At 41.7% G+C, this 122,137-nt stretch overlaps 3 long non-coding RNA genes and 2 pseudogenes across 3 annotated transcripts; 4 read left to right on the top strand and 1 right to left on the bottom strand.

Annotated features, from left to right (window-relative positions):
* The first annotated feature begins 642 nt into the window (after positions 1-642).
* LOC150039052 (uncharacterized) lies at positions 643-6,321 on the top strand. The gene is made up of 3 exons (XR_016534546.1): positions 643-796; positions 3,428-3,498; positions 6,265-6,321. It is a non-coding gene; the product is annotated as an uncharacterized LOC150039052 (long non-coding RNA).
* An 8,226-nt stretch (positions 6,322-14,547) lies between these two features.
* LOC150039051 (vinculin pseudogene) lies at positions 14,548-20,446 on the top strand (annotated as a pseudogene).
* A 4,465-nt stretch (positions 20,447-24,911) lies between these two features.
* LOC150039050 (uncharacterized) lies at positions 24,912-35,308 on the top strand. The gene is made up of 3 exons (XR_016534548.1): positions 24,912-25,015; positions 30,202-30,614; positions 34,442-35,308. It is a non-coding gene; the product is annotated as an uncharacterized LOC150039050 (long non-coding RNA).
* Positions 35,309-48,984: 13,676 nt separating this feature from the next.
* LOC150039048 (uncharacterized) lies at positions 48,985-56,535 on the bottom strand. The gene is made up of 3 exons (XR_016534544.1): positions 56,480-56,535; positions 50,457-50,510; positions 48,985-49,162 (listed from the first exon to the last, which is right to left on the bottom strand). It is a non-coding gene; the product is annotated as an uncharacterized LOC150039048 (long non-coding RNA).
* LOC150039049 (DNA replication complex GINS protein SLD5 pseudogene) lies at positions 55,032-55,993 on the top strand (annotated as a pseudogene).
* Positions 56,536-122,137: the final 65,602 nt, after the last annotated feature.

The following is a 122,137-nucleotide window of genomic DNA, read 5'->3' as shown; positions in this document are numbered from 1 at the left end:
TGCTTCTTGAACATCAATATACTGTTTCAGACTGCAGTTAAAAGCGCATCCTTAAAAGAATATAAAAATCGGATGATTCACATAGAACAGTCATGTGTATTACATTAGAAACTCCTGGTCATATAGGATGAGACTAAATGAAAGGATCTCTAGGATATTGAAACAAGAGCTTTATCTTGTGTGATTGTGGCTCTTAATGCACTCCGTTATTCCTCTTCTGTTTAGTTTCCTTCTGGTTAATCTCATATTGTTACTGTATCTGACTTTGTGACCTGGTATATTGTATGTATGTTTATTTGATTATTTAAAATAGGAAAGAGAAGTGGGGAAACCATATGATTGGGAGAGGTGTTGGGAGAGGAAAATGGGGACAAAACCATGAGAGGTGGTATCAATGTGTGAGAAGTAAGACACCTACTCTCTGGTGAATATAACTGTAATCCCTCTATACATTACAATAAACAAAAAGACACTTGTCAAAAATGAATACTTTGCTTCTCAAGTGTAGTCTTAAGATAGCTATCAAACATTTGGAGCCCAGTACCTTTACCACTTCAGAAAAAAATTACTGCTATTTTCTATATGAAATTACTGAGCTATGAAATTATGAGTATATAATGAATTAAGGATGATTTCATGAGTGAAAAAGAATACTAATCGCTGGCAACACTTTGAGTTCCTAATTCCATGTGTTCATTGACAGGTTGTCCATGATATTGATACAAATAGAGCAATCTTTTTGGTGCCCAACTGTCCGGACTTATGTGATGATATAAAAGTAAAATTTTCTTCTTCGGTGAGTCCTCAAGTATCCTGCATGATTGTTTGCTCTTTTGTTTGGTCTGGGTTTGCAATTTCCTTTGCTGCAGTTCCCTAAAATATAAAGGACAGATAAAAATGCATGTCTCGGGAAGGGGAGGAAAACACAAAACAAAGTCATCAGAATTTCTTGTATATATTTAAAATATTTCTGATCACTTTCTTCTGAATTGTAAGCAATTAATATCTGTTACTTATCAAATGAGAAAAGTATGAAAGCAAAGATGCTAAAAAGAAACCGACATTGTTGACTTTCCATAAGAGTAATTACAGTTATGTTGTCTATCTTTTAAACACGTCATGATCAGTGTGTTTACCAAATGTGAGGGAGATTTTACTTTCCTGTCCATAATTATCTATTGACTTGCTATCATTAGTATAACTGTGTAATTTTAATGGATCAGCCGTACATGTCATGTCTGAGTGTCATATATGACTATAATGATTTTCTATGAAATCATCTATTCCTACTCTCAGTAAGAACTTCCATGTGTTCTGTATGCCCTCCTTCATTACCTGCTTGCTCACTGCTGAGCAGTCTTAGGGACTGAGATGTGAATGTGAATGTTGAAGCAAGTGACCACCTGGGAAGTCTCTCCATTTCAATGTTTCCCCTTGGATAACAGAACCACTGTGAATTCTTGCTTAGCTAGTGTCTCTAAACAAACACTGTGGTTTTTTTCCCTGGTGCAGGGGGTCTTGATGAGAGCTAGTTTTGTGATTATTAAGGGTTAAGATGGGATGGCATGCTTGTGAAAAATGAGGAAATTATTGATTACTGGTTTGTTTTGTTTTTGGCCATACTTTGGTTTGGATTTTTGCTTGGTTTACTTGCTTGGCTAAACATCTATCACTCGAGTCATGCCTCCATCCCTGTTTCTTTGCTGGTTAACGTGGAAACAATATTTTACTTTTTGCCATGGCTGACTTTGATCCTCCAGATCTCAGCTTCTTGTGTAGCTAGCCATCACCAATATTGATGCCTAATTATTCAAACTAGTTGTCAGTTATGGAAATAGATGTGAGTTCTATGTCTTTGGGCTGACTCTCAAGGACTCTGTCTCTGGACAGGACCATACATTCCAGCTTTGTTGTGATGGAGCTCCAGGTGAAATGGCTGTGGATGCTGTACAGTGTGTCTTTCACAGGATGATTGTTTACCCTGGTGGGGAGTGGCTTCATGTCTAATTGTCCCACTGGTGACCATGGATCCTCCTCACAGGAAACTTGTTTGTACTGACAGATGACCTATAGCTGCTGTCTGACTTTCTACCAAATTAATCACTCTAGGAAAACCCTGAATAGAGCAGGTTGTATATGCTTATTACATAAGTCACCAACAAAGCATGAAAACACAACACAGTGAATAAGAGAAGCAGTTTATGACAGAGAAGGGAAAGGCAGTACATATTGCAGGGCCAGTGGATGGAGGGGAGCCATCCAGGGAAAACTGATACCTGACCAGTGGAGGGACACAAGGCAACGTTAGAAGCAAATAACATTCTCTTGGGGGCCAGGTGTGCCCTTAGCAGGTTTTCCATGGGAGGTTTCATTGTGGTCCAAGGTGCTGTAACACAAGTAGTCACTATGACATATCTTCAGAGGTCCCTGGTAGTATGGAGTCACTAGGTCAAGTGCATTGTATCTGCTGTCACATAGACAGGTGATCACTAGAAATTGGGTGCATGAGACAGGTGTCTAGCTCATTCCCACTGAGGAACTGAGAGGTAGCAGAGACTGGAAACTGTTGGGGGTGGCTGTGCCCTGCTTCTGGTATTCCAGCCTAACAGAGTCAAAATGAAAGCAGAGCAAACAGAAAGGATGAAGAATTCACCACAGTATGTTTGGTGTGTGTGTGTGTGTGTGTGTGTGTGTGTGTGTGTGTGTGTGTGTGTGTGTGTGTGTGTAAACATAGGTCTTTAGTTGATTCTTTAGTGGTGTTCTAATCAGATTGAGAGATCATTGTCTATATTTATCATATAAAACATCCCTGAAGTTGAATTGGTGCCAAATGGTCATTCTATGTTTAACTTATTGAGAAACCCACAGTTGCTTTTCTACCATTGCTTTCCCATTTGGCAAGGTCTGAGGACTCCAGTGGTCTGTGGTTTTGCTGAATTTTGTTGGTGATCCTAGTGGGTGAGACAGTAGAAGTCCAGCTCTGCTCTGCATGTGCTTGCCACTTTGGGGTATACTCTCTGACTAACTGAAGTATATGCTCAAACCCTTGGTGTTTGTTGCATCTGCTTTTGTTTTTCAGACATTAGTTTTTGAATTAAAAATATTGTGAATACAAGATCCCATCCAGATACAAAATATGCCTATGTTTCCCTCTATTTTGGTGCTACATTTTTTCACCCTGATTATGTCTTTTAATGAAATCCAACTGAACACTTGTTTTCTATTTTATTGTAGTAATTTTGATCCTTTATATTTTTAATGAAAAAGTATTCTCTTCAAGCCTCTGAGTACATTGTAATAGATAGGATGTTGCAATTGATGTACACAAAAAGGCAGAAGGAAGGAACGTCAACCCCAATGCAATTATTAGTTTTTGATATCCATTTTATTATACAAATCACCTCTTTCTTTAATCATGTGTTTTTAGAAGCTTCCAAACTATTATGATGACTGTGCATTCTTCATGTGGTTCCATACATCTCTCATAGAGAAGAACAGGTAAGGACAGATTGTAAGACAGATTGGCAATTCCTTTGCCTACTATACTAAGCTCATTTTCTACAAAAATAAAGAATTGCTTAAGCAAACATTTCCTATCCCCTACCACAAGGCAATGTGTCAGTGAAGAGGCAATTACCCAGATCATAATAATGATCAAGTTCTCTCACGAAGTGTACATCTACCCGGTTCCTGGAATATAGAAAGGTCTAGGTGAATGTCACTTTATTGGATCATGATTGGTGGGATTAGTCTAGGGAGGCTTTAGCTGGCTTTCTTCTGCTGTAGGCACATTTCCATGTAGGACAGAAGTTTTAAGGCCTGAGAAGTATTAACAATTTCAAAAGCATTGTTTGGTTAACCTCCACTTTGAAAAGGTTTCCTCATGACTGAATGATGTATTATTGCTAAGAACCTACTACTTTATCTAGAAACTCATTCCTGAACCTACAAAGACTCAGTTTTCAGGAGTATTGACCTGTGGTGGTAAAAAGAAAAACACTTTCTAGATCATCCATATCAAGGCAGAAATGACTGTTGCCATGTCCTCATAAAAGTGTGAGGATATATATGAAGACCTTGGAGCTGGGGGAGGTGGCTCAGGCCTATTATCCTAGCTACTCAAGAGCCTGATCTGAAGATTAAGGCTCAAAGCCACCCTGGGCACTAAAGGACCTGAGACTCTTATCTCCAATTAACCTCTAGAAAAGGGAAATAGGGGTTGGGTTAAGGGTAGGGTGTTATTCTTGGGTTGTAGAGCTCAGGGACAACACTCAGGCCCCATGACCCACCAAGAGGGAGAGAGAGAGAGAGAGAGAGAGAGAGAGAGAGAGAGAGAGAGAGAGAGAGAGAGAGAGAGAGAGAGACAGAGACAGAGACAGAGAGACAGAGAGAGACAGAGAGACAGAGAGAGAGAGACAGAGAGAGAGGGGGGGATAATGAAGACCTTAGGCCATGAGTTTGTCCTAGTGGTAGAGTGCTTGTCTAACATGGACAAAGACCCAGGTTTGATTCCTCGGTACCACATACATAGAAAAAGCCAGAAGTGGTGCTGGATAGTATTGGTTACATCCAGTGCCAGACTTCTCTTGAAATCTGAACTGGGCCTGATAATACCTCAAATCTATTAAGACAGCAGCAAGAAAGCCTCATTTCTACAGATTTGTAACTCACATACAATTTGATTTTGGAAAGAGTAAACTCTACATTTAAAGGAAAATTTCTATCCATTTTCCTACGTGTCCAGCTGTCTCTTGAGCAAAGTCCTCGACAAAGGCAGGGTGTTTACTTGTTGCTTCTTGTCAAACTGGTTCTTGCTAAAGGATAGCTTTGTCCTTTCCACCACCATCATCTCATTGGAGATTATAAGAACATTGGATCCTCCTTTTTGTAGTCATTTCTGGAAAATTGGTATCATTTTTTCCTTGCTTGATAAATCTTTTTTACACTGATGAGATTGTGGCTTAGACAAAAACATCATTTCACCGATTCAGGGCGATATAGCTGGGCACTGGTGGCTCAGTGACCTGTCATTCTAGCTACACAGGAGGCTGAGATCTGAGGAACACAGTTTGAAGCTAGCCTGGGCAGGCATGTCTATGTCACACTTATCTCCAACGAGTCCTTGAAAAATCAGAAATGCAATTGGAGCTCAAGTAAGAGAGGGTCAGCTTGAGCAGAGAAAGTTTATTGAGAACTCAAGGTCATGAGTAGAAACCCCACTACTGACATTAACGAAAACAAAGACAAATACAAAAAAAAAACCCCAGAACACTATTTAATTACGAGGTTTCATTATACACCCAATTATGTCTTGGTAATTATTGTGACAGTCCTGGGGCTTGAACTCATGGCTTCTGCACTGTTCTTTGGCCTTCTCAATGCTAGAGTCCTACCACTTGATCCACAGCACCACTGTCAGCTTTTCCTATGTATGTGGTACTGAGTCATTGAACCTGGGTCTTCATGCATGCTAGGCAAGCACTCTTACACTAGGCCAAACTCCCAGCCCCTTGGTAACTTTTGTCAATTATAAACACTTAGAATATATGTTTCTTTGTTTATTTGAAGTAGGGAAATGGGGGAAACAACATGATTGGAAGGGGGTGGGTGGAGGGAAACAGGGAGAAACACATGAGAAGGTGTATTAATGTGTGAGAAGACCTGCACCTCCTACTACCTGACAAATGAAATTTAAAAAGTTTTACAAAACACTTAGATAATATGCTCAATGTGGGTGTCAGTAATTCTCTAACAGGCATGTTGTGACTGATCAATTTGTTTCTGAAGATTAAGGTCTTTTATGTCATTCCAAAGAGGCAGAATGGGCTAAGTAGTGAAGACAAGTAGGACTTAAATCCTGGTTGCAGCCAGCAAGTCTCTTTGTAAACAAGGGTGTGCTATTGGATGACTATTCTGTTTTGGTTTTATTGTTCTTGTTTTAATGTCGGGAGAATGTAAAGATGGATTACAGTTATATTCGTCAGGTAGTAGGTGCATTACTTCTCATATAATTGTACCCCTTCTCATGCTTTTGTCCCCTCCTCCACCTCCCAGTCCTCTCTTTTCCCCCCTTCCCTTCCCTGTTTCAAATAAACAAATAAATGTGTATACAATATACCAGGTAGCAAGTCACACACAGTAACAACATGAGAAAAACCATAAGGGCAAAAAAACGAGAAGAGAAATAACATAGTACATTAAGAACTACAATCACATACTGTAAGCCCTAAAAGAAAATGTAATGACTTTTTTTCCTGTCCTTAGACTTTATTTAACACGAGCTGACCTGGACAATCCACATAAAGAAAAGACATGGAACATTTATCGTCCAGACTTTGCTGTAGATATATTCTTTGAAGAAATCTTTCAGTGACAAACACACTATATTCTGTATGTTTATTAAATAAATTATATATTGGTAATAGTAACCTCTCTTCAGAGTGTGTATGTTTCTATGAACTCATCAATGCATGTATACATATGTACATACATCATAATCTTGAATTGGCTAGTTTATGAATTTACCAATTGTATGTCTCCACAACTACTGGCCTTCTTCTCTCAACTCATTTTCTTTCTTCCCTGTGTATCCATTTTTCAGAATTGCTACAAAAAAGCCAGGAGTGGTGGCTCACTCCTGTAATCCTAGCTACACAAGAGGATGAGATCTGAGGATCTGGGTTCAAAGCCAGCCAGGGTACTAAAGACCATGAGACTCTTATCTCCAATTAACCACTAGGAAAACCGGAAGTGGCCCCTGGCTCAAGGGCCAGGGCAATAGCCTTGAGCTGAAGAGCAAAGGGATAGTGCCCAGGCCCAGAGTTCAAACCCCATGACCAGCAGAAAAAAAAAGTACTGCTAGAAAAATATTCATATAATTTACATCATTCTACCTCTAATAGTCTATAGTGAAAATAATTTATTTCCAATACACTATGTTACAAGCTCTTTAAATTTTAAAAAGAGTTTTCAGGTAAGATAGGTATTTAGAACTACTTATGTTCCAGCAGTAACCCTCTTGGGAATTTATCCAAAAGATTGAAAGTCAGTATACAATAAAGATATATATATATATTTATATACCTCCATGTTCATTGATGCACTAATTACTATACAACCATGTTAAGGAAACAGCTCAGATGCCCTACATCAGATTGATCCAGAGAGAGAGGAAGAGTGAGGAATTTTATATCAAAATGGACCTAGGTAACTTGAGAAATGGAAAAGATTGGGAGAAATTGGGAAAAATAGTAACATTTATGGAGCCCAATCATAATAAATCCAGTGCCTAGAAGCTCTTCAATAGTAAATTCATTTAGTCCTCATAATTCAAGTGCTATCATTACTTCTATTTTCCTGGGAAATTAGAAGTTTGGACAATTAGATATATCAAAAAATTAGTAAAGTAACAAATTCAGGATTTACACCCAACATAGTAATCTAATACCTTGGATAGCATGCCAGTAAGGGAATAGCTTTCTCTATTTTTTCTTATTCACTTGGTACCATAATGATGGACAGCTGTGGAGCAAAAACCAAGAGAATCAAAAAGGCCAATCAGAAATGATATTATTGAATTTTTCACATAAATTTCCACTAGAAATGTCTTCCTCCATTTCTGCTAAGTATCTTAAGAAATTGTGTGTGTACGTGTGTGTGTGTGTGTGTGTGTGTGTGTTTAAATTTGTCTTCTGTTGCTAACTGCAGAAAGGAACTTAAATGACATAATTAACTACAAAACATATTTTATTTCTAAATTGTTGTCATGGACTACAGTATAAAATTAAAATTGTGGGCTGGGAAGGTGGCTTAATTGTAGAGTGCTTGCCTAGCATGTAAAGCCCTGGGTTGGAATTCCCAGTATCACACATACATGCAAAAAGCTGGGAAGTTGCAGAGAGCTAACCTTGAGTAAAAAGAAGCTCAGAGACAGTGCTCAGGCACTAAGTTCAAGCCCCAGGACTGGCAAAAAAAAACATTATTTATTTATTTATTTATTTATTTATTTATTTATTTATTTATTTATTCATTGATTTACTTTTGTCTTCCTGCCTCAGGTTTATTGGTAGAATTGACACAGGCCACACCCCACCCTCTAGATGGCAGCCAGGGAGCCACAGCAGTTCACCTGTCATCACACTGGCAGACAAAGGTCTTCTCTGTGGGGCCTTCACAGAGCCCTCCAGCTTAGAGGCTGGAGTCAGCGCACCCTTAGGAGGCTGTGGCCTGAGCACCCTTAGGAGCTGGGGCCTGGGCTTTCTTTGAAACTGCTATCTCTGCTGGTTTAGAGTTAGTTCAGAGTGACCTTCCGGTGGGGCCTGTTAAAAAACACCTTTTCGCTGAAGTTCATACAACTTCAATATTAACTTAGGCTTCCCAGTGGTACACTGACACAGCCTCTGCTTAGCAAGTGCTGGGTCTTAGGTTTGATCCCCAGCACCAGGCACACATACACACACAAATACTTCTTGGAAATGTCCCTTTCAGACAACCTTCCCATAAGTATCACGTTTAGACTCCTACTGGCCTTTGGTAAAGTCATGATTGGCATTTACTAACATCTGACCAAATCTGAGCCCCAGTACCTGACACCTATAATCCTGGCTACTTAGTATGTGGAGCTGAGAGGATCAAGGTTCAAAGCCAATCAAGGCAGGGAAATCCATCAAACTTTTTTCTGCAGTAAACCACATAAAAAAAATCAAAAGTAGACCTGTGCTTAAGCGATAGAGCATCAGCCTTGCACAAAATAGCTAAGCAACAGCACGCAATCCGTGAGTTCAAACCCAGTATCATCACACATACACACACACACACACACACACACACACACACACATGCACTCTCGCACACAGGCACCACAAACCACCAGTTTATTCACACAAAATTGCATAGAATGCATGCAATTGATAGAATAAGATTTTATTCATGTGCTAATTCCAAGAACTAGACATACTTTGATTACTGTGCTGTTAACACAATCCTCTTGCGTTACTCATCACCCATTGTCTTGCCTGTCTGGCCAGCTGCAAAGAGCCAAAGTTGGCAGTTGGAAGGGGAGCTCCTGTCACAGGTAGTGGGGTTGGAGAGAGGCCAAAGTCAGAGGAGCTAGATAGCAGGAGGACTAGTGGTAGGCAATTATAGTAGTGGGGAGTGTTGTGCTTTATTTAATTTTTGTTATCTTTTGGTGTGTGTGTGTGTGTGTGTGTGTGTGTGTGTGTGTGTGTGTGTGTGTGTGTGTGTTTGTATTTGCCTGTGAGACTGTCCTGGGATTTGAACTCAGGGCGCGGGCATTAAACTTATACTTTTTTTGGTTCAAGTTTTGTTCTTTATGCCTAAAGCCACAAATCCACTTGTAGATTTTTGGTTGTTTCTTGGAGATAAGAGTCTCACTGACTCAGTACCAGCTTTCAGTCACAGTCGTCATATCTCAGCCTCCTGAGTAGCTAGGATTAGTGGCAAGAGACACAACGACCTGGCTATCTGAAGTTTTAACAAGGACTACCTCGTGTAGTTTTCCTCAGAAAGACTACAATGTGGCAACTGGGAAATCCATATTGGACATTTGGAAACTGAGGCTCAGAGGAGGGAAGTTCCAACCCAGGGGGCACTGCCACATAGGCACTCATAGCTTTGCTTCTCTGAAGTCCTGTCTGTGGCTTTCTGACCAGGCTTTTGATTGAGCTATGGGTTTCTGTTGCTGCACACCCTCTTGTGGGGTGTCCCCTGAACATTGAGGACACTGGGGTGGGATCATCCTCTGGGATGTTCCTCATGAGCCCCACTGTGTGTGCAACGTCAGCCAGGGCCACCACCTTCTTCATGCCAGAAGTACCTACTCCCACGTGCAGTAGCCAAAATGTACTGTCTAGAAGCCCCCCTGCTTCTGCAGTCAGGGCAGTCCGCTGCCCTGGCATCTGGTGAACACCACACATTAGCCTACCTTCCTGGGGTGGCCACACAACAGCCCAGGGGAGAAAGAGGTGCTCTCCCTTCTGCTCATCCATGCTACACTGACAATATTTGCTCTCCTGGGTGCCAGGGATCAATAATCCTAACTACACAGGGGGCTGAGATCTGAGGATTGTGGTTGGAAGCCAATCCAGGTAGAAACACCAGTCCATGAGACTTACATGTAATCAACCACAAAAAACCACATGTAGAACTGTGGCACAAGTACTAAAGCACACTCCCCTTGAAAGATAAAGCAAAAGAACAATGCCAAAGGCCTGAGTTCAAGCCTCAGTATTACCAAAATCATAAATAGGGAGAGAGCAAGACAAGTACTATGTGTCTTGCCTATAATCCTAGCTACTTTTGCAACTTAACACCTTTGTATCTCAGCTTTATAAAAGCAATAAAAATTTTTATAAATGCTCTCTAAAAGGATGATGGAGAGGAGGGTAGTGACAGGAGGCAGAGGTCAGCTGTGTGTGGGTCTGGCAGATCCCTGTGCGGTGCTCAGGTGCTGTGTTTTCTTTGCCCAAAGTAGAGGGGGACCCCCTTAGCATAGGGCAAAATGCTAGGTATTGAAGGTCTGTCTTTGGAAGGTTCTAGAGACACTGCAGGGAGCATGTGTGTGATTCTTGGGATTGGATGTGGTGGCTGCTGTCCCTCTCTGTTCCAGAGCCTGTGGGCCAATAGCTGTCCTAGCCTCCATGTGCTCTCAGTTGTCCCCAGTGCCACTCAGTCACAAACTCTAAATCCAAGTGAACAGGGAACAGATTTACTAGATCCAAAGCAGATCTTGGTATGTAAGATGCAACCTTTTAGATGTTTTTGCCAGGCTTTGTGAATTCACTGAATGGCCTCCTATCTGGATATCAACTATTCTGTGCTGCATTCTTTCACAATCACCTTTGGGCACCAGGAGGAAATAAAGACTCCCTGAGAAGCATCCTGTGTGGAAACAACAGCCTTAAGATGCGTCTTAGCAGATGAAAACCAATGGCCCAAATCTCAGGAGATAATTTGGTCCCTGTTTTGTTCCTGTAATCAAGTGATAACAACTTCCCTGGAATTCTTCTAGGGACAATGTCTGAGCTCACTAGTGGTCAACCAGGCCACCGTGGGATTTGGGACTATTTTTTGTATGCAAGCTCTTCTCCCTGCCTTCCCCTAAGCCTCCCTATTTAACCTAAAATCAATATCTGTACCTCTGAAGACAGCTGAAGAAGTAGTGCTATCTTCCTAAGCCTGCTATAAACTAAATATCCTTTACCCACACTTCACCATATCACTTTATTTGGCTTCTCTAGGAGAGTGGCTGGACCTTTTGTGGGTAGGACTCCTTGATTTGATGGCTGGAGTCTAAAGTCCCAGTTTCAGGTACAATAATGGTGCAAACAGTTTCATACTGGGTTTCTGATTTCAAAACTGGGCCCATATGGTTCTTCCTCTCATTAACCAAGAAGATAACAAGGACTTTCAATTAGTCCAGCACAAGGTGGCTCACGCCTGTAATTTAGCTACACAGGAAGCTGAGATGTGAGAATCAAGGTCCAGAGCCAGCCTGGGCAATCAAATCCAAGAGAACCTTATCTCCAGTCTTCCAGAAAAAAAGACAGAAGTGGAGCTTTGGCTTATAAGTTTTCTGCTTCAAGTAGAAATAGTTAAGGGAGAGCATAAGGCTCTGCTTAAAACCCTAGTACGAACACACACAGTCATGTACATATGCACATATGGAGGCACACACACACACACACACACACACACACACACACACACACACACACACCACACAAAGATTTCATAAAAAATAATAGCAAACTGATCACCAGGAAAAAGAGACAAGAGGCTGCTTTTTTTTTCCTTTCCTCTTTCTCTTTTTCTTTCTCGTATGTCAGCATGCTTGACCTCAAGGCCTGGGCCCTCTGTCTAAGCTTTTCATTCAAGGCAGGCATCCCACCACTTTGAGTCATAATGCTACTTCCAATTTTCCAGTGTTTAATTGGATGTTAGAAACTGAAAGGTTTTCCAGCTTGAGCAGACTTGGAATTGCAGTCCTCAGTCTCCTGTGCAGCTGAGATAACAGGCGTGAACTACTGGCCTCTCACATTTTTTATTCCCCTTTCTTTTCATCCGGTGTTCTCATTCTATATCCTTGGAAGAATGGGGGGAGGAATGGTGGGAGAAATGCAGCAGTGGTATTCTCTGGATATTATATTGAAAATAATCTCTAAAACTTGTAGGTGGGAGCTGGGCACCAGTGGTTCTAAACTATAATCCTGGCTTCTCAGGAGGCTGAGATCTGAGGATCATGATTCAAAGCCATCACTGGCAAGAAAGTCTGTGAACTCTTATTTCCAATAACAATTCAGGAAAAGCTGGAAGTGATGCTGTGGCTCAAGTGTAGAATACTAGCCTTGAGCACAGAGAGGCTCAGGGACAAAGCTCAGATCCTGAGGGCAAGCCTCAGGACTGGCAAAAACCAAAAACTTGTGGGTGGGGATAGAGGAAAAAACTGGGAGATAGTGAGGAAATGGATGCCACTGTTTCAACATCAATATACACATGACCTGACTGTTGACATAATCCCTCTGCATATCATCTTTCTATAATCAGTAAGAAAAATAAAAGAATGTAAATTGAATTTTAAAAATTTATAGCTGTTCAATTGCCTATAACGTGTAGCTTTATGACCTCTCTGCATTCCCTCCCCCATCACTCAGCTTCCCTCAGTAAAAGAGGGTTTTCTTTTCTATTCCCCCTCCAGAGCTTTAAAATCTGCCAGAATCCTTGGGCCCCATTGTTTCTAGTCCAAGTCTCTGTCTCCTCAAAGGCTAGCTCAGAGATACCTGTGCTCACAAATGGCTCTGGGCCAGAGCACCCAGAGTTCCCTGGGCCAACCTATTCTTATTAACCCAGGGAAGCTGTGTTTAATGTTTGCTGTTATGGTCTTGTGGTCTAGGTCTCTCCTAGGCCCTGGATTGGAGGAGGGCTCTCTGAGCACCAAGCAACAGAGCAAAGTTGGGAGCATCTGAAGCTAAGAAATAATGGGTAAGGTACCATCTTCTCAACACCATACCCTAAAGCTACTACAAGCAAACTGGACTACTAGTGGCTGAGCAGTAAAGGAAGGAACCCAGAGACAACAGTAAGGTAGATATTACAGGCAATTAAAAGGCTGTTTTGTATTCTATTTTATTTTTTGCCCAAGGCCTGGTATTTGAACTCAGGGCCTCATGTTCTCCCTTACCTATTTACACTCAAGGCTGCCACTCTACACCCTGACCCACAGCAATTTCCTGCTTTGTTTCTGGTCAATTGGATATCAGAGTCTCAGAGGCTTTTTTGCTTGGCCTGCCTCAAATTGCAATCCCAGTCTTCAGCCTACTGAGTAGCTACGACTACAGGCCTGAGCAACCATCTTCTGATGATTTTCTGTTTTTGTTTCTGTTTTTTTATGGGCCTTTCTCTTGAGAAGGGGACATAATTCACCAACAGTTTATTGATTTAACATAGCTTAGCAGAATTAACACAGTTCCTGTATTCTAGTCCTAACTTGCCTAATTTTAGCCTGCCTATCCAGTGCACATGCTGGACCCACCACTCTGACATCTCTTAGTTTCTAAGTTAAACAGGGCCTGCCAGTCAGTTGGTAGATGCAGTTCCCAGTCCTGTCATGGTATGAGCTATGGGGCCCCATCAGTCCTCATCAGTCCTCTCGGCTCAAGAGTAGCTCCTGTAGAGCAAAGATCCTCAAACCACAGTCTTGGTTAAGGCCAGAAGAATTGCTGACCCTCATTTTTGGTCTTTTGGTTATATTGGGCATTGGCTGTTCCTCTCTGGCCCAAACTCCTTCTTGTTTATTTTGCTTGGTTAGGGCCCAGAAAAGTCTCTTTTCAATTAGTTGTGCCCAGGGGTGTGCTGGGTTCTTACCTTTTCTCCTATGGCAAGGTGTCTGGTTCTTAGCCATTTGCAATTACTCTATCCCGTGTGCCTGGATGCTGGCAGTTTCCATCGTTACTGCCCCATTCCCTGTTCTAGTGGTTTTATCTCTTATGGCCATATGCCTTTAGATACAAGTTGGCATTAACAATATACTTCTAGAAGTAGTTTAGCTATATTTCATCCCATTGTTCTTTCATTCTAATCATATTCATTATATTAGTATGTTCACATCATATTCATCTAGTATTTTCATAACATATTCATTATTCTAGTATTTTCCCATCATATTCATTATGTTAGTATTTTCACATTATTACCCCCTGTTCTACCTTCATATCTTTATGGTCAAAACAGCCTTGAACTCAAGGCCTGGACCCTGTTCCTGAGCTTTTTCAAACAAGGCTAGTGCTGTACCACTTTCTGTCACAGCACCACTTACTGTTTTCTGATGGGTAATCGGAGAGATGAGTTTTTATTGACATAATTGCCAAGGTTGACTTGGAATTCCAGTGCTCAGATCTCAGCTTTTCAAGAAGCAAGGATTACAGGTGCATTTGCTGCCTGTTTATTAATTGTAATCTTCAGACATCCAAGCCTATACATCTGGTATTTTAGCCTTTTTTTTTAGGGGAAACCTAGGACTTACCTGGGGACATGAGTGAGCACATGGTGATGGCCAAAATCGGGACAGGAGTCCAAGGTGACCAGAGGGGTCCAGCCAGGTTAGGAGTCAGGCACAGACAAATTGGTCCTCTATGCCGAGGACGTGCCATGCTTCCTGGGCCACATGTTCTGGTCATCTGAGACATCACAGGAATCCAGCATGCTCCTGGCCACTGTGTGTGTGTGTGTGTGTGTGTGTGTGTGTGTGTGTGTGTGTGTGTGTGTGTGTGATTATTGGTCCTTAAACTCAGGGCCTGTGACCTAGTCTTTGGAGAAAAATTAAGAAAGATGAGCAAGCAAGAAGGAAGGAAAGTAGGCAAGTGGGAGCTCCAGTGGTAGAGAAGTACCCTGGCTACCACGGCCCCCACTCCGGGGCCAGGGCCAGGGGGACCTGCCGGGGCCAGCCGGCAGCAAACCAGGGTTCACAGATTGGGGTTCCTGAAATAAGGGGCAAGGACTAGGAAAAAATAGAAGAGAGACAGACACACCGGGTCCGGGATGTCTGCAGTCCAGGTAAAGACTGCCCCATTTATTTTCCACTCCAGCTTCTTCCCTTCTTCAGACCCAGGGAACTTCCAGGTGTTACATTCATATGGTAATTCTCAGGTCATTTAAACAGAATAAGGCCAGAAAACAATAAGGCAATAAAGCCATTGTCTGATGCAAATCAAGGTTCAGTTTGATTCCACTCTGGCTCCCAACAGGGACCCATGTGGGGTTCTGCACTTCACATAGGACAAGGAAGGCCATAGGCCTGAGGGGCCCTGAGGAACTGAACTTTGCCTGGTCCTACCTTGTGTAGAAGGGAGCAGCGTGACAGGGAAGACAGGGCATCCTCCCAAAGCTCCCAAGCACATCCACTATCCAGAGAGCAGAGCAAGGAGGTTTCCAGTCAAGGAACCCAAGGCCCCATCTCCCACCCTGCCCTGTGCTGAGTGGGTGTGCCCCAGAGTGTAGAATCAGTAAGGCCCAACATGTAGTTTGGAATGAACAGATAGGTCTTTCCCAATGCAGAGTAAGTTCTGTTGGTCGGCACCCCAAATCACCATACGGCAGGAATTCCCAAATTGTTCAATTGCAATGAGATATTGTGCATGGATATATGATGGTAAGAAGCAGTGCTATGGGCTGAGGCAGAGATGTGTGGTAAAGACCACCCAGCATACACAGGCCCTGGTAGGTCCTCAGCACTGCCAAAAATTGAACTATGTAACCCATCTATACATTACCCGACAATAAAAATGAAAATAAAAACGGAACTAAAAAACCAAAGGCAAACTGTATGTTACTTTCGGCACTTACTGTTTTGTTAAGTATATTTGAGGTTAATGAACATGTTCATTCATGTGTTCATTCATCCATCCATCCCACATAACCATCCCTCCACCTATCCTTCCATGTCACTCAACCATTCATCCATCTCTCCAACATCCATCTTTCTACACATTCGTTTGTCAAAGACATGTCACAAATACATAAGAGATAATAAGAGCTACCCAGGTAGATGCAGAAAAGGGAACAATCTGTGTTATTTAACATGATAGCCACCAGACACAGATATCTGTGTCAGTACATTTCAATTGGTTCAGATGTGATCAAATGAAAAGTTACCACTAGCCACATTCCTAGAACCTAAAGTCACATGAGACTTCTAGGATGTACAGTATAGAACATTTCTGCTATCACAGAAGGTCAACTAAAGAATTGGACAAAATACGAACTTATTCAATTTAGACTATTGGAAATAATCTCAGAAAGTATCTAATAGTTACATTACTTTCTCCAGTAACCCTTCTATTAATTACAATAAAAAATAACTGTCACTAAGTCCCAAATGATGATCTAAAGAACCATTAGTAAAATTGTATTATTACGGTAGTTTCTTCTAAATATCAGATGGTCATATTATAGACTCATTCAGACTGTTGAAAATCAAATGAATATTATACTTGTATGCATTTTTCAAAATGGTAATTCTCCACTTGTTCCAATCAGTTGAATTTACTGAGCTAGGGAATAGTGGGAACATGAGGGGAAATGGTGGTTGTCTTGATAATTGCATTGCTCTAATAGTAGACCTGAGTGAGAAAACTGTATTTGAAAAGTAAAAGTCTGTCATATGGTTCTGGAGGCTGCAGGGTCACAGCCCAAGACTGTGTATCCAATGAGGACAGATGCATATCCCACGTGGGTAGTGGATAGAGAGGCAGTGAGGAAGGGAAGGAACCCAACTTATATTTTTAGGAGGAACTCATTCTTAAGGTCCTTCAGCTGTAGCACTGGCATTTGCTCATTCTTTGAAGGACCAGCTGCCTAGGGTAGTTTACCAATTTATGCCTAGCATATGTGGACTCAAATGTGTTCAGAAAAGGGCTTGGCATTGAGGTAGAAATACACGAAGACACGACAGAAAACTACCTGTTATTCACACATACTGCAGGCGAGTGATAACCTTACAAAACAGAGGACATCAGAAAGGTTTTCCATAAGCAGGGGAGAATTAACCCTCAATAAACCCTGTCCTGAAATAGCTAACAATTTATAAAACCAAGAGAAAGAGATCCGGAAGTTTGGCCTTGTGATAGAGTGCTTGCCCGCCATGCACGAAGGCCTGGGTTTGATTCATAGGTACCACATACATAGTGAAAGCCAGAAGTGCTATTGTGGCTTAAGTGGTGGGGAGACGGCCTTGAGAAAGCCATCATGTTCAAGCCCCATGACTGGCAAAAACAAAAACAAAAACAAAAAACGAAACAGCAAAGCCAAACAAAATAAACAAACACAAATCCTAAGAGTAGGAATCAATTTATTTATAAGTGACTAAAATGTTTCCACAATTAGAGCTAAAAGGAGCAAATTATGTAGTACTCATATAAATGATATAAATCATAGAGAAAGTTGGTAAGAATTACTAAAGTTACCCATGTGTTAACCTCCTGTGTCTTATCTGAGTAGTCCTAACTGTAAGGAATACATTTTCCTTTGACATTGGGGTGAACTTAATAAAAGAAAGAAATCACATGCTGATAGACCTGGATGCCAGTAGCTCATAGGTATAATCCTAGATACACAGGAGACTCAGAGGTTTAGGGTTCATAGCTACCCGAGACAGGTAAATACTTAACCAGAAAGTGGAGGGTCAAGTGTAGTGATACAAAACCAGTCCTAATCAAATGCCAAGCATTTGAGCCTCAGATTTCTAGCCTTACTATACACAGACACACACATACAGACGTCACCAGATTCCCCACACTACTAAGCCTAATTAGCTTTCTATCATATTCATACTGTATATGCTATATGTACTTGGCTTCATTGGATTGCCTCCATTTTGATGAAGCTCAGTATTAAGTGTAAAATAAATGTATGCCATCATCAATTAAAATGTGATACCCAAATCACTACACTTCTAGTAGGAGAGATAAAATTTAAAAAGCCAAAACCACATGGGATCACCAAGGAATAGAGGAAGGACTGGATGTGCTCACAGCAAAGGTGGGAAACGCAGCCCGCAAGTTGGAAGCCATGACAAACTCGAAGCAGAGCATTGCGAAGAAGATCGATGCTGCTCAGAATTGGCTTGCAGATCCAAATGGTGGACCCGAAGGGGAAGAACAGATTCGAGGGGCTTTGGCTGAAGCTCGGAAAATAGCCGAATTGTGTGATGATCCAAAAGAGAGAGATGACATTCTGTGTTCCCTTGGAGAAATAGCTGCTCTGACTTCTAAATTAGCAGATTTACGAAGACAGGGTAAAGGAAATTCACCAGAAGCTAGAGCACTGGCCAAACAGGTAGCTACGGCCTTGCAGAACCTGCAGACCAAAACCAACAAGGCTGTGGCCAACGGCAGACCTGCCAAGGCAGCTGTCCACCTGGAGGGCAAGATTGAGCAAGCCCAGCGGTGGATTGACAATCCCACAGTGGATGACCGGGGAGTCCGTCAGGCTGCCATCCGGGGGCTTGTAGCTGAAGGGCATCGTCTGGCTAATGTGATGATGGGACCTTATCGCCAAGATCTTCTGGCTAAGTGTGACCACGTGGATCAGCTGACAGCTCAGCTGGCTGACCTGGCTTCTCGATGGGAAGGGGAGAGTCCTCAGGCCAGAGCACTTGCATCACAGCTTCAAGACTCTTTAAAGGATCTGAAAGCCCAGATGCAGGAAGCCGTGACTCAGGAAGTGTCAGATATTTTCAGTGATACCACAACTCCCATCAAGCTTTTGGCAGTGGCGGCTACTGCCCCTCCTGATACTCCTAATAGGGAAGAGGTATTTGATGAGAGAGCATCGAATTTTGAGAACCATTCAGGAAGGCTTGGAGCCACAGCAGAGAAGGCAGCTGCTGTTGGTACTGCTAATAAATCAACAGTGGAAGGCATTCAGGCATCAGTGAAGACAGCCCGAGAACTCACACCCCAGGTTGTATCTGCTGCTCGCATCTTACTTAGGAACCCTGGAAATCAAGCTGCTTATGAACATTTTGAGACTATGAAGAACCAGTGGATTGATAATGTTGAAAAATGACAGGGCTGGTTGACGAAGCAATTGATACCAAATCTCTCTTGGATGCTTCTGAAGAAGCCATCAAGAAGGACCTGGACAAGTGTAAGGTAGCCATGGCCAACATTCAGCCACAGATGCTGGTCGCTGGAGCAACCAGTATTGCTCGTCGGGCGAACCGAATCCTGCTGGTTGCTAAGAGGGAGGTGGAGAACTCTGAGGATTCCAAGTTCCGTGAGGTTGTCAAAGCCGCCTCTGATGAACTGAGCAAAACAATCTCTCCGATGGTGATGGATGCCAAGGCTGTGGCTGGAAACATCTCTGACCCTGGCCTGCAAAAGAGCTTCCTGGATTCAGGATATCGGATCCTGGGAGCTGTGGCCAAGGTCAGAGAAGCATTCCAACCTCAGGAACCTGACTTCCCACCGCCTCCACCAGACCTTGAACAGCTCCGTCTAACAGATGAGCTAGCTCCTCCCAAACAACCACTGCCTGAGGGTGAAGTCCCTCCACCCAGACCCCCACCTCCAGAGGAAAAGGATGAAGAGTTCCCCGAGCAGAAAGCTGGGGAGGTGATTAACCAGCCAATGCTAATGGCCGCCAGACAGCTCCATGATGAAGCTCGTAAATGGTCCAGCAAGGGCAATGACATCATTGCAGCAGCCAAGCACATGGCTCTACTGATGTCTGAAATGTCTCGGCTGGTAAGAGGGGGCAGTGGTACCAAGCGGGCACTCATCCAGTGTGCCAAGGACATCACCAAGGCCTCAGATGAGGTCACCCGGTTGGCCAAGGAGGTTGCCAAGCAGTGCACAGATAAGCGGATTAGAACCAATCTCTTACAGGTATGTGAGAGAATCCCAACTATCAGCACCCAGCTGAAAATCCTGTCCACAGTGAAGGCCACCATGTTGGGCCGGACCAACGTCAGTGACGAGAAGTCTGAGCAGGCCACAGAGATGCTGCTTCACAATGCCCAGAACCTCATGCAGTCTGTGAAGGAGACTGTGCGAGAGGCAGAGGCTGCTTCAATCAAAATCCGAACAGATGCTGGATTGCTGGGTCAGAAAAACTCCCTGGTACCAGTAGGCACCTAACCAAACCTGGCTGTACAGAAATCCCAACTAAAGAAGAGAATAATCTGAATTCCAGAAGTCATCCAGAAAGGCTGGGGATAGAAAGCCACATCCTAGCCTGGTACTTCAGAAAGAAATAGGGGCCCTCTTTATATTAGAAAACATTTGTATGCTTTTGCCATGCACACTTTGAAACATGTTTCCACGTATACCTTGTATTCCCAAATACAGTTGTAGTTGTGCACACACTCTCCCAATAGGCAGACTGTTCTAGCCTATGAATTTCATGTAAACTCAGAATCTAAGGATGAACACTAGCCAGAAACCCTGCTCTGTCCCTACTCATTGTGGGACATTTCCTTATGTCTCCCATTCACTGGCTCTCATTTTCCTCCGTAAATTCCCAAGACCTAGGGCCCAAGCAAGTCAGTTAAGAAAATCATTGTGCCTCCAGAAATTGTTTTAGGTTTTCTGTGTTGCTGCTGACCTCGCCTATTTTTCTTAGGCTGTGCTGCCTTCATCCTTTTGTAAAGTTGGTTTCACTGCTGCAGGAAAAAGTGGCCTGTTGAGGAGTCTGGCATATATACCCCAGATTCATTTCCTATCTCTCCACATTTAATCCTTCTAGTTTCCCACTAAAATAATATCCAAGTCAGGAGGAAATCCCAGAATCACATGGTTCTGTTTTTTGCTTTTTTTTTTAAAACCAAGTCCCAGAGCAGTGTCTATAGTAGGGAAACTTCCAATCCCATCTCCTTCCAAGGTAACTGTCCCACAAACACTGCGTGTCTGGTGCTCTCTGCCACTGGAGGGGCAGAGGAGCAAAGGGTGTGGTTGTGCCCATCCTCCCAGGGGGCCACTCCCGGGGCTCTATGCTTTGTCACTGCCTGCAGAGGCCTGTGCTAGGCTTTACTGTTCACAGCTCATAACTGTTTTTTCTTTTCTTTTTTTTTCTTCCTGAGCTGAAATGCTGCATTTAATTTTTAATCAAATCATGGTATTTGATGTTAGGCCTTTGTTGTCTTCTATTATCCCTTACTAAATAAGCTTTTAAAGATACCTAGGTGTGTGCTTGTCAGTAATTTTTTTTTTGAGATTGGGGTTCTTATGTTGCCAGTGCTGGTCTTGAACTCTTGTACTCAAGTGATCCTCCTGAGTCAGCCTCCCAAATAGCTGGGACTACAGGTGCACACCACCATTCCTAACTGTCTTACCATTTTAGAAGATTCTTTCTCCTTTTGAAATTCAGCCCTAAGAATTAGTACGTGGTCTCCAAGAGCATTTAATGGAAAGGTATCCTTTTTTGAAGGACACTTTCTATCTAAGGAAAAGTGGTATTTACAGACTAGAATTCTGGTGCTGCTGCAGATAATCGATGAGAAATGCTCTCCAGTTCCTACCTCCCTTCTACCAAGTAAATGCCGAGCCCCTACAATTCTTCAGGAGAATAATGAGTTTCTCTCCTAAATACAATTGTTCAGAGACTAATGAGTTTATTTTAACTACCACCATAGTAGTTTCCTTTTAGGCAAAGTCAGACGGAAGGTAACTTTTCCTTTTTCTTGCACTCTCATTGCTAAGCATTCCCCTGCACATAAAATCATATTTATTCCCAAACCCAGAACCAAATGGCTCCTACCTACGCCCAGTGTGTTAGATTCCAACACCGAATGTGTAAATGCTGTCTTAAGTTGGTCCTGTACACTTGGGCATTCTCAATTTTTTTTAACTATTTTACCCCCACGGCCCTCAGCATACTTTTCATAGTTGCTTACCTGACATAAATGCAATATTAATGCCTTTAAAGTATGAATCTATGCCAAAGATCACCTTTTGTTTTTACTAAAAATTACTTAGAAGAAATAAGAAAACCATTTGCTGTTCATATTCTTCCAGTGTTTGAGACACTGGTTTACACTTTATGCCAGCTGTGCTTTTCTCTAATAACAGTGCTCAAGATACAGTGAAGGAAAAGAAAAAAAGAAGAAAAAAAGCTCCCAAATGACTTTGAGATATCACCACTAAAAAAATCTACATTTATAACATAGGATTTGATATATGCAAATATTTTCTGCCTCTTTTGTTCTCTATAAACCAGTAAAATGCATTTATATATAAAACAAAAGCCAAAACCACATGGGATCACCAAGGAATAGAGCAATTGGAACATCATACATCACTTTGGATGTAATGTTAGGAAAATCTGACATTTTCATAAAATTAACATTTATGTGTTATGAGCTAGTAATGATTTTCCAGAATATTTCCCTGAGAAAATGCAAGTATTATTCTAAACCAAGACTTCTATGGAATGTGTAGTCCAGGCTCAGTGGCTCACACCTCTAATTCTACCTACTCAGGAGGCTGGAATTGAGAGTATCTCTGTCTAGGGCCAGACCAAGCCAAGTGCTTGCAAGCCCTCATCTCAAAAATAAATAGCTGGGCATGGTGACTCATGCCTGTCATCCCAGTTCTGGAAGAAGCCAAAGTAGGGGGCTAGAGGTCCAGGATGGTCTGGGATAAAGAAAGGACCTATCTGAACAATAACCAAAGTTAGCCAGAGGTATGTTTCAACTGGTTAAAAATTAATCAACCCTAAACCTTCCCTGGCAAGCACAAGCCTCTGAGTTCACTCACTCTAAGCATACCAAAAAGAAGACACAACCGTAAACAGGAAAAAGAGAGAATATCTGTAACAGTTGTAGGTTTCACAGCCAAAAAGTACAAACACACCTGATGTCAATGAATAGAATGAATGAATAAAATGTAATGAGCTACTATTCCAAAAGACAAAAAAGAATGCAAAGAGTTTATGTAATAGTTTAAATGTATTTTTTTCAGAATGAAAGAAGTTTCATATGGAACAGTGCTTTGTGCATTGTTACATTTATATGAAGTTCTAGAAAAAGGAATAAAACTAAACTATGGTAGGAAAGAGTAAGTATAGCTCAGGTATGGTGAAGCTTATCTGTCAGCAGCTCCTAGGAGGATGAGACAGAAGGATCTGGAATTCAAGGCCAACTAGGCTATCCCTCAGACCTGGTCTCAAAAGAAAAAAGATGAAACAGAGAGTAGGGGAGGGAGGGTGGAGGGGAAGAGGAAGGAAGGTGAACAGGAGGGAAGGAAAGAAGAAACAGAGGTAGTGAGAGATGGAGGAAGGAAAGAAGGAAGGAAGTTAGTTGGGTATGTTGGCACACGCTTTTAATCTCAGCCCCTTTTGAAGTAGATGGAGTGTGAAGAAAATGCTAATATTTACCACATTGAGGAATTAAAAAACAAAAGTACAGGAAAAGTATTCAATCTACATGAATGAAAATAATGATACTTTCAAAACTGAATATAATTCAAAGAAAGGAGAGTTGGTATGAGAGCAGAAATGGAATTAAAGTGTGCATGTCTGATGCTCAATTTATCTCTATTTTATTTTCTTTGAACAGTAGGTAGACAAATGAAATTGGAAAGAGCATTCCCAAAAGATCATCCTGAACTTCAGATAAGTTTTCTAAGCCAGGCAGAGTGGCTCATGGCTGGAATACTAGCTAGTCAGGAGGCTGAGATCTGAGGATCTGGTTCAAAGCCAGCCTGGGCACAAAAGGACCTAAGACTCTATCTCAAATTAACTTCTAGATAAGGGGAAGTGAGGCTTGGCCCAAGGGTAGGGCGGTAGCCTTGAGCTGAAGAGCTCAGGGGCAGTGCCCAAGCCAACTTCAAGCCCCATGACTCACAATGCACAACAAAAAGAAAAGAAAAGAAAATAAGTTTTTCTAATGAGGAAATGTTAGAATTTCTAAATTTTTGCAGAAAGCATGTATTTTAAAATCTAATATATTATATATATTGTTCTATCGTTCACTGAAACTTCAGTTGTATTTTGTACTTTATTTTCTACTGCTACATGTATTTAATTGCACCAGTTATTTTAAGACAGGGTTTTGGTTTTTGCCCAAGGTGTATGTGGACAATGACTCTCCTATTTCATACTCTGCCACAGATGATAGGAGCATGGCGCTTGAGAGACTCTTATCTGCAAGTAACTCTCTTTAAGAGCTGGATGTGGAACAATGGTTAAAGTGATCATGTACTAGCCTTGTGGAAAAAGCTCATGGACAATGCTCAAGTCCTGAGTTCAAGTCTCAGCACTGGCACACATGCACAAGTATTAGGACAAGATAAATAGGTGATAGGCACTAGTTTATTGGAATTGGCTAGGTAAATCTGTGAAAGCTTTTTAGTGCTTGATACATGTCTTACTAGGTCAACACATGGTGTTCTAATGCTAGATGTTTTGAGTCCATTTTCCACTCATGAAACAAAAACCTGAGAATGAACGTCTAAATCAAGAGAGGTTTAAGCAGGGCATTATTGGTTCTGACTTGTAATTCTAGCTGCCCAGAAGGCTGAGAACTGAGGATTGCAGTGCAAATTGAGCTTGGTTTGCAAAGGGTATGAAGCTCTTATCTTCAGTTAACAAGAAGCTGGAAAGAACCAAAAAAAAACAGAAATCCTGGTCAAGTTTGAGAGATCAGTGCTGCAGCTGCAAGAGCTATTTCGTGGCAACCAGCTGGTTTTCACCCATCTTCTTCCAGATGGTTTAGCAGAGTTCGGCTGGCTCTTGCTCAACTGACCTTCCCTCAGAGCTCAGTGAGGATGCCCCTACCAGCTGGGCTGGCAGCCTGCAGGTGGACTGCAGTCCATCCAAGCCCCGCCCCGCGGCCCCACCCACCCGCGCTTAGACACGCCCCTCCTGCCCAGAGGACCATGGGAGCTGCTTGCCTGGAATCCCTGTGGAAAGCACAGTTGGATGCCAACGGACAGGGGCTCTTGGTAGACCTACTAAAGGAGCATTTGGAGTTTGCTCGTACATTGACTTTACCTTAAAATAGGTACTGCAGTTATAATTTAGATGTTTATTTATATATAGTTTACTTATCATTAAGAAGTTGTTCGTTTATTTCGTGGGGAGTGAGTCCTGAACTGGGGTGGGGACGGTTAGTGCTGTACCATTTGAGCCACACTACTTATGGCTTTCTGGTGGTAAACTGGAGATAAGAGTCTCCTGGACTTCCCTGTCTAGGTTGGCTCCAAACGGTCATCCTGAGATCTCAGCCTGCTGAGTAGCTACGGCGAAAGATGTTTGCCACTAACAACCAACTACAAGTTTTCTTAATAATAACATTGTCATTTTCCATATATTCCAGTTTCACTCAAATAATAACTTACAAAAAGTTGTTAGGAAGTACAGAGAATATTGATCTGGCAATTGTAAGTTAAGTTGATGAAGAGGTCACCACTGAAATTTATATATCACCTTTTTCTCTCATAAAAGTTTAAAATTGCTGGATAAGATGAAAATTTATCCAAGTTTTCAAGATAGTCAAGCCTTGTTTGTTACAGTTTTAGGTATAGAATATTAACATTTGCATCTAAGCTCTGTACTTGGGCACTTCATTCCTGTAATTCTAGCTAGTCAGTAGACTAAGAGCTGAGGATGGTGGTTTGAAGCCAGGCCACACAGGAACGTCCATAGTTAACCAGTGAAAAGTGGAGGAGAGTGGCTCAAATAGTAAAGCACAACCTTTAAGCTAAAAGCTACAAGGCAGACTTAGAGACTGAGGTTGTGTCTGTGCCAGTACAGTCCCCAAAAAGGCCACCATAAAATACAAATTGTATGGCATCTGCTTACTATAGGAATGTCACACTCATGATTCTTCTGCCTCCAGAGTAGCTGAGATTAAAAGCATGTACCATCACACTCAGTTTCTCCTTCTTGTCCTTCTTCCTTCCTTCCATTTACTGTGCTTCTTCTTTTGGGACAAGGTCTGAGACAAGGAGAGCCTAGTTGGCCTTGAATTCCAGATGTTTCTGTCTCAGCCCTCTGGGAGCTGTTATTACAAATAAGCTTCACCATAGCTGACATATTATTGTTTCCTACCATAGTATAGTTTTTGCATTTTTAGGAACACTACAGAACGCACCATTTCATATAAAATTTGTTTCGTTCTGACATACTTACATTTATTACATAAACACTCTGCATTATTTTCTTGGTTTTTATTTTTTTCCTTGTTACACTTAGTGAAGTTTGAACTCAGAGGCTTGTGCTTGCCAGGTAGTTTGGGGTTGATTTTATTTTAACCATTGAGCCATACTTCTTGTTAGCTTTGTGCTTGTGATTGTCTGAATAGGGCCTTCCTTTATCCCAAGCCGTCCTGGACTTCTATCCCCCTATTTATGCTTCTCACAGAACTGGGATGACAGCATGAATCACCATGTCCAGCTTTTTATTGTTGAGATGAGGGATTGTGAGTACTTGGCTTAGTCTGGCCCTGGACAATGATATTATCAATTCCAGTCTCCTGAGTCGCTAGAATTAGAGGTGTGAGCCACTGAGCCTGGGCTACACATTCTATGGAAGTCTTTCTTCAGATGCATTTATTTTTCTGAGGGAAATGTCTGGAATATAAGTGCTAGCTCATAAAACGTAAGTGTAAATTTTATGAAAATGTCAGATTTTTTCCCCAATAATGTATCTAAAATAATGTAGAAGTGTAAAAATTGTTCTGTATCCTTGATGATCCCATGTGTTTTGGAGTTCTTAAATTTAATTTCTCAGGCTAACAGTGTAGTGGTTTTGGCCTTTCATTTTAATTGTTGATGATGTACATTTATTCTACACTTCCTCCGGGGCTTCATCAAAATTCAAGTCATATGAAGCCCTGTATATATAGTAATTATATTATGAATATTACATGGAGCTATTGGGTTAGTAGTTTGTTCATACAATCTGAAACGAAAAAGTATGAAATATTCAGAACTGGTAAATCCAGAGAGCAGAATGCTTTCCTAGGTAGGAGCAGGGAATTAGTCTGTCCAAAAGATTGTAAATGATATAGCATTTGAATTAAGGATTACTCCTTGACAAAAGAAATGTAGCTTCATCATGTACATAGTGTGTATGAAGCCTTTGCCTTCAGGTCTCAGCGTCAAATTAAAGACAAAAAGAAAAATAGCATTTTTATACCAATAATACGTTTACATTACCATTTTTCCACAGGTGCAGATGGTATACAAAATGCCCTTGGCACCAGAGATGTAATCACACCATCTAATATATTTATGAACATTATTGGGACTATGATACTGAGGGAAAAAGCTCAGTCTAGTTGTTTTTTTTTCTGTGTTGATCTTTTGCTCAATGGCAAGACATATGTATAAAGATTTTCTTTGAGCTAGGCACCAGGGACTCATGCCTGGAATCCTAGCTACTCAGGAAGCTGAGATCTGAGGATCAGATTGAAGCCAGTAGTGGCAGCAAAGAATCAGAAGTGGAGCTATGACTCAAGTGGTAGAACGTTAGCCTTGATTGAAAAAAGGAAAAGGATAACATTTAGGCCCTATGTTTAAGCTCTAGTATTGTGTTAGAAAACAGGAGAAGGCCAGTTTGCATTTCAATGTAATCTGCTTTTTCGCCTTAAGTAAGCAGATTTAAAAACATAGAAAAGTGTTATTAGTGAAGAGACTAATTCTCAGCAGTGCTATTAATTGGAACAAAAGGAAAGATCATAAGAAAGAACATGTATAGGAATGTAGGATTATGTGCTTTCTTCAGCAATAGATATTTGAATATCATAAGTAAAAAGACTGTGATTAGCTGAAGATACATGAGGCTAGTTTTATAGACTCTGGGTTAGAAAGGTGAACTATTTATTTTTTCTTTTAATTGTTACACAGCATTTCATAGAAAAATTCTGAAGCGATGAATAGTGATGAATATAAAGATAAAAACTAGTCATAGAAACTGTCACCACACAAAAAGTTTCAAAATTATCTCCTAGACTTCCATAACCATTTAGTTTGCTGATGTTTTTGAATATTAATATGTTCAGATAATTCCTCCCTGAATACAAGTACCTATGTGCAGATATGATTATACAATCTATCATCTATAAGTCTGTCTTTTCTATCTGTCATTTATGTACTTCCTGGTATTGGAATTGGGGCTTGAACTCAGGACTTGTCCTCCTGCTTTTATTCCCAATAAAATCCTGGTGGAACTATGCACCCTAGCTATCACTCTGTGTGTCAGGAAGTTGTGACTGGACATAGGAGTTTGGATTCCTGGTCAATGGCTCTACATCTTAAAAAGACATACTGGCCATACAAGTTGTGTATCAGCCCCTGTATTCATGATCTTTCATGTCATATACATGTTTCTCACATTTTCCTGTCCCATTACTGCTAAGAGAGGGGGAAAAACAAGATGAGGGGCAGAGTGGAGGGAGGGAAATGGGGACCAAGACATAAGAAAGGGTATCAATGTTTGTGAAGTAATGCACCTTCTATCTGGTGAATAAAATGTAACATTTCTAATAATTACAATAAAAGTATATGAAAAAAAAGAAATAGCTCTTCTTACCAGAAACTTCTCCTTTAGGTAATCAAAAGCCTGGGATTTGGTAGGTCCATGTTCAAAGCCAACCCATCACGAAATTCTGGGAGACTCCCTGTTCACAATAAGTAGCATTAAAGGAGGCAGGCAGTGTGCCTTATGAGATGAGGTTGAAGCCAGACATGGTGTAGAAAGTTGAGCAAGAGTTAAGAGAAGCCCTAAGTTTAAAAGTTGACATGGTCAGAATCTGAAATCGAGAGAGAGAGGGGGGAGGGGGGGAGCGCATAAGCAGTAAGAAATTGTCCTTTTAATTTCTTTAAGCTTATTATACTTTTTTCTTCCTAAGGGGAATTTTATATTGTGGTAAAATTTTCAGTATTTAAAACTAACACACTGAATATAATTCCATTGAGTTTTCTTGTTAGTGAATGCTTTTTCTTAACGCATAGATCAATATACTCTTGTGTCCTTGTGCATCTAGGAAAATACTCTTTCCTTTTCTATTGCTGTTGATCCTAGGACTTCAATTGAGGGCCTGGGCACTGAGATGTTTTTCTTTTTTTTTTCTTCTTTCTTTTTTTCTTTGCCAGTTCCAAGGCTTGTATTCATAACTGGGGCCCCGAGCTCAGGCCCCAAGACTAGCAAAAAAAAAAAAGAGAGAGAGAGAAAGAAAGAAAGAGGCATTGTCCTTGCATTTTCACAGGCTAGTGCTCTACCACTTAAGGCACAGCACCACTTTTAGCTTTTTCTATGTATGTGTTACCTAGGAATTGAACCCAGGGTTTCGTGCATGCTGGACAAACACTCTACCACTAGGCCATGCTTCCGGCCCACTGAGGTGTTTTTGCTCTTGGTTACCACTCACCCATTTGAGCCACAGCTCCACTACTGAATATTTGAAGGTTTATTAGAGATAAGTCTGTTAGACTTTGATTCCTAAGCAGATTTCAAATATGGATTCTGAGATCTCAGCCTCCTGAGAAGTTAAGATTACAGATGCAAGCTAGTAGAGCCCAGCTCACCATTACCTTTTCTTTTGCTTAATTCAGTATTAGGATCCTTCTTATCATACAAATATCATCTTTTGATACATAAGCAAATTCTCTCCTGGAAAGTGTTTCTGTATTTTATTACTATCCTAGTGAAAATATTTGTATTTTAAAAAATATGTATTTGATACCCTATCCTCCAAAGATTATGGGATGTGCAAGGTTGCTTTCTGTGTTCTTGAGTTAATTGCTTGCTGAAATATTCTCACCAGCCGTACTTCTGTATATCTGTAAGGTTTTTCTATAGTCACATGCTTGAATGACATGAACAATGACCTGACAACAACCATGGCCGCAACAACAGTGGTTTCACATGAAAATCAGAAGAAAAGAGCTCAGTGATAAAAGACACTGAAAACAACAAAGTTAATTTTTTACGAATTCAAACATTTTTACTTAATTAATTTTGAATACTAATTAAGGAATAGTAGCCATGAATTATAGCTGAAATAGGATCTTTACATCTTTATCTTATGCATTTGCTTTTTAATTTTTCCTCTAACCTTTAAGAAGCAAAAAGAACTCCAGGTCTGGTAATGAATAATTATCTCATTTGTATATTTGATGTATGGGATTGAATGTATTTTCTGAAATACATATACATTTTGAAATACTGTTATTTAATTTATAGATCACACATCAAATAAATGGAGCAGATGATTCTAATGTCTTCTCTCAGTTGTCTGAATTGGTCTCAGAGGAGTCTGCCTTGCCTCATGATGAGCATTTCTCCATGTAAAATACCACTGAATACCTCTAAGGAGTTCTTTATTGACTAAGAAAATGCTGGTATTTGTCCTTGGCAAACTTCACAGTACTGTGGACAGCATGAAGGAGGCCATTGAAGGAATTTCCTTGGTGATTGCACACTCTCAGTCTCTTGCCCATACTCCTGTCACAAATCCTACCAGCGAGGGGTCTTCTATGAAAAAACTTCCACATGATGAAGAATTGAAGGGAAGTTTCCCTCCTGGAGAAAACCATGTGACTTCTTCAAATGCATACACTTCAGTTGAGAGCCTGGACCAGTAGTACCTGAGCAGGGTCAGTTGCATTTCAATATGTTCCACTGGTTTGCAAAGTTTGAATGATTACACTTCATTTTTTGACATCCTGACTTGTTTGACTGCCTTGTGTTCAGTTAATATTGCTATCATTCAGTGTTCATAATAGAATTGGAGATCTGGGTATTTTTTTTTAAACTTCAAGCTCTCATTCTGAATGTCTACAGATTTGGGGTTGTTTTTATTGGAATAACTTTGTTGTTTACAGTGGTGCTTCCAGTATCCTCCATACATGTGCTCTCCACACTCGGAATAATTTCAACCGTTGCTCTGACTTTATCAGATAGTATACTGAAGAGCATTTTATATATGTCCCATACCTTCTCCTGTCATGTCCTCACTCCCCACTGCTGTCCTTCCCCCAAAAGGTCCTCTTGTACTTTCCCATTATTCATCTTTAAATGTAAATTTACAAATGGAGAGAAAAATGTGACATTTAGCTCTCAGTGTGATATATTTGGCTTAGCATGCTGAGTTCTCTTATCCATTTTCCTGATAATGATATCATTCCATTTTTAGAGCAGACTCGTTCCTCATTTTGTCCACACACAGCAGTTTTATATGTACTCATTAGTGAATAGGTAGCTTTTGTTTTTTTGTGGGTCATGGGGTTTTAACTCTGAGCCTGGGCTCTTTCCCTGAGCTGTTCTGCTCAAGGCTAGGGCTCTAACACTCTGAGTTTCAATGCCACTTCCGTTTTTCTCGTGATTAATTGGAGATCAGAGTCTCATGGATTTCCTGCCTAGGCTGGCTTTGCATCGTGATCCTCAGATCTCAGTCTCCTGAGTAGCTAGCATGGCAGGCGTGAGTCACCAGTGCCCAGCTTCAGCTCTTTTGAATAGTGCTAATATAAGCACAAAGGTACAATGAGAAAAGATACATTTTTGTGTTTCTTGACCCCATAAGTATATTGGAAATTGGAATATTTTAACTTTCTGTGGAAGCTGCGTCAGATGCAATAGCCCTTAATGCTTTAAAGCAGCTTCCACAAAATAATGAAGTAGAAGTAAGGCAACTTATTGGAACTAATCAGATAATTTTGAAACAGAAAGTAGGTATAATTCTGAATGTTTTTTTAATAGCAATCAGTGACATGTGACTAAGCTCACATAGAAATGCCAACGATACATTCAGATCACTACACTTAATTTGCAATGGTCAAAAAGCATAATGTAGCTAAAAAACTAGAAGAAAGACAATGCTGTCCAACTAAATCAGAAGGGTACATCTCATGCTACAATGAACATGCAAAAATGCTGACAGTGATATCTGTACTGCAGTTTTTATATACGTATATATATACATATATACATATAAACATATATACATGTGCATGTACACATGCATATACACACACAAGCCTCTTTACATGTAGTATGGATTTCTACTTGCCCATCATTATTTTCCACATGTCTTTTGTGAATAGTACTATCCAATCTATCCCATTCAAAAATATAAGAATGCAATATTGTTATGTAATTAAAAAGTACATATGACTCTTGACATTATATGACTTCCTAGATCATACATTCTGGTTAGTATTTCTCTACAGCTAAATGATTAGTGCAATTTGTTCTCATATAAAGTAGTTGCTTATAATTTTTTCATCATTTTTCTATGTCTTTGAGTTTGACAGATTTGTGATAGACCCATTTAGTTTTGCAACATCAGTTCAACAATGGAACCTTTCTGTTTAAGTGTTTAGAGTGGCAGCTTTTTTGTGTTGTGCTTTCTTGCTGCTTTTGCAATTTTCTTTTTATTATATAGGTGATATACAGAGGGGTTACCATATCACCAGTCAGGTAATGAATATATTTCTCTTTAGATCCCCTCCTTTATTCTCTCCCATATTTCACCTCTGTTCCCTTCCACGAGTTATATAGTTCATTTTCTACATGATTTCTACTGAATATCACTACTTCATTTGTTCACTCTCTGTCCTTCCACTTTTGTGTACCTCCCTTATCCTCCCCATAGACGGAAGCAGAGAGGCTCTTTGTTCCTCCTCCAAGAGTGCCTGCTTTGGTCTAACGATATATGATTGACCAGAGTCCTCTATGACTTATCATGTCACCATGTATTTTAGATTTATTCTCTGCCTATGTGTCATTTGTCTTTCTGAACTTGACTTATCTTCACTTAATATGATTTGTTCTGGGCCCATCCATTAACTCGCAAATGACAGATTTTTTTTTGCCATTCCTGGAGCTTCAGTTCAGAGCCTGGGCAGTGTCCTTGGGATTTTTGAGGCTAGCACGCTACCACTAGAGCCACAGCACCACTTCCAGCTTTTTTCTAATATGAGTTACTAAGGAATTGAACTCAGGGCTTCGTACATGGTAGGTGAACACTCTACCACTAGGCCACACTCCAGGCTCCCAAATTACATTCTTTTATTTTATTTTTTGGTCAGTCCTGTGTTTGAACGCAGGGCCTGAGCATTGTCCTTTGGTTTTTTAATCAAAGATAGTGCTCTACCACTTGAGCCATAGCACCACTTCTGGCTTTTCCATATATGTAGTACCAAGGAATTGAACCCAGGTCTTTGTGCATCCTGGGCAAGCATTCTACCACTAGGCCAAACACCTGACCCCAAATTACATAATTTTTAATGGCAGTGTAAAACTACATTGTGTATCAGTATTGCATCACTTGGATCCACTCACCACTGTAGGCGATCTGGACTGTTCCAATAACTGGGCTATTATGAATATTACAGAAATGAACATAGAGGTGCAACTGTATTTACAGTGTTCTGGCTTGTGTTTTTCTGGATAGATGCCCTGAAATGATATGGCTAGGTCACAGTTAAGGGATTTTTTTTGAGGAACCTCTAGACTGCTGTCCAAAGCGGTTGTATTAGTTTACAGTGAAATAGGATTCCTTTTCCCTCAAATCCCCCCAGCATTTGTTGTTCTAACTCCTAATGTTGGGCAATGTAACTGGAATAAGATGGAATCTTAGAGACATTTTGATTTGCATTTCCTTTATGGCTAGGGATGGTGGATTGCACATCCTCTTTTTCTTTGTCATTCTTACCTCTTCCTCTGAGAAGGTGTCTGCTCACTGTTTCTCATTCATTCACAACAGCTGCACTGCTATGACTTTGAAAATAGTTCCTTGGTCTCTACATATCTTTATACACATGTGTATTTATATGCAGATATCTAGCCTTTGATGGAAGACTTCACAAGAATGGTTCATTTTTGTTTGATTAAGTCATGGGCCTTGAACTCATGGCCTGGGTGTTGTCTCAGTTCATCAGCTCAAGGATAGTACTCTATTGCTTTGAACCTCAGCATCATTTTAAATTTTCTGATGGTTTACTGGAGAAAAGAGTCTCTCAGATTTCTTGCCTGGTTGTTTTGAACTCTGATCCTCAGAGCTTAGGCTCCTGAGTAGATAGGAGTGCAGTCATGAGCCATCAGTGCCCGGCTGTTAATTTTCGTCTGTGCTAAATGATTAAACTATACACAGTCAAGAACCATGTGAATTCATAGACTTAGTTTTTCATTGATGTTAGCAATAATTCACCTAATACCAACTTTACATACTGTAAATGCAAAGGGTATTTCCTGCTTTTGTCTAGAAATGAAGCTTCTTCTAGCAAAAGTTAAAATGTAAACTCTCCAAAACAAAGCTTTTATGCAAGATTGAGACATATTATGTTCCTAGCTAACCTAATTCAGTGTTCATTGTGCTTTTGTTGCTTTATGTATTTTGCATTTCATGTGCTAATAGGAGTTCAATATGATATAACATCTAAATTTCTGCTTCTATGTCTTCTCTATTTCTTGTTTGCTCTAGTGTAGGCTGTCTGTCCTGCCGCTCTGATGGATAAAAGCATCTGCAGGTGGAATGCAGGACTCCATCCAAAGTGATGCTTAGCATTTCAAGCTGCAGAGTCCTGGGGTATGAGGGATTGACGCAAGGTCAAACAGCTCTTCCTCATCTGAAATCTTTGTCACGTCCCAGGACTTATTGTGAGTGGCATACACAGACTGTGATTATCTGACTAAGCATTGTGGTTGCAAGTACTTGACATCACAACGGAAAATGTCTTTGACTTTGTCTACTGTTTCTGTTTCATTTCAAAATTGAACATAATTGCATCCCTGAGCAAGATATGGACAGGCTTTCGAGTATACTATGTATTGTTATATTCCAGAATGGCTTAACACTCAGAGGACTAGTACATGGATATGCCAGGTATTTGGCTGGGCAGTTCAGTATATGATAATATTTGTGAGTATATTGTCCACATTTTCAACATTGCAAATACACAAAACGTTAATTTGGACAATATCAGAGAAATCACACTTTTTGTCTACAGTGCTGGGTATTGAAGGCATGGCCTTGTGCATGCTAGGCATGTGGTCTGCCAGTTGAGCGACATCTCCAGCTTAGGTTTCCCCTCTACCACTTCTCTCCGGTGGTGAGATATGAACTCAGAGCCTTGAACTTTCCAATTAAGTTTCAAAACAGAACACGAGGACATGGTGATACAAATACTCTGTCTTGTATACTGGTATTGTCACAATATTCTAAAGCACTCAGATGACAAGGACATGGACTCATCAGGTGCTTAGGTCCAGACACCAACTGAGGACATTACTCCTTGGAGACCCGTATCCCCCAGTACTGTGATGTAAATTGTTAGTGCATAGGCTCTTACTTGGTGATTATTTGTTCTTGTACTCTAGAAAATGCATACAACCCCTCGAATTGGGTTTCATACACAGGTGGTTTGATGAGGATTTTTTAAGAGTTCTCTTCTCTGCTCAGTAGAAGAAGAACTGCATCTCCTCACTGGTGTCTCAGTCATTCACCCAATTTGTCAAAGGGCAGAATGGCACAGACAAAAGCTGCACTGCTGTGACCTTCAAACTAGTTCCTCACAATCTTGGTGCTTGTTTTCAGTGCATCTTTATACACATTCTATCTATATTCAGGTGTCTGAACTTTTTTGGCTGACTCCTCTGGATGTATGTGTACTCTGCTCCTTATTATCAGCACTGAATTGTTGAATTCTACACAGTCAAATACTATGTGAATTTCTACACCTACTTGTCCTTCCAAATGCCTATAATTCACCAAAAACTGACTCTACAAGGCTGAATTTCCTGCCTTTTCCTAGAAATGAGTTTTCTTGCTCCATTTAAGTGTTCACCTCTGCTAAACAAAGGTTTTATGAAAGGATGAACAAGAGTTCATGCCTTATGAATCTACACCAGTGTTTCCTGTGGTTTTGTGGGTTATTTTCTAGTTCACTTGCTATGTGGGATACAGTTCAAGACTTCAAGCATTAATTTCCTTTTTCAGGGTTTTAAAGTTTTCATCCAAAAGGTCCTTTACGTTCTTAGTTCAGGTAATTCCTAGGTACTTTATTTTCATTGAGGCTATTGCAAAAGGAGTTGCTTTCCTGATTGTTGCCTCATTCTTCTCACTGTTGGCGTAGAGGAAGGCAGTTGATTTTTGAGGGTTAATTTTATACCCTGCTACCCTTCCAAAGTTTTGAATCAGCTCAAGGAGCTTGGGACCATCTCTCTGGTTTAATAAGGATTTTTAGTTAATTAAAATTCATTCCCAAATTTCAAGCCCAGTGAATTTAGTGCTTTTCTGACCATCAGTGTGGCATCAGACTTACTCAAGAGTGGGGACATTGTGATCATCTATCATTATTTTATGCACTTGGTGATGAAAATACTTGGGGTCATAAGACCGTTCGCCTGAAAGAAATGAGATACGTATGAGGGTTTTATGCCTACTGACATGAAAGTTAGGAACGAAGTTTAAATTTTGTCTTAGGAATTCTTATCTCCTTTCAATTGTTCTAAAAGGATTTTTAACATCACCAGCACAAAGTTCCCTGAGAGGAACGCGGGAAGACCAGTGGACCAAAGAGCCAAAGAGACATGAAGGACGTTAGGGACAGATTCTTGTCCTTAAAGACTTTTTCATCCCAAGTAATCTAAAATCAGCTCATGCTTCATATTCCTTACCATCAACCTTCTAACAGAGTGCAAATTCTATTTTCTAGACTGTATATCCTATCATCCTGCATTCTGCTTATTCTATCTTCTAGACTGTTTATTCTATCATACTACATAGGTACCACTAAGCAGAGGTTAATGGTGCTGTCTAAATGCTCAGTCCCTGAAAACATCATTAAATGTTTATTCTGACAATAAAATGCAATAAAAATGTACATAAAAATCATGATTGGGAAATCAGGGGACAGTGAAAAGAGGACAAAAACATGAGAAGGGGTATCACGGTTTGAGAAGTAATGTAACCATTACCTAAAAAAATCTAACTGTAACCCCTCTATACATTAACCCTAAATAAAGTACAAAAAAACCCACACCACCATCAAAAAATCTAGACAGGTGTTAATGTCTAGACAGGAGAAAAACTGAAGACAGACACAGCAGAGAAACTGGGGGCACATTCTTCTCTTTCTTCTGTTTTCTTTTGCCGTTTCTCATCACGTGCCTTGTTCTCATCACCAACACTTTCTGGTGGATCATGGAACATACTTGCTGAATTGTCTGTGATACAATCTGGCATGAAAGGCAGGAAGAGTTGATTGAGCATAAGAGCACGAGCAGATCTTTCCTGAGCACTTCCTCTGCAAGTCTGCCTCTTCGCTCTCACTGGTCCATCTCTCTCTTAGGGAATGTTGTGCTGCCAAGCTCACTTTTCCTACCACACAGCACCAGCACATTACAGAGATTTCTGATCTGACTTCTTACTATGTAATATTTACAATGAAATGAAAGATACCCAAGGTGACTTTCTTACATATCTACAGTAGCAAATATATTAAAGTGATATACATACTACAAAGGTTGTATACAAAATAATGTCTGGTATTGAAGAAACGAGCCACTTCCTAAAAAAGATAAATACATTCCTAAACTATATTGTTGAAGGCGGCTCCTTTGTACAACTACTTAAAGATACTAGTAAAACATGCTGTCTACTTTTGAAAACGCTTTTGTCACAGCTTTAATCTTCTGATTTTCTTCTTCTTCAAGTCTGCAAAATGCTTCTTTTGACCTAAGAGTATACACTAGCTCCCCCCTTGTTCTGAAGGACAAAGCAGCCAAGCATTCATGCCTTCTAATTCTTGTCTATCTCCAGATAGACCCTCATATTAAACAGGAAGGTGCTGGAGGCATTAAGGTAGGCATGTTAAATCTGTCCAAGTCTCAGTCTGAATGACCTGCCCTTAGCCTTTGTCTCTGGGGCCTGGCCAGTGTTTATAGTTCTGGATTTTTCTCTTCAAGATGACAAGAAAAGGCATCGTGTTTGGAAAGCAGTCTGCCTTTTGCAGTTTTATAAATCCTGTTCTTCCTGGATCCCTAGATATCTATGAAGTGACTGCAAGAGAGCATGGCTAAGATCAAGAACACATTGTATTTTCCAGCAAAAGTAGCTTTTACTTGACTTAGAGGCAAAGGGACATGGCCTGACTGCATACAGAAGTGGCCAGACTTGTTGATGTTTCCTCACTGTGTTTGTTTCTCCAGTAACTGTGGCTGTGTCCCACACATCTGCACTCTGACCCTGTTCTTTCTATATTCAGTGTTGTTCAAAATACAATGCTGAAACCTTCTTCCCTTTGAAGGACAAGGAGGAGCATATGACCTGCTTAGCCTCCTCAGGAATTAAGTTTGTTCAGTGTTATGTTTATGATGCACAGATCAACACAAAGTACAATGTTTACCCTTATTGTTTTCAAACTCAAATATTTAAAGTCATATGAGCTATAAAATGTCCCCTCAAAAACTTCCAGCTGCCAAATTTACACTTCCTCCAGGTTTATTTTGTCATATTTGCACATTTTCCTTTCTACCAAATGGATTTGCAGAATATAATGCATTTCATGACTCTTTGGAGCAGTATATAACACTATATTTTCTGGGTGTGCATTTTCCACAGATCTATAAATATTAATCCTATTTTTAAAAGAACAACCAGGGCACAAACCTAGAATTTATTTTGCTGATAGAAACACAGTTACAAAAGAGCTACCATATGATTCTACTATGAGAAACTCAAGAAACATTAAAACTGGTCTATGGTAATCAATACTCAAAAGAACACTTTCAGTGTTTGGAAAGTGATTATAAATGCCAGAACATTGTCAACAATTTGATCGTTGTGTTCATTGCACGCCCTCATACATAATTGCATTAATAGACAAATGTAAGATGAGGGCAATGTGGATTCTGCATCAGTAAAGGTTTATTTATATAAGCATGCATTACATAATGATGGTTTTTCAATTAAGCACCCATTGTTTTATTGTTGTTGTTGTTTTTTGCCAGTCCTGGGATTGAGCTCAGGGACTGAGCACTGTCCTAGGACTTTCTCAAGGCTAGAGCTCTACCACTTCAGCGTCACTACCACTTCCGCCTTTTTTCTAGGTATGTGATACCGTGTTGTTATTTATTGATACATACAGAAGAATAAATGTCATGCATATTAATAAGTACCACATGAGATTTTGAGACGCACACATGTATATACATATACACACACAAAAACACACACATACATGTACATAAATCAGGTTAAATACAACTATTATGTCAAGCATTACATAGCATCATAGTGAAACTTTAAAATCCTTTCTTCTTCATTAATATATAAAACAATGCTGTTGTGTGTAATCAATCTAGTGTGCAACAGCTGAGTGAAAAGTTACGTCTTATGTCATTACAATCTCTTGCTCATTCATCAACCTTTTCCCAAACCTTCCTCCTTCTGACTCACCCAAGTATCTGGTATTCACTAGTCTAGGCTCACCTTCTTTGAAATCAATGCTTTGCTATTTCGCATATTCCATACTTGCCATTTGGCTTATTTTTTTAACATATAACTTCTCCTTTTGTGTTGTTGACAAAGATCGTTGTTTGCAGGAATAAACAATGTGCTATCATTAGAGGTGCCACACCATTCACGTTGGATGGACACTGAAGTGGTGCATTTCATCCCTTGGCTATTCACTGCTGAGCAGTGAGCTATTAACCACGGGTGCATACATCTCTGCCACATAATGATCTCTTAAAGTCGCATCAATACCCAGTCGAGGTATGATTGGATGCCAGGATCATTGAAGGGTGATTTGTTTGAGAATCTTCACACAGTTTTCTAGAATGGCTATGCTAATTGGTATCCCCATCAATAGCTTGTCAAAGGCCATCTTTCTCCACAGGCTTACTAGCATGTGTTACCTCTTATCTATTCAATAATTTCCATGCTTGTTGGAATGTTACAGTGATATCACATTGTGGTTTCCACCTGTATTTTTCTGATGATGCGTGAGGTTCTATATTTTCTCTTAAACTATATATATATATATATATATATATATATATATATATTTTACCAATCCTGGGGCTTGAATTCAGTGCCAGGAACTGTCCTGGCAAAAGAATCCCTATTAGAAAATTCAGTACAGATGGGAACAACAATAACAAAAATTATTGGTACATCTATCCAGGTTCTTTTCTCAGAGTGCAAGAGGAGTTGATATGATAGTGACATAACCAAGATGATGCATTAAGATGAAGCAATAGAGGTCTAAGGAGGTGATTTTGTGGCAGAGCGTTTGACTTGCATGCAAAAACACTCTGAGTTGGATTCCTCAGGACAACATAAAGAGAAAACACCAGAAGTGGCAGTGTGGCTCTACTGGTAAAGTGCTAGCCTTGAGCAAAAGAAGCTCAAGGACAGTTATCAAGTTCTCAGTTCAAGCCCCAGGACTGACAATACAATACAAAAGTAAATAAACAAGCTATGCAATATCATACTATCCTTAGGCTCAACAGGAACTTAGTGTTTGAAGCCGTCTTCCCTTAGCAAACCTGACCTCATGGATAATGAACTTGTTCTCTGGGATTTTAGAAGGTTAAGGTCTCTTTCTCTTGGATGCTTAGATAGCTAACAAAACTGAATAAATAATAAGTGAAATTTTAATGGAGCCACTTGAAATTGCATCGTATTTACTGTCTAACCACCAGGGAGTCTTGGTTTGAAATGAATGAGATTACCTGTGCCCAGATGTAATCTACCAATATATTACCATAACACAGTAGCCTATGAAATCATTGAGAAAAATACTTTGAGAGTATGGAAAGGAAGGAAGGAAAGAAGAAAGAAGAGAAGGTAAGCGAGACAGAGAAAGGAAGAAAGAAGAGAAACAAAAAAGAAGAGAGAGAAAGCAAAAAAGCTAGGCATTTTTGGCTCAATCTTGGAAATCAGCTATTCAGGAGGCAAAGATCTGAGGAACATGGAAAGACTTCATCTCAATAAATGGCTTGGTACAATGGCATACAAGTAGAAGAACTGTAGCTCAGAAAAGCTGGGACAGAAAGCAAGAGCCTACCTTGAAAATAACAATTACATAAAAAGTGCTAGTGGTGTGGCAGAAGTAGGAGAGCCTCCCAAGCAAGCAAGAGACTGAGTTCTTTTCCCAGAACCACCAAAGAAGCCAACGTAGTAACAAATCAAAAACAAAAAGCAGAAACCAATGTGCCTTAGATAAAAAACATTGTAGTTTGGGAAAATCAAAGGGAATATTCTTACTTCAAAGGAAAATGTGGATTAAACATAAGTCAATCACATGACAAGTTTCAAAAAACAGTACTATAATTAAGAGAAGTCAATCAATAGTTAAGTTTCACAAACCAGTGATGTAAGTTAAATCTAGGTCAAATCCATCCTTGGCATATCGTCTCTTATTGCCAGACACCTGGGAGGAACAAAAATGATGAAGCTGTAAAACAGAAGTCAACCACAAAGAATTTGATATTGCTACCTAAAACTTTTACCAGGATGGGAAGCAAACATGTCCTGCCCACTTACCAGTCTTCTGATTAATTTTTCTAGATGCCTTTTCTGAGTTGCAAGGTGAAAGATCCTCATAAGTGTTATCAGCCTCAGAAGCCGAAAGAATACAATCATTCTAAAAATTGATAGATACATACTTTTAGTTCAGAAAGAGAAGAGTTCATCAATACATACGTTTAAATCTGTGTACATATGTTACATTGCTCTGCACCACCCCCATGGCCTCCACCTTCTGCTCTAGTGCTCTAACAGTCAGCTATACCCCTCATCCCAGAGGACACTGGGTAACATATGGACATACTTGGTGGTCACAACCAAATGGATGCAGGTGCTAATCACATCTAGGACTGCTACTAAACACCCTACAATAAATATCAATCTAGGAAGAATGATAGGATGTTTTTGTCCTCTCTTCCCTACCCAAGTAATAACTATCTTCTCAAAATATCAGTAATGCTAAGATTGAGAAATTACTGTCTGGACAAACAGTAATGAGTTCATTCAGATTTATAGACTATTTTAGTTTTCATCTTCCCCACAAATGGACTTTGATTGTTTGTACATTGGTGTTATTCCTTTTAGTAACAGAGGCTCCCTACAGCTAGTACATGCATATCAGGCAGGGAACAGGTTGCAATACTTCCCAACCATACTGGCTGGTGTTTCTCCTCCATTCAGAAACACAAAGGTGTGCTGATGTCCAACAAGATTCATTTGGCAGAACTGCTTCAACCATGGTTCACAGATCCCAGAGTTTCCAATTCAGTGGTCTAGGGTGGAGGCTGATGTGTTCTTTCTTTCATCTTTTCTTTCTCTCTTTCCTTCTTTCTTTCTTTCCTTCTTTCTTTCTTTCCTTCTTTCCTTGTTTCTTTCTTTCTTTCTTTCTTCTTTCTCTCTCTCTTTTTCTCTCTCTCTTTCTTTCTTTCTTCTTTTCTTCCTTCCTTTCTTCCTTTCTGTCCATTCGTCCTTCCTTCCTTCTTCCTTCCTTCCGTCCTTCCTTCCTTCTTTCCTTCCTCCTTACTTTCTTCCTTTCCTTCTTTCTATCTTTCTTTCTGTAAAACGCACTTTATTGGGAAGCAGAGTGCTGCACAGCATAGACAACAGAGATTGCCAGATGTGAGACCTACAAGCCACATTTCATAAGACAAAGGGGAATTTTTAGTAAAATCATCTGACCCATGGTTTCCACTGGGCAGGCACTAATGGCTTCCCAGTGGAGAGCTAGGAAAACTCCCATCACTTTCCTAAGGCAGTTGTGGTTCCTAGAGATAGAGCCCCTCAGGTGTGCCTTCTTGTTTTTAATAAACAAGATTTTCTTTAGATTTTTTGAAGTCTACATTTGTTACTTTCATTCTGCGTTCCCTCAAGGCCATCAGCCCAGCTTCCGTACAGATTGCCTTATTGTTGGCCCCAGAGAGATCATCTTTGCCCTGATCAAGTCATCTAGAGTCACGTTGTCTGCCAGGACAGTCATGCTTTTATGAATGTGGAAGGTGAGCTTATTTTTTTTTCTCATCTGGCAGGGGGAACTCAATCTTTCTGTCAATGCAGCCTGGTCTGATCAGTGCTGGATCCAAAGTTTCTATCTGGTTTGGGGCCATGATCACTTTCACATCCCCCCTTGAATCAAAACGATTCAAGTGGCTTAACAGCACCAACATGGTTCTCTGAACTTCTCTCTCACCTCCAGAGTCCAAATCTTACATTCTGGTGCCAATGACATCAATTTAATCAATAAACACAATGGATGGTTCGTGTTCTTCTGCAACTCGAAACAATTCCCATACAAGTAGGGGCCCGTTGCCTAGGTGCTTTTGAATAAGTTGTGAGCCCACCACTCTCAAGAAAGTGGCCAATGTTTCATTTCCTACTGCTTTAGCCAACAGTTTTACCTGTGCCAGGTGGCCTATAGAGAATGATGTGTGTTTTATACCAATCTCTTCATAATATTCAGGATGAGTGAGCGGCAATTCCTCAGATTCCTTAATATACTGGATTTGGTTGTCTAAGCCACCCATATCTGCATATGTCTCCTGGGGAGCCTCTCCACCTTCATCACTGTGACCAGGGGGACCGTGTCATGCATTAGCATCTCTATCACCGCATGCACTTTGTGGTTGAGCAGGACTGAGCAGCCTGGTTCCAGCAGGTTCTTGTCCAGGATGGAAAGGATGATGACACAGTGCTCAGAGCCCAAAGATGTGGACACCATGACACAAATGTCATCAGTGATCCTCTTCCAAGGTGCCTACCGACATTAGGGTCCCCCCCCAGGTCATCCACCTTCCATCTTTCCTCCTCTTGCTTTGCTTCTAATAGCTTCATTTGTTCCTGATTTCTAAGAAATTCTTCTTCCATGAGAAGATAATCTTTAATTATCTCTAACTTCAGTTATTTCAAGCGACACTGAGTGTAAGGTGACACCAGTGGCAGTTTGCTGGCAGCATCTGGTCACTTGGTTTTCTTCTTCTATTTCTCCACTCTAGTTGGTACAGGTACTTCATATTTCCTTTTCTTGTCCTTATCATCCTTCTTGCTACCTCTGGCCATGACCACGACTCTGACCCCGATCCATCTTGATTCAGCTGCTGTAGCTGCTACCTCAAGTGTTGTCTTGCTACCAAGGTCTCAAGTGGTGTTGAGGTTGCCCATTGAAGGACCATATGGATTGAGGTTATTTTCCAGATCCAAACCCTAGCGAAAGCAATATTTACTTAGGGATCACACTGGACCTCTCAGAAACTTTGGTAAGAAAGAATCTATTTCTTTGACTTCTAATGAATATAACTAAAAGCCTCCTAACATTAGCCCTCCAATGTACATTGGTATTTTTCTATCTCATTTAGGGAAATGGAGATAGAGACAGAGGCAGACACAGACACAGATACAGACAGCCACACCCATACACATATTACTTAGTAATCCCTTACTGCTTTAACTTTGCCTTAACATTCTTCATTTTACCAAACTGCCATTGCAAAAATCCATTATCTGGGTTGCCATATACGTGATTTCCTGGTTTCCATCGGCTATTTTTTAGAGAAGTATAACTAGAGCCACTGAAACTTCATACATGTTCAAGTCAATACACTTGCAATATTAGGAAAAGCAGGTTAGTAGATCATCAAGGGGACAATATCAAAATGATTTTCCAGTTCCTATATCCAATGGAAGTACTTTAGTGAAGATACCTGTAACTGGCCTTAAATGCTGTCTTTATTTAGTTCCCAAGGGTATGAAAATGTATCATTTTCCCTTCATTTGTTCTTCCATTTTTGTGTTACAGTCCCTTGAAATCAGGTTCTTACACTTGCTAAGTAGGCCTCTACCACTCAATCCATGTCATCATCCCTAATATTTTATTTTCAAAAAAAGTATCAGGTTCAGAACTTAAACAGAAATCAGTTCAATATACACAATTGAAGACAAGAATAAGTACAAATTAAGGAACAAATGAAAGAAAAGTGTGACAGTTAAGTCATGGGTTTCCTACCTTTGGATATCTTTAAAAAATGTAGCATTAAAGAATATGTATGTGATGTCCATAAATAAAATAATGATAGTGATGGCAGCATCTGTAATATTGAGGAAATCTGAAAAATAATGCTTTTTCCTCTAAGAGAAAGCTTAAAAAAATGGTTATCTGCTTTAAGAGGATAGAGGAAAATCTTTAGAGCAAAAAGTACTTGACTCAACTTCATTAAAATTGTTATTGGAATAGATTCTTTGAAATGGATGGACTGGATTTGGGAAAGAGAAAACATAATACTGGTGGAAGGTATTCAAGTAGTAAATTTGTATTATTACATACTTGCATACCTGATGACAATAAAAGCTTAATGGATAAGCCATCTACCCCAGCCATTGGACAAGAGGCATGCACTGCCTTCTCCAATGGAGTTGGAAGAAGACAAGTGCAAGTGTACAGTTCTGTTGAGCAACAATTTCAGTACATCATACTATCCCCAGATCAATATGTGAGTATCATATGAGATGGGTAGGAACTGCACTTCTGACCTCATAATCTGTCCTTGCACCCACAATGGAATCCAAAGGGGCTGCTGTGTCCTTAAAAGGACAAAGACAGACATCCATCTACCAGACTCCTTTCCACCACTGACTCCTGCAGAGGTGAGCACTAGTCCTCCAGGAAAAGCATCTTCACACTCTGAGGCAGTCTGTCAGGATCAGACTAACCTGGCAGTGAATAACTCTGCTTAGCTCAAGAGAAGAAGGAGAACAAGTCCTCAGGAAAGAACATACACTGCCTTCTGAAATGACTTGGAGAAAGGGAGGCTAGGAAACCCAGTGCCTGACTCGCCAGCAGCCCATCCCCAAGGCTTGCCTCACCCATCCTACTTTTCAGAAAACCAGCAAGCAGGAAAGGGAAGCAATCTATTTCTTTCTTGCTACATCTCACTAATGAGATAAGCAATCTCCACATCACCTGCATATGCTTTCATTGAAACTTTTCCTTTCAATGAACTCAGGACTATTTAGAGTGCAGTATCTAGTATTTCACATACTATCAAACATTACTTGAAATTCCAGTCAGAATCAAAGTATTGATCTATAGACCTCAAGTATATACTTCTCCTTCTATTTTTTAACAGTCATGGGGCTTGAACTCTGGGACTGGGTACTGTCCCTGAGCTATTTAGCTCAAAGATACCATGCAACACTTGAGCCAGAGAAACACTTCTGGTTTTCTAGTAGTTAACTGGAGATAGGAATCTCACAGACTTTAGCACCTGGGCTGGCTTGGAACTGTGATTCACAGATCTCAGTTTCCTGAGTAGCTAGGATTACAGGCATGAGACACTGGGCCCAGATTCTTCTTCTTTTTTTTTCTCAAGTCCTGGTGCTTCAACTCAGGGCCTGAACACTGTCCTTGGACTTTCTCAAGGTTAGAGCTTTACTACTTGTGCCACAGCACCACATCTGGCTTTTTCTATATGTGGAACCGAGGAATTGAACTTGGGTCTTTCTGCATGCTTGGCAGGCATTCCACCATTAAGACAGACTCCTGGCACTCATACTTCTCCTTCTTAACATACACATTGACATATTAATTACCTGATCCCTTTTGGTAAATCCCTTTAAGCTTTATCTGTTCAAAGACTTTTCTCAACTACTCCATGAGAGTGTCTCAAGCAATATAAAACTAATTAAAGCTACTCAATGAAAATCTGGGTTTGGGCCTTGGCTTCAAGAATGCTTTTCAAGAGGCACACATTTGTTTGGATTGATCTTCTGATTAATTTAGTATCCTGAAAAAAATTTGGCTGGGAGTTTGTCCTCGTAGAATGTTTGCTATCATGCACCAAGACTCTGGTGCAATTCCTTGGCACCACATATATAGAAAAACACTGGGAGTGGTGCTGTGGCTCAAGTGGTAGTTCTTTAGCCTTGAGAAATGTCCAAGGACAGCGCTCAGGCCCTGAGTTCAAGCACCAGGACTGACAAATAAATGTTATTTTATGTAAATCAAGTAGATAAATGGGAGTTTCAAGCACACAGTTAAGGGAAATAGTGAGCCTGAGCTACTTGGTGGAGGAGCCAGTCTCAGTAGGGTTCTTTAGATTTAGGCTTCAGAGAGAATAAAACTTACCCTGTCACAAATACTTGTAGAACAACATACAAAAGGAAAAATATAGCAATCACAAGGGAAATTGTTCTGTACTCTAATGGAATATGTAGTTTGCTGGTCGTAACTATAATATCTGTTACCATTAGACCAAGATCGACAGAAATCAGTAGTATTGCCAATATCCTAAAATAAAGACAATGAGAGTTTGGCACCACATTTCAACAATTCCTAAAACTATATGTCAGATGCTAAAAAGACATTATTTAAGATTATCGTGGCCAGTGGTATGAAGAATTAGTGCATTCCTATCTAAAAACATTGTTTAGTTTTTTATCCAATAGAAGCACTGAATAGTGAACAACATTCCCTCCTAAACAGTATACTGGAGGGTTGTAGAAACCACACAATAACTGCAAGCTAGAACAAAAATGGAAATGAAATGACTAGTCTGTCAGTATAAACTCTTTAAATATTGATAAATTCTGAAGATGAATCTATCAGTTTCTTTTAGCACATTAAAAGTCATCAATCTGAATCTTTGTCAGACTGTAATAGTTAAAGCTCAGTGAAGGCATAACTGACCTAAGCGCTTGAAGGACTACCTGCCTGTGTGCGGTGGTTCATAGCTATGATATTAGCTACTCATGAGACTGAGGAGGATACCAGGTCAAGGCCAGCCCCAGCAAAGAAATTCCACAAACCCACTTCAACAAGACAAGCTAGGTGTGATGATGTGAGCCTCTTGTCCCAGCCAGGTCAATAAGGCAACTTCAGTCTTCCTACTGAAGTCCAGGTCAGTCAGAGCAAAAAGCCAAACCTTATCTCAGAAATAAGAAAGTAGGAAGAGCTAGAAGTCTAGTTCAGTCAGTAAAATGCCTGTCCAGGAAGCATGAGGCCCTAAAACAACTAATGCCCACTTGGATCCTAAGATTTTTATTGAGGATTTTAACATGTATATGATTATTTATTTGGGGGTACTCCTTGTGCAGCTATGGACACATGAAAAAGAATTCAATTCCATACATATTTATGGAATTGAACTCTAAGTGCTTTGAAGCCTTTCTGTCACATATTTTAAACGAACTACCCATTGGTTGATTGTATCGTTTATGTCGTTATGACGATGAATTGAGAAGATTTCAAAGTCTTTAAAACTGAAACTCAAATGAAAATACTATTAATTTTTATGTACTCTAAGGCACAGTATAAAATTATTCTCATATGTAGAGTGGAAGCCTAAGGAACGTGTTTCCAGAATGGAGGAATCACATAAATAAGGGAGTTATTAGAATACAACCTATACTTCCAAAAGTTTAACACTTCGTTGTTACTCTTTCCTTTATTTTTGCTTTCCTTCTTTCCTCACTCCATAACTTTTCCCTCTTTCCTACTTTCCTTCCTTCCTTGCTTCCCTCCTTCCTTCCTTGCACTCCCTCTCCCTCTCCCACACCCTCCCCCTCTCAATCTCCCTCTCCCTCTCCCTCACACCCCTACTCTCATTCTTCCAGTATTTCTGTCTTTCCTTCTTCCTTTTCCATTCCTGAGGCTTGTACTCTAGGTGCTGTCCCTGAGCTGTTTTGCTCAAGACTAGCAAACTCACTTGAGCCAAAATGCCACTTCTGGCTTTTTCTGGGTCATTTATTTGAGATAAGAATCTCAAGAACTTTCCTGTCCAAGCTGGCTTCCAGTGGTAATCCTCAGCTTTCAGCAAGGATTAGAGATGTGAGCCACCAGCACCCAACTTATATTTACTTACTTTCATGAGTAGAAAAACACATAGCCATATGTCATTACATTGACTTGCTTAAATGCCATTTTTTTCTGAGTTATAAGACCAGCTTAAGACAATTTTCCAAGATCAATTGGATTATAGTATGAAGGCACACATGGGTTATTTTTCAACATCTTAACAGTAGAAACTCTTGTTGCTCAGTTTGGACTTTCTTAGATTCTTTTCACTTCAAATATTGATGTTATATTTTATATACATACTTCATTGCTTGTATTTCTACAGTCTTACCCACCTGAATGATAGAGACAGTAGAATTTTATTTGCAATTTTCTTCATGTGGTTGCTGTAAAATGTGAATAAAAATAAAATCAGTCACATTTTGTCTCTCTTCATATGGCTTTTTTACCTTTTTAGGAAAAGAGTAATCTGTTGGTCTTAGGAACCGAAACTTTGGTGCAACTCCAAACAAAAGTACATGCATTGTACAAGATTAACCAAAACCAAAGTCCTGTATAATATCAATTTAAAGGGATATTCTACACCAGTTTTATAATGAAATGCTTCTAATAAACAACTAAAATATTTACATTTATGCTTCATGAGTTTTTCACCTTCACATCCAGAATATATGAGGAAACAAACATACCTATACCATACACCAAGTTTTGAATCTTTAGTGTAATATTTACCTCTCACATAAAATTCTAACCCTGACTTGATGGTAAAAGACTTTTCATCCACTAAATAAAGCACATACAATATGAGGGGCCTGTCCCCAGCTGTCAGTTCTCCATGAACAACTGGAAACCTAGTCAAGTCATTATATATTGGCCAACCCAATTCCCAGAGCAATGAAATGAGATACATCGGGATAAACACAGGCCCAAAAAGATTCTCCTGTCTTCATCATCATCTCTTGATATAGACATCTGACACGTAGTTGGGCAGAATTTTGTTTAAGACTTGAAATACACCTTGGAGGTGGGCCATTATAGGAAAAAATATTTCAAATTAAAACTTCCCTAAGGACTAGTCTTTTCTCATTCTGAGAGAGAGAGGGGGGGAGGGAGGGAGGGAAGGAGAGAGAGAGGGGGGAGGGAGGAAGGGAGGGAGGAGGGAGAGAGAGAGGGGGGAGGGAGGGAGAGAGGAAGGGAGGGAGGGTGAGAGGGAAAGAGAGAGAGAAAGAGGAAGAAGAAGGAGGAAGAGGAGGAGGAGGAGGAGGAGGAAAAGGAGGAGGAGGAGGAGGTGGTGGTGTAGGAGGAGGAGGATCAATGCTGGTGTTGTATCCTCTAGCTGGAGATAATGGAGCACCTGCAGAGTAGTTTCTTACCCTGCTGGGGCTTCCATCAAAACACTGAATTGGCTTTGGCCACCACAATACATTAGGAATAAGAAGAATTCTTGATATTTATTCTTAAGACAGCTAAGTTTTGAGAAAGGTAGCTGCAGATATTACATCCAATACATCTTAGAAAAATATCAAAAATCCTGTGTTGTCATCAATACTTCCAAGAAAGTTCTCTAATCTAAATCACTTTCCTTTCTTTGACTATACTTACATGTGTGTCTGTACCTACATTCATGTTAATATCTATAAGTATACCTAGGTGAGTGGTGCATATATGTTCAGAACATACCCTTCATTGTTGTTAAGTTCATCACGTTTTGTTGTGGTATCAGACAAGATATCGCTACAGGATGAAAACAAAGCACATTGTCAGGTATCTTCTAGACTTGATTACATATCCCCCCATATTTCTCCAATAACCATCAACCAACCGTTCAAAAATGTTTTGTTCTACTTCTATGTATTTCAATATATTCTGTAGTTTATCTAGCTGTCTATTTCTACTGGAATTCCATCATGGGATGATAGCATGCAGTAATACAATCATTTCTTTTTTCCCATATATTTTTTGTAATTAATAGAAGGGTTACATTATATTCACCAGATTGAAGGTGCATCACTTCACATACATTGATACCCTTTCTCATGTCTTGGTCCCCATTTCCCTCCCCTCCCCCCAAAACATTATCTTGTTTTCCCCCCTTCCCTATCTGTTTTCAAATAACCTAATATACGTATATACAATATATCAGATAACAAGGTGAAATACTGTAACGATATGAGATAACCAAGGGACAGCAAAAGAGATGAGAGATAACAGTACATTAAGGACAACAATCACTCATTATATGACTTTTGTTTCTATATCCTGGAGGTCCTTTCATTTAGTGTCATACAACATGGACTTATGTATGTAGGTTTTGTTCTATTGTATATCTCTGCTAGGGGAGCTCAAGGTTTCTACTGATTATGAAAATGAGGGACACCATAGAGCCTATGTTCCTTTGAGTCTGACTTACTTCACTTAATATGATTTTTTCTAAGTGTTTCCATTTCCTTCCAAATGGGGCGATGTTGTTCTTCCTGACAGCAGCATAGAATTCCATTGTGTATAAATACCACATCTTGTTGATCCACTCATCAACTGAGGGGCATCTGGGTTGGTTCCATTCTTTGCTATGGTAAATAGTGCTGCAATGAACATCATTGTGCTAGTGGCTTTAGTATGTCCTTGTTTCTGGATGGTTGGGTAGATGCCAAATAGTGGAATTGCTGGATCATAGGGGAGCTCTATGTCTAGAGAAGTAGGACTGCGTTAAACTGCAGAGCTTCTGTATGGCAAAGGACATAGCTAGAAAATTAACTAGACAACCTACAGAGTGGGAGAAGATCTTCACTAACCATACAACAGACAAAGGCCTCATATCTAAAATGTATCAACAGCTCAAAAAAAATGAATCACTTCAAAACTAATCTCCAAAGAAACAACCATCTAGTAAACAGACGAACCAAAGACGTAAGAGTCTTCTCTGAAGAAGAAATACGAATGGCCTATGGACACAGGAAGAAATGCTCGACATCTCTGGCCATAAAAGAAATGCAAATCAAAACAACTCTAAGGTTTCACCTCACTCCAGTTAGAATGGCCTTGATTGAGAAATCTAATAACAACAGATGCTGGAGAGGATGTGGACAGGAGGGATCATTACTCCACTGTTGGTGGGAGTTCAAATTCCTTCAACCACTATGGAAAGCAGTATGGCATTTCTTCAAAAGACTAAACAGAGCTCCCCCAATCATTTCTTATGTGTATCTATTAAGACTTCCTTTATACTCTACAAAGAAAACCGTTCGTATAATTACATTGTAATAGAGAAGGAAAAGAAAAATTCTGCCTTTGTGCTGTAAATGTTATTTCCTTTGGAGAAAGCTTGGGGAGTGCTGGGATGATACTTATTCTGTGACTGTTGAGTGGAATATTAGGCAGATATGTGCTTCCATTGGCTATATGTCATCGGTTGAATCGGTTGTGGATTCTATGGAGAGGATCGAACATGGTTGGGATCCATCTTCTCATTTATGTGCAGCGGTGTCTGTTGTGTGAAATTGGGTGCATTGAGGCTTAGCTGCCTTTTTGTTGCTAATCATTGCAGTATCTTTAGCCACATGAAGTAACTTTCATCTTGTATTATTTTCAAGTTTTCTTTGTTACATAGAAATACATTTTCATTTTCTTCCTTTTCAGCTCCATTCCGGGAATACCTTTTTCCATCCTTTCACTTCAACCTGTACTTGTCTTTGCTAAGGAGGTGAACTTCTTTTGGGGATATTTTTGTGCTGGAACTACTAGGGCTTCATCTTAGGGATTGGTTGCTCTTCCTTAGGTTTCTCAATCAATTCTGGTACTCTACCACTTGAGCCATACTTTCAGCTTTTTGCAAGTTAAATGGAAATCACAATCTCATACAATTCCTGCCTATGCTGTCTTTGAACCATGGTCTTCATGAGATCTCAACAGAACTGACCATTACAGGCATGAGGCACCATTGCCCAGAATCTGTGTCGTCTACCTTGACTGAGGTAAAAAGTACCAGGTGTATAGTGTTCATGAGGTACAAAGTATACATGATTCCATAATTTCAGCAAAGCAGTGCCTATATATATATGTATATGTATATGTATAAAAACACACACATGGAGAATTCTTAGGTGAGTCTCCTGTCTCCTGGAATTTATCATTTGTTTAGATATAAGACTCTTCTTGGGGTGGCTACATAAAGACAATCACATTTGGAACAGCATGAGGTAGTGGTAGGCAGGAAGCAGAGGTGACTTCAGAAAGTTCAGTGAAGCTAAGAATCCTACAAGTGCTCTTCCCTCTCAGGTAGTGTTGTCTCTATGTTAGGTGGGTGCCCCAGGCCTTCACAAGTTCCTTCATCATTCCTGATGGAGCTTCTCTCACAGCCCTATAAAGTCTTGATATGTCTTCACAGAGATGAAACACTGAACATTGAGTTTTTCGGCTGTTTTGCTTTGTTTAGTTGGTTTTGTCCTTCTAGTCCTGGGTCTTGAACTCAGGGTGTGGGCACTGTCCTTGAGCTGTTGCAATCTATCCCTCTACCACAACCTACCACTATAGCAGCACTTCTGAGTTTTTCTATGTGCATGTAGTACCTAGGAATCAAACCTGGGGTTTCCTGTGTGCTAGATAGGCAATCTAATAGTAGACCACCCACTCAGACTAGTTGTTTATTTTTTTCTTTTATTTCCTTTCTTTCTTAGTTTCACTCCCTTCCTTCCATCCTTCCTTCTTCCCTCCCTTTCCCCATCTCTCTGTCTCTGTCTCTCTGTCTGTCTCTATCTGTCTCTCTCTGTCTGTCTTTTTTCTTTCTTTCTTTTTCCTTCACCTGGCTTGATACTTGATTTTTGGGGAGAATGCGGTGGGCGTTGGTCCAGAGTCTTATACTCAGGGCTTGGCTGCTCTCCCAGAAGTCTTCAGCTCAAAGCTTGTGCTATGCTCCTGGAGCCATAGCTGCACTTCCAGTTTTCTGATGATTAATTAGAGTCTCCTGGAGTTTTGTGCTTTGGTGACTTTGAACTGCAGTCCTCAAATCTCAGCCTCCTGAATAGCTAGGATTGCAGGGGTCAGCCAATGGCACACAGTGATACTTGATAATTTTTTAATGAAATATATTAACTGTAAAGTGAGATGACTCAAGACTTGAGCTGTGGCATTCACAATCAAATCAAATGTCAGTGACAACATTGATTTGTCTTTTCAATCAGCTGCAGTTTGGAGGTGTAAATGCCCTCAATCCACCCAGTTTGCTGATTCCTTCATCTCATCCATTCTTCAGCATCATCTTGAAGCTTCTGTCTCAGATAGGATTCAGAAACCATAGTCCTGAGGCAGGAGCTCGATCCTTGGGATTAGAATTGTGGCCCTCACTTCACTTGGTAGAAGCACCATAGCAGAAGCACTCTGGCAGGATAATGAATACTTCTAGGATTTTAGTTTCATTGTTTTCTGCTAAAGAGTCTTCAGAAAACAGTGGAGCCTTCTACATCCTATTACCTCCAAATAAAATAATTAAATCACTACTGCTTTGTAAAACTTAAGAGAACTTTAATCTCCCTGAGAGAGTCCACATGAAGTATCTAAGTGACAAATGTAGGAATGATGATTCCCTCAATAAGAAAATCACTCCCCCCTTCCCTCCTCCCCCTTCTTCTCCTCTTCCTGCCACTTTCTCCCCCTACTCTTTTTCTTCTGTGTCTTCATCCTTTATGTCTTCCCTTTGTCCAATTGTCTTTCTCTTGCATTGTAATGGGGATTGGACCCAAGAACTTGCCCATGCTAGACACTTAAATGACTTGCTACACATATCCTATCTCAAACCAAAGACAGAGGAATAGTCTGTCCCACTTCAGTGAGGAAAATGCTCTGAAGTCTAGACACTGGCCGTCTCCCTTCCCGGCCCTTCCAGTCCCTGTGACCACCCCAGCCAAGATGGCCTCTAGAGTGCAAGTTGCTGAAGTGTGTCACATTTTCTATGACATGGACGTTTAAAAATTCTCCACACCAGAATAAAGTAAGAAAAGGAAGAAGGTTGTCCTTTTTTGTCTCATTGCAGACAAAACTTACATCATTGTTGAAGAAGGCAAAGTAATTTTAGATGCAGATGTTGGTGTTACCATAACTGATCCTTTCAAGCATTTTGGGGGAGTGCTTCTTGAAACAGGTTGTCACTATGCTTTGTATGATGCAAGCTTTGAAACCACAAATTCTAAAAGAGTTGATATTTTTGTGGGAGCAAAAAAAATCAAATGATCTGTGTGAACTCCATGCCATTACAAAGAAGCTTCAAGGCATAAAGCACGAATGTCAAGCAAATGGGCTGGAAGACCTCAACATGCTTGTATTGCTGAAAAGCTAGGTGGGTCATTAATTGTGCCTTCTGAAGGGTGCCCTGTTTAGGCCATCATTCAGTGCCACAAATTAAAGCTTCCATGTTTAATGTTATCCTCTTGCTACCTAAGTAAAGCAAATTTACCTAGGACAGGGTTTTACTGGGGGGAAGCTGTCTTGTCATCTTCTAGAGTAAACTAAGATATATAAATATGTGGGGAAAATAGCCATAAATATATCTAGAGTCTAAAGTTAAAAACAAAATCTTGGTGCAGGAGTGCGGGAGTTGGATGGCGGGAGGTGAGGTTCCTGGTTTCAGAGAAGATGACAGAGGAACTGGATTTCATAGGGCAAGACTCAGTGAGGAGGTGGTCCTAACTCTTGCAGAGCTCATGGAAAGGCTGGAGCAGGCCTGGAGGATGCAAACTTTGCTCCTGAACTTCTGGAAAGCAAGTGTGAAATTGTAGAATGCGTCACAGAACAGCTGTATCACATAGAAGAAAATCTCAAAAGAGCCAAAAAGGGAGATCTGAAAGTTAGTATACGTCAAATGGAGATGGAGAGAAGCCGTTATGTCCTTAGCAGCTGCTTGCAGTATTGACTCACAATGATAGAGAAGTTTTTCCCTCACATTCTAGAGAAGGAGAAGACAGGATCCTGAAGGGGAACCTTGCAGCCTTTCTCCAGAGGAATTTCCCTTCACCAAAGAGCACATGGCTCACAAGGACATTTATCTTAAAAATGTCACCTTAAAGCACATGCCTCCCAACTTACAGAAGGTGGACCTCTAGAGGGCAGTTACCAAACTAGATCCAGACTCATATGTGTTTCTGAGAGTAAAAGAACAGCAAGAACATAGTTTGGTAGAACCCGAATCAGATGAGCAGATGGATTGGATGAGGATTCCCAACACTTGATCCAGTATTGTTCCTCTGATTGCTTCTGGAGCAGTGCAGCTAATTTAAAAATAACCAAGTGTGAAGACACAGAACCCCAGAAAACATGAGAAAGCCTATGCCACTACATGCCTCAGAACACTAAGGAGCTATTGCTCCTGACAGCAGGCTTTTCTCCCATTGCTGTGGGCCAGTAAGAATGGCAGGAATGCTACACTTCCATCTCAGCCAGCATCAGTGGGTGGGGCCCTGGCTCTTTTTGTTCTGAATATGAGGCAAATAAACAAGTCTGTATACCTTTTCAAAATAAAATTCTTTGAAAAATAAAGAATAATTCTTTTAAAAAAATCTTAATTGTGAGAAGACTTTAAGAACAGTGTTGAAAGAAATCTGTGGACACTTGGATGCCAATACAGTGATCTCCGTGTTTGCTTCTTTAAACACACACACACACACACACACACACACACACACACACACACACACACACTGTACTTTCTATCTTACATTTTAAATGGTAATCCACTTGTAGGTACTCTTTTGGTTTCTACTTCAGTTTTGCTAAAGAATAAAAAGGAATGCAAAAGAAACCATGTCAGTTTGGGTCAAGTTAGTTATAATTAATGTTTAACTAGCAAGCTGATCTTCTAAACTTTACACGTAGCAATCTACCATGTCATCTGTTCTAGAAAATGATTCTAATTGATCATATCAGGCCTGTGAAGACAGAAGATTTCAACCTGGTTATAGTTCTGCATGCCTGTAATCAATGCACACTGAACGCAGGAGAAGAAAGATCATTCCAGGAGAGCTCAGAGTACCTTGAGACCATGGATTAACAACAGCAGCAAAATGCCGAAAGATGTATTGTTGAACTTCTTATTTTTACTACAATAGGACTTTCTAGGCTAGCAATGAGGACCTCAGAAAATAGTATTATAAAAGTATCTTTATTAAAAAGTGAAAGATTTATACAATCTGAAGAGAAACCAAACTACATGACCCTGATGACAAAATGCCATAGGAAGAAAAAGTATCATCATATTCATAAAAATCTCACCATAATGTGGAATTAGGCAGACAGGCTCACAAGATGACCTAGGACTGGTTAAAGAAGAGCTTATGTGTGAACCTCGACTTTGCTCCACAAAGGATTCTTTCTTTAGCATAAATTTTCAGTCAAAAAACTGATTACATATGAACCAATCTATTTTCACTGCTCATGTCATATTGCTAGTTCATATGACACCATACATATTAGTAGCTAAAATCAGAAGACAAGTGAATTCGGTCACCATTTAATTAGAATAAAAATGATACAGCTTGAGATAAGTGCCTTCCCAAGCAGGCTTCTAAATGAGATCACATCCAACTTCCACTCACCACACAGCCATGTGAGAGGCATGTGTGACAGGCTGACCCTTCCTGATGTATGCTTCTTTCATTTTCCTAGCAGCACTGGTGTTCCAACACAGGATCTTTACTTTCTGCCATGTGCTGCATCACGCCTGCCACCAGTCCTTTCATGGTGTTGGTGTTTCTTTGTGTCCAAGTGCTCAGCTCCAGCCATGTGTATGTGCATACTTATGAGTACATGTGTCTGTACATATATATATATATATAATATGAACATAAACTTCCACCTCTACACTTGTCTTGGTTTATATCTTACCTTTCTGTCACATTGCCATCATCAGGTGCTAGACAAGGATCATGTGCAGTTGTGCTAAAGTAACAAAAACACCTATGGTCACATATCACATGAATACGGAAGAGTTCAAATTCTGGGTCAAATTCTGATGCAGGTCCTACATACATGCACTGTTTTCCCTATAACTGGTTCTCTTCTCACATTGATTTGAAATAAATGCAACCTTACAGTTTCAGACCATGAAGAAATACACTTGATGACACAAAAATGACAGTTAGCATGACTGGCATTCTGGGAGTGAGTGTGTTTCTAGTTCAGTGTGTCATTAAGGAGGACAGGTGCAAGGTCATCTCCAAAAGAGAAAACAACCACATTACTCACCAAGCCACCAAAGAAATTTGGCCTCAAATCACTAAGGGGAAGGCGGGCTCGTCGACTATCCATGACCTTCCTCACATCTAATCAAAACCTCCAGTTTTTCCAAGTAACTACAGTTAGATGAGAAAAAGTAGCTACAGACTCTTTTCTGATCTGAAAACTTCAGTGTCCTCCATTCACATGCTGGGGAAATCATCAGAGTGACTGTTGGAGCAAGGAACTTTTGTGTAGTCCCTCTATTGAACATTTATTCCCATGTCAATCCATCACTTTGAAACTTATCAACCACTTTTCCATGCAAATAAGTGTGAGTATTAGGGGAAGGGAAAAATTTAATCTGAGACAATTAGATAGAACAAAATCTTTATGTTCGTGACTTACAACTAAGTGAAAGCACTGCTCTTAGCTTTTTGTGTTTTCTCCCTAATGGCCCTCTGTTTTCTCAGTCCAAATTTCCTCTTTCTTCCTAGTTAAGTTCCAGGTTCTCCACTCCTTGTGCCAACTTTTTATTGCCATCATTATAAATATCTACCTTGCTCTAATACTATGTGTGGCACGAGGTCGAGCCTTTTCAGTGTGTAACAGAATTGGATAAGAACAAGTCTTGCATGGTGGCAGAGCAAGACACAGTGCCATTGTAGACACTAATTTCACAATGACAGGGCTCTGAACTATGAGGGATGCATGCATGATCTTGATCTTATACATGCAGTTCTGTGCAGACTCAGTAGCCTCTATTTTTGTTTCTTTTACTTTTCTGCACATAGGATCTGCTCCTTTGGTCCAATCAATTACAGACTCACAAGTTGGAAACGTCATGTTTTCTAGAGGAATATGTTACTAATGTTAACAATGTACTTGAAGCATATTGTCATGACTGAGTCTTTCTCCAACGCTTCAATGGTATTAGAAAAGAAAGTGATCCACAAATCTCTCAGGGGCTGAGATCTGAGCACCGTGGTTCAAAGCCAACCCAGCCATGAAAATCCATGACTCTTTTGTCCAATTTACCACCAGAAAACCCAAGGTGGCGCTGTGGCACAAGAGGTAGAGCACTAATAGCCTTGAGCTGAAGAACTTAGGGACAGCACCCAGTTCAAGCCAATGGATTACCAAAATAAAAAATAAAAATAAAAAGTGAGAGAGAAGGAGAAAGAAAAGTATACCATAACCCAACAAATCTACCTACTCTAGTAGATAATGACTTCTTGTTCAGGTTCAACTCACTTCAGAAGAACTCAAGACTTACATATCATCTAATTATCATCTAATATTCCCTGCTGCTGCTCCTGCTCTTCAGATAGGAATAAGAAAAAGCAGTCTAGAAGTAAGGCTCCCCCTCAGTATGAATGTGGGCCTTTCAGGGTTTAAGCATTCAAAAGAAGGAAGGATCACCTCTGAGCTACTGGTGCTAGGCCTACTTTTCGGTTTCAGCAAAGGATTCCCAGGTCCCTTGCCACATTCGGAGTAGCTGACAGGCACCGTGATAATCTAAGAATTTGGGTGCTAGTCGTTGCCTTCATAGCACACCATGAGCGAGTGTCTTTGGACAGGTTCTATCATTTCTATTGAGTTTCAAAACACATCATGATTACATTCAATATTGATAAGCAGTGCTTGTGTACCCTGAAGATATCATTGTGCAAAACGAGTTATCACTTACATGACAAAAAAAAATCAACTCACCAACTACTGATGGCTTCATTGGAATGAACTATAACAGCTCTAAAGCCACTATCCTCACTGTGGACATATTAAAAACACACAATAATTAACTGGGAAAATGTGGGAATTAATCATGCATTTTTTTCCAGAACACTAAGTTAGGAAACTAAGGTCTTATGAATGCAACACAAAAATGCTGCCAACAGAGCTTCATCTCTACCATTTTTGTCCCTGCCACTCCTGCCACTACTGAGATCTCACCCCAGAGCCCTGTCCTTGCTACTCCTTTGCTCATGGTATGCTGACAATTTGGGCCTATAATGAGAAATGCTAATCTAAGGATTTTGGGTGCTAGGATTTGTCTTCACAGCACACCAAGAACCACTGTCTTTTGATCTGCTCTATCATTTTCTACTTAGTTTGAAAACATGTCATGATTTTGTGTGATATGAACAGGCAGTCCTGTGTGCTCTGAAAAGCCATCATTTTCCAAAACGATTTATCAATTAGATGAAAAATGAATCAACTTACAGTAAATGAAAAAAACTCTAGAATACAGAAACAAGCGCTTTAACTTGTGTGATTGTTGTTCTTAATGTAGTATGTTATTTCTCTTTTCCTTTTCCCCCTTAATTGTTAATCTCATATTGTTATTGTATCTGAAAAGTTACCTGGAATATTACATATGTTTATTTGAAATAGGAGAGGGAGGGGATAAAGCAAGTTGATTGGAAAGGTGTAGGGAATGGGAAATGGGATGAAAACATAAACAGGCATATCAATGTGTGAGAAGAAATTCACCTACTATCTGGGGAAAATAAGTGTAAGCACTCTATACATGATTCCCAAAATAAAAAGAAAATTAACTCATGCAGTACTGATGTCTTCGTTTGAATGAACAACAACCGTGGTTAAGTTGCTGTCTTTGCTGTGGACAACTTGAAACATATAAAAACTAAGTAGGACAATGTGGGAAGGAATGTTGTATTTATAACAATATTAGGTTAGAAAACTATAGCTTGTGCATGCTACACAGATGCTCTGTCAAATGTACTATGCCTCTATCTCCTCTGTCTCTGCCAAAACTTCTCTCCAGTACTGAACTCTGAACTCAGAGCCCTGTCCTTGCAACTCCTGTAGTGATGGCATGGTGATCCCTCCTACCTAAGGCTTGCCTGTTCAATGACACTTCCCCTTAGGATTTCACCAGAATGGTAGATGGATGTGTAGACTTGGGTTCACAGGTGTGATTCTGTCTACAGTGGAGTGAACAGCAGAGGATAGCAATATGAAGCCTTCCAGAGTATTCCTTCTGGCAGAAGTCCATCTCCACTGAATGAGCAAAATGCATTGCATGTGTGAATGAGGAAGAAGAGATACAGTGATAAACAAGAAAGTAAAATATTCCTGGAGCCCTGACTTGAAGCCATAGTATCAGAATATTGCCACTCTGCCACACACGTGTGGACATGATCGATCTCTCTCTCTCTGTCTCCTACCTCTTTCATTGTAAACATAAATTTATTTACAAACCCTGTATTCACAGATGTGAGCAGTAAGGAGCTTGACATAATGCTGTGGAGCCATCTGTCTATCCAATCGAAATGGTGCCCATAAAGTACTCGCACTGTCACAAACCTTACAACCACAGTTTTGAAAAGTTGGCATTAATGCACAATGAAAATAATATGTATAATTTAAGATCTAGGCCTACAGAAAGTCTATAACCATCAAAGAACTGGACATAGCCAACAGAATATGGAAAGGACCGAACAAACATGTAGCCACTTCAATCTGACACTTGTATTTCTTCACCTGTGAAGAAATTGTTATGGCAGGAAATAAATGCATAGGATTCTGTGTCTTTGCCATCAGACCAAAGGAACACAACCAGTTGTAGTAGGATCTCATACACTGGCAATGTGGGGGGTTTTAGGCGTTTCCCTTCACTGCTCCCTACAATAGCAAAACACTTTTGTGCAACTCATTTCTCATTTACTCATCAAAATGGAAAAGGGGCAATCTGACAGACAGAAGGTACACTGACAATATTTGGAAACTACCCAGAAATGATCAATCTGTTTCATAACATTTATATTTATATATGTTTATCTACTTGTAGATATCTGACCTTTGCTTGAATTCTTCCGTCCCAAGATCTGGTGGGTCATTTTTATCCAAGCTAAAGAGAATTAAATTATAGATAATCAAATACCATGTGCAATCATAGTTTTACGTTTTCACTCAGTGTAGTAAGTTAATCTAAGACTAACAAATTTGTAGAAATCAAAACTTTTACATATTTAGGTAAATGAACAAAGGAATTTAATTTGGCGTAGGGAGTTACATTTTATCATTTCAAAAGAAATCTTTTATGCACGGTCAAAGAATTTTTCTCTCTTAGTAAACCTAATACACTGCTCCCTACAATAGCAAAACACTTTTGTGCAACTCATTTCTCATTTATTCATAAAAATGAAAAAGGAATAATATGACAGACAGAAGATACACTGACAATACTTGGAAATTTCCCAGAAATGATCAATATGTTTCCTAACATATACTTATACACGTTGACCTATATGTCTATATCTGACCTTTGCTTGAATTCTTCTGTCCCAAATTCTGCTGGATCATTTTTATCCACGCTAAAGAGCATTAAATTATATACAGTCAAATACCAAGTGCAATCATAGTTTTACTTTTTTACTTAAGGTAGTAAGTTAACCTAACACTAACACATTTGAAGAAATGGAAACTTTTACATATTTATCACTTCAAAAGAAAGCTTTTATGCACGGTCAAAGAATTTTCCTCTCTTACTAAACCTAACACACTGATTATTGGTATCATGTAGTTTAATTGTACATGCAACTCACTTCAGAAGAACTCAATCCATTATACAATCTGATTTTCAGCTTTCTAAGTCTGCTCTTCTCTCTCCTTCCTGTCACTAACTTGGCTGATTTCTTAACTGCTTCTCACCAAAAGACAAGAAACTACAGCCTAAAAGCTGGACTCTCATCATACCTGAAAATGAGCCTGTCTACTAAGTACCAGATTTCTAGATAAAGAAAGAGGCCCACCAACATTTTCACCTCAGAAACACTGAGACCACCTCATTGTTCCTGACTGGGACTCTCTCCTCCATTGTCTCAGTACAAGTTGCATGTAGGAAATAGGTAAATAAGGTAGAGAATAGGTAAATAAGGATACGGTTACTATGTTTTACTTCACAGTATACCATGACCAAGTATCTGCTGCCTGACGCTATCATTTTCAATTTAGTTTCAATACAAGAGAAGGAATACATGAGGACACTGATCAGCTGTCATATAGATTGGGTACTAACCTCACCCTAGAAGTGAATTTACACTCAGATGACAGAAAATTCAACTCACAAAATGTTAATGCTTGGGTCACAAACTGCAATGGCAGTTAATGCTGTGTCATCTCTAAAAAATAAAATAATAGAAAATCAGCCACAGAAAATCAGTGGGAACATTTAGAAGAAACCAAACTGTTTCTACAAGGCTGTGTACTAAAACCATAACTGCGTTCATCTGAGGAACATGCTCTGCCACTTGAGCTACATCGCCATCTCCAGCTCTTCTGTTCCCTCTAGCTATTTGCTCTGGTACTATGGTGTGAAGTAGGAGACCTGTACTTAAATGAAAAGCAGTATTTCCATTTTACAATAGAATGGATTTGAATCTCTTCAGGAACTTAAACATGGAACTTAGAAAAGTAAAGTTTTCACACAAGATAGAAGAATTGTTCCCCCTACCACAGTACCTAATGCCATCTTGTATGACTTTCAATGCAATGCAATTCAAGGGAGCTCAACCCGGAGGTCACAGCCAATATTCTGCTTCCTCTGTTCCTTCTATTCCCTTCTTATTTTCACCAATCGTGGATGTCTTTACTGACTTACTTGCAGAGAGTACCAATGGGTGGCAGGCCAGGAGCAGAGAACTCTCCACTGCTAACCAGGACAGAGAGAACTCCCTCTCCTCTGGAGTCTCAATCCTTCACCCAATTTGCAAAAAGAAAGAATGGCACAAAAATTGCACTTCCCTGACCTTCCAAATGGTTCCCACAAACATGGTGCTTAGTCTCTGTACAGCTTTCTACACAAGTCTGTCGACATTTGGGTATCTGACCACTTAGAGCTGTCTTGTGTGCATCCATGTGCATCCTGCTAGTTATTATCAACATCAATAATTAAATTGCACACAGTCAAATACTGTGAGAATTCCAAAACCTACTTTTTCTCCCCAAATAGCTATAACTGCCTGAAAACTAACTCTACATATACTGTATATGCAAGAGGGTATTTCGTGTGCTTTCCTAAAAATATGGCCTCTCACTTCAATGAAATGTTCATCTGTGCTAAACAACCACTTATGCAAGACTGACAAATTCTTTTCCTAAACCACTGGTAGCACTGTTTTTATGGGTTTCCTTATCTTCCATTTCCCTTGCTATGGAATTAATCAAGCTGATCTACCACCTACATTTCTGCTTTCTCTCTTCCCTCCATGCTGGCACTATTGTTCTCTATCCATGCAGCCTCTCTGAGTGATAAAAAGGATTTGTATTTCATGAGTTATTCGCATTAATATCCAGAATATATGTTGGAATGATCGCACAGTCATGCTTTTACTATTTAGTAGTATTTCACATTCACATAAAATTCTAACCCTCACTTGATGGTAAAAACCTTCTCATCCCCTAAATAAATCACAAATGGTATGAGGGAGGTGTCTTCAGCTGTCACGTCTCCCATGAACATCTGATATCCTAGTCATTATATTTTAACCAGTCTCCTTCCCACAGCAATTGAAGGAGACACATCAGGGATGAATACGGCATGAAAAGATTCTCTGGTCTTTTCATCACCATCTCCTGAAATAGACATCCAGCACATAACTGTGTAAATTTTTGTTTAGGCCTGAACGTGAACTTAGAAGTAAGGCATTTTTGGATAATACATATCAAATTAAAACCCAGTAATGACCAGCCTTTACTGATTCATTCTGGAGGAACGGAGGGAGGGAGAGAGGGAGGAAGAAAGAGAGGGATAGGGAGATAACCATCCTCTAGCTAGAGAAAACAAATTCAATAGAAAGAAGTTTCTTAACCTGCTAAATCTTACAGCAAAACATTAAATTGTTTTTGGCCATTAAAATAGATTAGGAACAAGAAACATTCTTGATATTTCTTCTCAGAAATAGCTAACATTTTAGAAAGGAACTACTGATATTATGGCCAAAGTAAATTAGAAAAATATCAAAGACCTTCAATTGTCATCTATACTTACAGGTCCCTAATCTCAATTACTTTCTTTTCTGTGACTGTCCTTTCATGGATGACTGTACTTACATACATGTAAATATGCATAAATACACATGGGTGACATTGTATGTTTATTTGGACCTTACCCTTCATTGTTGGTTCCTTTGTCAAGTTCAGTTGAGGTATCAGATAAAATATCGCTAAAGAATGAAACCAAAATATATAGTCAGAGGCTCCAATGATTTTCTACATTTGATTACATGTCCCTCCTTTCTTTCTTCCATAACCCATTAAATATTCAGATTTTTGTTCCATTTCTATGTATTTTAATTTTTTCTATTGTTTACTTCCATGTCTATTTCTAGTTGAATTCCACCATAGTATGATAGCACATGGTAATATTATCTTTTCTTATATGTCCTGTTAAGACTTCCTTTAGACTCTGCCAAGAAACCTCTTTGAAGAATTACTACGGAGGAGTATTAGAGAAAGGAAAAGGAAAAAAGAGAATAATGCTGCCTCTATGCTCTAAATATTATTTCCTTTGGGGAAAGCTTGGGGTTGCCTGGATGATACTTATTCTGGGACTGCTGGATGGAATATTCTGCAGATATGTGCTGTCTTTGGCTCTGGATATTCAGTTAAATCTGGTTTCTTGCGGATTCTTTGGAAAGGATCTAACATGGTTGGGATCCATCAACTCATTTATGTTCAGCGATGTCTGTTGTGTCAAATTGGGTGCATTGAGGATTAGTTGCCTTTTTGTTGTTAATCATTACAGTGTCATTAGCAAAATGAAATGACTTTCATGTTGTAATACTTTCAAGTTTTCTTTGCCAGATAGGAGTACATTTACATTTGCTTCCTTTTGGGTGCCATTCTTGGAATATCTCTTTCCATCCATTCACATCAAGCATGTGACTGTCTCTGCTAGGGAGGTGGACTTCCTTCTTTCTCTTTCTTATTATGTTTCTCTGCAGGTACTATTGGGTTTCCTCTTAGGGCCTGGGTGTTCTACTTTAGCTTTCTCTATTAAGATGAATATTCTACCACTTGAGCCATACTTCTGGCTTTCGGGAAGTAAACTGGATAAGAATCTCATAGGGTTTCCTGCCGATATTCCTATTTAGAATGCCACTGCTTTGTTCCAGAAAGGATTCTATCCTTTGGTTGACTGCATTTGTAACATCTTGTGAAGTGTAGCTGACATAATGACTAGAAGAAATTCTCCTCATGACCTATTCCTCTCTTACCCTAGTTGTTATAAAGAAGGAAGAAAGATGTGTATTTGTCTCTCAGTAGCTGGGCTGTCATGCCTGTGTCTTAGTTGCTTCCCATACTTCTTATTTCACATTTTGACATCTGTTGGTGTACGCACAAATATATTTCTTTCCTTCATGCTGCCTTTAGAAATATGTGTGGAAATGTATATGTATATATATATATATATATATATATATATATATATATATATATATATATATTCAGAGAGTCTTCCTAGATTTGAACTCACATTTCAATGCTAGATCCCACATAACATTCTACAGACACTTCTTCCAGGATAAGAAAGTATCATCATAAGGCACAACTATACTATACATTTTCAGTCAAATAGCTACCTACTTTATACATGAAGTGATCAATTTTCTCTACTGCTATAACTCTGATACTTCATACTTCAGTATACATATAAGTAATTAAAATCAGTAGATAAATGAAGCTAGGTCATCAGTTTGATTTGAATGAAAGTATGTTGTTAATGATTACTAATAGTGGAACTGTTCCTCACTTAACAACAGTTTCTTAGAATTACCATATATGTACATGAAGGCATGTATCACTTGGAAAGTTAGAGTGTAAATTCTGCACCCACACAGATTTTACTGATTATTAAGTCTTTTAACCATATGCTTCCTGTTGCTCATTAAGTTAACTACTGCCAGTAGTAAAGAGTAAATTGATAGGCCAGATACACAAAGAAGAAAATAAAACTTTCTCTACACTTTCTCCAAACAACAAAGGAGGAAATAAACAAGGATACAGTAAAGAAAAAGAAATGTGAGCAATATGTCCCTTATGATCAAGCAGAATTTGGGTGATACGGACTATTCTCTTTAATGAAAGATGCCAATGGTTTTAATGGTTTAAATATAATGAATTTAACCTTGACTCAATGATACACTGCCCACTAAACACGCATTTTATGAGTGAGTATGGAATGGAGGAATTTATTTCTGGAAAACAATCAATTGTAAGCAATGACAGAAAATTCGTGTTACACAGTTAAAAGAAAAGCACAGTAAACAGTGGAAAAGTATCAAGACTGGCAGGAAATTTTGTGAACTATATCAAATAAACAACCATGGCAGCATAGATATCTCCTGATTTCTGCTTTTCTGAGGTGTTATTCCCAAAGAAGGAAATTAGTCATAAGTTCTTGTCTCTAGACTTTCTTTATGGAGAACTCAGGTTAAAATATATAAAACTAACAAAAATAGAAATCCCATCTTGTTTTCCCCCTCCTCTTCTCTATTTCAAATAAGTGTATTAAAAGGGGGGGAGGGGGGTTAGCCTACTGGTAGAGTGCTGGCCAAGCATGCAGAAAGACTCGGTTTCGATTCCTCTGTACCATGTACATAGAAAAAAGCCAGAAATGGTGTTATGGTTTAAGTGGAAGAGCTCTAGCCTTGAGAAAGTCCAAGCACATTGCCCAGGCCTTGAGTTCAAGCCCCAGGACCGACAAAAAAACAACAACCATGAATAGTCATTGTAACAATATAGGTATATAGTGCAGGAAACTGCTCTTCTATAAAACCAACAGCATGAAATCTTCAAGGAGACATACACTTGAATGACATTAGATGCATTCTATCCATTGCTAGTAAGGAAAGATCAGTTAGACAAAAAATATCACTCAAAAAACATCAAAGTTTACTACAGTCCAAATTTGTTTAGAAGACACTTGAAAACATTTCATCTTTTAGCTGAAGAATATATATTCTACCAGAAGATCAGATGCTGAGCTACTAACCTAGTCTGAAGAAATCGAAAAACAAAATTGAAATCAAAAGTATATCTTACTTTTTTCAATTCATGTGGCTTCAACACTAGGCCTGGTCTCTTTCCGTGAGCTCTTCAGCTCAAGACTACTACTACCCTGTCCCTAGAGTCACAGCACCACTTATGGTTTTGCTAGTGGTTAATTGGAGGTAAGAGACTCACAGAGTCTCACAGGCCAGGGCTGGTTTTGAACTGTGATCCTCAGATCTCTGCCTGCTGAGTGGCCAGAATGACAGCAGCAGTGTATCTTATTTAAGGACATAGAGCTACAAAAATACTAAAGGTATTAGAGATTATATTAGATATGAAAGTTAACTGATAAGTAATTGATCAATCAGAGGACTGATAAACCAAGAAAGAAAGTTTAACTTACTTAAAGGAAATGGGAAAAAATTGATACTATTGCAAAACACACTAACTTTGATGTGGTAGAAAAGCTGATATTCCAGATGTGTAAGATGGAATAGTAGTCAGAGATAAGGCATTGCCAGTGTGGGTAGAGGGATTGTGAAATGTCCCTTTCATTGTGCTGGTGTTTTATCAGTGTCTTACCTCCTGGGAACTACAGACAAATGAGAGTACCTTTTTGTTTCAGAAAAGGATTCCCTGCAACCTTGGCTCATTGTGAGTAGCTGACAGGCACCTAGGGATTCTAGGTGCTAGTTCTTGACATCACAGCACTCCATGAACCACTCTCTTTTGATCTGCTCTTCATATCCTGCTTAGTTTCAAAACACATCTGGATTACATATGATATTATATTCATAGGTAGTCCTCTGTATCCTGAACAGTCACCACTGTCCAATTCTGATTTATCACTTGATGACAAAAAAATCAATTTACACTAAATGAAAGGAACTTTAAAAAAATGGAACCAAGAGCTTTATTTTGTGTGATTGTGGTTTTTAAGGTACTATGTTATTTCTCTTTTCCTTTTTCCTCTTTATGGTCAATTTCCTATTGGGACTGTATCTGACTTTATTATCTAGTATATTGTATATGTTCTTATTTGGTTATTTGAAATAGGAAAGGAAAGGAGGGAAGACAAGATGAATGGGAGGGGGTGGGGAAAAGAAATGGGAAAAAATATGAAAAAGAGGAATCAGTTTGTGACAAGTAATCTTCCTATTACCTGACGAATGTAAGTGTAACCCCTCTATACCTTGTCATGACCAAAAAAAAAATCAGCTCGCACACTACTTATGTCTTCATTTGAAGGAACAATAACAGTTGTTAAGTTGCTGTTCTTGTTGTGGACATATCAAAACATATAAAAATTAAGTGGGAAAATGTGGGAGGAAATGATACAATGTTCTAACACTACTCGGTTAGAAAACTGTGGCCTTGTTTTTCTACACAGGTAGTCTGTCAAATGTACTATGTGTCTAGGTCTTCTGTCTCTGTCAACCCTTCTTTTCCTGAGGTCAGAACTCAGAGCACTGTCCTTGCTACTCCCATGATCATGGCATGTTGATCCTTCATGCCGAGGCTTGCCTGATCAATGACCCTTCCCATTAGGCTTTCAACAGAATTTTAGATAGATGTGCAGACCTTTGGTTTACAGATGGGAAAAATATGACAGGATTGCAATAAAAAGCCATCCAGGGTATTCCTTTCTGCAGAAGTACATCTCCACTGAATCAACAAAAGGGTGCACTTCATGTGTGGATCAAGAAGCAGAGGCCCAATGATAAGCAAGAAAACAGATTAATCCTGGAAACCTGATTTGGAGCCCCTTTACCTAAAGCACACATGTGGACACACACTCTCTCTCTTAGTCTCCTAGCTCTTTCATTGCAAACATAAATTTATTCACGAACCCTGTATTCACAGGTGTGAGCAGTAAGGAGCTTGTCATAACGCCATGGAGTCATCTGTCTATACAATATAAATGGTGTCCATAAAGTATTCACAGTGTCACAAACCTTAGAACCACAGTTTTGAAAAGTTGGCATGAAGTTCACAATGAAAAGAATAGATATAGAGAAAGAGTATACCCATCAAAGAACTGGACATAGCCAATACAATATGGAAAGGCCCGAACAAACTTGTAGTCACTTTGATCTGACGCTTGTATTTCTTCACCTGTGAAGAAACTTTTATAGCACAAAATAAATGCAAAGGATTGTATGTCATTGCCACCAAACCAAAGGAACACAACCAGTTGTTAGGATCTTATACACTGGCAATGTGAGTGGGGGGTTTAGGAGTTTTCCTTCACTGCTCCCTAAAATAGCAAAACATTTTGTGCAACTCATTTCTCATTTACTCATCAAAATGAAAAGGAGTAATATGACAGACAGAAGGTACACTGACAATATTTGGAAACTACCCAGAAATGATCAGTCTGTTTCATAACATATATATTTATGTATGTTTTTCTATTTATAGATATCTGACCTTTGCTTGAATTCTGCTGTCCCAAATTCTGTTGGGTCATTCTTATCCAAGCTAAAGAGAATTCAATTATATACAGTCAAATACCATGTGCAATCATAGTTTTACTTTTTTACTCAAGGTAGTAAGTTAATCTAACACTGACAAATTTGAAGAAATTGAAACTTTTACATATTTAGCTAAATGAACAAGGTATTTCCATTTTTTCCCTAGAAAGGAAATTCGTATGCAGGAACTTATATTTTTACCTCTACAAAAGAAAGCTTTTATGCATGGTCAAATAATTTTTCTCTCTTAGTAAACCTAACACACTGTTTATTGGTATGCGTTAGTTCATTTGTACATGTAACTCACTTCAGAAGAAATCAATCCACTATACAATCTGATTTTCAGCTTTCTAAGTCTGCTCTTCTCCCTCCTTCTTTTCACATACTTGGCTGTATTCTTAACTGCTTCTCACCAAAGGACAAGGAACAACAGCCTAGAAGCTGGACTCTAATCATAACTGTCAGTGGGCCTGTCCAAGTATCAGATTTCTGGAGAATGAAAGAGGCCCACCAGCTCTTTCACCTCAGAAACACGGAGAACACCTCACTGTGCCTGACTGTGATTCTTACCTCCATTGGCTCAGTAAAAGTTGCATGTAGGCAATAAGTAAATAAGGTAGAGAATAGGTAAATAAAGATACGGTTGCTATGTTTGAATTCACAGTAGACCATGACCAAGTATCTGCTGCCAGATGATGTCATTTTCTATTTAGTTTCAATACAGGAGGAGGAATAATGAAGACAACGATCAGCTGTCATACAGACTGTGTACTAAACTCACACCACAAATGAATTTACATTCAGATGACAGATAACTCACCAAATGTTAATGCTCGAGTCACAAACCGCAATGGCGGTTAAGGTTGTGTCATCCCTAAAATGTAAGTAAAAAAAAGACACAGAAAATTGAGTTGGAAACTGTAGAGGAAATCAAACTTTTTCTGCAGGCTCGGTACTAAAACTATAACTGCGTTCATCCTAGGAACAGGTTCTGCCACTTGAGCTACAGCTCCATCTCCAGCTCCTCTGTTCCCTCTAGCTCTTTGCTCTGGTACTCCGGTGTGAACTAAGAGACCAGAACCAAATGAAAAGCAGTATTTTCATTTTACCACAGAAATACAGTTGAATCTGTTCAGGAAATTAAATATGGACCGGTTTCATGCAAGGTAGAAGAATTTTTCCCAGTACCCCTACCATAGTACCTCTTGACATCTTGTACGAATTTCAATACAATACTCTTCAAGGGAACTCAACCTGAGATCATAGCTAATATTCTGCTTCCTCTGTTCCTTCTATTCCCTCATTACCTTCAGTAATCCTAGATGTCTTTACTGACTTACTCTCAGATTGGACCAATGGGTGGCAGGCCAGAAACAGAGAACACTTCATTGTTCACCAGGACATTGAGAATTCCCTCTCCTTAAAGGAGCCTCAATTCTTTACCCAATTTGTGAAAACACGGAATGGCACAGAAAAATTTCACTTCCCTGACCTTCCAAAGGGTTCCCACAAACATGGTACTTAGTTTCTGTACAGCTTTCTACACAAATCTGTCTACATTTGAGTATCTGACAACAAATGGCTCTCGTCTGTCAATGTATGTGTATTCTGCTCCTCATTATCAACATGAACCATTAAATTATGCGCAGTCAAATGCTATGGAAGTTCCTAAAGAGACTTTTTCTTCCCAAATTGCTATCATACCCAGAAAATGAACACTACATATACTACATATGTAAGGGGGTATTTCCTAGAAATGAGGCCTCTCCCTCCAATGAAATGATTACCTGTGCTAAATAAAAACTTATGTAAGATTCACAAGGAGTTCTTTTCCTATGACTCTAAAGCACTGTTTACACTGTTTTCGTGGGTTTCCTGATGTTCCGTTTCCCTTGCTATGAAGGAAATTGAGCTGATCATTCATCTACATTTCTGCTTCCTCTCTCCCTTCCTTGCTTCCTCTGTCTGTCCAGCCTCTCTGATTCATAATAGGATTGGTACTTCATGAGTTATTCACCTTAAACTACAGAATATATGTGGAAACTAACACAGAGACATGCTTTGGCTATTTAGTAATATTTGCCTTTCACATAAAATTACCTGACTTGATGGTAAAAGACTTCTCATTCACTAAATAAATCACAAATGCTATGAGGGAGCTGTCTTCAGCTGTCACGTCTCCCATGAACATCTGAAAACCTAGGTAAGTCATTCTATTTTAGCCAGCCTCCTTCTCACAGCAATGAAATGAGACACATCAAAGATGAACATGGGCATGAGCAGATTCGCTGGTCTTTTCATCATCATCATAATCTCTTGATATAGACATCCATCACATAATTGGGCAAATTTTTGATTGGGGCCAAAAACGCACCTTATCAGTAAAGCATTTTAGGAAAATACATAACAAATTAAAAAGCCCCTAATGATCAGCCTTTACTTATTCATAGAGAGAGAGAGAGAGAGAGAGAGAGAGAGAGAGAGAGAGGGAGAGAGAGAGAGAGAGAGAGAGAGAGAGAGAGAGAGAGAGAGAGAGAGAGAGAGAGAGAGAGGCAGGCAGGCAGGCAGACAGACAGACAGACAGAGACAGAGAGAGACAGTGTGGGAGAGAGAGAGAGAGAGAGAGAGAGAGAGAGAGAGAGAGAGAGAGAGAGAGAGAGAGAGAAACAGACACACACACAGACAGACACACAGACAGACAAACAGAGAGACCACCTTTAACTTGTCTTATCCTCTAACTAGAAACAACGGAGTCACCAGAATGTTTAACCTGCTGAATCTTACAACAAAACACTAAATTTCTTTTGGCCACCACACTAAATTAGGAACAAAAAGAATTCTTTTTTTTCATATATTTTATTGTAATTAATAGAAGGGTTACATTATATTCACCAGATAGAAGGCGTATTACTTCACATACATTGATACCCTTTCTCATGTCTTGGTCCCCATTTCCCTCCCCCTCCCCCCTCCTCTCATCTTGTTTTACTCCCTTCCCTATCTGACTTCAAATAACCAAATACGCATATGTACAATATATCAGTTAACAATGTGAAATACTGTAATATGAGATAACCAAGGGACAGCAAAAGAGATGAGAGATAACATAGTACATTAAGGACAACAATCACTCATTATATGGCTTTTGCTTCTATATCCTGGAGGTCCTTTCATTTAGCATCATTCTATATGGCCTTATGTATCTAGGTTTTGTTCTATTGTAAATCTCTGCTAGGAGAGCCCAAGGTTTCTACTGATTATGACAAATGAGGGAAACCATTGAGCCTATGTTCCTTTGAGTCTCACTTACTTCACTTAATATGATCTTTTCTAAGTCTTTCCATTTCCTAACAAATGGGATGATGTCATTCTTTCTGACAGCAGCATAGAATTCCATTGTGTATAAATATATTTTGGTTATTTTTGCAAAAACCTTTTTAATCTATATCCTTTCAATTCCTACATAAAATGTGAAATATGTTTGCTTATTTCTATGTAGAAGTATAGAAATTGCAACGTAAGTGTAAATAAACCTGATGAAAATTAACTGCTTGTCACGATTATATCATTGAACATTTGAACATGGGTTATTTCTCCTTATATTTCAGTTTCCCTTTAAGATTCTAAGGAATCTTTAACAGATTTTAACATGTGTATCATATTATATACTGTATATATTTTATTATTTATTCAACTACCATATTTCAGAATCTATAACTTATTTCTTGTGAGTATAAAGAAGTAAATGGTATTTTTATTCTAATATTATATAATGAAGCCCATGCAAATTCACTTAAATTTATTTGCTCTTCGTAGACATCTTAGATTGCTTTTAAAGACTGCTTATATCTTTTCTTTAAAAACATATGTATACTTTGCCTCTTTCCTTATACTGTTGATGAGAATCTCCTGTACAAGACTGAATAGCTTAAGATTAGAAAATTGAGTGTTGCTAGATAATTATAGGTTGCTTTGTAATATTTTCTACTCTTTCATATGTAGTTTATATATGCATATATAAATTTATTTAATTTAGAAATATTAATGTCTTAAGGATTTTGATGCATTTTGTCTTATTGTAAGAAAACACTGTGCTTTCAGGAGCTGATATTAAAAGGGGGTTGACTGAAATGTAATGAAACCCTGATCCTCAGAACTCAGCCTCCTGTGTAGTTAGGATTACAGTTGTGAGGCACTGTGCCTAAATATTTTCTTTGTATGTGGTACCGAAAAATCGAACCCAGGTCGTTGTGCATGGTAGGCAAGCACTCTACCAGCAGGCCATACTCCTAGCCAGGATCTAATATTCTTTTCAGGCAATAATGCCTGGCATATAATAAGTAAGGCCATAATACAGTATTTAAATCAAAGCATACATTAATTACTAATGCCATGTGGAAGGACTTTGATATTTTGAGCCTATATTATTAAAGAAGATGAAACAAACAGTTCTAACAGGTGCACTTTATTTTCACCGATTTTCCAAGCTCAGGTGTGTCTTTGAGTTCTGCTCCTGTTGATCATGCTGCTGGATCACCAGGAACTTTAGCCTACCTGCAATCAAAATAATCATATGTCCTGCCCTGAACATTGTCTTGTATAAATTAGAAGAAAAAGCATTTTATCTTCATTACTTTTTAATACTCAGACTATGATTTTCACAGGCTATCTCAGTGTCTTTCTCTTTTTTTTAATTTTTTTATTGTAATTAGTAAAAGGGTTACATGATATTTGCCAGATAGAAGGTGCATTAATTCACATACATTGATACCCTTTCACATGTCTTGGTACCCATTTCCCTCCCCCCCACACCCCTCACGCGTCTTGGATTTCCCCCCTTCCCTATCAAATTTCAAATATCCAAATACAAATAAATTCAATATATCAGATGACAAAGTGAGATACTATACCAATATGAGATAACCAAGGGACAGCAAAGGAGATGAGAGACAACATAGTACATTAAGGACAACAATCATTCGTTATATGGCTTTTGTTTCACTATCCTGGAGGTCCTTTCAATTAGCTTCACATTATATGTCCTTATGTATCAAGATTTTGCTCTATTGCAAATCTCTGCTAGTAGAGCCCAAGGTTTCTACTGATTATGACGAATGAGGGAAACCATTGAGCCTAAGTTCCTTTGAGTCTGGCTTACTTCACTTAATATGATTTTTTCTAAGTCTTTCCATTTCCTAACAAATGGGGCGATGTCATTCTTTCTGACAGCAGCATAGAATTCCATTGTGTACAAATACCACAACTTGTTGATCCACTCATCAACTGAGGGACATCTAGGTTGGTTCCATATCTTTGCTATGGTGAATAGTGCTGCAATGAACATTGTTGTGCTAGTGGGTTTAGTATGTCCTTGTTTCTGGGTGGTTGGGTAAATGCCAAGTAGTGGAATTGCTGGGTCATAGGGGAGTTCTATGTTTAGCCTTTTGAGGCACTGCCACACTGCTTTCCATAGTGGTTGAACGAGTTTGCACTCCCCCCAACAGTGTAGTAGTGATCTCTCCTGGCCACATCCCCTCCAGCATCTGTTGTCTTTCGTTTTCCTGATCCTGGCCATTCTAGCTGGAGTGAGGTGGAATCTTAGAGTTCTTTTGATTTGCATTTCTTTTATGACCAGAGATGTTGAGCATTTCTTCATGTGTCTATAGGCCATTTTTGTTTCTTCTTCAGAGAAGACTCTCTTTAAGTCTTTGGCCCATTTTTTAATGGGATGGTTGTTACTTTGGAGGTTAGTTTTGGAGTGATTGAATTTTTTGAGTTGTTGATATATTTTAGATATGAGGCCTTTGTCCATTGTTTGGTTGGTGAAGATCTTCTCCCACTCTGTAGGCTTCCTGAGTAGTTTACTAATCTGTAGGCTCACAGTTCAAAGCCAATTAGGGCAGAAAAGTCTATGCCACTCTTCTCTCCAATACAATATTCAAAAGAAGCCAGAAGTGGTGCTGTGGTTCAAATGGTAAAGTGTTAGCCTTGAACAAAAGAAGCTCAGACACAGAGAGTGGGCCATGAGTTCAAGCCCCTGCACTAGCACAAAAACTAAAAAGTCTCATTTACTTGCTTGCAGAGACTAATTTCAAACTGCAATCCTCAGATCTCAGTTCAAGCCCCAGGCCTGGCAAAAAAAAGAAAAAGTAAAAGAAAAAGTCTTCTAAATGATAGAAAAAAGAATTCAAGTCAGCTGCAGATTTTCAGGTTTCTAGTACAGTAGGCAATGTGACTAAGTTCAATTTCAGTACCATAAGCTTCAGGAAAAATCTACTAGAAAAGGCATGCAGTTCAAGCAAAGTATGTGGCTCAAGGTTTAAGAAATTAAGGTTTTGGGTTCCCAAGTGAAAGCTTCATTTCACCAACCATCTATTTCTCATCATCCAAGCTCCCACTTTGCTACTTGTCCAAATATGCCACCCAAATCATCCACAGACAGATGGCCCCCGCCACCTCAAGAAATGCCAGCACTATTACCTAGGGGTACCAGCACCTGGACTTGCGTTCCTGTCACAATGCATCACAATCCAGCATGTAGAGAACAAGGAGCCTCTGCTGGATCTTAGCCCCACCTGCTTCATGCTTCCTGGTTAGCCCATCTGCAGTTTCTACATCCACACACCACAATATTTCTTCTCAACCAAAGATAGCAATCTAATGACGTGCAAAGACTCTTCAGTGACCTGGTAGAGGAAGATCTGTTTTGAAGAACAAAGTATCACTGGGTAGCTTTAATGATTAGAACAGAAGTGTTGCATCTGTCTTTCTCCTCCCACCTCTCCAGACGAACAGAGCACAGTTAAGACAATTACTGAGCTTATACGACACCTAGTACCTTCCAAATGTGGTACAAGTGTACAAGGAATTCGATTGGGGGGATTCAGGGAGGCTTTGAATCATTAAGGACAGGTCAGTGAGCCCTTCTCTGGGCAGAGCCCATGCTCCTTCAGCTGCATGTGCTATACAGTTTAGACCTCTATCTTACAGGAAGAGCCTCCCTCAACCTACCCTAGAAGCAAGTTTTTCTGTGTGCATGTGTGTGTGCATGCCTGCCTGCGTGTGTGTGTGTGTGTGTGTGTGTGTGTGTGTGTGTGTGTCTGTGTCTGTGTGTGTTTTGGGTCTCGTTGTTGGGCTTGAACTCAGGGTCTGGGCACTGTCCTGAGCTCTTTTGCTCAAGGCTTGTGCTCTATCACTTTGAACCACAACTCTGATTCCAGTTTTCTGGTGGTAAATTGGAGATGAGTCTTATGGACTTTCTCATGTGGGTTGGCATTGAATCATGATCCTCAGATCTCAACCTCAGGAGAAATTGATGGCTGGTGACGCAATCCCTCAGGAAGGCTCTTCTCACATATACCGTGGCCTCACAGTAATGCCATCATATTCGAAAAATTAAAGAAGTGATCAGTCCATGGATTAGCCAAGTTCCTGGTGCTCTAATTGTCTTTGGAAACACTGTAGCAGACCTACCATGAGGTACTTTATTTGTGGATGTACCTGAAGCACCTGGAGTGATAAGGGGGGAAGGGGATACATACCTATCCAGCCAAATGTGCCAAATCAGACCTGCTGATCAAGGCAGTGACAGGTCACACTGAGGTTGCCCTCACATCCTTTCATGATTTATTTTTACACCAGTCTTCATCCAGAATCAATCCACCCAGTTAGGGTGGGGGCAGTGGCAATTCTAATTACTTGAGAGGTTGAGATAGAAGGATAGCAGTTTGAAGCTAGCCCAGGAAGGAAACTTCATGAGACTCTCATTTCCAATTAACCAGCAAAAATAGCCAGAAGTGAAGCTATGGCTCAAGAGGGAGAATAGTAACCTTGAGCCAAAAAGCTCACAGATATCTCCCAGGTCCTGAGTTCTAACTCCAGGATTAGGACAAAGAAGAGAAATCAGCGGGCCACAGGTTAATATGGAAAGAACTTCCCAAATTGGTGTTTGGTTCAATTACCTTCTATCTCATAGACTTCACTCTATTGTACTTGAGGATACAGTTTGAAATTGATCTATTTTAATACTTTCTGCAGAAGGAGCTAATATAAAGATTAGCCTTCCAAGAAATGGAAATTCTTTCACTCCATGAAGCAGACAAGTTGGTACTCATGACTTACTCTTAAACATCATTTCTGAGCTTAGGTCAAACATAAAAGTGAAATACAATTTTCCATTTGATCTATTTTAGAATCCCAACAGTGGGGACAACCTTGAATACTTTTGTTTTCTTTTAGAAAGTGGTCTGCAATGACAAATATTTGTGAAGATCAAAGTCACTTGCAATTCTGTGGGGAGTAATAGAGATACCCGGAGCTATTAGATTATAGCTCCTTGAATAGTTTATCTTTCTTTATTTGACCTTCTGTGAACTCTTTCTTAATGTCCACCAACTTTTCTCATCATCATCTTCCAATTAAAGCCATACAAAACCATACGATGGAGAGATAATGCTGAGGGAGAGAAAGGGAAAGACAAGAGAACACTCTCAAGGATAATGCCTGTTTTCCTTGTAAACACTCAGCCATGCAACTTCCCAGTCTGCTACTTTGACTTACAAATATTCTTTTCAAAGACAATCAGTTTTCAGAGTATATTCCACCATTTATGAGATCACCTGCAAACTCCAGTCCCACTAATTGGGAACCATGTTAAGGCAGCCCCCACTGTAGTGAAACAGAGTTGACCTCTTCCTTAGTGGAGGGGGTGGGGGGCAGGCCCTTCCCTTCACTCAAGTACTGAGGGTGGCAGCCTTCCCTATTCATACATAAAGTCATAGGCATCCTGTCAGATGGAAGACTGTCTCTGTAACATAGAGATAAAAGAAGAAAAGCACAAGGACCAGAGCAGAGAAAAACAAGAACTTTAATTAAATGTGAACATTCAAATGTAACTTATCTTTCTGAAAAACCCCTCCAGTCCCATTAGTATTTTACTTTCTGGCATATACACAAATATTCATTGCAAATAAATCATGTACAGAGCAAGGGCCCATGCTTCCTGAAATTCCAACCTTCAGTGGTCTCCAATGTCTGTGGTACTGCTCTGTGAAATGTACACGGACAATGGGCCACTGAGTCTGCATGTGTATGTAAGAATAAGTTCTAGCAGAGGCGTTTTCCACAACACCACAGCTCTGCAGTGTGTGGTTTCCATCACTTGGTGAGTCTCAATCAAGCCTCATGGCAGAGGCTTGGATTTTGGTGTAGCCTAACAAAGATTAGAAAGGCTGAGGGTGGGCAATTGTCCTTTGGTGAATCTTTGAAGAACAGAACTACGATTTTGGGAGTGGAAGAGCCAAGTGCACAAGTGGTGGTGACCTGTAGTAGAGTCCAAAATGTCAGGTGATAGTGTGGTGGGTACAGTTGTCCTGTGATGGCACAGGGTGCCCTAGGCACTCAGGGAGTCCAAGGAGGGGAGGGGAGTTTGGCTAATACAAGTAGCCTGGGCACAGCAGGGTGGTTTTGTAGGTGGAGTGTGGGTATCCTGGGCTGGAGTAAAAGAAGGTGCAGGGTGGCCAGGGCCACTCAAGTCATCATGGTCAGTAGGACCCAGGGAGACATGCACACGTGGAGCTCTCCTTAAGCCTTGCTTCCCCTCCTCTTCCTGTGGAAGAGGCTGAAGCTGGATCTCTGCCTGGCAGGTGTCCTCCGGGGGAAGGTGTACTTCCGCAGCACCACATGGTAGACGTCCATAGTCTTCAAGGCATAGAAAATGTTGGCATCATCAGGAATCCTCAGCTCTGGTGGAAGAGGGACACAAACCTTAGCTGTCCAACCTGGGGCTGAGACCACTACCATTCCCATGCACTTAGAGATCAACTGTGGGTTAGGACCCCGAATGCCTCCAATCTCTGATTTCTGCATGTGAAAGAACTGCTGAAAACTCCTTTCTCAGAGGACTTTGGACTTCAGGTCCTGCCAGGTCAGGGTGAAGGAGGCACAAGCTAATCCCCTTCTGACCTCACTGCTGCCATATCAGCATCACAGACACAACAGGCTTTGCAATGTGCAAACCAGCTCTCCTAAGATTGTCCTACAAACTTGTACCCTCAGTACCACAAAAAGCAAGGCCTAACTCAGGCTTCTTGCAGTGAGTTCTGGGGTCCTCTAAGACCATGTGCCCCAAGTAGACTGCAAGTCCTGCCTTTGGCCTTGAATTTCTCCCCAGTCTCCTCTGTCCTGCACTTTTTGTGAGAGGAAAACTCCATGCTGTGAGAGGGAAAACCCCATGCTGCCAGCATAGTGGGAATGGTCACAGAGGTAGGAAGGAATTCAGAACACATCCTGCATGGAACTTGTAATCAGTAATCTTAGCGCTATGGGATCCAGTGGTTTCTCCCACTGTTGGTGCTGCCCTGAGTCTCTGTGCCAATGCCTTCTCTGGACTCCTGGAAATTTGTTTCTCCTCATTGTCTCATCAATCATCCAAATTCCTCAGTCTTCATAGGTGACAGGAGGGGACCAAGGAATAGGAAGGGATGGTGGCCTGTCCACTTCACTGTAGGCAATCATAGAAGAGACACTCTAACTCTGTGAGCAGGGTCCAGTCAGTGAGTGCTCCCATAATTGTCATGGGCTGGAGGGTAGAATAGTCAAGGAGGGAGAGGATTATCGACTTTCACCTAACTTCCTAAAAAAAAGTTCTGGATTTCCTCACCTAGGGGAGGGGCTCTGAATCATGAGAAAGCTTCTGTCCCACAAAGCACTTCCCTATGTGTCTGTGCCCTGACAGAAATCTTTCTCTATGCATCTGGGTGGGGAGTTCCCCAGATATACTGTAGTGGATAAGCGGGTCAAGGCATTGAGGAGTGCAATCTGTAGCCCTTCCCACTGAGGCTTCTGGAATCGTGTGTGAAGGAGCTCCGTATGTTGGAATGTAGAGATAGATACATCTTTTCCTTTCTTGATCTGTGTGGGTGACTCTATCTGAGCGACTAGTTCACTTGGGAGGTTTCATGGTTGAGTCTCAAGGTTTGGGCTCGCAGTCATGTCCAGCTGAGATTTCAGGGCTGAGTGAGCAGTGCCTGGCCTCCCTTGTCAAGAAAAGCCCCAGCCACCTTCAGTTCCCCTGTCTAGTCCTTCTCTGTGTTTGTATAGCGGTGAGCAGCATCTGCTCTACGGAGAGCACAGAGAGACCCAGTTCCTTCAGGTAGACATCTGGCTCTGAATGTTAAGATTCAAACCAAGTGTGTGCTATGTCTGTTTGGCTCCAAGGACAGTTGTGAAATATCCCATGGCAGAGCAACTCACTCCTGAGCAGTGCAGCTGACTTACATACCAGGTACTCAAGAGCCTGAGATCGGAGGATCCCAGTTCAAACCACAGTCACTGAGTCTGTGAATTACAATCAACTCCAAACATGGAGTGGGCTTGTGACTGAAAATGAAGGGCACTGAGTATTAAAAACTGTGGACAACAGCCATGCCCTGAGTTCAAGATCCAGAATGGAGAGAAAAAAAAAACAGGAAAGCATTTCTTTTTGGAACTGGATCCCACTTTTGCCTTCTTAGCCCCGTTTTTTCTGACCCCTTTCTCTCTACCTGAAAGAGTAGCACTTTTGTACGGAAGGAGGGGGCCGGGAGTTTGGCCTAGTGGTTAAAGTGCTTGCCTAGCATGCATGAAGACCCGGGTTCGATTCCTCGGTACTCCACATACATAGCAAAAAGCCAGAAGTGGTGCTGAGGTTCAAGTGGTAGAGCCCTAGCCTTGAGAAAGTCCAAGGACAGTGCGCAAGCCCTGAGCTCAAGCCCAGGACTGGCAAAAAAAAAAAAGAGCATGAAGGAGAAACGATCTCTGACAGTTTCTGATATATCTGCATGCTGTCTCTGTAGGAGGGACAGAGAGAAGTGACAAATGGTAAATTGAGAGAGAAGGGAGACAGGGTTGGTTTTGTTTTAGAGCCAGGCCTGCAAGTTGCCTGAACAGGAGGTTTTCAAATGATTGCATGAAGCTCCCAAGGACCCAGGAGCTGGAAGAAATTTCTCCTTCCTGTCCCAATGGAGTCCAGCCCAGTTCTATTAGACAACTGTGCTCAGATTTCAATTGGACAGAAATGTAGAATTACCACAGAAACCCTGGACAGCTCCTCTGGGTCTCTGTCCAGCTTCAGTGAGACATTGAACTGAACATTTGCCGGTGCATGAACAGGCATAATGCAGGCACTGTCCCTGTTTTCCTGGGTAGCAGCCCAGTTCATACCGGCTTGGCTCTGGGGCTGGTGTTGAAGCTGGCTAGTCCCTGTGTGTGCACAGCTTCTGTGGAGAGAGGGACCCACCTGGAGACCTCTTGCCATGTGCTGTCCAGGCGCTGGATGGCGCTGCTGTGCAGAGCAGAGAGGATGGCATGGAGGGAGGAGAAGTTCCTGAGGACTCTGCATTCCTGCATGGGAAGGGGGTGTGAGACTGCATGCTACTGCTGCCACCTGATGGCTTGCTGGCTGGGCTAAGCCAGGGTTAGTACAAGGATACTGGGGAGCTGCTTACACGGTTTCTGGGGGGAGAGTTGGCTGACCAGGCCTGGGTGAAGTTGCCCCTGAGTCCTGAGTGTGAGGAAGGAGTGAGCACCATTGCATGTGTGGTATGTGGGAGTCCAGACAAGATGGCCCTGGGCAGGAGGCCCTGAAGTCCACACAGGGCTCTGAGCACATTGGCACACCTCAGAACATTAGACCCTGAAGGGAGAGTCTCTAGGCAGCAGCTGTGTCTTACCATGGCCACCGAGATCCAGTGCTCTAGCACCCTTGCCCTGGAGCAGGGCTGCATGCTGTGGCCCCCTAAGCAGGTGGTGAGCACGCAGGAGAACACCTGGTCGAACTGTGTGAAGGTGGCCCGGATGGTGGGGGCCAAGTTCTCCATGTCATGTCTGTCCTTCTGGGAAATAGCAGAATGCAGGCAGTGGTGGGGCACCACCTTCAGGAACAGCTCCTGCCAAAGGAAGGAGTGTCTCATTGCCTGGCCCACAGCACAGTGCCCAGCCCCAGATTGGGTCCCGTAGTTGGGCTGAGAACTCAGGCTGTGTAGGGGTCTCTGAGGCTTGGCATGGCTTTGTAGGGATATCATGCCGCTTCGAAACCCTGGAGGGCACCTGAGTGTCCCTACCTAATGTCAGGGTCTGCTGTGCAATGTGACTCTTCCTCCTGGGCCTAGGCCGAATTTCTGCCCTCCCCAAGTCACCCCATGCCTGTCCTATTGTGCATATCCACAGAGGCTGCTTCTGAAGAACTTTCTGTTTTCTGCACTAGGCTCTGGCACACACACCAGAATCCTCATAATTGCTTGGGGTCATGTGGTCCCTGCCAAATGCGGAGGAGCTGCGATTCTGGCTGCACCTCTCCACGCATAGCTTCTGGGACACAGAGGTCTCATGTACACTTTAGTGTCTGCACTTAAGAGAGTGATGCTAGGAAGCGTGATCCAAGGTGAAGATCAGGCTGGATGAAAGCTTGGGCTCTAGGGGAAGGAGAAGGATGAGAATGCAGCCATGCACAGAAGGAAACCTCGTCCACCCTTCCCTGCCCAGGGCCTCACCGAGTCCATCCTGGTGAGCTGCTCAGCCACCAACAGGGGAGGGAAATCTAAGACCTCATTCTTCTCCTTGTTCAGTCCCTCCCCTGTGCTCCCTGAAGAAGGACAGGAAGATCCTGTGAGGAAAGCATGCCGGGTCCTGTTTTGATTCTCCATATATTAAGGGATCCCACCCAAGCTGTGGACCAGGTGCTAGCTTGTTGCTCCCCAGGATATGGATTCCAGGCTTCCTTGGGAGTCTGCCATGAGGCCAAGTTTCAAACTGGCTCCCAGTCAGCAGAGCAAAGGAGGCTGGCACTGCATGTGACATAGCCTCAGAGTCCCGGGAAGACATGGCTGCCACCCACATCTGATGCTGCTGCTCCCATCTCATGGTACAGTAGAGTCAAGGCTGACTTTGGGTGTTGGTCTAATCCTGGTAATGTTCCTGCAATTAGGCTGCATGCCAGAGCTTGGAGCTCAATGCTGCCCTCTTCTTATACTTAGACAAACACTAGGCTAATGCTAGAGATACAGGAGAAGACAAGGCCCTCTCCATGGAGGATTTGTCCTGAGTCTTTGATAAGAGAATAAAGACCCTCTTCCCTTTGACTTCCCAACCTGAATCCCTCTACACATCCACATTTTCAACTTCTTTGCACAATCTCTATGTTCCAGTGTCTTTCTTCTTCATGGCAGAAGGCCTATATTAGAGCCTTTCCACCCTGTTATGGCCCACATTCATCCCGCCTCTTTCTTCTGTCTTCCCACCCAGTTTCCACACCATCAGGCTGTGTCTGGCTTGGCTTTTGGGCCTCCATCTGACCCAAGAGCAGTTGTGCCCAGCTCTCCACGTGTGTTCCAGTCATGTGCCTCTTCAGATGAGCCAGCAACTGCTTGAGGCAGGCAAAGTGTGCAGGCTGGCAGAAGTCCTCCCAGTACTCGTCCAGCCACATGTCCAGGATAGAAGAGATGGCACTAGGGGAAGATGGTGGGCAGCAGAGTCAGAAACCTGGCCAGCGGCTACCCCAGACACTCTCAGCACTTATTTGAAACATGGACATCAGTATCTCCCCAAGCCAAGCTTCTTTGGTGGTGGAGGTAGTGACAGTCCTCAGGAACCAAGGAGGGATTGAAGAGAATTCCAGGGAGCCAGCACCCAATCAAGGGATGAGCAACTCTGCCCTCTCCAGGGAGCTCCCCATACTCCTGCAGCTCTCCAATCCCTCCCCACTGCATGGAGTCTCCATGGGGTCTGTTGTATGCCTGGCATGAACTGGCTGCTGGTTCACATCTACTGGGGACTCTGCTGACTCCGTTCCAAGAGCCACACGTGGGCTATCTCCCCACCTCACTGTTCTCTTGGTGACCCAGCCAGGCCTTCTACTCTGCCAGCCTTCCTAGGATCAGTAGAAGTCCTAAAACATGACATCAATGCTCTAATCCTGTTTGCGAGGCCATGGTGAGGACAGGCAAGGCTGGGCATCAGGGGCTTTGCAGAGGATGGGTTGGCACAGGGCTCAGCTCTGAGTTGAAGCCTCCACCAGTGATCCCAACAGCACTGCCGGTCATGGGTCAGCCTCCTCCTGCATACATATGCCACACTTCAACCCTGTGGTGAGAACGTCAAGATCTCTGGGATCCTGAGCTTGCCCACCACGCTACACTCAAACCTGGCTCCACTCTGCACACAGATGCCCTCCTTTGCGACCAAAGTCCACTCACTTTCTGAGTTTGTCCTGTGGCATGCCATCCTGGCTGGAGAAAGGCAGGATTTCATCCTGTGTAGAGGAGTCCTTGAAGGCCTCACCTCTACTGAACCTGTGGAGGAATTGGACAGTTACTGGCTGTCTCTTCCTGTGTTTTATCCAGCTTGCAACAGTGCGGCTTATTTGTGCTTTCTCCCTACAAACATGTCCAGACTCGTAGGGGCTTCAACCTCTATGCAATGGAAAGGCACAAGCCTTTTCTCCGTTGAGAATCCTGTGGGCCAAGGGTCTCTCACTCTGCCTTCAGCTATCCCTGCTCTGTCTACATGTAGTTGAGGAACCATTCTGCAAACAGGGAAAGTCTGCTTTGTCTGAGGGCTCAGAGTTTGGAGGCAGAAAGCTGTGTCCTGAGGAAGAAGGTCACAGGTCTGAGCCTACACTACTAGGGAGCACACAAGGCATTTCCCATGGCCCTGGCATAACTTCAGATGCTTCTCTGCCCACCCCCACTCCACAGGATCACAGTAGCCCTGACAGTTGTGCAGGTCATTCCCCGGGTCCCGTGGAGAAAAAGGGTCCACTGCCCTTGCAGTTGGTACTCACGTTTGGAAGAGCAGGTCCAGGACCTGTTCGGTGCTGGTGAATTTTCGGTAAGTGGAGAGGAAGGTGGGGATGAAGAAGTGTTCCCCGGTCAGCTGGGCAGGCACCAAGTGTGCCACCAGCTGCGGCAGGGTGCCTGCCCTGCAGCCCTCATCCTGGCTTGGAACTTCATCCTGGAGTGGGACCAGGGGAATAGTTTAAGCTGAAACTAGGGAACCAAAGAGGACTCTGACATACAGTCCAGGGAATTACATTAAAATAAGTTCCTATTCTCTCTATGTATGTCTTGCTGTCTCTGTCTCTGTATCTCATTTCCTGTCCCTCTGTCTTACTGTCTTGTCACTCTGTCAGTCCTTCTGTCTCCATGTCTTTCTGTCTGTATGCCTCTCTCTGTGTCTGTGTCTGTCTGTTTGTCTGCCTCTCTCTGTCTCTGTCTCTGTCTCTTCTCTCTCTCTCTCTCTCTCTCTCTCTCTCTCTCTCTCTCTCTCTCACACACACACACACACACACACACACACACACAAATAGAGGAAATGGTGAGCTGGTAATGACTGGAGACTTAGATGTGGTGGGCTTTCCAGCCACTTACTGGCCTGGGCCTCCTCATATCACCTGTGGGGTCCAATGATCCAGAAGTTCTCACTGCCAGGACTGGCCTTGTTTGGACACACGTGTGCCAGGCACCCTCTGCACTCTTCCATGAGGCCTGAGCCTCTCCCATTTCAGGAAAAACTGGCAAACATCTCCTGAACGTCTGCTAGCCACACAAGTGAGTGGTGTGGGCCTTGTGTTGACTGTGGGTGCCAGAATACCAAGGTCCTAAGTTCCATTGTGAAGGCAGTGAGGTCATCTGTGGAGGTCCCTTCAATTGACCTCTTGCTTCTGACACTCTCTCTCCAAAGGTCCCCTTCTCTATCCATGTGCTGGCTCTGAGCAGGATACAGCTGTCCAGTGTTGCCCCAGCACCTCAATTCTATGGTCCTGGGGTAGACCTGAGTGGAGTTGACACCACCCTGGAGGAGACACAATTGGGTTCTCAGCCTCATGGGACCCAAACTTAAACCCCTTTTCTCTCAAGTCCCACTCTGCTCTTCACTTGTCTTCTAAGACATGAAAGGGGAACCTTAAGATGAAGATTCCTGAGAGATGCTATGGACTCCCCAGTGGTCAGGCTTCAGGGTCAAGTCTCACTAGTTGCCATGCTTCAAGTAGAAAATCACTGAGGCTCAGGCCAAGGTGCTCTGTCCCTGATACACAGTTGTTGTCTACACAGGGCACAACCCCTTCCTTACTGGGACCGGAGGACTGACACCTGGGTAGAGCATGCGTGAGTGTGGGCCAAGGGAAGTTTGACTTCCTCATTTTGTGGCTGTCAAGAGTGGGTTTGAGGAACACTGTATTTCAGGATGGACCTGTGCGGCCATTTCCTGGTCTGGGAAGTATGTTCTGTCATGTCTCTCCAGCCACAGGGACCTCTTTCCTACCTGCTCCTGGACACACGTGTGCTTCTGCTGTCTTCCTGGTGCCTTCATCGCTCCCCCCACATTCTCCCACTTATTCCTAGAGCGTTTGGCAGGGGCCTGAGAGACTGAATGGACATCTGCCCTCAGGAGTGAGGTGGAGGACTGGGCCCCTCCTTCCTGCTGGCGGCCAGCTTGCAGAGGACCCATGTAGCCTGCAGTCTCTCCCAGCTGCGGTCACATAGCTTGGATCCCATGAGCACCTGGGTATTGTCAAGGTCTCCAACCTTTCCCTTCCTGTCTTTAGGAATTTGTACTCAGGACCTGGACGTTGTTCTAGAGCTCTTTTTGCTCAAAGCTAGAGTACTGCAGCTTCAAGCCCCATGCCTGCTTGTGGAGTTTTCAGTGGCTACGTGGCAGGAACATTTCATGGGGACTTTTCTCCACAGGCACCGTGATCCTCTGATCTCAGCCTCCCACCAGCACCAACCAGGCTCCCACTGTATTTTTTATCACTATGTAAAGAAGTTACATTATTTTCACAGATGCGTAGAATGGTTAGTTACATAGGACATGTGTTGAGTTCTTTTCCTTTTCTCCAGTGTCAATCCTTCCGCAAACTATCAGTTTCCTGCTTCTGTTTCTACATGTGACTTGTGTAGATGTCTTTCAATACAATGTCTATTGAACATCACTGATGGACATTTTCACACTTTTGTCCTGAGTTCTATGTTCCTACCCAAGATACACACGAAAACAAATGTACAGAAAGAAATAAGAAAACAGAATCAGCAAAACCCCATAAGAAAAATATGTTTTTCTATACAGTGTCTTTCATAGAGATATGTTTCTGAGTATGTATATATACCTATTGTTTAACCCATGTATACATCAGTATATAGCTATGTATTTATATATATATGGCAAACTGATAAGTATATTGGGTAATTGTTTTCTCATATGTTTCAGCCTGGTCTTCACAGATGATTTAGTTGGGTTATCCTTTACTTTGCTGAGAGTAGATTGTTAACATCTATTGTTGAACGGAGCCATCATCTTTGGTTAGCCTTAAGACACTGTTTTAAAGTGTACATAGTTGATGGGCCGGGAGTTTGGCCTAGTGGTTGAGTGCTTGCCTAGCATGCAGGAGGACCCGGGTTCGATTACTCGGTACCACATACATAGAAAAAAAAGCCAGAAGTGGTGCTGAGGCTCAAGTGGCAGAACTCCAGCCTTGAGGAAGTCCAAGGACATTGCTCAGGCCCTGAGCTCAAGCCCAGGACTGGCAAAAATAATAAAAATAAAATAAAGTGTACATAGTTGATTCATTGGTTTGTGCATCAATGTTTATTTACCTCTTCTTGGGTGTTTTCCCCTTAGATCATTCCCTTCATGAATATGCAGTGTCCTTCATTGTCTCTTTCCACTGGTTTGAATCAGAAGTCTATTTTATGGTGTAACCTCATACAAATCCCACATTCAGCCAGATATGAGCAAGGATGTGCATGTTCGGTATTCTTTTAGGCTATTTGTGTATCCTGGCAGTGGATCATTGTTGGAGAATGTTCTGTGTGCAGCTTCTTGAATGTGAGTTTCATGGTCATCTGGTGACATACTCCTTTGAGGCCTATTAGCCTCATTGGCATTATTTGAATTCAGAAATATGTTTGTCCATTTTCTGCAGTGAAATCACTTTTCGAGCAATTATTGGACTGTATAGAAGTCAGCATTACAGGACATCATAAGACATGGAACATCTGTACAAGAATGAAGCTTCTTTAACAGTGGAAGGGCCTACACACTGAGGAGAGTCATTAGATCTAGTGATGCTAGAACTCTCGACTACATAGAGCAGCTGCTTTCTATCTCCACTATGTTACAGCATACCCTTGAGTTTCTTGAGCACACACACACACACACACACACACACACACACACACACACACACACACTTATATATACTTATATATTTGTGCATCTCTCTCTTCTATGGATATATGTAAGTGTCAGAAGCCTAGACTGAATTGCCAAATATAATTTTTTTCTTTTATCAGTCTGGATATCTTTAAATACATGCTTGGGAGCTGTCCTTAAACTTTATTTTTTCCTATGTTTAGAGCTCTAGCGTTTGAGCCACAGGGTCACTGCCTGCTTTTCTGGAGTAGTTATTTGGGGTTTAGTGTTTCCTAGAGATTCTGGCCACGGCTCTACCTCTTGTTTCTCGGCACCTCTTTGCAGGTTTTCCTGTTTCTGTTGTACTGTGGAGTTGAACCTAGGGATTTGTGCATGCCTGGCAAGCATTCTACCCCTAGGCCACATTCCCCGCCCTGTGCATTTAAATGGAATACCATGTGTTGTAAGTCCAGTGTATATTCTCTGCAATTCCAGTGACATTTTCTGAGAGGCTGCAGTCCTGTGTGGGTGGGTGACCTCGGGTCTCTTGAACCACATGCCTATGGGATAACCACCATTCATAAGGAGGATTGGAGCAAGGTACCCCTATCCCATTGAATATCCTCCATACTCAACAATGTACTAATGAGGAGTCCGGTTATTGAAAAAAGAACAGTGATTAAGGTTTACAGGCTCGGGGGTTGTCTATCTTAAGAATAAGGTCTCGGGTTCAATGCATAACAAAAACAAGCAAACAAACAATCCAAAAGTCATCTGTCCTGCACTGCTTTGATTCATTCCTTTTCTAAGATGAAAGAAAGAGGCTCATATAATGAATGATTGTTGTCCTTAATGTACTATGTTGTCTCTCATCTCCTTTGCTGTCCCTTGGGCATCTCATATTGTTACAGTATCTCACTTTGTTTTCTGACATATTGAATTTATTTGTATTTGGTTATTTGAAATTTGATAGAGAAAGGGAGAAAACCAAGATGGGGCGGGGGGGAGGGTAGTGGGTACTTAGACATGTGAAAGGGTATCAATGTATGTAAATTAATGCACCTTCTATCTGGCAAATATCTTGTAACCCTTTTATTAATTACAATAAAAATATAAAAAATACGTACTTTGGGTGTCAGGATAAGTAAGTAAATGAATGAATGTATAATAAATAAATTAATTTAAAAAAAAAGAAAGAAACAGGCTCAGTGACAGCGGCTTATGCCTGCACTCTAGCTACTATGGAGTCTGAGATGTCAAGGAGATTCAAAGGCAGCCTGAGGTGGAAATTCTGTGAGAGTTACATGTCCAAGTATCCACCAAGTGCCATAGGAACGCGTGTCTCATGCAGTATAGTACTAACCTGAGACAGGAAAGCTGAGGGGATTCTAGCCAAAAGAACTTACCCCTGGCAATGTTTGTGTTCCCTTAAGATGACTTTCACCTGGCCTTCCCTTTTGAGACCAAGCATACTCCTATGCTTCCTCCTGATTAGTGTGTCATCACATGTTTACACGAGTGTGGATTAGCCAGAGAGTCAACGAATATGAGTACACATCTCTGATTTTTGTTTGTCATTCATTTAGTATGCATGCACGTGACTATTGACAAAGCATACTTAATAGCTCTATGCTAAAAAAAAGGCACATGGAATAGGCAAACATAGGGTCAGGTGAATTACTTAAAGAATTATTAACCACACATACACACAAGTACACACACACACACACACACACACACACACACACACACACACACACGGAGAGGAGAGCCGTTAATGACCAGGAAATTTCCATATGTTCACTCCCCAGACTCTCACTGCCCTGAACCTCCCCATGTCACCTGTTGGGTCCAGTAACAACATCTCCAGAAGTGTCCATGGGCAGGCCTGGCCTTGTTTGGGCACACGTGGGCCAAGCACCCTCTGCGCTCTTCTATGGGACCTGAGCCTCTCCCATTTGAGAAAAATCGGGCAAAATCTCCTGAACGTCTGCTAGCCACACAAGTGAGCAGTTGGGGGCTTGTGTTGACTGTGGGTGCCGGGATACCAAGGTTCCAAGTTCCACTGTGAAGGAAGTGAGGTCATCTGTGGAGGTCCCTTCAGTTGAGCCCTTCCTCCTGACACACCCTCCCCAGATGACCCCTTTTCTCACCACTTGCTAGTCCTGAGCATGAACTCATCCATTCACTGTTCTAGCAACTGTTCAATACTACTCTCCCCAGGTAGACCTGGGTGCAGCAGCCACACCACCTTAGAGGAGATACAGATGGGCTCTGTGCCTCCTGGTGCCCAGTCCTGTATCCCTTTAACCACAATTTCCAATGTTCTAAGCTGGTGACTTTAAAGAGAAAGAACAGGGCAATGGAAATTTGAGGAACCATAAAGATTGTATGGGATGTCCAGTGGACAGGCCTCAGGGCTAAACTCCACCATGTCCCAAGCTGCAAACGGAAAAGCACTGAGGCTCAGCCCAATATGTTCTGGCCCCTGACACAGAGTCTCTCAGTGTACAATCACAAGCCCGTCCTCACAGGGCCCTGAGCATTGAGGCCTGGCTGAATCCTGTCTGTCTGATGGAGTTAGGAAAATTTGATTTCCTTCAAGTGTGTGGCTGTCAGCAGTGGATTAGGGGACACTACATTTCAGTTTGGAAAGGTGATGTCATTTGCAGGCCCTATGATATTCCTTGGACACCTGTCCCTTCATGCCCCCTCATCCACACTTACCTCTGGACTGGGATGTTCCTATTTATGCCTCCAGTGGAGCTTGGAAGACAGATATGAAGTGGTTAATGTTTGTGTTCTTTCCTGGTGCCAGTTGTGAGGCTTACATTCTGGTTCTGGGCACTGTCCTTAAGCTTCTTGGCTCCAGGCTCGTACTCTGTCACTTTAGCCACTCTTCCACTTTTGACCTTTGAGTGTCAGGAACTTTTCTTCTGGAGATGGCTTGGAACCTCAGTCTCCACATCTCAGCCCCTGAGAAGCTATTAATACAGTGGTTCCTCATTGGCGCCTGTATCTATAATGAATTTTCACTGTTGTGTATCACATCTCCTTTTCCTTTCAACTGCTGGACCCACTGTTGTTGTCGTGACCTTCCTGACAGGCCAATATCTGAAGGTCCTTTCCCAGACTCTATGTTATAGACCTTTGCGTGGCCTGCCAAGGAAAATACAAGCAGTGATGATGTCCCTCAGTTGATGAGTGGATCAACAAGTTGTGGTATTTGTACACAATGGAATTCTATGCTGCTGTCAGAAAGAATGACATCGCCCCATTTGTTAGGAAATGGAAAGACTTAGAAAAAAATCATATTAAGTGAAGTAAGCCAGACTCAAAGGAACTTAGGCTCAATGGTTTCCCTCATTCGTCATAATCAGTAGAAACCTTGGGCTCTCCTAGCAGAGATCTGCAATAGAGCAAAATCTTGATACATAAGGCCATATAGTATGAAGCTAATTGAAAGGACCTCCAGGATATCGAAACAAAAGCCATATAACGAATGATTGTTGTCCTTAATGTACTATGTTGTCTCTCATCTCCTTTGCTTTCCCTTGGTTATATCATATTGTTATAGTATCTCTCTTTGTTATCTGATATATTGAATTTATTTGTATTTGGTTATTTGAAATTTGATAGGGAAGGGGGGAAAACCAAGACAGCTGAGGGGTGTGGGGGAGGAGGGAAATGGGTACCAAGACTTGTGAAAGGGTATCAATGTATGTGAATTAATGCACCTTCTATCTGGCAAATATCATGTAACCCTTTTACTAATTACAATAAAAAATGCAAAAAAAAGTAAGGATTTAAGCTAGGAAATGGGTATGTAAAGTTCCAGGAGAGACCTTGCCTCCATATCCTGAAGGGTTCAAGAATGAACACAAGTACAAAACAATAACAACTCCCTGTGGCTTGTGTTCTTTCATCACTTTAGTTCATGTTTTGTGACAGCCGTTGTTGCTGACACCCTGTATGCGCAGGGTAGGTAATTTGTAATTCAAGGCTATTTCCAGACACTTTTCTTCTGAAAACCCTTCTGAATCCTACACCTGGCTCTCCCACATTGCTAGTTTTTAAAGTCCTAGAGATAAAAGAAACCATGGTGGATCATTGTAGCGGTGCCTCTGACCTCTTCTCTGTGCGAACAAGTAGTGCTGCTAAATAAGCAGCACAGACATTGGAGTGCTTTTATAACTATGCTGGGAAACATAAGCTAGATCTGAACCTGAAAATGGAGTCATTTTCAAGATCCCTGAAAATGAAAGACCAACTCTAATTGAAGTAGCCTGATTGCAAGCAAGTTTTGGCTACTATGCTCAACCTTCTTTCCAACAAGCTAAGCACACCATAAATTATTCATATGTGTCAATGAGATAGGCTGGTTGTCATGATGAGATTCTGGCTATGGGGCCATATCTAATTCATCCTCAATTTATTCTAACAATAGAGTACTCTTACCCTGATCAGGGCCTCATGTCCTTGGAAAGAATTTTCCCAGATATGGATAAAAAGCTGCCCTTCCCCCTGCCTGAGCCTCCTGATAGCACTATACACTTAGAACACAAGGTGGCATATAAAAACCTTTCTGGCACTTTATGGAGAAATTGCTGATTCCATCCCTTTGCAAGCCAGAAAGAATGGATGTTAGCCAAAGATCCAGTCCAGAGACCCCCAAGAAGGCAAGTGACTTAGCCCAAACCTCACTATTTTGAAGGACCAGACTTTGCAGGATCAGTCAGGTGTCAGTGCCTCATACCTGCACTCCTAGATACATGAAGTGAGGGGAGACACAGCTGAGTTCAAAGCCTACCTGAGAAAAACATCCTTGGGACTCTTTTATAATTAACTAACAAATAGCCTGTATGGTTCAAGAGGTAGAGTCCCAGCCATGGGCAGAAAAGCCTAGCAATTGATACCGCAAGGCCCTTGTATCAACACACACACACACACACACACACACACACACACACACACACACACACTATTTTGCAAGACCCAAATAAGTCTTCTCACTATCAAATTCAAGTTCATTCCTTCAAATGGTTTGTTTCTAAACCAAAAGAAAATAGTGAACAATGAAACACCTTTTCTCACCTAATGAAATTTTACAAATGAAATTACTTCTTCCACCACTTGAGCACTCCTCCCCTCTGGTCTAGACAAATGACAGTGGAGTTACTCTGATTGTAAGAATTGTCCCTGAGGAACCACTGGAGAAGCACATGATTCCCAGGTAGTGGGGGGTGTGGAATAAACTGAACTAAGGGTCCCAGAACAATGCATCTGGTTTCTCTCTGCCTGGCCATAACTCGTAGCTGCTAAGCCTGCCCTTGTCACTTCACGCATAGCTTTGTTGATGCTGGTGTTCTTCCTGACTCCTATTTTACCAGTTCCACCCTGGACTACAGTCCACACACTTAGTCCCAGTCCTGGGAACACTTGAACTTGGCTGGCCATATGGTTTTCTGCCCTACTTCCTCTCTGTCTAATAGCTTGCCTTAGCTTCTCCTGCTGCCATAAAAATCTAACTGCATCTAACTGGATTTCAATGTTAGCCCTTGGCCATGCATGGCTCAGCACTCCTTTGCAGGCAAGTAAATTTCTTATCTATTCACCACAAAGGTAGTCTAGCCATCCAGCCTATCTTAGTTTTCCTTGTAGCCTGCCTTTTATTGTTCTAAAAAAAAATGGAGCTCAAGGTCACCTTCACTGCAGTCCAACAAGAGTAGGAAAAGAAAACAATCCCAATTTTGCAGATGAAAATCTGAGGCCTCAAAGATCAGTGCTGAGAAATGACAGAGCTGGAATGCTGGCCCCGAAGCCTGTGTTCTTAGTTAAAATCCATATGACCACTGGTGACTGTTCCTGGAGCTTCCGTTAGAAAGCAAAAATGGGGCGCCAGTAGGTTAGCCTAGTGGTAGAGTGCTTGCCTAGCATGCACAAAGACCCAGGTTTGATTCCCCAGTATCACATACACAGACAAAAATCCAGAAGTAGGGGCCAGGAGTTTGGCCTAGTGGTAGAGTGCTTGCCTAGCATGCATGAAGACCCGAGTTCGATTCCTCGGTACCACATGCATAGAAAAAAGCCAGAAATGGTGCTGAGGCTCAAGTGGTAGAATTCTAACCTTGAGAAAGTCCAAGGACAGTGCTCAGGCCCTGAGCTCAAGCCCACAACTGGCAAAAAAAAAAAGGAAAAGAAAAGTTGACTCATTTTGGGGCCGGGAGTTTGGCCTAGCGGTTGAGTGCTTGCCTAACATGCACGAAGACCCAGGTTCGATTCCTCAGTCCCACATACATAGAAAAAAAAAGCCAGAAATGGTGCTATGGCTCAAGTGGTAGAGCTCTGACTTTGAGAAAGCCCAAGGACAGTGCTCATGCCCTGAGCTGAAGCCCACGACTGGGAAACAAAAACAAAAGCAGAAACCATCTGACATCCAGTCTGCCCACTGTCCTTCCTCCTACTACAAAACTTCCCTTTCCTTCTCTGCCAGTCTAGACAGTGAGACTCTTATCTCCAATTAAACACTAAAAAGCCAGAAGTGGAGCCATAGCTCAAGTGGTAGAGTGCCAGCCTTAGTGAAAAAGTCAGGCCCTAAGTTCAAGCCCTAATATGTGTATATATATATATACATATATATATGTATATATATACATACACATACAGGTACACTACATTCATACACACAGAGATCAATATTGGGTAATTTTACTTATGTGAGATAACTAGAATAATAAAACTCACAAGACAGAAGAAAAAATGGTTATGTTATCTGTCCCTGAAATAACATTGCCTAAGATTCCACCTCACTCCAGTTAGAATGGCCAGGATCAGGAAAACGAATAACAACAGATGCTAGAGGGGATGTGGCCAGGAGGGATCACTACTACACTGTTGGTGGGAGTGCAAACTCGTTCAACCACTATGGAAAGCAGTGTGGCAGTGCCTCAAAAGGCTAAACATAGAACTCCCCTATGACCCAGCAATTCCACTACTTGGCATTTACCCAACCACCCAGAAACAAGGACATACAAAACCCACTAGCACAACAATGTTCATTGCAGCACTATTCACCATAGCAAAGATATGGAACCAACCTAGATGTCCCTCAGTTGATGAGTGGATCAACAAGTTGTGGTATTTGTACACAATGGAATTCTATGCTGCTGTCAGAAAGAATGACATCGCCCCATTTGTTAGGAAATGGAAAGACTTAGAAAAAATCATGTTAAGTGAAGTAAGCCAGACTGAAAGGAACTTAGGCTCAATGGTTTCCCTCATTCGTCATAATCAGTAGAAACCTTGGGCTCTACTAGCAGAGATTTGCAATAGAGCAAAATCTTGATACATAAGGCCATATAATGTGAAGCTACTTAAAAGGACCTCCAGGATAGTGAAACAAAAGCCATATAATGAATGATTGTTGTCCTTAATTTACTATGTTGTGTCTCATCTCATTTGCTGTCCCTTGGTTATCTCATATTGGTATAGTATCTCACTTTGTTATCTGATATATTGAATTTATTTGTATTTGGATATTTGAAATTTGATAGGGAAGGGGGGAAAACCAAGATAGGTGGGGAGTGGGGGGGGGAGGGAAACGGGTACCAAGATATGTGAAAGGGTATCAATGTATGTGAATTAATGCACCTTCTATCTGGCAAATATCATGTAACCCTTTTACTAATTACAATAAAAAAAAGTTTGCCTTTATTCCCATGGAACGCTTCCCTGCCTGCCTCTGCTCGTTTTCCTATCACTTATTATTGCTTCTTCTCCCCCAACTGTCTTCTGTTTCCTGGTATTCATTTGGGGATTTTGGTGATTTTTTGTTATTATTGATGTTGTTGTTTTCCTTAGAATTTCAGAGACAAAAACTTCCCCTTTACCTATACCTGACTATATTACCATACTTGTGAAAAACCATTTATATGTATTGCTGCCAGAAAAGGTTTTTTCTTTTCTTTTCTTTTGAGATGGGACTAGTGCTTAAACTCCAGGCCTAAGTGCTCTCCTTTTGCTCCTTCACTCAAGGCTGATGCTCTACTTCTTGAGCCAAAACTCCACTTCTGGCTTTTTGCTGCATAAAAATAAACATTTCTTTCCCCAATTAGCTTTGAACTGGGATCCTCAGACAAATCTCAGCTTCCTGAATAGTTAAGAACACAGGCATAAGCAGCAGCACCCAGCTATTACATTGTGTGTGTGGTATGTGTGTGCATGTGTGTGTGTATGCATACACATATACCAATATTGGGGCTGGTACCAATATTCAGGACCTGTGCCCTCTCCCTTAGCTATTGGCTTAAGGTTAGCATTATACCACTTGAGCCACAGCTCCAGTTCCAGCTTTTTGGTGATCAACTGGACATATGGGTCTCCTGAACTTTCCTGCCTGGGTTAGCTATGAATCACAATCTTCAGATCTCAGCCTTCCAAGTAGATTGGATTAGATGTGAGCTACCAGAATTGGGCTTGGTTACATTCTTTCTTTTCTTTTCTTTTCTTTTCTTTTTGCCAGTCCTGAGGCTTGAACTCAGGGCCTGAGCACTGTCCTTGGGCTTTCTGAAGGCTAGCACATTACCACTTGAGCTGCAGTACCACTTCCAGCTTTTTCTATGTATGTGGTACCAACAAATCAAACCTGGGTCTTTGTGCATGCTAGGCAAGCACTCTACCACTAGGCCAAACTCCCAGCCCTTGGTTAGTTCTTAATCTTCATTTTCCTCACCTTGAAACTTTATGTTAGAATTTCAGACTTTTTCTAGCTGGCATAAATTTTAAAAGATATTTGTCACAAATTTTTCTTCCCCTCCCCCACTTTTTTTTCTGGTTTCATGGCTGGAACTTATTGTTCTTAGCTCAGTGTGTGTGTGTGTGTGTGTGTGTGTGTGTGTGTGTGTGTGTGTGTGTGCATGTGTGTGTGTGCATGTGTGTGTGTGTGCATGTGTGTGTGCGTGTGTGTGTGTGTGTGTGCATGCGTGCACACGTGCTTGAACTCAGGGCTATCACTTAGTTTTCTCACTTAAGGCAGGAGCTCTACCACTTGAACCACAGCTCCACTTCTAGTTCACCTTGTACATGGCCTTCCCAATTGACTTTTGTCTCCAATCTGGCTCATCATAATCATCCTCCTCATCATTATTATTATTATTGCAGAGAGAGTTTCGTGGATTTTCCTGCCTGGATTGGCTTCAAATTGTAACCCTCCAGGACTAAGCCCCCCCAGTGGCTAGGATGATAGGCATGAGCCCCTGGGGCCTGGCGGCTCAATCAAGGCATTTCTGACTTACAGAATTCTCATTTCATTAATACCTGAATTCCTTGGTGTTAGAAATTAATGGTACTAGCAATTTGCCTGGCACTTGTAAACTATAAAAAATCAGTGCCTTAGTGGCTGAGTCACTAAACTTTTCCTACTGTTAGGTGTTAATTCCTAGTTGGCTGTAATTTCTGTGGAATACGTTCTTATACCTGGGAGAAACCTGTGAATTGGTATCCCCACTTCATTTTCATTTCATGTTCTAAGAAGTGCTTTTCTTCTGTATTGCGAATGTTCTTTGGCGATGGGGAGGTAGGATCATTATCCTTATGATAATGGAAGAATGGAAAGAATGAAAGAATTATGGAAAAAAAAGAAAAAGAAAAGGAGAAAAACTTCAGCCAGGGGTCTCCATTCCCCTCTGAATTCCAGGATGAACTTGCAAATTCCAGTTGAATTGCTACATTGTTTCTGATCCATTCAGCATTAGCAGCTGGACTTACATATCAGAAAGAAAATAATATAAGGATAGAAATGTATCTCCAAGGTACAGCATGTACTCACTTATGAGAGGTCCTAGGTTCAATCTCTAGCACATTTCCAGCACAGAAGGTTTTTGTTTTCTTTATTTTTTTAATTTGAAAAAGGCAATGATGTAAAACATTATATTTGGCTTCTAAATATAAGTTAAATAGCCAAGATTTGGGCCGAATCAAAAGTTAAAACAAAATACCTAATCTCTGCAGTTAGACCCAATCCTCTAGATGTTTTATAAAGATAAGGAAAATGTCTAGATAAATACCCTACATGGCGTACAGACACATGAAGAAATGCTCAACATCTCTGGCCATAAAAGAAATGCAAATCAAAACAACTCTAAGATTCTACCTCACTCCGGTTAGAATAGCCAGGATCAAGAAATCTAATAACAATAGATGCTGGAGGGGATGTGGCCAGAAGGGATCACTACTACACTGTTGGTGGGAGTGCAAACTCCTTCAACCACTATGGAAAGCAGTATGGCATTCTTCAAAAGACTAAACATAGAGCTCCCCTATGAACCAGAAATTCCACTACTCAGCATTTACCCACTTGTCTAGAAACAAGGACATACTAAATTCACTAGCACAACAATATTCATTGCAGCACTATTTACCATAGCAAAGATATGGAACCAGTCCAGATGCCCCTCAGTTGATGAGTGGATCAACAAGATGTGGTATTTATACACAACGGTATCCTATCCTGCTGTCAGAAAGAACGAAATTGCCCCATTTGTAAAGAAATGGAAAGACTTTGAAAAAATCATATTAAGTGAAGTAAGCCAGACCCAAAGGAACACAGGCTCAATGGTTTGTCTCATTTGTCATTATCAGTAGAAACCTTGGGCTCACCTAACAGAGATTTACAATAGAGTAAAACCTAGATACATAAGGCCATATAAGATGATGCTAAATGAAAGAACCTCCAGGATATAGAAACAAAAGCCATATAATGAGTGATTGTTGTCCTTAATGTACTATGTTATCTCTCATCTCTTTTTCTGTCTCTTGGTTAACTCATATTGTTACAGTATTTCACCTGATTGTCTGATATATTGTATATATGCATATTTGGTTATTTGAAATAGGATAGGGAAGGGGGTAAAACAAGATGAGGGTTGGGGGTGGGGAGAGGGAACTGGGGACCAAGACATGAGAAAGGGTATCAATGTTTGTGAAGTAATGCACCTTCTATCTGGTGAATATAATGTAACCCTTCTATTAATTACAATAAAAATATATTAAAATAAATATATCCATTCACAGAATAAATAAATAAATAAATAAATACCCTACATGCACTGAAATAACTGAGGCAAGGTAAAGCTTATAAAATGCATATAGGCAGGTCCTGATGGCTCACATCCGTAACTCTAATCAAGAGGTTGAGATCTGAGGAACATGATTTGAAGGTAGCCTAGGTAAGAAGGTCTGTGAGACTTTTATCTTCAATTAACAACCAACCCAAAAAACTGGAAGTGGAGGCCATGACTCAAATGGTTAGAGCACTATCCTGGAGCACAAAAGCTCAGAGATAGAATGCAGGCCCTCAGTTGAAGCCCCCAAACTGGCATCAAAAAAGAAAAAAAATCATGCAATGTGTTGGTTATATGTATGAGTGGTGATGATAAGGAGCTAGGTAATAGGACGCCCACCAGGCTTGCCTCAGAGAGACCATAATAATTGAGACTGGATCTTGGTAGATAAAATTAAATTACACTGAGTTGTAGAGTACTTACAAAACAAGGAAGAGGAAGATACGCAAGATAAGGAAGATGACAAAGAGATGAAGGAGACAGGGATAACCTCAGAGGCTATAGTAAAAACTAATTTAAATTCTTTAATGTATAAAAGCAGTCAAAGGCTGGAGTGTAGCTTAGTGGTAGAGTGCTTGCCTAGCATGCATGAAGCCCTGGGTTTGATTCCTCAGTACCACACAGAAAAAGCCAGATGTGGTGCTTGTGGCTCAAGTAGTAGAGCACTGGCCTTGAGAATGCCCAAGGACAATGCTCAGGCCCTGAATTCAAGCCCCAGGACTGCCAAGAAAAGGGCAGTCAAGTCTGAATAAAGAATACGGATTCAATTTTCATGTTTTTGAATTCGTTTTTGTGGTACTAGGGTATTAAACATGCTTGCTAAGGAGGCACTCTATCATTTAAGTTACACCTCTAACCCTTTTCTGCTTTTAGTTATTTTTCAGGTAGGGTCTTGAGTTTTTGCTCAGGATGGGCCTTAGACATTGATCTGTCTACTATTGGCCTCCTGCGTAGCTGGGATTCTACATGCACAAGACACCACACCTGTCTTATTAGTTGAGATAAGGATTTCACTTTTTGCCCAGGCTGGCCTCAAACTGCAGTACTCCAGATTTCTGCCTCCCACACAACAGGGATTATTGTTGTGAGCCACCAATCCAAGCCTCACATTTTTATGGCCAAGAGAATGGAAGCTGCTTAAGGAGTAAATCTTACATCAACATTTTTTGTTTGTTGAATCATTAGAAGAGAGTATAAGGGACACAGCAATGAATTCATGCATCATCAAAAAGAAGACAGGCTTCAGAGTGTATTCAACAATAGAGTAAGGTATAGAACAACATAGGACATTTGCGTTGCCTTCTACCATTCATGTAAATTCAGCATTTCATTTCTCAGGCATGTGGTGGTCCCTTGACTTCTTTGGAAATAACTTAGAACAACTCTGGTTTGAGAAAAAACAGTGGATATTATTATTATTATTATTTAAGTCAGGCTCTCACTATGTAGCCAAAGCTGGCCTCAGTCATTCCGTCTTTCTGCCTCAGTTTCATTAGTGCTAAAGTTACAGGCATGGGCCACCACAGCAGCTCTTTATCTGCTGCTGGGGATTGGATCTGGAGTATTTTCTTCCTCCATACCCCTAGTCCAAGGAGATGTTCCTGTTGCTGAAGGAAAGTTTTATTTTTCCTTAAGGGAGGATTGCTTAATACAGAGAGATGTCTTGTTCTATCTTTCTATCTATCTGTCTATTTTGCCAGTCCTAATGCTTGAACTCAGGGCCTGAACACTGACCCTGAGCCTCCCTGCTCACAGCTAGAGCTCTACTTGTACTACAGCACCACTTTTGCCTTTTTCTGCGTAGTTTATTGGACAAAAGAATCTTATAGATTTTTCTGCTTGGGCTGGCTTCGAACCACAATCCTCAGATCTCAGCCTCCTGAGTAACTAGGATTACAGTGTGAGCCACCAACACCCAGCTTATTTATTTATTTAGCCAGTCCTGGGGCTTGAACTCAGGGCCTGGACACTGTCCCTGAACTTTCTCAAGGCTAGGACTCTACCATTTGAACCACAGCCCCACTTCAGGTTTTTTCTGCATATGTAGTACTGAGGAATCATACCCAAGGCTTCATGCAGGCTAGGCAAGCACTCTACCACTAGGCCATACTTCGAGCCCATATGTTTATTTTTAAATGAAAATTTTCTGCTACTCAGGTGAAAGTTGACTTCAACGAAGAATAGCTGTAAGAGAGCTGATGGGCTAAACTGGATATCTACTTCCCCTTCAATATTCTACCTAATATGATTTATTTTCTACCAAAGCAACATTTGGTAAGAATGCAAGAAGCAAGAATACATATTTTATAAGTGCAGAGCTAAAACATTGCAGGCCAATTTTAAACTTCAAAAATTTATTCCAAGAACTCTAGGTAAGGTAAGTGCTGGCTCTAAATTAAATTATTTGGGCTTAATCACTCCCAGCTAGGATTTTTGTCTGTTAACTTCTCTTTTGTCTCATTTTCCTTACAGGATAGGACCATCATAATTTTCTGCCTCATGTTTGTGATGAAGATTGAGTTAACATGTAGGAAACTCAGAACAGCATCTGGCATCTCTGTTCAAATGTTACCTGCATCTTTAGAAAGTCCAGATCAGAATTTGCTATTTACAAATTGAACACATAACTGACTATATTTCACTAACAAGGGGAAATTTACACATCAGCTAGTATACTGGATTTCTAACTTTCTGACAGTCACCTAGGGTGGAAATTTTTATTTTATTTTATGTTATTACTCAGTATGCATACATATACAAAGGAAACAACTTTGAACATGCTACCTATTATAAGCATTGTAGTTTGATCTTCCTTTAAAAAAAATTGGTTACCACTTACCACTCAGTTGATTTTCTTTCATTCACTACGGAGGTGCAATCCAAAGTTCCAAAACTATTGATTTAACACAGTCTCTTCACTTCTGAGTTGAGAAAACTGAAACCCTAAGAACTAGGAATTAACAAGTTTAAGTTAGATTACAGAACTGGAGGTGTCACATAGCTACAAAACAGCATACAATTCTGGGACCAGAATGTTTTTGAATTGTCATTGATATTCAGTAAAAGTCACCTGTTAAGTATATGGTTGAGTGGGTTAATTTTGGTTTTGTATATTCACAAAGCTATCATAATTTCTGAATATTTTTATCACTCCAAAGGAAATCCTATAGTTATTAATAGTGGAGCCAAACTTTGTATTTTATTCAGAGTCCAAAGATCTTAGCATTGTCATAGCTTATGACAATGAATATACTCCTTATGAGTATATTCAAACTTGTCATCTTAATGTAAATAAGGCTTTGTGTTTACCTATCAAAACATTGAAATTGATCAATGACTTGCTGTGACTTGCAGAGTTCTGTTATTAACCACTTCATAACTTAATATAAAATTTCTATTTAGTGTTTGCTTTTAACCTTTAGTGTTTGATTTTCTGCCTGCCCCACAACCCCCAGATATCTCCCAGATTCTTGAGCACTCACAACAAACACTTAGAAACCGGTCCTATGTACTCTCCACAGACTCAGGAAATGCTTTGTTCTTTGGATGAACAGCACATCATCTTAAAGGAAATGACACTGGGCATTTTTACACAGAACTTATAAAGCTTCAGAGAAAAGCTTAAAGAAGTTGTTTGTTGTGGATCTTTTCCTAAAAGGTTTTTTGTTTTATTCTCCCCACCCCCAATTATAAGTTTTTCACATAAAATCCACAACTAGACAACAAAGATCACTAAGGGGCTTAAGGAGAACCTAAATGTTTTCTTGAACAAAAGTGGAACTATCTTTTATTTTAACTCATCATCTCATAAACAGAAATGTCCAGACTATGGCTTTTAAAACATCCGTCCCTTAGTGTCTTGCTTTGCTTCTATTTTAATGTGTCGGAATTAATCTTAGATAAAATGAGCACGTTTGGGTCATTTAAATAGCATTCTCTAAGTTGTGAAAACTAGCACATGTATTTGAATCTTCAATTCATGGTGGTTAATTCTTTAGTAAACATAGTTTTGAAAATGTTTAAGGACATTTACCTATGCAAATTCATCATCACAACTCAGGACCCCATCTGAAATGGCTTAGATTATACATAAACTCACTATAAAGTAATGAAAAGTAATAATGATGGTAATAAAACTAGATGAGGTTTAAAAAAATAATGGCTATTTCAATTAGAACAAACACACATGGCTGTAATTCTAATTACCCAAGAGGTTGAGATTAGAGGACCATGGTTCGAAGCCAGGGGGCAGAAAAATCTGTGAGATGCTTATCTTCAATTAACCACTCAAAAAATGAAAGTGGAGCTGTGACTCAAAGTGATAGAGCACGAGCATTGAGCAAAAAAGTCAGGAACAGCACCCAGGTCTTGAGTTCAAGCCCCATGACTGACAAAAACAAAAACTCTTTCCAAGGGGAAAAAGTGGGAGAAAAACATGGGAAGGGGTAACAATGTTCAAGAATGCACCTTGGGTTGGGAGTTTGGCTTACTGGTAGAGTGCTTGCCTAGCATGCACAAAGACCCGGGTTCAATCCCTCAGTACCACATAAACATAGAAAAAAACATAAATGGGGCTGAGGCTCAAGTGGTAGAGCTTTAGCCTTGAGAAAGTCCAAGGACAGTGCTCAGGCCCTGAGCTCAAGGCCCAGGACTGGCAAAAAAAAAACAACAACAATGTACCCACTACCTGATGAATGTAACTGTATCCCCTCTATACATTACCTCAACTATATTAAGAAAAATAATTTCCACAGGTCAAGTATTTACCATAACATTTTTATAGTATTAATTCATTTTCCTTTAGAAATAAAGAGCATACAAGGTCTTTGAAATTCTACTAATATTTACACTCCTTGGATTTCAGTTCTATTAATATTTATTAATATAAACACTGATGCACAAACCAATGAATCAACTATGTACACTTTATATTATTTTTATTTTTTTTGCCAGTCCTGGGCTTTTTTTTTTTTTTTCTATGTATGTGGTACCGAGGAATCGAACCCGGGTCCATATGCATGCTAGGCAAGCACCTTAACCACTAGGCCAAACTCCCGGCACCTCACTTCCAGTTTTTTTTGCCACACTAGTCCCTGTGAGCAGGCACCAGGCCCAAGTAGCCTCAGCCCCCGCCCGCCCTGCCCCCGCCCCGCCCCGCCCCGCCCCCGCCCTGCCCCCGAGGAAGGCGCAAGGGGCGTGGCCCGGGGAAGGGGCGTAGTTTGGGAGTTGCGGGGTGGCAGAGCCCGGGAATTCCCTCCTCCTGAAGTCAGGCATCCGGCCGGCTCCGCAGTCCTGGCTCCAGCGGGCTGCCCCGCGCCTCGCGCCCCCACGCCTAGGAGGTGGTCCGGGTGGAGGAGGGAGAGCAGGAGGGCCTCGGCGGGCGTCTATCCGCCTGCTGCCCCTTCTCCGTCGTGCCAGAGCCGAGGCCACAGTGACCCGTGCGAGCGCTGCCGGAGGGCAGGTAAGGACCCCAGTGCGGCCCCGCGGGCGGGGACTGCCGACCCGGCTCCCGGCGGCACTGGGCCCGTGCGCCTTGCTCCGGGAAGGCGACTCCATGATCGCCGCTCTCCACCGGCCTGGAGTTGGGAAGTTGGGGAGAAACTTCTACCCTCCCCCGGCCCGGCGGGCGTGTGTCTTCTGCCCGCGCTACCTGCTCGCCGCGGCCGCGGTCCCCGCCCCACCCCGGGCTTCCAGGTCCCTGCCCGCGTCCTCCGGGGCGTCGTGTGCCCACCCCGCCCCCGACGAGGTGTGCGTGTGGGTGGGGAGGGAGGTTGGGTGGGCAATGTGTGGTGTGAGTGGGGGGGGGCGTTGAACCTTCATTCGGATCCCCGACCCCGATCAGGGGTCGCGGGGAGCGGCTCCTTTCTGCCCTGGAGAGTGGACAGAGGTCCGCGGGCTGCCGGGCTCAGGGGGCCGCTGAGCTGGGCTGGGAGGACCTGGGCGCGGGGACGAGCGGGGGTGGGGGGGAGCTCCGGGCGGCCCCGGGTTGGATAGGAAACCGCAACCTGTGTAAAGTTTTCCTTTGTTTTGCCTGGGGGGTGGGGAGATCCACCCTTCGGCGGCCACTCCTGCGGCACCGGGCTGCTCCTCCGCCTCCCCTTGGGTTCGGTTTCGGTCCACAGGGGCTCAAGGAAAGTTTGTTTTAAAAGTGTGTGTGTGTGTGTGTGTGTTCTTCTTGGTAATTGCTTCCAGCTTTTGCTTTATTGGGCAGAGTTGTTTTAAGGAGCTCCTGGAAAATCGTGTCTGGTTTGGAGGGATTGCTTTAGTTTTTGTTTTGTGAGTGGAGTGGGACACGGCGCAGTTCAGCCTGGGTTATTTTCTGCAAAATTCATGGAACCAGTCATGGAACGACGTGCAGTCTGGTCACCTTGTAAGTTGCTCAGTGAAAAGTCTTCTAGTAGCACTGAAGCTAGCACATTCATGCCATTTAGTTTGTCTGCTGATGGGGGGAGGTTGTCATAGGTAATTTCAAGAATGTAAGCCGTGGTCGTATATACGTGCATGGTTGTGCTCAAAGTGTTTATACCATTCACTTCCTAAGAGTTAAATGACACACTTAGGAAAATACTGCTAAATGTGTGCATGTGACTGCATTTGCGAGAAAATACGTATTAAATCTAGGATATCAACCAACACAGTGCCTTGGCACACAGCAGACAGGAAACATTTGGAATGGAATAGGTAATAAAGGAATGTCTTGAACTAGAAGCCAGGGTTCTTCTGTTCTTCACATATATTCGTACATTATACTTTGAGACAAAGTTACATTTCACCAAGGCCATTTTTTTTAAAAAAAAATTATGTGCGAACCCTGCCATATCAACATTTAGTTTTAGCAGAATTTTTAGACACTAGCTGAACCTCAGTGAAAAATTGATATGTTTGTTGAGGACACAGAGGGTCCTAAATTTAGAAAAAAAAATAAAACCCCAACCAATTGCTTTTGGTCGCAATCTTAAACCCAAGACTGTTCATATACATGTTTCAAGGATAAAAGATGAAAGGGCTCCTAAAATATGTACTTAGTTATAACTACCGTAATGTTATAATAACTTTAATTTTCCAGTTAGTTTTGCTGCCTTCATAAACCACAAAATTGACTCTTTTCTGTTTGACTGAAAGTGAAATTACAGCTTTTATCTGTCTTCCTGGGATAGGTGGAATTTGTCTTATGGTTAGAGTATATATAATATTAATACATTGTTGGGGGAAAATGTCTAGTTCAGGAATCCTGAAACTGAAAAAAAACCAGTGTTTATATAAATGAATTTGTATCTTATTATATGTAGTAGTAAAAGAATAAATATACTAAAAGAAAAGCAGTGACTGAGTAAGATACTTATTACTAATCCAACTTGTTTATTCATGGTTCATTTTCGTGGATCTTAAGTTATACATACTTTTTATATGAGTAATTTTTTCCTTAAAAATATAATTAGCTCTTACGTTGGGCACTGGTGGTGTAAGCCTTTGGTCCTAGCTAGTCGGAAGGATGAGACCTGAGGATCAGAGTTCAAAGCCAGCCAGGGCAGGAAATTCTGAGCAGACTCTTATCTCCAGTTAACCAGTAAAAGCAAGAAGTGGAGGCATGGTTCAAAAGGTAGAACACTAGTCTTGAGTGAAAAAGCCAAGTGAGACCTTGCCCTGAATTCAAGCCGTAGCAAAAAAAAAAAAAAAAAAAAAAAAAAACCCACACAAATATATTTAGGTCTTAATCTAGTCAGTCAGTTCTGTGGACATCCCTTATTAGTCCAGTTAAGAAAGAAGCCTAGTAAAACATTTTGAAAAGCATTGTTAAGATTTGCTGTCTAGGAATATACATCTGTCTGTTAAGAGATACAATTTCAATGAAATTATGCCTTTATAAGTTAAATATTTGCTGTCTTGGAATGCAAACTTGGGTGGCAAGACTACATTAAGAAAAAAAAGTCTGCAGGAAACTTACTTCATTAAAAGATAGGTTAAGAAGGAGAAGGCTGTGATTGCTATTTTGTTTCTGAAGTGGCAGGGTGTTTTTGTTTTTCCACCATTTGTTTTTTAACCTAGTTGTGGTGCAGTGGAGTTGGCCTTTGTGTAATGTATTAAGCCGAATACCTCTTATGTGTGCTTTTCTGTATCTGGGCTTTATTTTAGGTGGAAGTTTTCTTTAAAGAATGTGCGTAATGTATATAAGATACTTGGATTAAGAACTAAGTGTTTGGTGATTGGATTTAGAACTTTGGTGGGGCTTTACTTTGCCTTAGGGGTAGACTTAAAAAAATGGTTGGGGTGGGGTAATGTATTGAGGGGTTACAGTTACGCCCAGCAGATAGTGGGTATATTACTTTTTGAATTTTGATACCTGTTCTCATGCTTTTCTCCCTCTTTTGCTCCCCAACCCCCTCCAAGTCATCTTCTTTTTCCCCCTTTCTTCCCTATTTCAAATAAATGCATACAGTAACAACAGGTAGGGTTAGGTTTATTTAATCTTAATTTTTATATACCATTTAGTATGTATAATTGCCTTGAAAATGCTATGTACTCACTTCCAAATGTATAATAATTAGAGAATTTCAGAAAAGATATTTGCAATAAAGTTCTGGGTTCTTTTAGGATGATAATTCTTTGACTATTTTGAGAGTAGACACTAGGTTTACTTACTTTAAATGTAAGTGAAAAATAAAATAAATACTGTTGTGTTGTCAAATACCCTGTTTTTCAGAAAACTGGTCAATATATCAACACGGCATTTTGGCATCACGGGAGTAATTTTTCTTTTACTTTTGTCCATTTTTAGTTTTCTAGAGCAGAATGCTTTTAGACCAATAAATCCAGCCTTACATTTGACATTTGACATTGATTGTTAGGAAATTCTGTGAAAAATAAGTTGTCATTACTTAAATTTTATGAAAGTGTATATCAGCGCAAGGAAGATATACATCTTCCTTCAAGGGATATGTTTCAGAAGGAAGCAAATGACTGTATGGTGTTAGAGTTTCAGAAATGCAGATGGAAAGACTTAGAAAAAAATCATATTAAGTGAAGTAAGCTAGACTCAAAGGAACTTAGGCTCAATGGTTTCCCATATTCGTCATAATCAGTAGAAACCTTGGGCTCTACTAGCAATAGAGCAAAATCTTGATACATAAGGCCATATAATGTGAAGCTAATTGAAAGGACCTCCAGGATATTGAAACAAAAGCCATATAATAAATGATTGTTGTCTTTTTCTTTCTTTTTTCATATTTTTATTACAATTAATGGAAGGGTTACGTTATATTCACCAGATAGAAGGTGCATTACTTCACAGACATGGATACCCTTTCTCATGTCTTGGTCCCCATTTAACTCCACCCACCCCCATTCCTTCTTTTTTTAATGGTTGTTACTTCTGTGTTGCTTAAGAAGTTTGGGCCTACTGTCAGGCCACAAAGATGGTTTGAGTTTATTCAAAGAGCTTGATTATCTTACTACTTCATTCTGGTACAAGGGCTTAAACTCAGGGCTAGAGCTTTCATTTGGCTTTTAAACATTTTTTTTCTTGTTATTATTAAGGTCATGTACAGAGGGATATCTCGTGTGTGTGTGTGTGTGTGTGTGTGTGTGTGTGTGTGTGTGTGTGTGTGTGTGTGTGTGCGCGCACATGCATGCGTGTGCTGGTAGTGGAGCTTGAACTCAGGGTCTTGGCATTTCCACTAGCATTTTTGCTTAAGGCTGTGTAGGGAGCACAGTAATGATACAGATAAGCTGAGATGCATAAAGGTGTTTATTTCTCCAGTGCTAGTTCCATAGTACCTTATTCCATTACCATCCAGTAGGCGGCGCACCTCACCCACCCAATGCAAGGCTACCCAGCCTCCTCCTACCTGCCTGTCCCAGCCAGGGCCACTCAGTTGGTCCCACAGGTTGGCCTGCTACCACTTGATCCACAGCTTCACTTCTGGGTTTTTGCTTCTTAACAGGAGATAAGAGTTTTATGGACTTTTCTGCGTGGGCTGGCTTTGACCTGAATCCTCAGATCTCAGGCTCCTGAGTAGTTTAGGATGAGAGGCAGGAGCCATTGGTGCCCAGCTCAGAATTTAATACTTTGGAGTAGTTTTAAGTTCACAGTAAAATTAAAAGAAAATGACAGATACTTCCTATGTCCCTACACAGGCCCAGTCTCCCCCACAACCAACATTCCCTACAGAGGGGTACACTGTGAGAATCAGTGACACACACCTCCCACTGGCACCCATGTCTCCAGAGACTGCAGAGTGTGGCTTATTTGCCCTGTTGTGTCATATGTGCACTGTGGTCCTGGACCCAGGCACAATGTCGTGTGCCAGTCGTGTTATGTTTCATCAGGAGTAATGCCAATGTTATACAATCCTTTTCTCCAATATAGATTTGGCCTAATGTCTCTAGATTTTGTTCTATTTTAAATCTCTGCTAGGAGAGCCCAAGGTTTCTACTGATTATGACAAATGAGGGAGACTAGTGGGCCTATGTTCCTTGGTGTCTGGCTTACTTCACTTAATAGGATTTTTTCTAAGTCTTTCCATTTCCTTACAAATGGGGTGATGTCGTTCTTTCTGACAGTAGCATAGGATTCCATTGTGTATAAATACCACATCTTGTTGAGCCACTCATCAACTGAGGGATATCTGGGTTGGTTCCATAGCTTTGGTACGGTACATACTGCTGCAATGAATATCATTGTGCTATTGGATTTAGTATGCCCTTGTTTCTGGATGGTTGGTAAATGCCAAGTAGTGGGATTGCTGGGTTATAGGGGAGCTCTATGTTTAGTCTTTTGAGGAACTGCCATACTGCTTTCCACTCCCACCAACAGTGTAGTAGTGATCCCTCCTGGCCATATCCCCTCCAGCATCTGTTGTTATTAGTTTTCTTGATCCTGGCCATTCTAACTGGAGTGAGGTAGAATCTTAGAGATGTTTTGATTTGCATTTCTTTTATGATCAGAGATATCGAGCATTTCTTCCTGTGTCTCTAGGCCATTTTTGTTTCTTCTTCAGAGAAGACTCTCTTTAAGTCTTTGGCCTATCTAATTGTTACAACTGAGGGAAACCATGGAGCTCATTTTTCTTTGGGTCTGGCTTACTTCACTTAATATGATTTTTTTCCAAGTCTTTCCATTTCCTTACAACTGGGATGATGTCATTAGTTGCTCACACTTTATGAATGAATGAATGAAGGAAACACTTTCCCCTAATGACCTACAATACATAGTACCATGAAAGAGAGGTGCATCAGAACATCCCTGTCATTCAGCTCACCTTTTTCTTAGAAACATTTCATAAAGATGTCCATGTAGTTGAGGGTTGATCCTTCTGCAATAATATTGCTGGCCTCTGCAGACCAAATCAAGGGTATTCTGGATGCTCTGCCACTGACTTGATACAGGTAGCCATGTTAACAAAAGGGTAGCACTCCAACATGACTCAAATTTCCTGTACCTGCCCATCTTGAATTCCCTTTGATAGTTCAAGCCTATTTACTGAGACGGGAACCTGTGGAGTGTGAGATGGTATGGTATGTGAGTGGTGGTGGGTGGAAGACTAGCGTGGGAGGAGCAGGAAATTGGAGACCCTGGGGATGAGATTGTAGCATTTTCAGTTGCAAAGCTGTGCAGCCAGGATAGCTTTGTGAGCTCTGTGGGTGAACTCTATTATCTGGTTCTTCCTGGAAAATCCCTGTAGTTACAGAGATGGCAGAGCAGCTCTTCCACCATTATTAAAGAAGCCAGAATTAAATCTGTGTGTATGTGTGTGTGTTCCTCACATTAGTCACTGGTGAATGCTAATGGTCTTTCCAGTCTCAGGCCTTCAGAGAGGGGGTACAAATGTGTTTCTTGGTGACCCTTAGCAGTGTGGTAAACTAAGTGGTGGTGGGTCCTTTCTTGTCTCATGAGAATGTCCATCACTGGATGACTTGCAGTTGTTGGAAGCATCATTTTAATGATGATATATAAGGAATTATTACTATTTTGGGGTGTGTGTATGTGGCAATCTTGGGACTTACTCAGGGTCAGAACAGTTTTCCTTAGTTTTTTTTTTTTCACCCAAAGGCTAGGGTCCTACCAACTAAGGCAGTCCTCTTCTCCTGTTTTTTTCCATATATTTTTATTGTAATTAATAGAAGGGTTACATTATATTCTCCAGATAGAAGGTACATTACTTCACAAATATTGATACCCTTTCTCATGTCATGGTTCTCCTGGGTTTTTAATTGGAGCTAAGATTCTCATGAACTTTTCTGTCCAGACTGACTTTGAATCCTGCTTCTCAGATCTCAGACTCCTGAGGAGGTAGAATTCCAGGCATGAGCCACCAGTGTGCCTGGATTAAGACTTGTTATTAACCACATTATAAATGAGCTCCGCAGCCCTCTTCTCCAGGTGAGAATGAGTTATGGAACAGGAAGCTTTCAAAGGCTGCAGGGAATTATACCCTGGTTTGAGGTTGAGAGGTCACCAGAAAACAGGGCTATCAGAGGTAAAGGAAGGTGGATAACATTTCTCAGCAGAAATACAAATTTAGTTACACCACATTCTTGACTTCAGTGTATTTATATATACTGGACATTTAGAGTTTCAGTTCATAACATTGATTTGGCATCTCTCATGGAACAGGAGAATGGGGTTGTAAAGGCTAATGAAGCTAGTGGACAACTGAGCAGTAGGCCACTTACTTCATCTAGAGGATTCATTGCATTGCAGTAAGGTAAATAAGTACCTGTAAGTAAGTACTGAAGCTCCTGGGATTTCTGCACCTGGCTCTGCCTTCTGCTGGTTTGCAGCACAGTGTCCTCTCACTGCCCTCACGTTAAGGGTTACACTACACTGGGTCCTTGCAATTCAATGCTTGGAGCATCTGAGATTCTGATCAGAGGCCACTGGTGACCAATACCTGTTCTGCAAGGGATGAAGGGATTCCTGGCTTCATTTTACTGTTTCTGGGTCTCCAGTAAAGTGAAACGGCTGAGAAGCAGGCCACGGGACAGCTGACCTGAGGTGTTGCCAGCACCAAATGACAGCTTTCTAGAGAGGGTAGTGGTAATGCTGCATCTGGAAAGTTCTCAGCTGAATTTCAGCTGAACAGATGCCAAAGGCCAGCCAGTTGCTGGATGTCCTCTGGGGAAAGGGCAGGCAATAAAATTATAAAGACGAGACAGGGCATGAATGAGCACAAACAAGGGTAAGCCATTTCCACGAAGTCAGGGGGATGCCAAGAGAATAGAAAAAATGGTGTTGGGGGCAGAAGGCATGAAACAGAGTCTCATAGGCTTTCCTTATCCTTGGCTGGCTTCGAACTGCAGTGCTCATATCACAGCTTCCTGCTTAGCAAGGATTACATGTGTGAGCCACTGGTGCCTGCCTTACTTTGTATTGTCTATTAAATGCTCTAAGTGGCTTTTCTCATGTCTTCATTTTTCCAGTTCATGCATGTTTGGCTCTGTTTATCCTATATCCTCTACTAAGGTGTCATTGATATGTTGGTCAAAGGGAGTAATAAAGACAGATGTGAGGATTTTTTTAAACCAAACTTTCAGGCACCCAAGGGTTCTCATATTTCCTTTGACATTTGATCAATTTATATTCATATTAGTTGGAGCTCAAATATTAGGTCACAGCTACACTTAAGAGTAGGTTTTCTATTTTCTCCATTTCTAAACATCCAGTTTATTACTATCATAGACTCTGTTTTTCTCTATCTAATGACAGAAGAGCTGCATAGCAGGGGCAGGGACCTTTTAGAATGGACATGTATGTATTTTGACTAAGATACTCTTTCATGGAGCAAGCATGGATCTTTAAAATTGTTTGCACAGCTATGTTGTAAAATGGTAGTAGACAGAGCTGTCTTCATTGCATATCAGATTTCACCTGATGTATGAGTGTGCGTGTGTGTGTGTGTGTGTGTGTGTGTGTGTGTCCCTTGTGTGGAAATAAAATTTAAACATCCCTAATTCTTTTTTAAAGCATCATTAATTCTTCATTCTAGCATTAGAACTAGGTGGGCCCATGGCTTCCCAGCCCGTGCCAATATTTCAGCCTCTCCTGAAGCTAGATGTGACCAGATGACTACGTTTCCTCCAACAGAATGTCATCGAAACGTTCACAACCTCTGGGACAAGTCCTTGGAAGGAAATTGCTTGCCTTCCCTTTCTTTTTTTGCATCCTTTTGGCTCCAGTTGGGATATCTGTTGGCCAGCTTGTCTCAGGGTAGATGAGGAGCATATTGCAGGGAATGAAAGGGCCACGAGAGGGGTGGCCTCCCTTTGGGTTCTTAATTACCGTTCCTATTGGTGATCACCCTCGTCACCATGACCATCAGATCAGAGTTACAGGCAGCCAGATAGGAAGATGGCAAAGGCCTTATCTATCCTGCCTGTTCTCTCTTAAATCTTTTTCCAGAATTTGTCACTAAATATTCCCACTTCATTGATCAGAGTTTAGTTATATCTAGTTATACAGTGACCCAGATAAAAGTAAGAATTGTTTTTAACTAAGGAAAAGAAAGAAGTGTTGAGTGGACTTCTAGTTAGACAACTCTTATCTAGGTCAACAGTGTGAGGTGAGCTGACCAAATTGAAGCTTGGGACCTCCCAGAGTCTGCTTGGAATTCTGAGCCTGCCACCCACCTGGTCACTGCCCCTAGGGAGTGTAAGTCCTCATTTCCAGACATGTGACACTCAGGCTGACACCACATCCCAGTGACAGGCCACTCTCCCTGTCCTAGTGCCTCCCAGCTCACCTGGCCTCCTCGCTGAGCCGCTCCAGGCCCCTGAACCAGCCTAGAAACATCTCCTCTGGGGTGATGTGTTCATAGCTGCAGCTTGCCTGTAGCTGCTTCAGTTGCTCCATGATTGCATATTCCTAGCCAGGGAGAACATGAAGAGTGGAGGGCTGTGCTGTGATGCCCAGGGGAAGACCATTCACCAGGCTTTGCTCTGGGAAGCCTCAGTGCATCAGGGTGCTGTGGCTCTCATAACTGTGTCCACACTCATTCACAGGAAGCTCTCCTCTCCCACTTGACATTCCCACCCTGTCTTCAGGAAAGATCTGCACTCTGAACCAAATTTCCCTACCGGTCATGGTGACTGAAGCTGACTCTGCTGCTGGTCCCCGTCCAGCCAGGAGGGCACCTGAAACTCACCTTTCTCAATTTCTCAAAATGGATGACTCCCTCCTAGAAGGCAGAGAACAATGTGAAGAGAACCCCACCCTTCCTCCCTTCAGTCCTCCCTGTCAGGGGCTTGTCCTCTTCCATGGGACCGAGGCCATCTACACGTGCCTGTGAACAAAGTCCTAGATGGGATCTGGACACATCTCCAAAGAGGTTTGGTTATCATTTGCCAAATCTTTTGAGGACATGGGGAGACTGAGGGCACAGCTGAGCTGGACGCACTGGTGCCTGCTTGGCCTGTCCTTTGTTTTCCAGTGATCCCAACTGCCCATTTGTTTCCAGAGGGACTTGAGTCCCAGCTGTGCTCTGTGCCCTAGCTCCCTGTCCCAGCAGCTCTGGATGTCCCTTCTTAAGATGGATGCAGTGATATCTTAAGAAACTGCACTGTGCCAGAGGTCAGCACACAGCAGGAGACTTTCTGTCCCAACCCCAGGAGCTCAGTGATGCCCAGACTACTCACATCCAGGAAGTCCCTAAAGGCCGTGTCGATCATTCGGAAGTCTCCCAGGAAAGTTCTCAGGTAGGGCACGGTGCCCTTGATGTGAACCTGTGGAATTGGATGGGTTGATGTGCCATGGCCTAGGACCCCATTGCAGGCCTCCCCAGACAGCCTCCATCCTCACAGGGCCTTTCTTATCAGAGTCACCTGAGGACCTTCTGCCCAATCTGTTAGAGCCCCTTCTCTGCACTTGGGATAATAAACAGTATACGGGTGGCATTGACACCTCCCCAACTTAGGGAGCCTCTAAGGCCACCTGCCACACAGGCTTTGCCATGCTCGGGCTTCTACTCCTCCTTTGTCTCTGGCAGCCACTCAGGACAAGGGATTATAAGAATCAAATCCCATGTCTATGGAGTTATTTCAGGCAGGGGAACAAGAGGTAAGATGAGCAAGCAAACCTCTCTTCTCTTCTCTTACAGGCACTCTTGGTGCATTCACAACACATTCACTCACCATGTCCTCAGCCTGCCTCTGGCCTGTCTTGGCCTTCTTCTCCTTGGGGGCAAAATCACCAGGCTCCTGTCACAATGGAGAGCAGAACTCCTGAGACCTGTGTCCTCTCAACCTTTATCCCTGACCTGAGCATGGATGGTGCCAAAGCTAGTGCCACCTGCTGCTCTGTTCTGGTTAAGTCTCTGCCTCAGCATATCTGTGGGATGCCATGCTGTGAACTGGCCTCTCTCTGCCTGCTTCCTCATCTGCAAACTCTGCAAATAAATAACTATCCTCTGGGCGGTATGGCATCCAGTGGTTTCTCCCACTGTTGGTGCTGCACTGAGTTTCTCTGCCAATGCCTTCTCTGGATTCCTGGAAATTTCTTTCTCCTCAATGTCTCATCAGTCATCCGAATTCCTCAGTCTTCATAGGTGAGAGGAGAGGACCGAGGAATAGGAAGGGATGGTGGCCTGTCCACTTCACTGTAGGCAATCATAGAAGAGACACTCTAACTCTGTGAGCAGGGTCCAGTCAGTGAGTGCTCCCATAATTGTCATGGGCCAGAGGGTAGAATAGTCAAGGAGGGAGAGGATTATCGACTTTCAGCCAACTTCCTAACAAAAAAGTTCTGGATTTCCTCACCTAGGGGAGGGGCTCTGAATCATGAGAAAGCTTCTTTCCCACAAAGCTCTTCCCTATGTGTGTGTGCCTGGCAGAAATCTTTCTCTATGCATCTGGGTGGGGAGTTCCCCAGATATACTCTAGTGGATAAGCGGGTCAAGGCATTGAGGAGTGCAATCTGTAGCCCTTCCCACTGAGGCTTCTGGAATCGTGTGTGAAGGAGCTCAGTATGTTGGAATGTAGAGGTAGATACATCTTTTCCTTTCTTGATTTGTGTGGGTGACTGTCTGAACGACTAGTTCACTTGGGGGGTTTCATGGTTCAGTCTCAAGGTTTGGGCTCGCAGTCATGTCCAGCTGAGATTTCAGGGCTGAGTGAGCAGTGCCTGGCCTCCCTTGTCAAGAAAAGCCCCAGCCACCTTCAGTTCCCCTGTCTAGTCATTCTCTGTGTTTGTATGGTGGTGAGCAGCATCTGATCTAGGGAGAGCACAGAGAGACACAGTTCCTTCAGGTAGACATCCTCGGTCTGAATGTTAAGATCCCAAACAAGTGTGTACTATGTCTGGTTGGCTCCAAGGACAGTTGTGAAATATCCCATGGCAGAGCAACTCACTCCTGATCAGTGCAGGTGACTTACATACCAGGTACTCAAGAGCCTGAGATCGGAGGATCCCAGTTCAAACCACAGTCACTGAGTCTGTGAATTACAATCAACTCCAAACGTGGAGTGGGCTTGTGACTGAAAATGAAGGGCACTGAGTATTAAAAACGGTGGACAACAGCCATGCCCTGAGTTCAAGATCGAGAATGGAGAAAAAAAAAAACGGGAAAGCATTTCTTTTTGGAACTGGATCCCACTTTTGCCTTCTTAGCCATGTTCTTTCTGACCCCTTTCTCTCTACCTGAAAGAGTAGCACTTTGGTCCGGAAGTAAGAGCATGAAGGAGAAACGATCTCTGAGAGTTTCTGGTATATCTGCATGCTGTCTCTGTAGGAGGGACAGAGAGAAGTGACAAATGGGAAAGTGAGAGAGAAGGGAGACAGGCTTGGTTTTGTTTTAGAGTCAGGCCTGCAAGTTGTCTGAACAGGAGGTTTTCCAATGATTGCATGAAGCTCCCAAGGAGCCTGGAGCTGGAACCAATTTCTTCTTCCTGTCCCAGTGGAGTCCAGCCCAGTTCTATTAGACAACTGTGCTTGGATTTCCATTGGATAGAAATGTAGAATTACCACAGAAACCCTGGACAGCTCCTCTGAGTCTCTGTCCAGCTTCAGTGAGACATTGAACTGAACATTTGCCGGTGCATGAACAGGCTTTATAATGCAGGCACTGTCCCTGTTTTCCTGGCTAGCAGCCCAGGTCATGCAGGCTTGGCTCTGGGGCTGGTGGTGAAGCTGGCTAGTCCCTGTGTGTGCACAGCTTCTGTGGAGAGAGGGACCCACCTGGAGACCACTTGCCATGTGCTGTCCAGGCGCTGGATGGCGCTGCTGTGCAGAGCAGAGAGGATGGCATGGAGGGAGGAGAAGTTCCTGAGGACTCTGCATTCCTTCATAGGAAGGGGGTGTGAGTCTTGCATGCTACTGCTGCCACCTGATGCCTTGCTGGCTGGGCTAAGCCAGGGTCAGTACAAGGATTCTGGGGAGCTGACCAGGCCTGGGTGCAGTTGCCTCTGGGTCGTGAGTGTGAGGAAGGAGTGAGCACCATTGCATGTGTGGTATGTGGGAGTCCAGACAAGATGGTCTTGGGCAGGAGGCCCTGGAGTCCACACAGGGCTCTGAGCACATTGCCACACCTCAGAATACAAGAGCCTGAAGGGAGAGTCTCTAGGCAGCAGCTGAGTCTTACTATGGCCACCAAGATCCAATGCTCTAGCACTCTTGCCCTGGAGCAGGGCTGCATGCTGTGGTCCCCTAAGCAGGTGGTGAGCACGCAGGAGAACACCTGGTCAAACTGTGTGAAGGTGGCCCGGATGGTGGGGGCCAAGTTCTCCATGTCGTGTCTGTCCTACTGGGAAATGGCAGAATGCAGGCAGTGGTGGGGCACCACCTTCAGGAACAGCTCCTGCCAAAGGAAGGAGTGTTTCCTTGCCTGGCACACAGCACAGTGCCCCGCCCCAGATTGGGTCCCTTAGATGCTCTGAGAACTCAGGCTGTGTAGGGGTCTCTGGAGATTGGGTGAGGGTTTGTAGGGATGTCATGCCACTTTGCAACCCTGGAGGACCCCTGAGTGTCCCTACCTCATGTCAGGGTCTGCTGTGCAATGTGACTCTTCCTCCTTGACCTAGCCCGAATTTCTGCCCTCCCCAAGTCACCCCATGCCTGTCCTTTGGTTCATATCCACAGATGCTGCTTCTGTAGCACTTTCTGTTTTCTACACTAGGCTCTGGCACACACACCAGAATCCTCATAATTGCTTGGGCTCATGTGGTCCCTGCCGAATGCGGAGGAGCTGGGATTCTGGCTGCACCTCTCCACGCATAGCTCCTGGGACACACAGAGGTGTCATGTGCACTTTAGTGTCTGCACTTAAGAGAGTGATGCTAGGAAGCGTGAGCCAAGGTGAAGCTCAGGCTGGATGAAAGCTTGCGCTCTAGGGGAAGGAGAAGGATGAGAATGCAGCCATGCACAGAAGGAAGCCTCATGCACCCTTCACTGCCCAGGGCCTCACCAAGTCCATCCTGGTGAGCTGCTCGGCCACCAACAGGGGAGGGAAATCCAAGACCTCCTTCTTCTCCTGGTTCAGTCCCTCCCCTGTGCTCCCTGAAGAAGGATGGGAAGATCCTGTGAGTAAAGCATGCCGGGTCCTATTTCGATTCTCCATAAATTAAGGGATCCCACCCAAGCTGTGGACCAGGTGCCAGGGTGTTGGTTCCCTTGGGAGTCTGCCATGAGGCCAAGTTTCGAACTGGCTCCCAATCGACAGAGCAAAGGAGGCTGGTACTGCATGTGACATAGCCTCAGTGTCCCGGGAAGACATGGCTGCCCCCCACACCTGATGCTGCTGCTCCCATCTCATGGTACAGTAGAGTCAAGGCTGACTTTGGGTGTTGGTCTAATCCTGGTAATGTTCCTGCAATTAGGCTGCATGCCAGAGCTTGGAGCTCAATGCTGCCCTCTTCTTCTACTTAGACAAACACTGGGCTAATGCTAGAGATACAGGAGAAGACAAGGCCCTCTCCATGAGGATTTGTCCTGAGTCTTTGAAAAGAGAATAAAGACCCTCTTCCCTTGACTTCCCAACCTGGATCCCTCTACACATCCTCATTTTCAACTTCTCTGCACAGTCTCTATGTTCCAGCGTCTTTCTTCTTCCTGGCACAAGGCCTATATTAGAGCCTTCTCCACCCTCTGATGGCCCACATTCATCCCGCCTCTTTCTTCTGTCTTCCCACCCAGTTTCCACACCATCAGGCTGTGTCTGGCTGGGCTCTTGGGCCTCCATCTGAGCCAGGAGCAGTTGTGCACAGCTCTCCACGTGTGTTCCAGTCATGTGCCTCTTCAGGTGAGCCAGCAACTGCTTGAGGCAGGCAAAGTGTGCAGACTGGCAGAAGTCCTCCCCGTACTCGTCCAGCCACATGTCCAGGATAGAAGAGATGGCACTAGGGGCAGATGGGGGGCAGCAGAGTCAGAAACCTGGCCAGCGGCTACCCCAGACACTCTCAGCACTCATTTGAAACATGGACATCAGTATCTCCCCAAGCCAAGCTTCTTTGGTGGTGGAGGTAGTGACAATCCTCAGGAACCAAGGAGGGATTGAAGAGAATTCCAGGGAGCCAGCACCCAATCATGGGATGAGCAACTCTGCCCTCTCCAGGGAGCTCCCCATACTCCTGCAGCTCTCCAATCCCTCCCCACTGCATGGAGTCTCCATGGGGTCTGTTGTATGCCTGGCATGAACTGGCTGCTGGTTCACATCCACTGGTGACTCTGCTGCCTCAATTCCAAGAGCCACACATGGGCTATCTCCCCACCTCACTGTTCTCTTGGTGACCCAGCCAGGCCTTCTACTCTGCCAGCCTTCCTAGGGTCAGTAGAATCCTAAAACACTACATCAATGCTCTACTCCTGTTTGCAAGGCCATGGTAAGGACAGGCAAGGCTGGGCATCAGGGGCTGTGGAGAGGATGGGTTGGCACAGGTATTTTTTAGGCTATTTGTGTAATCTAGCAGTGGATCATTGTTGGAGAATGTTCTGTGTGCAGCTTCTTGAATGTGAGGTTCATGGTCATCTGGTGACATACTCCTTTGAGGCCTATTAGCCTCATTGGCATTATTTGAATTCAGAAATATGTTTGTCCATTTTCTGCAGTGAAATCACTTTTCTAGCAATTATTGGACTGCATAGAAGTCAGCATTACAGGGCATCATGAGACATGGAACATCTGTACAAGAATGAAGCTTCTTTAACAGTGGAAGGGCCTACACACTGAGGAGAGTCATTAGATCTAGGGATGCTGGAACTCTCGACTACATAGAGCAGCTGCTTTCTATCTCCACTATGTTACATCATACCCTTGAGTTTCTTGAGAACACACACACACTCACACACACACAAACACACACACACACACTTCTATATACTTATATGTTTGTGCATCTCTCTCTTCTATGGATATATGCAAGTAATTCTCAGAAGCCTTGACTGAATTGCCAAATATAA

Source organism: Megascapheus bottae, unplaced genomic scaffold (assembly GCF_031878675.1).
Source record: "Megascapheus bottae isolate mThoBot1 unplaced genomic scaffold, mThoBot2.hap1 HAP1_SCAFFOLD_50, whole genome shotgun sequence".
Classification (NCBI taxonomy): domain Eukaryota; kingdom Metazoa; phylum Chordata; class Mammalia; order Rodentia; family Geomyidae; genus Megascapheus; species Megascapheus bottae.
This window is presented reverse-complemented; position numbering and strand designations above follow the sequence as displayed.